General features: G+C 39.6%; 1 pseudogene; it reads left to right on the top strand.

Annotated features, from left to right (window-relative positions):
* Nucleotides 1–68,337: 68,337 nt before the first annotated feature.
* LOC107776153 (uncharacterized) lies at nt 68,338–114,583 on the top strand (annotated as a pseudogene).
* Nucleotides 114,584–144,179: the final 29,596 nt, after the last annotated feature.

Below are 144,179 nucleotides of genomic sequence, written 5' to 3'. Positions count from 1 at the left end.
GCGGGATTCAGTTTCAGGTTGTACCTTAGCAATCTATTGAAGAACTTCCTCAAATCTTCCATATGATTAGTGGCCTTCTTGGACTTGATGATGACATCATCTACATACACCTCAATCTCCTTGTGTATCATATCATGGAAAATAGTAGTCATGGCCCTCATGTAGGTGGACCCTGCATTCTTCAGGCTGAACGACATCATCTTGTAATACTACATTCCCCACGACGTAATGAAAGCCGTTTTCCGAGCATCTTCTTCATCCATCCAGATATGATGATAACCAGCGAAGCAATCTACAAATGACTGTAGCTCATGCTTGGTGCAATTATCAATCAGGATGTGTATATTCGGCAAATGGAATTCATCTTTCGGACTGGCCCGATTGAGATCCTAGTAGTCGACACAGACTCTGACCTTCCCATCCTTCTTTGGCACTAGCACGATATTGGATAACCATGTCGGGTATTCTACTACCCTGAGAACCTTATCTTTGACTTGCTTAGTGACTTCTTCCTTGATTTTCAAACTCATATCAAGCTTGAACTTTCTGAGCTTTTGCTTTACCGGCAGACATGTCAGATCGGTTGGCAGTTAGTGAGCGACATTAGACGTGCTTAGACCAGTCATGCCATCATACGACCAGGCGAATATGTCCTCGTATTCCCTTAGAAATTCTGTGTATTCCTTCTTTTCTGACGGCGATAAGTGAACACTGGTTCACGTTTCTTTGACGTTCTCTGCATCTCCCAGGTTAACAATTTCTGTCTCGTCTAGGTTGGACTTAGATTTGTTCTCAAAGTTCTCTGAATCAATGTCTGTTTGTTGCGTTATCTCATTGCATGTCACAGCTATTGGTTCATCCATATAAGTAATAGTAATGCTGTATAAGTAAAGTAATGAGAGAAAAATAATAATGAGTGTTGATTCATTAGAAAAGTCAAAATGCTTTGATAAATTGCATAATCATTTTGAACATTGGAGATCTTATTGCGGGAATCAAATGCGAAAGGAAAATCATTTAGTAAATAAAATAGTGCATGATGCTTGTTTTAGCCTTACTACCCCGAGGCTTGTTGGGCTCTAGTTGTCCTGATGGTCCAGTTATTGAGGCGTGACCCTCTGCTTACGGCCTATATGGAAGAGCCTTCCTCCCCGTCCTCCTCGAGAAAAATACAACAATCCATGTCATTGTCTTCCAGGAACAAGTTATTCACCGCGGACAGTGCTTCTTCTTCGTCTGACCCATAAATAATGTCGGCCGATTGGAAGGTCTGCTCCAGATGTGGCATTGGCTGCTCCAATGGATAGTAAGGACCGCTCCATGGTGGTAACCAGTTGTTGAATTCTTCCCAGGTGTACTCATATCCCAGACTGAAAGTAGTGCCATGTTTTTTGAGTTTTATGGGCTTAGCGATTCCTTGGAGGTTCTTGCCGAGCCCCTTGCCAGGTTCGTACCCATTCCAATTCAGTATACTCTCAATCTTGTTATCCCACCACTTATCTTTGTCAATAGCATTTACCCGTTCAATGTGATGGTAAGTCTCTCCGCCTAGCTTCCTTCTCGCTTCGATTGCCGGAATGGTCTGGCGACTGTATATAGGGTTGCTCCCATCGCCGTGAATAATCACCTCCTGGTGGTTCCATTCGAAATTTACGGCCTGATGTAGTGTTGACGTTGCGGCCCTAGAAGCATAGATCCATGGCTGTCCCAACGACAGATTGTAAGATGCTGCCACATCTATTACCTAGAAATCAACGTCGAACCAGGTTGGTCCCATTTGCAAGCATAGACTAATCTCCCCAATGGTGGACCTTTGAGAACCATCAAAAGCTTTCACATTGATGGCTCCGTCCTTTGTCTCGTGCAGTCCCTTACCCAACTTCTTGAGTGTTACTAGTGGACAAATATTGAGACTGGAACTCTCGTCTATCAGGATCCTGGTGATGAAGTAGTCCTCGCATTGCACAGTGATGTGTAGTGCTTTGTTGTGTCCCAACCCTTCAGGTGGTAGCTCGTCCTCATGAAAAGTGATCTTATGGCTCTCCAATACTTGTCCTACCATGTTAGCCATTTCTCTGCCAGTGATGTTGCTTAGTACGTATGCCTCAGTTAGCACCTTTAACAGAGCATTCTTGTGTGCCTCAGAATTTTGCAGCAAAGAGAGAATGGAGATTTGTGCTAGTGTCTTGTTTAACTGGTCGATGACCGAATATTCCTTGGACTGTATATATTTCTCCAAAGATCGTCTGGACCTATCTCAATAAAGGGTGGCCGGTTGGGGCCCTGCTTTTTTGACTCAGCTAGGTGTTCCGGGGTATAAATTCTACCAGTTCTCGTCATACCCTGTGCGGCAACAGTCTCTTCGAACCTGACCTTGCCTTTCCTCCTTGCCTCGGCTATATAGTCCCAGGGTATAGCCTTTGTATGGAATGGTGTCATGGTCGACATCGCCACTGGGATCGGCGTGGCTATCCTTACTCCGAACGGAGCATGTGCCTTGGGCGGCAAGACTGCAACTTCAAATGGTGTGGGTGCATTTACCAAAGACACAAATTCAACCTCAATTGGCGCTAGTGTCTTTGTGGATGACGTTGCTTCAAATTCAAGCGACACAGACATATTTACCTCACCATCCCCAGATGGCTAAATCTGGACTATGATCGGATTAAGAGTAACTATTGGCTTCTTTGGGTCATCTCCTTCCACGATCAACCCAATTGATCCCTCGGGATCCCAATCATCCTCTATTTCAATCATGCGAACGCCTCCACCCTTATGTCTGGCAGGGGGTTATTGCGGACATTCAGAGCGAGTTCTTTTGCCACAATAATCTTGGTATCGATCAAACACTGGATTTTATCTTTCAAAGAACGACATTCATCGATGGTATGCCCCTTCATGCCGGAGTGGTAGGCAAAATATTTGTTTAGGTTAACCCACTGGGAAGGGTTCTCAGGTGTTGCAGCAGGGATGGGGGTAACATAACCAGCAGTTTTGAGTCTCTCATACAACTGGTCAATAGATTCAGCAATGGCTGTATATTGTTTTGGGGTTCTGTGATCAAAATTTGGTCGAGGTTTAGGGAAATTTTGGCATGCAGGAGGTGATTTATAGTGGGATGGTTGAGTATTGTAGGTTTGGTAGACATGTGCGGGCTGGGAATATCTGGGCAAAGTGGGCTGGTATGTGGGAGACGGAGGTGATTGATAAGTGGGTGGTAGAGCTTGGTATGCCGGTGATGGTGCTTGGTAGTTCGGAGTTGGTTGATATGTGAGTGGAGGTATTGGGTAAGTTTGGTATTTGATAGGAGATTTGGTTCTCTGTCAACCATTACGGCCCCCACGTCCCTTTTCTTGGACACACCACCGGACTGCAAGGCCTCTAAGTTTGTAACCATACCACTTTTGATGCCCTCTTCAATCCTTTCAACCAGCTTGATAACATCGGAAAATTTGTGGCTCTCAATCATCATTAATCTTTCATAATACTGCGGGTCCTGAGCCCAGACAAAGAATTTGTTCATCTGTTCCTCTTCTAAGGAAGGTATGACCTTAGTAGCTTCGGACCTCCAGCGAGTAGCATACTTGCGAAATGTTTCTGTTGGCTTCTTCTTTAGATTCTGAATATAGAACACGTCCGGAGCATTCTCTGTGTTAAACCCGAACCTGTCCATAAAGTCGGACGCCATGCCTACCCAGTTTGACCACTTATTTGGATCTTGGATAATGTACCAAGACAAAGCATCTCCCTTCAAACTCCTCATAAAAAGCTTCATGAGGATTCTCTCGTCTTTCCCTACTCCAACCAACTTGTCATAGTACGTTCTCAAATGGACCCTTGGATCCCCTGTACCATCAAACATTTCGAACTTCGGAGGTTTGTACCCTTCAGGCAGTTCGATGTCGGGCTGTATCCAAAGATCTTCATAGTTCAACCCTTCAATTCCCTTGCTTCCTTCGATGCCTTGAATACGACTAGTCAATTTCTTAAGTTCTTTGGCCAGGTTCCTGATGAGCAAGTCCTTATCATCAGACTCGGGTGTGCTTGAGATGGGTTGGGTAGAGTGTGGCACGGTCTCCACATAGATAGGGATGTTATGGTGGGTGTGAAAGTGGTCACATGTGGAGTTTTGGAGTTCTAGTATGAGTAACGGGGTGTTGTTTGAGGTATGACAGGTGTTGCAGTGATGGTGAGGAGCCGGATGGTTCTGTTGCTTTGGGATATTCTGTGGAGGTATAGGGTTCTGAGCATTTGGGAAATTGATATCTGGAGTGATGAGGGAAAATGACAGACTTGCCAGATTCCGAACCTGATCAAGTTCTTCTTGGAATTTCAACAGTTTTTGTTCGAGTTGGGATGCATTTTCCTTAGGAACCTGAGTACCATGACCATGAGTGACCTCTACCCTTTCAATTGAGTTCTCCTTTCTTACGTTGTTCAAAGCTTCCATCTCCCCTTTGTTCTTGTTTTTGACAGGACTAAGAGGAGGAGTGGGTGGAGGGCCCTTCGATCTCGTGGAATAGGATGTTGTTGCCAGAGTGCACGAACTAACCTTTGGGAAGGGGAATAATACAACAAAAAGTAAAAACAAAAAGGTAACCAAGTTAGTGAGGGTTATACAAAGCGTTGCAATATTTAAACACATAGTGCGGAATGTAAAACGTGTCCTAATTTGGAACCTCTTTGTGACCGAGGTAGGCCTAGCAACAAATTGATTTGGAGAACTTAGGATGCTAAATGCCTCATTTTATTGATAAAGATAGACGAATCCCAAACTGACACTAAGTAAACACGAAATGAAAATCACTAATGGCCATTGGCCTTATTACATTTTATAAAGTGAAAAGAAAAACTCCTATCTACTTGGTCCCAGAAGGACCTTCCCTAGATTCAACATCCTTGGCTCCGTCGAACAACTTTCCCAACTCACGAAGTCCCAGTAATAGGTAGGCCCTGGCTAGATGTCCGCCTTCGATTCCTTCAGCATTTGGCAGTCTTCGACCCTCTTGAGAAACTTTCTTTCCAATTCCACTATGCCCCGCTCCAAGTATCCCAGTCGCTTGTTGGCACTGACAACCATGTCCTTCCATTCCTCAATTAGTTTCTGGTTGGACTCTTGTATTTCGCGGTGTTCACTCTTGCACTCACGTATTCTTTTGTGCAGTTGGTTGTATTTGACCTGTGCCTCGACCCTTTCATCTATGATCCTGTGACCTCGAGCAAACCCTGGCTGGCCCAGACCATCATGATTGTCTTCTAACCAACCTGAATAGAAAGGAGTGCAACCAGCATGATACCTGTCTGACTCGATGGTATCCCTTCCCATTATGATCTTGCAGTGCCACATATGCTGAGCTTGGCACTTGTAAGACTATCATCATTATGGAAATCAGCCCGAAAATGACTCATTTTGTCGACCCTGGGTATAACCTACTTCCTACCAGCTTGTCTCATAACTCGGAGAGGGACGTAAGGGTATGTTCCTCTCAGCCCAATCAATATCAGGAAAGGTGCGTCTCGGGATCGGGCGATAAACTCCTCGGTTAGAAACCATTCGAACATCCATTGTACCTGTTCCTCAGTTAGATTATCAAATAGCTCTACCCATCCTTTGGCATCTTCTGGCTGAGCGAACATATTGGGCATGTAATTCATTCACCTCGGATGATGGAAAGCGATATGATCATCCCAGTCCTTCCGCTGAATCTCTTGTCGGTATTCACCTCTTTGGAGATGTTCCACGAGCCAGAGTTGAAGTAATAAATTGCAGCCTTCGAAGTGTTTTGCTCCTTGTTGGCACTTCTCCAAGGCTCGATATATGTCGAAAATGATCATGGGCACAATGCTAAATGGCTGCCCACCGATCCCTTCCATTTAAGTCTTAGTTACCATAACCAGCTTGGTGTGGATTCTTGCTTTCTTCATTGGAAACACGATCAGCCCCAGGAAACAAAACATGAATACAAAGACCCTTCGATGAATGTGCCCTAATGATGTGATGGCAAACTCGTCAGGATAGGTACGGTAGGATTTATTATGACCGTACCTCTCATAAAAATAGTCAAAGGGGATGTAGGATTCTTTCACATATGTCAGCTCTGGATTCTTCTTCAAACCCATCATTTTGAGGAAGCCCCTGCCCTTGCGGTTCTCAGGCATTAACAAACCCGGAGTTTCCCACGCTATACCGACCAATCCTCCTATCTCTTCTAGCAAGGGTGTCATTTCAATGTCCCCGAAGCGGAATACGACCCTCTCACAATCCCAGAACAAAGTAGCAGCTTCTATGATCTTGTTGTTGGGTTGGATCTCCAGGAGAGAAGGTAGATTCCCCAAATATTTTCGGACAAGCGTTTGATCACTAGAGTGAATATCCTCCCACCAGCTTAGTAGTCTTGGGTAGATGTTGGTAACCATGCCGAATCTAGGGATTTCATGCCTCATTTCTGTAAGACAAATAAGGTTAGGCCCTTACCTCCACCAGACTCGACTATTTAATACCAACAATTAGCATGAAGCATTTAGTTCTCCAAATAAATGCACAGAACATGGTGACGTCCGTTTGGGTTCAAGGAAATCTAGTGGACTTTGGTCAAGGCTATCTTAAAGGATCATTATGTGGACAACATAACTGACCCGACTAGGTTTGACCATGATGTATGCACAATTTAACATAGTAAGGTTTCTATGGGGTTTTAGAATGGTACCCTTGAGCGGACAACTTAATGGGGAAGGCACGGAACTGTCAACTGCACCGCTGATCGACTGGTTTTACCGCAAATATGCCTTTCTGTATTTAGGGGGTGATAATATATGAAGAGCACAACCACTCATTATAAGTGTTGCTATGGTATTTTGTTTGGAACGAGTGGAGTATGATGTTGAGCATGGTTATGCAATAATTGAAAGTATGTTGACATGTATTTGCACATTAAGAAAGCAGTAAATATAGCAGTCTCATAATTTAAAGCAATGATAAAGGAAAGAAACAAAGAAAACAAGTCAGTTTTGCAGTTGAAAAGGAAATTGAATGCTTAAAGGAATTAAACAAGTAATTGCACATAAAGAGGTATAAATTCACAATAACAGTCTAAAATGGTAAAAGCCTAAATATCCCCAGCAGAGTCGCCATACTGTCGCGCCCCCTTTTTTCCCTCTTATGCAATCGGGAGATCGGGTTTGTGACATTTGGTATGGGACAACTTGTTCCTTACTGGGTTTGCATTTGAAGAGTCGCCACCTAATGATTTAAGGTGCATTAGGACACCTAGAGGGTTCAATTCTAAGTTATTTAAACAACCAGAGATAGGGTAAGGGCTTGAAATTATCCTAAGAGGAAGGTGTTAAGCACCCCTCAGGATCCACTTGTGTGGTTCCCAGTTAGACAATTGATTGTGAATTTGTGCAATTTAGCAAATAGACAAGTATGAGCTCAAATATTGGGGGATTTAAATTTAAACACATAAGAGAAAGCAATTAAAAGAAGAGCTTTTGAAAAGAAGTTTGCAAATAAAGGGAAAGGGGGTCCTAGGTTTATATTTAATATGGATCACATCAATGTGATACCCGGTATGACACTCCTCAAAAGAGGGGATACACGTGGTAATAGCGCACATGTTATCATATCCATATCTACCCTTCCCGTCCCGTTGAGGTATTAAAACGTAGATTGGTCTCGATCACTATTGCATGCTATTACCCATCCTATTCCTATCAGTCCCGGAGGAGTTTAGGACTGCTATTCCTAAAGAGGAGGGATATTAGGCTGATTTTGGTTTCAAAAGATAAAAAATCTAAGGCAACATACAAAATATATAATACTGCATGTTGGGTAAAGCATGTAAACAGATAAAGGCTCATGCATACCTCCTCAAACAAAACACATAAATAACATGACTTGCACATACTTTTAAGGTCTGATTAAAATACTAAAGGCGAGGGGGGTTAATTATTGAAGCAGATTAGCATATTACATAACTCAGATAAGAAGTCCGAATCAGGCCTGCCTGCCGGTTGTAACATTTACCAAAAGCGGATTCAATTTTTATTGTTATCATTACCTATGGCTTGCCTAAGCGTTTGGGTGAAATGATATCTATTGCTGATTCAGAAAGTGGAAAAATAGTAATAGTTTTAAAACGAACGATTGAGATCCTATAGACATGCTTTCTAAAGCTCGTTAGATAAAGAAGGAAGGTTGTTTAAAACTGGTTCAGAATAGACTGAATTTTAAATTGATTGCAGATCCTATAGGCATGATGTCTAATACTGCTCATTTTATTTCTATTGACATGATTTCTAAAAGGGGTACTGATTCTTAACCTTATGAACACGATATCTGATTTTAACCATTTAGATCCTAGGAACATGGTATCTAAATATGACCATAATATGCAGAATTTAAGCAAGTCCTATAGGCATACTCGCTAGATGCAGAACATGCAGAAATTTAATGAAAGCATGTCTTATAGACATGGTCTCTAACGTGCAAAATTACAAATGCATAATTTAAACAAACGGATCCTATAGGCATGATTTCTAAAATGCAGAACTCAAAACATGTAGAATTTAAACAGCAGATCCTATAGGCATGATTTCTACCCTCAAGCATGCATAATTACCCATCCCTTTTCACTAGCCAACCCTAATGTTTATTACAAAATATTACAGACTGGATAATGAATTACATCAGAAAAGTACAAAAGAAAAGTTACAACCAGAGAAAGCTTGATTCTTGACTTCCTCTCTGAGTTATGGAATAAACCACCTCAAATGCCATTGATTCAAAGCCTTTCTCAGACCTAGGTGTGTCAGAGTTCCCTAAGGGTCTCAAAGGACCCCGGGCAGTGCTTACACCCAAGTTCATAGAACCAGATTGGGGTGAGTGCAGTGTGGAAGTGCTAGCCTTATGTGTACAAGTTCAGAGGGAGATCATGGGTCCCAAGGCAAGGCTCACACAAGTGGGGTAGAACCTAAGTCTAAGAAGATAGTGAAAGTGCAGGAACAAAGTCTTAAAACTGAGGGGATAAAGGAGAGGGGTAAAGGGTGATAGGGAGACAATAATTAGTAACACACTAAGTTAATAACTTCATACAAAGGGGTCTAGGGGTTGGAAATCCATTGCAAGGAGCCCATGTACTTAGGCATGGATCAACTTTGGGCATGCACAATAATAGAAGTGCTGACATGCCTATAAACTAATCAGAACACACAACATCTAGAGGAGACATGGAGGTTATGATCCCAGGGGGATCAGGTTTGGGTCATACACAACAATGTCCAATGCTGCCATGCCCCAAACCAACCACAGATACCAAACACCTTGGGGATGGGGATTTAGGATTCATAAGTCATAATAAGTAATGGACAGAAGCATTAACTCAGAACAGGAAGGGGTAGATTACATCATGTTTAATAATGGAACTTGGTTAAATACAAACATGAGACAAACAAGGATGGAAAAGACAGTAAAGAAACATGTTGTTGTTGGCGCAGAAGCTTAATTAGAACATACCGGTAAGATGCAAATGCAGAGAAAAATAAGCAAGCTTCCCACATCCTAGCCTTGGCTTTCAACTGGCTAGGTAAGGCAGCAATATAAATAGCAACAGAGAAAAGAGAGAGATTTTAGTGGAGTGTGTGTTTGAACTCAAGTGTTTTATGCCTTGTGTTCGTGTATTTTGAAAGAAGAGAAGGTGGGTATTTATAGTTTTGAAAGCATGTAAGAAATAAGGAAATAAATCCACATATGGAAGTAATCAGCAATCAGAATCAATAAAACAAGTGATTTCCCTTTAATTGAGGAATCACTTTTTTAACGGGGCTAACAGGTTTAAAAGAAGGAAAGAAAATCAGTTTGTAGGCCGACTGGTAATAACCATAAAAGAAAGTAGTAAAACATTGAGTACACAATAGAGTCCAAGTACAGACATACACTTGTTATGGGGAAAAGATTCAGCAAGGCAATAAGTAAGGAAAGGGATCAATCACTTTAACAAGCGAGTAAAATTAGAGTTCACAAAAAAGGAGTTTTGAAATCAGTCCCAAAATTGAGAATCAATCAAAGAAGGGGCCTGTGCATATAAATAGAGTGCACAAACAATGGACATGCGAGACCAAACTATTGGCAAAAGAAATAACATGCAATAGTAGCACAAAGTTAGTAGACAACAAACATTCGAAACATGATAGTCATGTAGGTCAAGTTTCATTGAATCAGTAGTATAGAGAAAAGAAAAAAAAGGATCATGCAAAGGGTTAAGTGCGAAAACCCTTCTGAAAAGCATTATCGAGTTTCAAAGATAGTAAGAACCTAGAATCAAAGGAATCACATAAAGAAAAGAGATGCTGAAACAAAGGAACTTCAAATCAAGTCAGGTATTCCAACGAGCAATTTCAAACCCAAAGACATAGGTTTTTCCTTAATAACATTCAAGCTTAGAAGATGATAAACAAATAAATCGCACAAGCAGTTTCAGAAACTCAAATAGACCCCAAAAGAAATTAGGGTTTCAACATCGATCGAGTTTAAAGATGATGAACAAATAAATCAGACAATATTTAGCAAATAGTCTCAGAAACTCGAACGAACCCAAAGAAATTAGGGTTTTTATCACCCATCGAGTCTAGAGATGATAAACAAGTAAATCAAACAAACACTTAACAAATAGTCTCAGAAACCCCAAAAGAAATTAGGGTTTTTATCATGCTAAACTCAGAAAAGATTTTGAAAAGAAGAACTTGAAAGAAAACCCTAATCGGAAAAAGATGAAGAGTCTTTTTTTTCTGAAAGCAAAATTAAAGAAGCTTTGAGAAGGCATTTAAAAACTCATAGCAAGCATAGATCTAAAGTGAACCTGAAAGAAGTCGAGAAGATCTTTGAGATTAGGGTTTTAGAAGAACCCTAAGTGACGAGAAAGGCCTTGAAAGCCATCGATCTAAACAGGAGAGTCAAAGGTCTGACTCGAATGGCCATGGCTGGCCGGAGAAAGGTCAGAGACGACCGGAGAATAGTCATCGAGCAAAGACTGGACCAAGCCCCTTTAGAATCTGGTCATGAGACAACAGAAACGAACACATAGAAGCCATGAGAGGCTGATACAGGTCTTAGATGATCCTGGAGAGCCATGGATTAGGGTAGATTAAGGTGGCAGCGGCTAGGGTTTGATGTTGTTGTAGAGAGGATTTGAGAGAGGAGGGGGATTCAGAGGCGGCGTATTGTGAGAAATGGATTAGGGTGAAGGGGTCGTTTGGGTTAAAAAAGGAAGGGAGTAATGAGAGTCGTTGATCTATATGGTCAACGGCTGGGATTAGGTGGGAGTCCGGGTAGGTCATTTAAACGGGTGAAGAGTCGGATTTGAAGGGAATTGGGTCGGGGTAAAATTGGGGTTCAAATTAGGCTATAATTGAAAGGTAATTGGGCTAGTTTTTAAATAGCCAATTTTTTCGATTTATTTCATAAAAAATAGCAAATTAAATTCTGAAAATAAATTAAGAGTACTAAAATGATTTATAACATATAATTATCAAATTAAAAATACTGGAATAATTTTTATAGATATAAACGCAATTAAATCTAAAAGAGGCTAATATTGCAATTATATACAATTTATCTTTAAAAATACTAAATAAATTTGTAAAAATGTACAAATATTAGTTTAGCTATATTTTGGTATAAATATGAGAATCCAATAAATGAATTACCAAAATAATAATTCTGGAAATATTATTGGTTTTTATGAATAAAATAGGGGAATAAATTGGTTTAAAAATCGTTAAAAATTAAGAAAATAATAATAAAATAATTGGACATACTTATATATGTGTACATATGCTATTTTGAAAGTATTTTGCATATTAAAAATTACACAGGGAAAAATTGGGTATCAACACTTCCAGGTTCTGTTACAGGTGGGTTCGACAAATACTCTTGGATCTTATCAAATGCTTCCTAGAACTCATCATTCCATTTGACCGCAACATCCTTCTTTAGCAGCTTAAAGATGGGCTCACAAGTTTTAGTGAGCTGAGCAATAAACCTACTGATGTAGTTCAGCCTCCCTAACAGACTCATCACCTCGATCTTATTCTTTGGCGGTGGCAATTCGTGGATAGCTTTAATTTTTGATGGATCCAATTCAATGCCCCGCTGACTAACTATGAATGCCAACAATTTCCCCGATGGAACACCAAATGCGCACTTTACAGGATTAAGCTTAAGATTGTACCTACGGAGCCTTTGGGAAAACTTTCTCAAATCTTTGACCTGGTCAGACTGCTTCCTGGACTTTATGATCACATCATCCACGTAAACCTTAATCTCCTTGTGTATCATGTCATGGAATATGGTTGTTATTGCCCTCATGTAAGTTGCCCCAGCATTTTACAAACCAAAAGGCATGACCCGATAGTAGTATGTTCCCCATGGCGTGATGAATGCCGTCTTTTCCGCATCTTCCTCATCCATTAAAATCTGATGATACCCCGTATAGCAATTCACAAAAGACCCAATCTCATGCTTGGCACAATTATCAATCAAAATGTGGATATTTGCCAGTAGGAAGTTGTCCTTCGGACTTGCCTTGTTGAGATCCCGGTAATCAACACATACTCTGGTCTTACCATCTTTCTTTGGAACAGGCACAACGTTGGCTAACCACGTGGGATACCGCGTGACTCGAATGACTTTTGCATCAAGCTCCCTTGTGACTTCTTCTTTGTCACACCTCCTTTTTACCTACACCTCCGGAAGGAGTATATGAGAGTTTTTTCCAACTTAAAGTGACAATCGAAACAAGATTATTTATTTATTAAATTCAGAGTCGCCACTTGGGATAATTTTATGGTGTCCCAAGTCACCGGTTCAAATCCCGAATTGAGGAAAAGATTGACTCTGTATTACAGTCTGCGAACACAGAAATCCGGGTAAGGAATTCTGTTAACCCGGTAGAAGGTATTAGGCATTCCTGAGTTTCGTGGTTTTAGCACGGTCGCTTAACTGTTACAATTGGCTTATTATCTGATTTTAATACATGTTTTAGCCTATGGTACACTTTTTTAACTTTAAAATCGCTTTTATTTATCATTTTTAGAAATATTCAACGTCATCTAAAACACGTCTTGAACCACGTCACATAAATGCACCCGCGGTCCATGACACATTTTATTTAACATTGTTGGGATTTGGATATGGGTCACATAAATGCACACCCGAGTTTAAGGAAATTAGGTATCACAACTACGTCACGGGAACCGTACCCGTAGTTGTAATAATTTTAATTACGTGCCTAAAGCAAACTACGACATTCAAATTATTTTCCTAAACTAATTTTGAGATTATTGTAAAGGCCAAGAGTTATGGAACCCAAAATTGTAACTTAATCCTGTCACCTAACAAATTGATAAAAAAGCAAAATCTTTCCCCAAAGTCTAGAATTAACGTTACCTTGTCAGTTGTTTCACAAGTCCCATAGCAAATACTGCCACGAAAATATCAACATCATCAGCAAGCTCGATCATTCTTTTATAAATCTTTTCCGTGATAAAGCCAAGAGATAGAACATTATCATCCTCCTCGTAAAGATTTTGCAATGCAAGGACTGAAGCCTTCCTTAAACCATGACTTGTATCATTCAATGTCCATCTAAGATATTTCAAACACAAATCCTTTTGTATAAATGAGTTGAGTTGAAATTACAAGGGGCTAAGCCATTCGACATCAACAATTTGAACAGAACCAAAAGAAACCAAAACAGGGGCATTCAAACCGAGTAAAACTAATTGGCCAAAACCTCAACAACGACCTCGATGGACCGGACCTTAACGACCTCAAAACTTCAATACCTAGCTCCGAACAAATCTCACAAACGAGCTCCAAAATGGACTCAGACCAACGAAACTCCAGCAGCAAAAATGAGGCTCAAGGTAACCCAGAAATTGAACTTTGTTTAGTGAAGCGCAACTACAATGTAGGTAGGCAAATTAACTGAAAAGTCAAAACCATAGATTTTCGGCTTTAATGGCGTAAAAGAGTTAGGAGCTTAGTCTTCAGAATAAAAGAAAAGTTCAGTTTTTTTTAGCCTCACTTCATTGAAGGTTGATGACATAGTTCTTGACAGAGACTAAATGGAAGGATGGTTATTCAAGCTGCATTTGGATTTTGGAGAAGATCTAGCAGCTGGAATTGGATGAGGTCAAATTTTTTGTTTATCTTCTTGAAGAAGAAGATGTTCAGGTTGGGGGGGATCTTTCAAGGTCCAAACGGCTGATTGGGTTTTTTTGTAGAGTGTCCCTCAATTTAAGGATTAGGTACTATTATATAGGGGTAAACATTAGGTTAGGGGTATGAGCCTAGGAATTATGGGCTTGGGAATTTTGGGTTAGGTCCAAAATTAGGCCTAAAAATGGGTTGTTCGAGCCCAAGCTTTATTTTTTCCCGCGAACGAGATTATAATGCGACCTTATTTATTAATTAATCCTACTTAAGTAAAATAAACTATTAAAATAAGACTGACCATTAAAATAAACTATTTTCTTTTGTATTTTTCAAGATTAAAAATGACTACAAAACCTTAACGAAACTAGTTTTTGTAATTTTCATTTTTTTTGTAATAAAATAAAGTAAAAGAGTAAAAATTAGTTGAAATAGCTATATTAGGCCTAAATTAAATATTTACGTGCTAAAATATGAAAAATCTTGGGGAGGGTCAAAAATCACATGTCTACAGCTGCCCTCTTTGACTGGAAATACGAAGTATCTTCAGACAAAGAACGACTAGACAGGTTTTTTGACCCGACCCTTATTTAGAGATGTCAAAAGCTAAAAGAAAGGAGAATGTGACCGAGCCCTGGTATCTGAGCTGTTTACATATCCTTGGCTATAAAGGAATCAGGTCACGTGTAGTTCAGAAAGGATGATGGAGTGATGAGTTCGAGAGTCGAGTGAGGTGCTGTTCCGTCGAGGTTCCGGTTCGCGGTCCTGTTATTACATCAAAATCAAACATGAAAAAGACTAACTAATCCTATCAGCTACGAGTTACAAGATTCCTATCTATGAGTCTTCTGAAGCTTGATCTTGAGTCTTGGTTGGTTCTTCATGCGGACCCTGATCTAAATCTTGATGCTTGTTAGTCGCAGGTGTTGGTTCAATCTTCTTCAGCTTTTTAAACCAAGACGGGGCTACAGAGCCTGTGACCTCAGCCCTGTCTTGAGCAGCTCACATCTTTCATTAACTTCTACATTTGAATTCACTTCTTGTCTTTCTTTTTGTTTGTTTTTTTCTTTTTATTCTAGATTGTGACAAACTTCTGTTGATCATCTCGGATTGCTGACTTGCATTCTTGACGCGAGCTTCTTTTGTTGCTGACCTGAATTGCATTCTGAATTGAATTCCTTTTTTTCCAGGTGAGCGCCTGATTGCTGAACTTGAACCGTCTTCTCTTGTTACTTGACACTGTTTTCCCTTGTACCTTGAACCATTTTCCCTTGAAACTTGAACTGTCTTCCTTCGAAACTGCTTTTCCTTGAAACTTGAACTGTCTTCCTTCGAAACTGCTTTCCCTTGAAACTTGAGTTGTCTTCCTTCGAAACTGCTTTCCCTTGAAACTTGAGTTGTCTTCCTTCGAAACTGCTTTCCTTTGAAACTCGAGTTGTCTTCCCTTGTTCTCCAGGTGGGCGCCTGATTACTACAAAATAAACAAAATAAAAGAAATTTTTCTGCCCCAGTTTGCACTAGGAAGATTTGTGAGTTGTTAGCAAAATTGTAAACCACTTGTACTATTGATGAAATGATGAGAGTAAACTAAAGAATAGACTAGGAAAACTATAAACTAAGCTTGACTAAAGTAAAGACTAACCCTACTCTCCAGGCGGGGCCCCTGATTTCAGGAAAACTAAACATTGATAATCTTAAGAAAACTAAACAAATGACTCATATTTTTTAAATCCAGACTTCCTTTTTTTTCAAAATATCCTAGGAGAAAATTCGTCAAACTAGGTTTTCTATCTTAGGAGAAAGATTCATCAGACTAAGGTTTTTATCCTAGGAGAAAGTTCATCAGACTAGGTCTTCTATCTTAGGAGAAAAATTCATCAGACTAAGATTTGTTTTTGTATATTAGGAGAAAGATTCATCAGACTAAGATTTCGATCCTAGGAGAAAATTCATCAGACTAGGTCTCTTTTCTTTTTTTTTCTTTTTGGTATCTTAGGAGAAAGATTCATCAGACTAAGATTTCTATCCTAGGAGAAAATTCATCAGACTAGGTTTTTTTTTGTTATCTTAGGAGAAAGATTTTCAGACTAAGATTTCTATCCTAGGAGAAAGTTCATCTGACTAGGTTTTCTATCTTAGGAGAAAGATTCATCAGACTAAGATTTTGATCCTAGGAGAAAATTCATCTGACTAGGTCTTCTATCTTAGGAAAAATATTCATCAGACTAAGATTTATATCCTAGAAGAAAATTAATCGGACTAGGTCTTCTATCTTAGGAGAAAGATTCATCAGACTAAGATTTTGATCCTAGGAGAAGCTTCATCAGACTAGGTCCATTTTTGTTATCTTAGGAGCAAGTTTCATCAGACTAAGATTTCTTTTGGGAGGAAAATCCATCAGACTAGGACTTTTTATCCTAGGAGGAAAAATGTGAAATCAATGACAAGATTTTATGCACAATAGCAAGACAAATAAAGGCAAAGATTTGAAAAACTTCCCTTTGTCGGCTCTTCTCTTCTTCTTTTTCTCTTTTTTTCTTTTTCTTTTTTTGAACCATTTTCCTTGCACTGCTTTGTTCCTGTTTCACACAAAGAAAAAAAATTGTCAGTTTTAAAAATGGTGGTCAGTTTGTGGCCTTGAGTATTGGGCACCTTGTCTTCTGCTCAATCAGCTTGAGTCGGTTTCAAGAAACTTTTGCTCTGCATCAACCCTAATTCTTTCACACCAGTACTATTTGTATTTGCAACTCAAACAGCCTTATCCCAATTGGAGATCTTTGCTTAGGTGACCTTTGCCGATATCTTGAATGACTTCCTGCTTTTGAGCAATTTGTCTGCTAGAGAGAATCACCAGTTATCTTTGCTTGCGCCAAGTAGGCTGACAAGAGTCTTTTGTGGAAACCTTTGCATGAATCCTCAAAGCATGTTGGTAGTAATAACTGAGTGTGCTGGCCAAATTCACTTTATTCAAATAAAAAGCTGGTAGCAGCTTTTGAAATCTTTTCTTGCTTGTTTTGAGAAGGACTGACTCAAAGTGAAGGACACAATGATGCAAAGAAACAAGTATCAACAAGAAATGCCCCTGTCGGAAGGACAGAAGGAAGAGTTTTTTTTCTTCTTTTTTTTTATTTTTTCCAATAACTAGCCTCAATGATCATGACATGCATTTTGGACTTAACGACCGATCTATCAAACTAATTCACTCTTCTCTTTTACTATTCTTATGACCTTTGAAGTCGAGTTTGTTTATGCCAATTCTTCGGACCAGCTTTATGGCTCACTTTCGACTAGTGGTGCCCCGAGGAGTTTTCACCAACAAGTCTCTCTCATTTATTCATCTCTTCTTACCGTCGCCTTATAGTGCCCGTGAGGGTTTTCACTAGTAAGACTCTCTCATTTTCTTTTTCTTTATTTTTCTTTCTCTTTTGCTTTCTTGTGCGAGCAGCTTGACAATGTTTTATGTTGCGTGAAAATTGTTGCTCATTGCATGCTTCTCTTGGCGTTTCTTGAATGCATATCGGGAGGTCTTTATTTGGAAGGATTTTGGATAGGATTGGAAAAAAAAGTCGGCATGAAGGCTCAAAGTAGACTCAAACTGAGGGGTTGTAGACTTACAACTCTTGGAATCGACTTTTTCGAAAGTGAAATAAAACCTTTACCCCGTTTTAGCTATTGGGGATTTTTGGATTTTTTTTCTTTTCTGAATTCTTATTTGGTTGGACCGAACCGTGAGGCTGCCTACGTATCCTTATTTTTTAAGGAATCAGGTCGAACGTACTTCAAACATATGACCTAACTATTTTTTTCATTTTTCTTTCTGTTTTTTTTTTCTTTTTTTTTTCTATCTTTTTTGTTTCTTTTGTTTTCAAAACAAATTGCCCCAACTTCTATTTTTTGAGGGCATGGACCTTTGATAATTCTTTTATTCTCTTTTGTTTTTTCACTTGAACTTTCTAAAAGCTGCCCTAGTTTGTACTCATGGGGCATGGACTTTTCTTTTATTTTTTTATTTTTTTTCTTTTTTTCATTTTTTTTCTTGACTCTAAACTTGATTCCAAAAGAGGGTGGTCAAAGAAAATAACACAGGCTCAAAAGGGTAACAAAGGGTATAAAGGGTTTGGGTAGCAGAAAAAGGGCCTCCCAACCTCGAGAACGCCAAACATAGTATCTTTCACAATCACGACATTGATGGACCTGTTGCTTTCTGGGTCTTTTTCAGTGTAAGGCTGTATGAGCAATACTTTCCTTGCAGTGAATGCCCCTTGTCATTTCAGGTGACTTTTCTTGAATTTTGTCTTGATGAAGAAGATGCATTTTGCTACTAACTAATCCATTTTAAGTTGTCTGGAATAGACTATCTTTTGAAAAACACCTTCTATCTCTTAGTTCTAAACAAATTTCAACCCGTCCGATCATCCTTAAGCCCGATCTTCTCAAATAATTCAGAAAGTAGAGATCCTTAACTTCTATGAGCATGACTGCTTTGGTTTCATGTAAACTGGGCTCATGCTTTTTTTCCAATTGTTTCATGTCTCTATTCATCTTCAAAAGTGTCTCTTTCTCACTTATCCAATTCAAGACTAAATAAATTTTTTAAGATCTGGCCAAAACTTCCTCACACATGTCATGTCACCAAAAACTAGCATAAACAGAAGTATGCACAAAATGGACACAAAATGACTGACTGCTTTTTATTGAATAAAGAATAGCAGGGTCCGATAACACAAAAGAAGAAGAAAAAATGACAAAATAAGCTATCATGCTAAACGAGGAGTGACTTTCCAGTTACTAAGCAACATCTTAGCCACACATTCGCACATCAGCATTACTACGACATTTTACCATTTTGATTGCTTTGGATTCAACATTCAAATTTTTGAGGATCATCCTAGCAGCCCATGTCCTATTGCTCAAATCTGGTAAAGCCAACCCCACATTTGCCTCCATTTTTAATTTTTCACCGCCAACTTGCCTACTTGCCTTTTTAGGATAACCAACAATGGTGCTTATCCCCTTGATTGAGAAGATACTTTTATTTCCGAGAGATCTTGGATTTTCTTGTGACTCGCCATTGCAAACCAACAAATCGACCACTTTTGACTAACTTTTATTTCAAAACAATAACCATGTTAGAATAAACACTCTTTCTTTTTTTTTTCCTTTTTTTTCTTTTCTCTTTTTTTTCTTGTTTCTTTCCTTCTTTTTTTTGATTTTTCTTTTTTTTTCTCTTTTTCATTTTCCCTTTTTTTTAAACCATTCGATCGAACCTGATGTGGGTTGCCTATGTTTCATGTGGGAACATGAATCAGATCTTGCGTAGTTCGGGAAGATCAGGAATAAAGGAAATAAACTAACTCTTTTTTTTGAATTTTTTATTTTATTTTTTCGAAAGAAAGACTTATAAAGAAGAAAGATTTTTTTCTGAAATTTTGAAAGAAAAATTTCTAACGAAAAAAGAAAATATTTTTGGAATTTTATTTTGAATTTATGAAAGAAATGCTTCTAAAAAAAGAAATTATTTTTGAATTTTGAATTTTCTTTTCAATTTTGAAGGAAGAATGAATATATTTTTGGATATTTGGAAAAAATTAAAAGAAAATATTTTTGTATATATTATTTTTTTTAAAAACAATTAGGGTCTAAAAGAAAGGCTTTCTAAAGAAGCAAGTAATGAAAAATATTTTTGGATTTTTTGAAAATTGGGGTCTCAAAAAAAAAACTTTTCTAGAGAGGAAGTAAAGGAAAATATTTTTGGATTTTTTGAAAATTATGGGCCGGAACCGATGAGGTTTGCCTACGTATCTCACATCCGGTGAGAATCAGACCCGCGTAGTTCGCCCAGTTTTGACGGAATAAGAAAACATGACACTTGAAAATTTTGGCTCGTTTTGAAATGACTTTTTTTTTCCAAAATTTTGTCAGATTTTCAGAATTTTCTAAATATTTACCTCTCACTTTTTGTTTCTTTTTTCTTCTTTCTCCTCTTTTTTTGATTTTCTTTATTTTCTTTTTTTTTATTTTCTTTTGCTATTCTAGAAGCCAGTCAACATGCAAGCCGAAACAGACAGATACGCAAGTAGCACGTAAAATGCATCAAGATGGTCTTTTGATTTTTAGGTACACTTGTCCTAGACAGACCCAACCCTTGTGTTGAGTCTCCAAAGTCAAATGCACATGATGCAAACAAACGCTCCTACTAGGGATCCGACATGAGGCTGAGTTATTCTAAGTATAAAACCTGGGTGTATTGTTCTAGACCTGGCTTACCCGAGCGGACAACTCGAGCCGAGGGGGGGCTGCGTACCGGTAACCAAAAGATCACCCGGCTTTGCAACTTGTCCGAACCTAGTTCTATATGGGATATGACACTAACAGAAAGAAGTCACGCCAGCGTGCACTCCTCAGAAGAGATAAGAGAGGGGTTTCGTAGCAGTTTATAATACAGTTCAAATAATATCAAAGCGGTAAAAAACAACATTTAGCACATTAGGCCCAAACATGTAATAAAATCAGATAAATATAGCCAAATATAACAATTATTCTAAGCTCGAATTCTTGAGCCCTGAACCAGAAGTTCTGGGTCCAAAAATCCCCAGCAGAGTCGCCAGAGCTGTCACACCTCCTTTTTACCTATACCCCTGGAAGGAGTATATGGGAGTTTTTTCCAACTTTAAGTGACAATCGAAATGAGATTATTCATTTATTAAATTCAGAGTCGCCACTTGGGAAAATTTTATGGTGTCCCAAGTCACCGGTTCAAATCCCGAATCGAGGAAAAGATTGACTCTGTATTACAGTCCGCGAACACAGAAATCCGGGTAAGGAATTCTGTTAACCCGGGAGAAGGTATTAGGCATTCCTGAGTTTCGTGGTTTTAGCACGGTCGCTTAACTGTTACAATTGGCTTATTATCTGATTTTAATACATGTTTTAGCCCATGGTACACTTTTTTAACTTTAAAATCGCTTTTATTTATCATTTTTAGAAAGATTCAACGTCATCTAAAACACGTCTTGAACCATGTCACATAAATGCACCCGCGGTCCACGACACATTTTATTTAACGTTGTTAGGATTTGGATTTGGGTTACATAAATGCACACCCGAGTTTAAGGAAATTAGGTATCACAACTACGTCACGGGAACCGTACCCGTAGTTGTAATAATTTTAATTACGTGCCTAAAGCAAACTACGACATTCAAATTATTTTCCTAAACTAATTTTGAGATTATTGTAAAGGCCAAGAGTTATGAAACCCAAAATTGTAACTTAATCCTGTCACCTAACAAATTGCTAAAAAAGCAAAATCTTTCCCCAAAGTCTAGAATTAACGTTACCTTGTCAGTTGTTTCACAAGTCCCATAGCACATACTGCCACGAAAATATCAACATCATCAGCAAGCTCAATCATTCTTTTATAAATCTTCTCCGTGATAAAGCCAAGAGATAGAACATTATCATCCTCCTCGTAAAGATTTTGCAATGCAAGGACTGAAGCCTTCCTTACACCATGACTTGTATCATTCAATATCCATCCAAGATATTTCAAACACAAATCCTTTTGTATGAATGAGTTGAGTTGAAATTACAAGGGGTTAAGCCATTCGACAACAACAATTTGAACAGAACTAAAAAAACCGAAACAGAGGCATTCAAACCGAGCAAAACTAATTGGCCACAACCTTAACGACGATCTCGATGGACCGGACCTTGACGACCTCAAAACTTCAATACCTAGCTCTGAACAGATCTCACAAACGAGCACCAAAATGGACTCAGACCATCGAAAATCCAGCAGCAAAAATGAGGCTCAAGGCAACCCAGAAATTGAACTTTGTTTAGTGAAGCGCAACTACAGCGTATGAAGGCAAATTAATTGAAAATTCAAAACCATAGCTTTTCGGCTTTAATGGCGTAAAAGAGTTAGGAGCTCAGTCTTTAGAATAAAAGAAAAGTTCAGTTTTTTTAGCCTCGCTTCATTGAAGGTTGACGACATAGTTCTTGACAGAGACTAAATGGAAGGATGGTTGTTCAAGTTGCATTTGGATTTTTGAGAAGATCTAGCGGCTGGAATTGGATGAGGTCAAATTTTTGGTTATCTCCTTGAAGAAGAAGACGTTCAGGTTGGGGGGGGGGATCTTTTAAGGTCCAAACGGCTGATTTGTTTTTTTTGTAGAGTGTCCCTCAATTTAGGGATTAGGTACTATTATATAGGGGTAGAGATTATATTAGGGGTATAAGCCTAGGAATTATGGGCTTGGAAATTATGGGTTAGGTCCAAAATTAGGCCTAAAAATGGGTTGTTCGAGCCCAAGCTTTATTTTTTCCCCGCGAACGAGATTAAAATGCGACCTTATTTATTAATTAATCCTACTTAAGTAAAATAAACTATTAAAATAAGACTGACCGTTAAAATAAACTAATTTTTTTTGTATTTTTCAAGATTAAAAATGACTACAAAACCTTAACGAAACTATTTTTTGTAATTTTCGTTTTTTTGTAATAAAATAAAGTAAAAGAGTAAAATTTAGTTGAAATAGCTATATTAGGCCTAAATTAAATATTTACGTGCTAAAATATGAAAAATCTTGGGAGGGTCAAAAATCACATGTCTACATTCTTTAATCTTCATACTCATGTCAGTTTTGAACTTTCTCAACTTCTGCTTAACGTGAGGGAATTGTGGATCAATTGGCAATTTGTGGACCACCAAATCGGTACTCAAGCCTGGCATGTCATCATGAGACCATGCAAAACTATCCTTATACTCGAACAATGCTTTAATTATTTCTTCCCTGATTTACGGTTCAAGATGGACACTTATCTTAGTTTCTCTGACATTATATGGATCCCCTAGATTGATTGCTTCCGTTTCATTCAAAATAGGCTTGGGTTTTTCTTCAAAATGACTTAGTTCCTTACTAATCTCTTCAAAGGCCTCATCCTCATCATATTCTAATTCATCGTCACACTCTATTTCTTGGATTATTATTTCAGAATTAGATTGACTTTTAAGACTGGGCAGAAGATTCCTCATGCATGTCATGTCATTGAAACCGGCATAAAAAGAACTGTACAAAGAAGAAAAGAAAAAAAACAAGAGCTATAAGAAAAAATGGAAAAGGGAAATTGCATTTCATTGAAAATAAAGGATAACAGAGTTTGTACATCAACAAGCGAAAAATAAAAATCTGGGTCACAACTCTGGAATGACCCAAATAGAAAGGAAAACAAAACAAACTACCAAGACTCATTTCGGGTAGGGAGAGGAGTAGCCTTCCAATTGTTAAGCTTTACATTCGGCCCGACGAACTGCACGTCTGCTTTGCTAGAACCCTCTCCCACTTCTACCATGTTCACATCATCAAACAACCTATGGAACCTTTCAATTAACTCCTCATCAATGTCAACCACAGAACTTCAAACTGTTTTCACTGGGCGTTTCCTAGCACCGGACTTGACAAAAGACCTGGAAAGACAGGGGATAGGCTTTGGAAGTGCCCACGCTTTCTGTTTTGACCTTTTAGCCCTTTTCACATCTGCCGCTGTAGGCTTGAATCCAAGACCGAACGTACCCAAATTTTTAGGGAGGGACACTGGCTATATGATAACCTGCAGAGATGCACCCAGACCTTCACCCGACACAAAGCCATTTTTCAGCATTTCAAAGGCCACCATGACTGATGCGTAGGTTATCTTTGGAGTTGGAACACATTTCCCTTCTGGAACTTTCTCGACCGACACTATTTCAAAAACTTGATAGACCCAAGGCCCTTTGTCCTCTTCAGCCTCAATGAACGGGACAGAGGCATCACTGTGAGCACACAAAATATCATCTCCATGCACGACGATCTCCTATCTATCCTATTCGAACTTGCCTATCTGGTGCAGAGTGGACGAGACTGCTTTGGCGACATGAATCCAAGGACGACCTAGCAGCAAATTGTAAGAGACAGCTACATCCAGTACCTAAAACTCCATGGTGAATTCCACCGGTCCTATTGTCAACTCAAGCACTATATCACCAACTGAATCTTTCCCTCCATCGTCAAATCCCCGAACACATATGCTATTTTTGTGAATCCTTTCATCATCCACTTTCAACTTGTTCAGAGTAGAGAGAGGGCAGATGTTTGCACTGAAACCGTTGTCAACTAACACCCTAGTGACCACGGAATCTTCACATTTTACCGTAAGATAGAGAGCTTTGTTGTGTTCAGTACCTTCCACATGCAACTCATCATCAGAGAAGGTGACCCTGTTAATCTCAAATATTTTGTTGGCGATATTCTCCTGATAATTCAATGAAATTTTGTCGGGGACATGAGCTTTGTTCAGAATTTTCATTAGGGCCCGATGATGCTCATCTGAGTGGATTAACAATGATAGCAAAGAAATCTGAGCAGGCATCTTCCTCAACTGATCCACGATGGAATAATCTTGTACCTTCATTTTTCTCAGAAACTCCTCCGGCTCTTCTTCAGTCACTACTTTCTTTACTAGGACTGGATTATCTCTGGATGGTTTAGCTTTCCTTAACTCTTCCAGGGCAAAGCATCTCCCCGAACGAGTTAATCCCTGGGCCTCATTGACTTCTTCTTTCACTTTATTTCCCTTATAGGTCACTATCACCCGTTCATAGTTCCACGGGATGGACTTGGTGCTGATTACCGGTAACTGGGTTACAGGCTTGATGATGACAGGATCCGTACAGGCACCCTCTACAATTATGACAGGCTTGTTTGCCAACCCTGGCACGACCACTTTTGACTTTTCTTGCTTTGATACATCATCACATGGAGATCTTTTCTTAACTACCATAGATGGCTCACCGTTTGTCATGCTCAACTTGTTCACTGATCCTTCAACCGTTGGTTTTTTGATTGTCTTGACCTCGCTGGACCGAATCATCATAACAGATTGGGAAGGCTTCTTGGGTTCCCCCCCTTGGTGTACTATCTCATTCATGTTCGTTTCCTGATGGGTTGGCAATGGGTTCTGGTTGATGTTGGGTGCCTCTGGAGTTTGGACTTCAATCCAGTTTGTGTCAATGAGCTCCTGGATGACATTTTTCAAGTGCCAACACTTCTTCAGATCATGCCCCGAAGTACCAGAACAATATTCACAACTCACGGAGTAATCAAGATTCTTTGGAGGAGGGTTTGGCAATTTCGACTCAATTGGCCTCAGCATATCCAACTACCTCAATCTATTGAACAAACTGGTATAAGACTCCTCCAACAGGGTGAAAGTTTTCTTCTGATGCAACCTTTCATTTTTGAATGTTGGATTGGGTCGGAAACCTGGGCCGGCGGGGTTTCGGTAGGCTCGTGGGGGTGGGTAAGCATTTTGTGGAGCTAGGTAGGTGTTTTATGGGGCTGGGGCACTCCATTGTACGTAAGCATGAGGTTGAGTATATGTCTGGGCGTGGTGGATAGAAATATGAGGGCCTGGTGATGGGAAGTAATGTTGGGGTAGATTATATAGGGCTTGGGTGTAGGTTTGGTGATGGGGTCAAGGCTGGGTATATTGGTGTGATTGGCCCCTAGGTCCAAACCATGATCCTGAATCAACTGTTGCCACATCTTCTTTCTTCTTCTTTCCAATCACTCCCCCAGTACCGTTCTGAATGGCTTGGGTAGTTGCCTTGATAGCAGAGTAGCTCATGATTTTTCTTGATTTAATCCATTCTTCCACCATACCGCCCATCTTCTCTACCTCATTGAAAGACTTGCCTATGGACGATATCAGATGGCCAAAGTAAGTGGGCTCCAGAGCCTGCAGAAAGTACTCCACCATTTCGCTCTCCTCTATCGGAGGATTGACTTTGGCAGCTTGCTCTCTCCATCTGAGCCCGTATTCCCTAAAGCTTTCAGTAGGCTTCTTTTCCATCTTGGTGAGGGACATGCGATCCGAGACAATTTCTATGTTGTACTAAAAGTGCTGGGAAAAAGCCTGAGCCATATCGTCCTATGTGTACCACTTGCTAACGTCTTGGAGGGTGTACCACTCCAGAGCTTCCCCACTCAGACTCTAACTGAAATATGCCATCAATAATTTGTCCTTCCCACCGGCGCCTCTCATCTTCTGCAGTAACCTCTCAAATGGGCCATGATATCTCCATGTCCGTCATACAAATCAAACTTCGACATCTTTAACCCAGCAGACATTTGGATGTCAGGAAACAAGAACAAGTCTTTGTAAGCCACGCTCATCTGGCTCCCTATCCCTTGCATGTTTCTTAAGGACTGCTCTAAGATTTTCACCTCCCTGGATATCTCATCTTGCTCCACTGTCTTAGCAGGCTTTTCAGCTTCACCGTGAGGCTCAAAATGAGGAGCGTGAGAGTAGGGATCCGAAACCTTGGAAGTTGGTTATGGAGCATAGTGTTGGGCATCGGGGAATTTGAGCACAGTCTCGTTAGAGGATCAAGGAAAAATAGCTGATGGAGGAGCTACAAAAGCATGAGTGGCCAAAGGGGCGGGAAATGAGGTAGTTTTGGCAGGTGGAGTGTGAAAAGCTTCAGGTAGACATCAGCAGCAGTAGGAAGCTAGATTTGTGACAGTGGCAGAATAGTGACAAGGCTTTCAGTGTAGTTAGTGTGAACTGATGGTGGAGGATGCCCACTAATCCAGGCTTGGTATATTTCGGCCATCTATCATTTCACCCTTAAGACCTCTTCTTTCAACTAAGATTCTGATTCAACAATTCCCTTAGACAGATCAATAACCCTTCTGCCCAACTCTTTGCTAGCCATGGCTACCTTTCTCTTTGACCTTGTGTTGTATGAACGAGTTACTTAAAAACCACAAACCAACCACCCTTCTGCTCAATGAAGATAACAAAAAGAACAAAATGAGGTCATCACGTTAGCGTTAAGGCATTTAACAGCTAAAAATATCACATTGCGTGTAATGCACCTAACAACAATTAACGGTACTAGAATGATTTCGAGGGTCACAAGGTCACTTGGCATCATCCCAATTTTGTTTATTTCAATCTTCTCTTTTCTTTCTTTTCTAGCACTTCTTGGCTTGCTCATCTTCCTTCTTTTTTTTCTAATTATCATTCTTTTCTTTCGTCTCATTTCTCACATCCCATAATTTCACCTCTTTTTTTTCTTTTTTTCTTTTCCCTTTTTCTTTTAATAAAATAATTAAAAAAATGATTCGATCAAACCCGATGTAGGTTGCCTACGTATCATGACGCCGCATGAATTAGATATTTGCGTAGTTTGGGAAGATCAGGAATAAAGTAAATAAACTAACGTTCTCATTTTCTTTCTTTTTTTTTCTTTTTTTTTTACCTTAATGAATACTCTGATGAAAAATTATTAAGGAAAATCATTAGAAGAGAAAAATATTTTTTGATTCTTTTTTTTTAGAAAGGAAATCTAAAGGATGCACCAAAAAAAAATATTTTGAATTTTCGTTTGATATCCTGAAAGAAAGATTTCGAACTAAGAAATGAAAAAGATAAAAAAAATATTTTTGGATTTTAATTTGATTACCTAAGGGAGAAACTCTGAAAATAAACCAAAGATAAAGTACATTTTTTTCTTCTATGTACAATATCCTAAAACTCTAGTAGAAATAAAAAGAATTTTTATTTTATTTTTTGTTAATTTCCCAAAGAAGAACCTCAAAAGAAAATCTTTTTGGATTTTTGGAACTAAAATCTTAAAGAAAACTTTTAAAGAGGTACTAAAAGAATTTTTTTTTAATCTTAATGTATTAAAAGGAAATATAACAACAATTTTTTATTTTGAGTTCTAGATATTAATTTCCTAAAGGAAAACCACCTTAAAAGAATTAGTATTCTAAAGAAAACTTCTAACAGAAATATAAAACGTGAAACCTCTTTTTTTTTTGGATTTTTGAGTTACAACACACTTTTTCAAATATAAAGTAGAAAGTACAATAACAAAAGACTCGACATTACTGCACAAAACTATAAAGTAAATGATGACATAAAATGAAGAACAAAATCAAAACATAAAAAAATAAAACAAATCTCCTTAAGCAACTCCTGAATGAGCGATCCTGACTGGATGGTCACGGGGTGTCTGTCATGCTCAAACTCCAGTAAGTAGATCCACACCTGTATGAAAAAAACTCAAACCAGCACTAGGTGAGACAATACTCACTATTGGATGCATGCAAGACATGATTGAGGCTATTTTTGCAAAATGGCTTATGTGACCAAAAGGTGGCTAGAAGTGCAAAATTTGGCTAAGACCCCGCAAAGTCAAGAACCTAAGATTCACTAGGAAGGCCGAACCCTATGTGGATTGCCTATGTATCACGCCCCGAAAGACGAGAATCAGGTATGCGTAGTTCGGGCAAATTGGATACGAGTGAGAATTAAAAAAACGATTTGATTTGGAGAAAGTATATTTTTTGTCTTTTGTTTTGAAAAATGATGAAACATGTAAACTCTTTTTGGATTTTCTTTTTTCTCTTTTTTTGATTTTTGAAAAATGATGGGAAAGTGCAAAATCTTTTTGAATTTTTCATATTTTGTTTTCTTTAAAAAAAATGCGAAAGAAAATATAACTGGGCGCTACTTGCTTTAGTTTTTACACTTCGCCCTCTTTTTTCTCATTTATCTTTAAACCTCATTGGTCTGCCAAATGAACTCTTTTACCCTTGGAAATGGTAACATGTAGCACATAAGATGCATCAAATTGGTCTTTTATTTTTTTGGGTACACCTGTCCTAGACGGACCCAACCTCTGTGTTGAGTCCCCAAAGTCAAATGCACATGATGCAAACAAGCGTTCCTACTAGGGATGCAACATGAGGCTGAGTTATTCTAGGTTTAAAATTGGGTATATTGTCCTAGACTTAGTGTACCCGAGCGGACAACTCGAGCCGGGAGGGGCTACGTACCGGGAAAAAAGGCCATCCGACTTTGTAACTTGTCCGAGCCTCTTCCTAATTTAAGGTATGACACTAACAGAAGAGGAGTCACGCCAACGTGCACATCCCCGAAGATGAGAAGAGAAGGGTTTCGTAACAGTTTATATACAGTTCAGATAGTATCAAAGCGGTAAAAAACAATATTTAGCACATTAGGCCAAACATGTAATTAAAACCAGATAATAAATCAAAGCCAAATATAAAAATTATTCTAAGATCGAATTCTTGAACCCTGAACTAGAAGTTCTGGGTTTGATCCCCAGCAGAGTCGCCAAAGCTGTCACACCTCCTTTTTCCTACCCCGAAAGGGTATAAGGGAGTTTTTTCCAATTAAAATGACAATCGAAACATGATTATTTATTTAAGATTCAGAGTCTCCACTTGAGATAATTTATGGTGTCCCAAGTCACCGATTTAAAATCCCGTATAGAGGAAAGATTGACTCTGTTTTATAGTCTGCGAACACAGAAATTCGGGTAAGAAATTCTGTTAACCCAGGAGAAAGTGTTAGGCATTCCCGGGTTTCGTGGTTTTAGCACGGTGCTCAGCTATTATTAATGGCCTATTTATCTAATTTTAAAACATCTTTGAAACCTATGTGCATTTTTATTCCTTTTAAACCGCTTTTAATAATCCAATTGTTATACAACTAATTATTTGATTACACATTGCAAATTATGTCAAGGGAACCGTACCCATGATCCACAACGTGATTATTTTATTAACAAGATTAAATTGTGGCCGGGTCACATAAATGTACCCCTGGATTTTTACGAACTAAATGTCACGACCACGTCACGGGAACTGTACCCGTAGCTATGACAATTATTTAATTAAACGCGCCTAAGGCAAACTACGAGAGTTCAAGGCATTTTCTAAACTAATTTTGTATTTATGTGAGGGCCATATGTTATGGATTTTATTTGTGTATGGCGCACCACAAATTATTTTAAAAGAAAAGGTTTGTATATTCTTTTTTTTTTGAAGGTAAACTAAAGATGCTCCTACTTAAATCTAATTTAAATTCAGGTATCACAACCACGTCACGGGAATCGTACCCGTAGTTGTAATAATTCACTTGCGCGCCTAAAGCAAACTACGAGATTCATTTTAGTAGCTAAGTTATAAAATATGAGGGCCATAGATTATATGATTCAAATGTATGAACGGCACGCCTCAAAACTATTCAACTAAATAAACTACGAATATTCATATTCAAAGCTAATTTGAAATTTAGTATCACAACTACGTCACGGGAATCATACCCGTAGTTGTGATAATGTAATTATGTGCCTAAAGCAATATTAGAGCGAAGTCGTAAAATGGATGTGCCTCTAACATATATGATATGGTTCACCTTCACGATCTAACAAGCATGAGAGCCAAAAGTTCCATTCCAAGTACTAATGGTTTTATAAACTTGGACTTGCTCTGTTACTAAACTACAATTAAGCAAAACTTTGCATTGAAATTTGCCAAATACAAGTGAAGAATAAGCAAAAGTGCCTTTAACCAAATAGATGATATGCACATCCATCCTTCTGTACGTAACTGCTACAGCCATAACAGCTTGGGCTCTACTCATTTTGGATATGAATACATGGTGAATTGGTCACAAGAAATGGAAAGAATTGATCCCTTATCTTCGAAGACAACTATAGGAAGGTGACGAAAATATTACTGCTGCTAGCATTGACGCACTTTCTTTAATTTTTGAAAAGGGTAATCTTCAGAAATTCTCAAATAAAACACAAGAATATTGAAGCACATAACACCGATTTGCGAACTGTTTAACCAAAAATTTGAAAACCCTTTGACAGAGTATTGAAATGAATACATATATGAAGATTTCATAGCAGTAAAATCTCCAGCAGTAATCATTTAAACTGCAAACACACTTCGGACGACAGCGAAACAAGCAAGAATTGGACCAAATGAAGGTGAAGAAGAACTGGCAGGCCTAGCTACGCGAAATCAGCAAAATAATGACAATACAGTACTCCCATGGCTCAAAACAACCTAGCTCAAGAAGTTTCAGATGCGAAATATTCCGGCAACTACAACAGATGGGATTGCGCAGCTAACAACGATTGAATTCGAACAAAACCAACAGATACAGTCCAGAATACTTAAGATACGAGCACATGAACATGCTGCTTATTGGCAACTCGCTCGGATGACGTGCAGTTGGTTACGCCCCAATCATACAAATGAAAACCAAATAAATCAAAGTTTAATTAATATCCGTAAGCTGCCGAACTAATTGGCCACCAAATGAACAGTGATTAGAAAGAGTCTCATGGCTTATTGTAAGTTTAAACTCCACACACAAACAAGAATTCTTTTTAAAACTCATCCCCAAATATACCAACTTTGATGACTACTAGGCAGCCATACTACAACACAATTTTCATGGTGAATCCTGCTCAAGAAGCTCAAGGACAGAAATGATGGTTGAAACCATGAACATTAACCTTTGTGGCCCTAGAGGTGAAGCTAAATGTGCGTCGACTCACTAATTCAAAAATGAACCAAGCCCACCAATTACTTAGTGCTCAAACTTCAGCTAAACCAACAGAAATGATCAAACAAGCAGGCTTCAACCTTTAAAGTTTCGTGAATTTGTTTCAATGCTCAAATTTAACAAACGAATGGGACGAATTTATACAACTGCAGCCATTACATCAGTGCATACAATCACTCGTCCAATATAGAATAAACAAAAAACAGAAATAGACCTGAATCAAGGCCAAAAGAACTCAGCATTTAACCCAAACAACAAACACTGACTTTCAGGCAGTCTTAAACCAAAATCATAACAGAACATGAGCACACGACACAGAATCACGAACAAATAAAAAATGGAGAAGAAATGAATCTGGAATCAATAAACATCTCCGATTTACTTTGCTTAAACGCTAATTACAAATGAAATCCAGAAGCTAATATCAATCCAAGCAGCAACAGAATCGAGTAAAAATCAGAAGCTTGGACAGCAACAAACTCAGCAACTCTCAATCGAGCACCATTTTTTTTTCAAACCACCTCCAGCCCGGAAAGAAAGGACTGAATATATATTTTTTTGAATTTTTTTTGGAAAGTAATTGAAAACGAAACAGAATCAAAGAACAATGAACATTTCCTTTTATATATTTTTCTTGTTGTGGAACTAAACCAAAAATTAGAAACGAAGATGAAGAAGAATGTCTCTTTAAAACCTAGATTTTCTGCAAAAGAAATCTCTCAAAAATCTTCTCCCCTTCCAAAAAATCCTATGCCCTGTTTATATATCTCCTACCTCCAGATTCCTCCTCTCTCTTCAAAAAACGGATTAGGCTCTTCTAAAAAATGAGCACACGATGAATGTGGAGCTCGGATTGACCGAGATCGATCCGACGCCTCTCACTCATCCAGCGCACGTCTTTTAGAGCCTTCTAATCATGTGAAGTAGCTTGAAATCGGGCGAGTGAGGGGAGGGAATCTTTGGGCGTCAGAAACCGTTACAATATGGCAGGAGGAGGGAAGGGGAGATGCGTGGTGCGAGTTTGGATTCACTCGCCTGAATTTGGACTGAATTGGGGCTTGGTTTGGGCGAGAGAGACGATTGAATAGTGAGTAGCGTCGTTTGGGTCTTGGGGATTTAGGGTTCTTGCTTCTTTTGTGTTATTAGTGTTTGGGGCAGACAGGCGGGTGAGTGTCTTGGGCTGCGGAAGTTTGGGCGACTGGGGTGGGATTTGGGCTCAACAATCAATTGGCCCAATTGGTTTTAAAAACAACCCTTTTTTTCATTTTCCCCTTTTCTTTTGTTTTTCTTTCCTTTCTTTAATTAATAAAATCCTAAAATTAACTCCTAAATTAATCTAAGTTATAAAATTAAACTAATTACCTAGTCACAATAATTATAAAATTACTTAGTCCTAAATCGAAAGGAAAAATAAATAGACTAAAATTAAAAGGTGTAAAATGAGCTATTTTATGATTTTCGTGTTTTAATAAAAGAAATAATTACTAATTAATTCCAAAAATGTAAAATCAAACCTAAATGCAATGCATGGTATTTTTGGTATATTTTTTTTGATTTTGGATGGAAATTAAATATGCACAAAAATGCAAATAATTAGTAAAATTCTACAAAAAATCCTATAAAATTGCAAAAATTGGAAAAATATTATTTTCTTATATTTTATGGGAGTAATTCATATAGGGCAAAAATCACATGCTCACAACATCACCAATCAATTAGAACGTTACCAAAGAAATTTTCTATGGGGGAACCACACCACAAAAATGTAAACTTCATCTTATTAAATGGGAGACAATCCAATCACCTAAAGAGTGTGGTGGGCTGGGGATTCACAACCTCTCTGATAAAAATAATGATCTCCTTGGATCACTAGCTTGACGATTATTTTATGCACCTTCCTTCCTTTGCGCTTCAATCCTTATTTTTAAATACTCTAGAACATGCAATCCCACCAACATGTCTACTACCTGGAAAGCCATCAGACATGGATGGTCTTTTGTCAACAAGGAATAACATGTGATATAGAAAATGGTAATCATATAAATTTCTGGATGAAACCCTGGTTATGTCCTAATTTGATCGTGCGTAACCTAATAGAAGGTCCTCTACCCCAACATGAAGACACAACCACCTTAGCGTTATATATTTCCAACAGTTCTATCAACCTTACTAACTTACCTTTTGAATTGCCTAGTACCGTGTCTAATCTACTTAATAATTACTATATTCCAACTCTTAAAAACAAAATATCATATGATCACATTTATTGCGGACTCACGACCAGCGGCCACGTCATAGTAAAATCGCTTTACAACAAATTGCATCATACAAACATAAATAATTCATTCTAATGGTTATGGAAATTACAACTGCCTCCCAAACTAAAACATTTCCTTTGGCTCATGAGTCACCATCGATTACCTACAAAAAATTACCTATATAAAATAAAAATCACCACAACATCTACTTGCCCTATCTGTCAAAGCCATGAAGAAACTATACATTATCGGTTTTATCAATGTCCACCAGCACATATGGTCTGGCACCAACTAGGCATAAACAACCACGATGGAGGTCTGCACAGACTTTCGTGTTAACACCTCCATTAAACTATCTGATTTCATCTTAAAACAACAGCATATTATTAACCAAATTCCCCATCACACCCTCATTCCATATGCTCTGTGGCACATATGGAAAAATAGAATCGTACTATTTTTGAAAGAACACAACAATATCCAAACATTACGACTATTATAAAACAAGCATCTGAGTATTATTTTCTAATCGCAAACACACAAACTTACCGCACCAAACCCGACCGCATGCACGTCAAATGTAACCCTCCAAATTCGGGATATTTTAAACTCAATACTGATGGAGCATGTAAGACCAACCAAAAAAAATGGTCGTGGAGGTGTATTCAGAGACTCCACATGCCACTGGACACTGGGATATATAGGCACAAGAAAAATGGGGAACCATACTTATATGGAACTCAATGCACTCCTTGAAGAATTACAAATTTCTCTTCAACACCAACTAACACCACTGGAAGTCAATGTTGACTCAACAGAGGTAATCTCTCTACTTCAATCCCATTATCCACAATACTCATCGATACTCCATGAATGCATGTTTCTGCTACACCAGCTCGGTAGGCCGCACGTGATACATACATGCATGGAGCAAAATTGGGTAGCAGATAAACTGACAAAACATAAAGCAACTCTGAATACTGATGCTCCAACAACTATAATATGGTAACCACCAACTTTTGTTTTACAAGATTTTCTAGCAGATCAACAGGGACAACTACACAGGCGCATCACATCTACAACAGCACCTTTGGATTCACCCTCATTTTGCTTAGATATGTTGGCAAATAATTGTAATATGACTCCAACACCTTTTTGTAACCCAGTACATCTGGGCATCACGGCGCAACACTTTTTTTGTACCACATTGCCGACTAGTCATCTTGCTCCCTGTACTGTTACGAAATATATAATATAAGTCTTTATTTGACCTAAAAAAAACTCTTTTGAGATATAATTTTTATCCTTTATTTAGCTCTTTACTATTATACTTAACTTTTACACATTTCGTAAATAATATTTTTATTTAGCTTGAAACCACAATGATTTAAGTGGCTCAATCAATGTTTAATTTGGAAAAATTTAATATTTGATTTAGTTTAGAATCTTTTCTATAGATGTGGTTTGATTGTTGAAATGTCAAACCAGAAGTGATATTTTAAGGAATTTTCCAAAAAATTAGAAAGGAAAAGAAATATCATTACGTTAACAAAATAAAATCAACAATATATAAAAATAAAGGGAAAATTAAGGAATGTCATTTTTTGAACAGGAAGAAACATTTTAAGAAAATCGTCCAAAAAAATATATAAAAAGGGAAAGGAATTGTCATTTTGTGTTATGCAAATATTTAAAATCAATAAAGTAGGAAAATATATTTTTCCACTTTCTAGTATTTTCTATATTGTTTAGATTGAAAGAAAGTTAACACGCCTTATTTAAATTCTGATTTAAGTTTATCTAATATTATGATTATACTATAACAAAACTTAGTCTTCCATTAAATAATATAATGAATATTAGACCTTCCGACATTCTTATTCTTTCAGTGTCAAATTATACTTAAAATATGAGCCAATCAAATAAGATTAAACTAAAAATAAATTAGTCATTAACGTTATAATGCTACTTCGCTTCAAATATCATGCCAGGGACTATATTTTATAGAAGAGCAAAATAAAAAAGAGATTATCTTTCATTTTATTCAGTTGTTTGAAAAGAAAAGAAACTTAAATCGAGAAAAGCTATTATTAAAATTGTAACGACCCGGCCGGTCGTTTCGAGAGTCGTAGCCTATTTCCCCATTTTCTGCTTCATTTATGTTCCTCAACTGTATTATGTCTTACCAGGTCAGTTGGTTCGTGTCCCGGAATGGTTTTGGAGTGAATTGAGATATTTAGTCTCTTAGGAGTAGCTTTAAGTTAGAAAAATTGACTAAATATTGACTTATGTGTAAACGATCTCGGATTTGAATTTTGATAATTTCGTTAGCTCCGTTAGGTGATTTTGGACTGATCAGCGTGTTCGGAATGTGGTTTGGAGCTCCGTGGTAGAATTAGGCTTGAATTGGCGAAAGTTGAAATTTTGGCGATTTTGTCCGCAGTGGAAATTTTGGTATCGGGGTCGGATTGGATTTTCGGAAGTTGGAGCAGGCTCATGGTGTCATTTTTGACTTGTGTGAAAAATTAGAGGTTATTCGGGCGCGGTTTGGTAGGTTTCGGCATCGTTTGTGCAATTTAGAAGTTTAGAGGTTTTTAGGCTTGAATCTGGGGGTAATTTGGTGTTTTGATGTTGTTTTGAGTGATTCGAAGGTTCGACTAAGTTTATATAGTGTTATGGGACATGATGGTGTATGTGGTTGAGGTCCCAAGGGCCTCGAGTGAGTTTCAGGTGGTTAACGGACTTGGTTTTTGATTGGTAATATGGTTGAAGTTGCTGATATCTAGTATGCGATTTTTCTGGTTTCCTTGTGCGCGATCGCAGGTGGTCATTCGGGATCGCGTAAGCTTATTTGGGGGCAGAGGTGAGTTTGTTCTAAACGATTGCTGGGATAGGATCGCGTAGGTGTGCGAAGCTGTGCATCGCGAACGCATGGCTGAAGTCGCGTCCGCATAGAAGGATTTGGAGCGGTAGAGGAGTGAAGGGATTGCTCTACGCAATCGCGTGGAGTTGGATGCGTTCACGTAGGTTTGAGAGACAGTGATCCACGATCGCGTGGGTAATTCCGCGTTCGCGTAGGTGTTAATGTGTGGGGCAATATGCTTTGTGCTTCGCGATTGCGAGGCTATTTCCGCGATCGCGATGAAGGAAATCTGGGTAGCAGTGTTAAATTCCAAAATCGAGGGTTTGAGCCCATTTTTCATATTTTGATCTAGAGACCACGGATTTGGGTGATTTTTTAAGGGAATTTCAGAGAGCTGATTGAATTCTACGTTTAATTTTTTCATCTAATTTGTGATTTGGGGTAAAAAATTGGGAAAGAAGATGAAGTGTTCTTAAGTTATGATTTTGGGATTTTGTTGACAGATTTGAGTAAATTTCATATTGTCGGACTCTTGAGTGAATGGGCTTTCAGGTTTTGTGACTTTTATCGTATTTTGAGATGTGGGCCCGGGAGTCGGTGATAACTATGGATTCTAGCCTATCTTATGCTCTCTTTTGCTTAGGTTTTGGATAAAAAATGTGCAAAAGTATTACGAAATATTAACTTATTGTGCTTGTTTGCAAGGTTTGGTCAAAATAAAGCAAGAAAGTCATAACCAGCTCATAAAAGAGTTAAACCTACGCAAGTTCAAAACTGAGCTAAAAGCGCTGACAACAATGAAATAGTGCGGCCACGGAAGGTCTACCGCTGAGGTGACCATACTTGCGCTCTCAACGGAATTGAGGTTTAGAGAAGGCAATTTTGGCACAACAGACACCGCTGACCGCGGTGAAATAGTGTGGCAGCGGAATTACTTGACTCGGCCGCGGTTCAAATTCCGCTGAGGGCGAAATTGAGAATCAGAGGACTAGAAAATTGAGCTCAAGTGAAGAGCGCGGTCCGCGAACATATTTCGTGGCCGTGGTTGCAGACAACGCTGAGGCAATTGCTTTTCCGCTTCCAGCGGAATCAAGTCCTGTCCCAGTCCAAAAGAGAAGAACCCGGTCCCCACTTGCTTTTGAGTGGCCGCGGAAGTCCAAGCGCTGAGGCGCACATTAGTCCGCTGTCAGCGGAACCTCTATATGGGGCATTTTTGTCCAGTAATTTCACCTGTGTATAAATAGATCTTTTTCAGATTTTTAGGGTATCTTACTGAGGAGCTCGTGAACAACCGTACTTAGCTATTTTGAGTAATTTTAGAGTATTTTAGCTATTATTCTTAGATTTTATCTTTGTAATCTACATTTATGGCTTATATTTCATCTCCACCTTTTATTTCTACCTTTATTAATAGTAGCTAAATCCATTAGCTAGGGTTGTGACCTAACCCTAGTGTGGGTATTTAATGGGTCTATTTTAGGGCTTAATTGTTTATGGGTTACTGATATTTAGCTTGTTTCATGCATTAATTGTAGAATTGGTGGTTGCAAACACTGATTCATGCCTTTATGACTTAGATTCTTCTTGAGAAAGAGGGACTAAGTCTAGGAAATTTAGGTTAACAATTAAAGGGTTAAACCTAGAGATAGTAATACCCCGACTTGAGCCAATTTTACTTGCAATGTTGAACACCCAATTGGGCTTGAGAAAGTCAATTAGGACAAAGTCACTCAAACTACCGAGAGGTATAGAGTGAGTAATTATGTGTAATAGGTATATCACAACCCCAATTATAACAAGCTTGTCCTAAATTTTAGATCCCATTAGATACTCACCTAGGTGTAAGTCACTTCCCTAGTGCCTTTTTATCACTTGAGAAAATCCTTACAAAAATATTGTACTTAGCTTATTTTCAGCATTCATTAGCATTAAAGTAGAATAGTAACAAACCCAAACATGTTTAGAAGTGCAATTAAGAACAACGCACATAGCTAGATTAGATAGAAATCCAACTCCAAACCAATATTAACTCTTTGTGAAAATCGATTCCGACCTTTCGGGTAAAAGCTGCATCGACCACTCCTTGCCATTTTATAGTGGTATAAAGTTAGAGTCGATCACTTTTTGGCACCATTACCGGGGAGTTAAATGGTTTTGGCTATCTATCTGACTAGTTGTGTGTCTTATTTTTCTTTCCTTCTGTTTTATTAACTTGTGTGAGTTAATCGATTCAGGTACAAAATGGCAAACAATGATCCTATTGGAAATGTTATCCCGGGAGAAGAGGTAGATGATAATGGTGAAGATGAGGTATCGCTAGTACCTCAAGGTCAAAGAAGAGGCTGCCATGCCAATGAAAACATTCCAGACCCTCCCCCAGCTCCTCCAAGAGTAGCTTCCCGGGTGCTTTCAAATGAAGGGTACGCAAGTGCAATTGTCCCACCTCGGATCCGTGCGGGTAATTTCCAGATTACAAATGTCATGCTGACCTTATTGGAGCAAAGAGGGTACTTCACAGGTGCTCCCCATTAAAATGCATATAAACATCTAAAGGTCTTTGTGGATACCTGCTGGGGTAGCAAACAAACAAATGTGTCGGAGGATGCATTGAGACTGTGATTGTTCCTTTTTTTCACTTAGAAGGAAAGTTTTGAACTGGCTCAAAAGGCTCCGCAACCATTCCATCACTACGTATGATGATTTGGCCGACAAGTTTATAGCCAAGTTTTTCTCATTGGGACATATGGCTGCATTAAGGGATGAGATCTTAGAACTTCAACAAGAACCAAATGAACCCCTTCATGAAATCTGGGATAGATATAGAACTATGGTCAAGGAATGCCCCAACAATGATATGACTGAAGCAATGATCCAACAGACATTTTACTGGGGTATAAACACGATCAATCAATGTATGGTAAACCAGCTAGCAGGGGTAATTTTATGAAGCTGTCATATACCGAGGCCTGTGATATTCTTGATGAGATGACTGACACTTCTTCAGCCTAGCAGAGTCGGGCGAATGTTCCTCAGGGGGATCCTCATGCCATATATATTCACAAAGAACTTCAGGACTACGGATAATCCATAGTTGAGTTGACAACAACCATGAACCAGTTAGCCAAAGCACAACTTCAGTAGATTCAAAGACAAAAGCAAGTAAACATAATGGAAGGTGTTAATCTATTGGTAAACAAGAGAGACAGTCTAGTCAACAAATGCAAAGCAATCAAGATCAATTTGAGCAAGGTAGAAGTGGTTACAACCAAGATGATGGTTATGGTGAGCAAAGTGAAGAGGTTTTATATGCCAACAACTATCAAGGACAAATAGGTAATGCTCCAAGTCAACAATAGATATCGTAAGGGAATAATTAGAATTGGGGCAACCAAGCCCAAAGAAATTGGAACAATAACAACAACAACTCCAACAATTTGGGGAACAACAATCAGAATTAGGGAAACAATAGTAATTGGGGTGGCAACAACAACCGAAGAGGTTGGAATAATGGTAATCAAGGTAATCGAGGGCTGGGTTTTTAAAGGCCTCCAATGTTTCAACAACCAAACAATCCACCTCCATTTTCGTCCCAAGGTCCTAGCTCGTCAAATAATGATATGGGAAGGATTAAGTCAATGTTTGAGCAAATGATGAAAAAGAACGCTGACTCCGATGCTCAATTGGCATCCTATAATACTTCTATCTGCAATCTAGAGGTCCAACTTGGTGAGATTTTGCAAGCTTTGAACACTCGCCCTAAGGGGGCACTACCTAGTGACACGGTAGTAAACCCGAAGGGTGGGAACAATACCGGCCATGCAATGGCGGTGACCACAAGGAGCGGTAAATGTGGTGAAATAAATACCTCCAAGCAAAAGGAAGTTGTGAGTGATGATGTTGAAGTGCAAAATGATGATGATTCTATAGTTGTTGAGCAAGTGATTGAAGAGTATGTGAATGGTGAGGTCAGAATTGATATTCATCACAATGAGGAGGAGATTCAATGACGTGAATCCGTCTAGGGAACACGTGATAGACATGCCGGAAACGGTAATGCCTAAAACCAAGGCTCCTTTGCCAAGGCCTCCTCCACCTTACCCTCAAAGACATGCAAAGCAGAAGAATGAAAACCAGTTCAAGAAGTTTATTGAGATGATGAAAAGTTTGTTGATCTATGTGCCATAGGTGGAAGCTCTTGAGCAAATACCGAGATACGCCAAGTTTTCGAAGGACTTGGTAACTAAAAAGAGATCTACAGATTGTGAGACCATCAAAATGACTCATCAAGTGAGTGCTATTATGCACTCAATGGCTCCAAAGCTTGAAGATCCCGGTGCATTTATCATTCCATGTACCATTGGGAGTGCAGATTTTGCAAAGGCCTTGTGTGATTTGGGAGCAAGTATAAATTTGATGCCTTACTCCGTATTCAAAACTTTGGTTATTGGTCAATCGATAGCTACTTCAATGAGATTGCAAATGGCCGATAGAATAATGAAAAGGCCGCTTGGTATTATTGATGATGTTCTTGTCCGAGTTAACAAGTTTATTTTGCCTGCTAATTTTGTGATTCTTGATTGTGAAGTCGACGATGAGGTGCCGATAATATTGGGAAGGCCTTTCCTCGCAACAGGGAAGGCATTGGTTGATGTGAAAGCAGGGGAACGTACCTTCCGGGTGGGTGACGAGAAAGTTGTCTTCCATGTGTGCAAATCAATGAGGCAGCCAAATAGTACTAAGGTTTGTTCTTTTGTGGATCTGGTGACGGAGGTGATAGTTGATGACACGAGTGCCATGATCAATGTGAAGGATCCTTTGGAAGCGGTATTGTTGAACCATTATGTGACCGAGGATGAAGACTTGGTAGAGTGTGTCAATCCCTTGCACGGAATGGGTTCTTACTCCTATGAGCCCGTAAGCTTTCCTTGGATCTTGAGAACAGAAAGACCCCACCAATAAAGCCCTCAATTGAGGAATCTCCCGTATTAGAGTTGAAGACTTTACCTTCACACCTCAGGTATGAATTCTTGGGCCCTTGTTCAACTTTACCTGTTATTCTTTCTTCTTGCCTTACTAACGTGCATGTAGATGCCACCCTTGAGGTGCTTCAAAGAAAGAAGAGGGAAATTGGATGGACTCTAGTTGATATTCGGGGGATAAGCCCCGCCTTTTGCATGCACAAGATTATACTTGATGAAGATGCCAAAAAATTCGTGGAACATCAAAGGAGGTTGAACGAGGCTATGCAAGAGGTCGTCAAGAAGGAAGTTATCAAGTGGATAGATGCAGGGGTTGTGTATCCCATCTCGGATAATTCATGGACTTCACCGGTCCAATGTGTGCCGAAAAAAGGGCGGTATAACTGTGGTCACAAATTAGCAAAATGAGTTGATCCCCAATAGGACTGTCACTGGATGGAGGGTATGCATGGACTACCGGAAGCTGAACAAAGTGACCCGCAAAGATCATTTTCCATTGCCCTTTCTTGACCAAATGCTGGATTTACTTGCGGGGCGTTCCTACTATTGCTTTTTAGATGGGTAATCAGGCTACAACCAGATTATGATTGCACTGGAGGACTAGGAGAAAACCACTTTCACATGTCCGTATGGCACCTTTGTATTTTCCAGGATGCCATTTGGTTTGTGTAATGCATCGGCTACCTTTCAGTGGTGTATGATGGCTATATTTACTGGCATGGTGGAGGACTTCTTGGAAGTATTCATGGATGATTTCAGTGTTGTGGGTGTCTCGTTTGAAGAATGTTTGGGTAATCTTGATAAAGTGTTGGCCCGATGTGAAGAGACAAATCTTGTGCTTAATTGGGAAAAGTGCCACTTTATGGTCGAGGAGGGCATTGTCCTCGGCCATAAGATCTCAAAGAATGGTATCGAAGTGGATAAAGCGAAGATTGAAGTAATTTCAAAACTCCCTCCTCCTACTTCTGTCAAAGGAGTGAGGAGCTTTCTTGGGCATGCGAGGTTTTACCGAAGGTTCATCAAGGACTTCTCCAAGGTGGTGAATCCGTTATGCAAATTGTTGGAAAAGGATGCAAAGTTTGTGTTTAATGATGAAGCATGAAAGCTTTTGAGTTTCTCGAGTATAGATTGACAACCACTCCCTCATCACCGCAACCAATTGGAGCTTGCCTTTTGAGCTCATGTGTGATGCTAGTAACGTTGTGGTTGGAGCAGTCTTGGGGCAAAGGGTGAACAAGATATTCTATTCGGTGTACTATGCAAGCAAAATTATGAATGATGCCCAGGTTAACTAAACTGTGATGGAGAAAGAGTTGCTAGCAATTGTGTTTGCAATGGAGAAGCTTAGGCCTTATCTCATGGGTGCCAAAGTGATTGTTCACACTGATCACGCGGCACTCCGTTACTTGATGACCAAAAAGGATTCTAAAGCTAGATTGATGAGATGGGTTTTGTTGCTTCAAGAATTTGACCTAGAGATTGTTGATTGAAAGAGAAGTGAAAACCAAGTGGCAGACTACTTGTCCCGCTTGGAGGAGGAGGGGAGACCCAAAGATTGTCTCGAAATTAATGATGCATTCTCGTATGAACAACTTCTCTCTGTTTCTGTGAATAGTATGCCTTGGTTTGCCGATGTGGCCAATTTTCTTATGACCGGCATTGTTCCGAATGAGCTCTCTTCTAACCAAAGGAAGAAGCTTAAATGGGACAGCTTAGATTATTACTTGGACGAGCCTTATCTCTTCAATATTTGTAATGATGGTGTGATCCGGAGATGTGTTCCGGAAGAGGAGCAAATGAGTATTCTTGATGCTTGACATTCCTCGCCCTATGGTGGTTATCATGATGGGGCGAGAACTGCTTCAAAGATTCTTAGTTGTGGTTTTTATTGGCCTACTCTGTACAAAGATGCTGGTGAGCTTGTCAAGAGATGTGATGAATGTCAAAGAGCTGGTGGAATCTCCAAGAAGGATGAAATGCCTCTCACCACTATTCTTGAACTTGACATTTTTGACGTGTGGGGCATAGACTTCATGGGGCCTTTTGTAAGTTCGTGTGGCAACACTTATATTTTGGTGGCCGTTGATTATGTTTCCAAGTGGGTTGAGGTCGTGGATTTTCCCAACAATGAAGCCCGGAGTGATGGCATGTCTCAAGAAAAATATCTTCACACGGTTTGGCACTCCTCGGGCGATCATCAGTGATGGGGGTTCTCATTTCTACAATAAGACATTTGACACTTAGCTTGAAAAGTATGGTGTCAATCACAAGGTGTAAACCCCTTATCATCCTCAGGCTAGTGGAAAAATTGAGGCCTCCAACAAGGAGATAAAGAGCATACTGTCAAAAACTATCAATGCAAATAGGACTGACTGGTCGAAGAAACCGGATGATGCTTTGTGGGCTTACAGGACTGCTTATAAGACTCCAATTAGTATGTCTCTATACCGGTTGGTATTTGTGAAAGTGTGCCATCTTCCGGTTGAGTTAGAGCACAAGGCCATGTGGGCGCTGAAAAGGTTAAATCTTGAGTGGGATGTTGCAGCAAATCTCCGGGTAGAGCAACTCAATGAGCTAGATGAGTTCGGGTTTCATGCATATTCCAGTTCGTCCTTGTATAAGGACAAAATGAAGTACTTACATGACAAATATTCACGGAGCAAGGAATTCAAGGAGGGCGACTTGGTTCTCTTATTTAACTCTCGGTTACGACTATTTCCGGGAAAACTTAAGTCAAAATGGAGTGGCCCTTTTGAAGTGGTACATGTGAATCCATTTGGTGCTCTTGATTTGAAGAATAAAAATGGTGAAGTTTTCATAGCTAATGGGCACCGAGTCAAACACTACTTGGGAAAATTTGATGACAGCCACGTGGTGGCCTTGCTCAATTTCAAATGATGATGGTAACATGCGTCGTACCGCGAAGTTAAATCAGGCGCTTCTGGGAGGCAACCCATGTATTTTTCTTCTTTTTGATTTTCTTCTTAGTGTAGGATTTGTTTTGAACTAACTGGTTGTGAGATGTGTGTAGGAATGTTTGACACAGTGCAGGACAATATTGGAAAAATTTGGCTAAGTCTGTAACTGGACCGCTGACCGCGCTCAAAATTCTCCGGTCAGCGGAAGCATTTCGCGAGGGCGTGACTTTTCTGAAGTTTCATCCGCAAAAGTTTCATCCGCGGACCTGTTCTGCTGTCGTGCCCATTTTTTCGCTCTCAGCGGAAATGTTGAACATGCAGCTCTTCAGAACAGGTAAAAGCGCGGACCGTAGTGGAATTCTGCGGTCGCGCTAGGTAAAAGTTGTGGGCCACTATGCTTTTCATTATAAATAGAAGGTCATCAGATCTTTTACCCTTTTCGCACTTTGCTCTCAAAAAGAAAACAAGCTACTTTTCATCTCCGTTACTTTGAGCCCTAAACTGCATAACGCCAATTAGAAGTTAATTTCCAACACAAATTCAATTCACTGGTATGTTCAAATCATAGAATTGCTTATATAATTTTATTTTTATTTTCTTTTAGTTTAACTTCCTCCATTTTTCTCTTAGTTTCAATTAGGGTTATGTAGTTTGTAATTAGTTATTGCTAAAATCCATGAAAATACTTGTTGTACATGCCTAGGAGGGGTGGATGGTGTTTTTGATACCCATTAATAACTAGAAAAAGTGAAACCCTAGGTTGCCTAGTTAAATTTTGAATTTCGCAGTCGCGGATGAAATTCTGCGGTCATCGTTCATGGGAAAACTTGAGCTAAAATTGGTTTGAATTCCGCAGTCAGCGGTGGAAATTCTGCTCACAACAGCCTACTTTACGCAGCCACGCTTCATTTTTGCGGACAGCGGATGCTATGTTCAGAGAGTTATCAAACTAAGTCCACGACCGTGTTTGTTTTTCCGCAGACAGTGATTCAACTTTCGCGGCTGCGCCCTAAATTTTGCTCTCAGCGGTTGATTAACATTACAGACTGGGTAGTCTGAATTCCAGTCCTCCACGGCCACGTTCAAAATTCCACTCTAAGCGGTAGCTAGTCCGCGACCACACCCCTTTTTCCGTTGTCAGCGACTCTCTGCCAGTTGGAACACTGTAAATTTTTCATATGTCTCTCTTTACTGATTCTTTTAGCAATAATACTAATGATCTTTCACTGATTGTGTATGTAGACAATAACCAAATCTAGAGGTGGAAGCGATAAACAAAAAGGGAAAGTTGAGTCCTCCCGGGGTAGGGGACGAGGAAAAATCAAGTTACCCCTAGCAGTACAACAATCCATTAGGAAAATGCAAAAGGCACTCAAAGCTGCGGACAGAGTTTCATCTCATTCTGAGGGGAGTGACTATGTACCTTCCCGAGAAGCTTCGGAAGGGAGTCCAGTGCCAACACACATTCCCACAGACTTCCAGGGGAGATTCCAACTAAGAAATGAGCCTACACCCCAGCTTCCCTTAATTCTCCTGCTTCTTCCAAGTCGTCTAATGGCTCAGAGGAAAGTAGCGAGTCATCAACATCAGCCTCTCCTACAGATTCTCCACATAGACAAGACCCGATCAATTTAGATACTGAGATACCGGATGACGGGAGAGGGGGTGATACCCAGACAGGAGGGTTGGAGAGAACAAGAAACCCGGTGGTGTGGCAAGAAAGATTTGTCAGCGAGAAAGCCTACAACAAATTCCGGGAGTGGTGTCCTTAGAGGTTACTCACACATGAGCGGCAATTCATAGAAATGGATCTTCTACCCCACAACCCTAATGTGAAGAGGCAATTTGATGAAAGAGTGGGGTAGAAGTCCTTCACAAGCAAGCTACCGGAGGCCAATGAGCACTTAGTCAAGGAGTTTTATACCAATGCCGCCCACATAAAAAAAAGCACATTTGTGACCAAGGTGCGGAACCTGAAGATCAAATTTAATGGAAAGACTCTTAACAATTATGCTGGATTCAATTATGAGGATGAGTATTTATATTTAGAGAAGGTGTCCATGAATGAGTTGGCCCGCCCGTGGTTGGCATCAATAATTTCTCTCTCGGGGAGTACTCCAGCTTGGCTAACACCTGGGGTCCCAATCTACAGGAACACATTAAGCTTTGAGGCAAAGGGTTGGGAGACATTCGTGTGCAGCCGGTTAGACCCCACTACTCATGACGGTGACATACCGATTTCCCGGGCGATTATAGTGGGGGCCATCATGGCGCGGTACCCGATCAATGTCAGGAACATTATGTCCAGGGTGATCGCTAGAGTGGTCAACAAGAACGAGAGCTCCTACCCATTCCCGAACCTGCTCACTATGTACCTGGGGGATCAGGAAGTCAAGGGAAGGGATTTTGATACCAAGGTGAAACCCAAGAGGCCCTTCTCCTGGTACAGTCTTCAGGGGTCCGACAACCCCAAGTCCAAGGGCAAAGCCCCCACTTCCACTTAGCTAGTCTAAAGAGCCAGGGGTGGTGGCTACTAGTTCTGAGCCTCCTACTGCCATACCACAACCTCCTTCCGGACCATCTACTTCCATGCCTACTTCAGTGCCATCTTCATCAGCTTACCCTCTCACTGCATTGAGGGTTAACCAGACACTTTCCAGCATCAAAAACTTGATGCAAGCAGCAACATCAAAGTTGTCTGTCATATCCAACACAATAGCAGCTCAGTCAGTTCCAGCTTAGCCTAAGGTGCCAACTTTCGTGGAGAAATCACTGAAGGAGCTTCTGGACAACCAGAAGAAGCTCCTGGACAACCAGAAGCTGATTATGGATGCTTTGGAGGCACAGGGAAAAGTTATCACGGACCTGAGCAAGCAAACAAAGAAGATGAAAAAGACTCGGGCTTCCAAGGAGTCGGTGAAGCTGCTGAGGAAGGAGTTGGACAAGATTAGATCAACTGGGGACATTACATTGGAGCTACTATTAGAGGATCCAGTTCCTGCAGCTCAGGCAACACAGGCACCAGAGCAGGAGGCTGACAGAGAGCCTATAAGGAGAGGGGTGATTCCCTAGACTGATGACTTGGAGATACAACTGGAGAACCCCGAGGGAGGTGACCCAGGGGCCCAGCCACAGGGCTCAACTAGTGACCCCACTAATGTGCATGACCCCATGCAGACAGAGGCAACATAGGAGTTTCTTCTTTACTCTCTACTCTTCCCCTATTCTATTTTTGCTGATAGCATTGAGGACAATGCTACTTTTTATTTGGGGGGGGGGTGGCCTTACTTTGATTTGATGATGATTTGTATGTTGGTTTGTAATAACCTTGATACTATTTCTTTTCTTTATTTTTACTTATCGTACTTTATTTTCATACTTTTGGTATGTATATAACTTCACCATTCCAAGTATATATTCGTTCCACTCTTATGCATATTCTTCTTAACCCCCTATTGTACATATTCAATTTACTTTTCGTATTTTAATTTATAACTTCTTTTGTAAGTTTCCTTAATAACATAGCTTCTTATTTCATTTAGTAGCTTCTTTTTCAATTTGTAACTTATTACTTTTACAAGTTTTCGTGATCAATAAGCCTTTGGTTTCCTTAATGCCACAGTTCTTTTCAAAGGTGGAGTTTGAGTGAATCGGGTGGCTCTTCCTGATGATGGATGGTATGACAACCTTCTTAAGGGTTTGAGTCTGTTTTCTTTTCATTTTTGTGTAAATAGTAGTAATGAATAAAAGTGTCTCATGCAAAGCTTCACTTGGTCCTAAAACATTCACCTTTGACCTTATGGTTAGAAATAAGCTTTGATTTGAAAAGAATAGTGCTAGTTGTGACCTTTAGACGCTTGTGTTGGCTAAACAATCATCGAGTGGGTTTTAGGAGCCATTTGTGTCGCTCAATCTTAGCTAAGGTTGTTGTGGGCCCTCGACTCTATTCTCTTTAGCAATCCAATATCTTGTGAGGTGAGGTTTTGATTTGTAACTCCAAGCCCCATGCCAATAAGTCTAGAACTTGCCCTGAATGTTTGTCTAAGTGAAATTCTAAGTGTAGCTCGACTTGAGAAATGATTATAGGCTCTCCTTGATCCAAATTTGAACTTGAAAGCATCCATAGTCCACCAAATATGATATCCCTAGTCAACCTCGTTCATCCATAGCCCTTGTTCTTTCAATAACCATGATACAAGTCTTTATCCGTTCTAAAATGACCCTCTCTTGGCACCCGATCTTTCCTTAGCGCAATTGAAAAAAGTATAAGTTTGGGGGGAGAAACGAGAATGCAAAAGTAATAAAAGGTACAAAATAAAAAAAAAGGGAAGGCAAAAAAAAAGAAGCCAAAAAGAAAGTGAACAATATAGAAAAAGAAGGGATTCAATAAAAGAAATGATGAATTGGAATGATTAAGAAGGAGAAAGATGATTATCATGAACAAGAAAGAGTGACAGTGTGTCTATCTAGTCTCATAAGAAAGAAGCAAATGACTCAAAGAGTCAAGAAAGTGTGAGCCAAAATGAGAAGATGAAGTGCTTAAGGAAAGATGAAACCTACATAGACCGATATATCCTACCTTGAACCAAAAGCCTTCATTACATTTCCGCAAAAGCCCTATATGATTTCGAGTTGAGTGAGCTTACATTAGTGGTGATTCACATGAGGGACAAGCTTATGGTACTTAGAGACAGACTTGTGACCTTCCTTTGAGAGAGATGAGTGTAATTCTCCACAATCCTTGTTCTGAGTGCTATAATCTAAAGTGAGATTTTCTTATGGAGAGCAGAGGCAAAAGGGTTTGGGTTCCACAGCGACCTACGTAGTAGAGCGAGTTTCCTTGATGAGTTAAGTCAACTCTTGATGCTCTTGTGTCGCACCAGAGCCATGGTACTAAAATGGTTGTGTCTTGTTGATAATACATTTGTGTTGAGGGTAATTGTTAGTCCCAATTGATGCTTGCTGAAGTCACCTTAGAACAGCTAAAATTCATCTTTCTTTTACCTTGTGGAGGTGGGAATTATTTTTGTTTGCTTGAGGACAAGCAACAACTTAAGTTTGGGGGAGTTGATAATTATGGATTCTAGCATATCTTACGCTCTCTTTTGCTTAGATTTTGGATAAAAAATGTGTAAAAGTATTCTCGAATATTAACTTATTGTACTTGTTTGCAGAGTTTGGTCAAAATGAAGCAAGAAAGTTATAACCAGCTCATAAAGGAGTTAAACCTGCACAAGTTCAAAGCTGAGCTAAAAGCGCTGACAGCGATGAAATAGTGCGGCTGTGGAAGGTCTACCGCTGAGGCAACCATAATTGCGCTCTCAGCGGAATTGAGGTTCAGAGAAGGCAATTTTGGCAAAACAGACACCGCTGACGGCGGTGAAATAGCGCGGCAGCGGAATTACTTGACGTGGCCGTGGTCCAAATTCCGCTGAGGGCGAAATTAAGAATCAGAGGAGTGGAAAAATGAGCTCAAGTGAAGAGCGCGGTTCGCGAACATATTTCGCGGCCGCGGTTGCAGAAAACGCTGAGGCGATTACTTTTTTGCTCCTAGTGGAATCAAGTCCAGTCCCAGTCCAAAAGAGAAGAATTGCGGTCTGTGCTTGCTTTTGCGCGGCCGTGGAAGTCCAAGCGTTGAGGCGCTCATTAATCTGCTGTCAGCAGAACCTCCGTAGGAGCATTTTTGTCCAGTAATTTCAGCTGTGTATAAATAGATCTTTTTCAGATTTTAGGGTATCTTGTGTACTGAGGAGCTCGTGAACGACCGTACTTAGCTATTTTGAGTAATTTTAGAGTATCTTTAGCTATTATTCTTAGATTTTGAGCCCGTTTGGATTAGCTGATCTGAAGTAGCTGATAAGCATTAGGTGCTGAAAAGCATTTTTAAGTGTTGAAACTGATTTACTAAATAAGCAGTTACGTATCTGGGTATAAGTGCTGAAATTGATAATAAGTTGTTGCAATATTTGATAAAACTGTGCTAATAAGCTCCTTTTCTGTTAAAATGACTTAAATAACTTTAGAACTATTTACACTTATAAGAGCATAATTTCTTCAAAAGTTTAGATTCCAGATCGATTCAAATACAAAATATTCTATTTGTCATTTTATTTTAAATATAACTGTGCTTAGATAAGATAATATTTATTTTATGATAAGCATATAATCATAAGTTATAACAATTAATAAATTGACAAAGGTTTCTCAGTAAAAAATAAACCTAAATAGGACAAAATATTTGAAGAGAAACAAATACTGTCTTCATCATCACAACACTTAGAAAGCAATACACCAAAAATTTGATATGTCCTCATTATTATATATATTTCAAAGATTAATACACAATCACATAGATATAAATATGCAAAGAAATACATAATTTTCTTACATAAATAGTCAATGAGAATTAAAGAGGAATATTTTAAGGATAAAATAGTAAAAATTTTGGTCAAACTTAAAGTGCTTATAAGCTAAAAAATCATAAGTTGGGGGTGACCAGCTTATGACTTATGGATTATTTTTGACTTAGAGCCCGTTTGGATTAGCTGATTTAAAGTAGTTGATAAACATTAGGTGCTAAAGAGTATTTTTAAGTGCTAAAACTGATTTAATAAATAAGGAGTTACGTGTTTAGATACAAGTGCTGAAATTGATAATAAGGTGCTGCGGTATTTGATAAAAAAGTGCTGATAAGCTCTTTTTTCTGTTAAAATGACTTGAATAACCTTAGAACTGTTTACACTTATAAGGGCGTAATTTCTTCAAAGGTTTAGATTCCAGATCGATTCAAATACAAAATATTCTATTTGTCATTTTATTTTAAATACAATTGTGATTAGATAAGATAATTTTTATCATAAATATAATTTATTTTATTATAATTATATAATCATAAGTTGTAATAATTAATAAATTGACAAAAGTTTCTTAGTAAAAGAATAAACCTAGATAGTATAAAATATTTGAAGAGAAATATTGTCTTCATCACCACAACACTTAGAAAGTAATACACCAAAAATTTGATATGTCCCCGTTTATTACATACAGTTCAAAGTAATAATACACAATCACAAAGATACAAATACGTAAAGGAATAGAGAATTTGCTTACCTCGAATAGATAATGAAAATTGTAGACTTGAAGAGGCGGCGGGTTTTGGTTGAAAAAATACATGAGGTAGTGAGTATCGATATAGAAGTTTTGTTTTCAAAAGGAATATTTTAGGGATAAAATAGCAAAAATCTTGGTCAAACTTAAAGTGCTTATAAGCTAAAAATTCATAAGCTGGGGATTACCAGCTTATGACTTTTGGCTTTTTTTTGGCTTATAGGCACTTTTAACTTTACCAAACGCGTAGATAAGCCGAAAAACGCTTATAAGCTAGTTTGACCAGCTTATAAGCTGAGTCAAACACCCTCTTTATCTTTATAATCAACATTTATGGCTTATATTTTATCTCCACCTTTGATTTCTACCTTTATTATGAGTAGATAAACCCATTAACTAGGGTTATGACCCAACCCTAGTGTGAGTATTTAATGGGTCTTCTATTTTAAGGCTTAATTATTTATGGGTTAGTGATATTTAGCTTGTTTCATGCTTTAATTGTAGAATTGGTGGTTGCAAACACTGATTCATGCCTTTATTACTTAGTTTCTTCTTGAGAAAGAGAGACTCAGTCTAGGAAATTCAGGCTAACAAGAAATTGGGGTGCATTCAAAGATTGATAGCCCCAATTAAAGGGTTAAACCTAGAAATAGTAATATCCGACTTGAGCCAATTTTATTTGCAATGTTGAACACCCAATTGGGCTTGAGAAAGTCAATTAGGAAAAAGTCACTCAAACTACCCAGAGGTATAGAGTGAGTAATTATGTGTAGTGGTTATATCACAACCCCAATTATAACAAGCTTGTCCTAAATTTTAGATTCCATTAGATACTCTCCGAGGTGTAAGTCACTTCCCTAGTGCCTTTTTATCACTTGAGAAAACCCTTAGAAAAATATTGTACTTAGCTTATTTTCAACATTCATTAGCATTAAAGTAGAATAGTAACAAACCCAAACATGTTTAGAAGTGCAATTAAGAACAACACACATAGCTAGATTAGATAGAAACCCAACTCCAAACCAATAATAACTCTCTGTGGAAATCGATCCCGACCTTTCGGGTAAAAGCTGCATCAACCACTCCTTGCCATTTTATAGTAGTGTAGGATTGGATCCAATCAGCCGGGTTTGAGCCAATTTCGGGTTTTGAGTCTAATTTAGTAGTTTTTCTTGTGGAATTGATTCCTTTAGCATATATTAATGGTATTGTATTACTTGTGGCTAGATTCGGGGCATTTGGAGGCCAATTTGAGAGGCAAAGGCATCGTGGAGTAGGATTTTGGCTTGGTTTGAGGTAAGTAACACTTCCAACTTGGTTCCGAGGGTTTGAAACCTCGAACTATGTGTTATGTGATTAGTATTGAGGTGATGCACATGTCACGTGACGGGCGTGCAGGCGTGCACCCTGAGAATTGTGACCTGGGTGATTCAATGGCACCGTTTAGTGACTCTATTCTGTTGATATCCATGTTTTCATCGTGCGATAAAGTAGCTGAGCTGTAAATCATGCTAGATATCATGTTCAGGCTTTGTGTCGGTATTGTTTGGACCATTAGCGGTCGTTTCTTGCTGTCATCTCACTAGTTTTTATTTAATATTTCATACTCAGTCATGATCATGCATTTTATATCATACCTCAGTCTCGATTATTTATTGATTCATCATATTATTGTTTCGGGTTGTATTCATGACATTTTGAGCCCATGGTGAGATTGTAGAAGTTGAGGACTGAGCGAGGCCGAAAGCCTGATTATGAGTGATAGTTATGGAATCGGGCTGCACGCCGCAACGGTTATATTGATTTATGATAGCTCTTGGGCTGAAGGAGCCCCTTCGGAGTCTATAACATACCTCTAGTGGCGTGGATGATATTATTGAGGGATGGATTTTCTTGGACATGGATTTGTCTGAAGTACTTGATACCTGGAGATGGATTTCTCCACAGGGTTGGATTGCCTTTCGTCCTCGGTGACTTACAGTCAGTGTTGCATATGTTCCGGGATGGATTTCCCTGGGCCAGATGGCCATCTACAGTACCGAGTGGTTGAACACTTAAGAATAGGAGCACATGGTGCATACATACGGTCTGTGCATTGGCATGTAGAGATAGTGGAGTTGTATACTTTATACTGTTCAGATTTGTATTTACCTTATTACTTTGAGCTGTCTATTTTACTTGAAAGCATGCCTACATTTTTGCACACTAATCTGTTATATCTGTTAAGGTTGGGTTCGGCACTACCTTTCAGTCAAAAGTTTGAACTTGTTACTTACTGAGTTAGTATACTCACGTTACCATCTACACCTCGTGTGCAGATCTAGGCGACTTTAGTCACGACGATGGTTTCTGATCGAGCATTTCTAGAGTTTAGAGACTATCGAGGTAGTTGCACTGCGTTTGCGGGCCTTGACTCTTCTCTTTTATCATTTGATGTACTTTTAGTTGTTTTCCTTTAGACCATGTAGTAGTTTGTAATTCGAGTAGACACTCATGTACTTAGTGACACCGTGGTTTTTGCTTGGATTGTATCATTTTGGAATTTTTTATATTTCAAAGAGTTTTCTTTTATGTTAAATTATCATGAATGGATTTTCCACCGTCGAGAGTCGTGATGGCGCCTACTCATGAAAGCTAGGGAAGCCGACAATTTTAGTTTTTACCACCATTTTTATTAATCCAACAGAATCAGATATTAGTTAAGAAAAAATAATTAAGAAATGCGAAAGTAAAGTAACAGTGCCACAACTCAAGTACATAACTACCCCATAGAATCTGGGGTCACAATCCATGAACGACTAAGATTTACTACAAATACAAGTCTGAAAGAAGTACAACTATTCTCGAAATGAAAGGAGACAGCAAAAAGCTAAAGCGGGGAAAGGGGGACTTCAGGCTCTGCGGACGCCAGCAGATCTACCTTGGTCTCCCTAGACTGAAGGCAGCTACCTCAAGCTATTCACAAGGTCTGGCACTGAAATCTGCACAAAAGAGTGCAGAATGCAGTATCACTACAACAGACCCCATGTACTGGTAAGTATCGAGTCTAACCTCAACGAATTAGTGACGAGGCTCGGACACGACAACCATATAAATTTATGCAGTTAAATCATATACAAACAGAACAATAATAATAGGAAATAACATATAATGTTAGGAAGGGGAACATGCTGCGGGGGAATATCAAATTCTAACAGTAATTCAATAGAGAAGCATAAAGAACACCATATTCGTATCAATGGGAATAATTAAACAATGACACGTGCACGACATTCTGTTTGTGCTTTTACTCTCGTTCTCACCATAAGAAACAACAGAATTGGCACGACATCAACCTTCATGCATTAACTCTCATAATCATGGTACAACATCATCCTTCATGCATTAACTCTCACAAAATTAGCACGGCATCACCTTTCGTGCATTAACTCTCAAATCATGGCACGGCATCACCCTTCGTGTATTAACACTCACAATATCAGCACAACATCACTGTATTGACCCGGTCGGTCATTTCATGAGTTACCACACCGTTTCCCCCATTTCTACTTCTTATTATATTGTTTAGCTGTATTTCATCACATCGTGTTGGTTAGTTTGGGTTCAGAGTGGTTTTGTAGAGAAATGAGACACTTAGTCTCTTAAGTTAGCCTTTTAGATGGAAAAATAAATTGGAAGTTGACTTGTGAGTATACGATTTTGGAATTTGGTTTTTATGATTCGGATAGCTTTGGGAGGTGATTTGGAACTTAGGAGCGTGATCAGAATGGGTTTTGGAGGTCCGGAGTAGATTTAGGCTTGAATTGGCAAAGTTGGAAATTTAGGCTTGATAGTGGAAATTTCAATATAGAGGTTGGAATTGAATTTCGGAAGTTGGAATAGGCTTATTGTGTCATTTGTGAAGTGTGTGCAAAATTTTAGGTCATTCGGACGAGGTTTGATAGACTTTTTGATCGAATTCGAAATTCGGAAGTTTTTGGGATTCTTAGGCTTGAATCCAATGCTGATTTGATGTTTTGATCTTGTTTTAAGCATTACGAAGGTTGGAACAAGTTTTAATGGTGTCATGGGATGTGTTGGCATGTTTGGTTAAGGTCCCGAAGGCCTCGGGTGAGTTTCGGGTGGTTAAACGGATCAAATCCTTGTTTTAGCAGTTGCAGATTTTTCTTGAGTTCTATTGTAGAGTTTTGCTCTTCGCGTTCACGAGAGGATACTCGTGTTCGCGAAGAGATGTGAAGTGAGGCAGGAGATTTTCCCTTCGCGTTCACAATGTTGGTCCCGCGTTTGTGAAGGATGAGGCAAAGTGTGTATCGCGAACGCGAAGTAGGTCCCGCGTCGCGTAGAGTAATTGGAGCAGCTGGGGCCCTGGTAGTTTGTTCTCCGCGTTCGCGCTTGGTGTGTCGCGTTCGCGAAGGTCTGGGAAGCTGAAGCTTCGCATTCGCAAGCTAGGGGTCGCGTTCACGTAAGAGGAATAAGTGTTCAATGAGTTTTTGTGCTTCACGAATGCGAGGCTTTGACCGCATTCGTGAATAAGGAAAATTTCACATGGGTAGAATGTTTAAATAACCATTTTCGCGATTTTTGGTCTATCTTCTATCATTGTTGGACGATTTTGGAGATTTTTGAGAAGGATTGAAGATGGAATCGAAGGAAAACACTTGGAAGTAAGATTTATGGACTCAATACTCGATTCTATTGTAATTTCTACCTAATTAGACATGAAATTTATGGGATTTAAAGCCTAAAATTGGGGAGTTAGGACTTGAAATTAGAGACTTTGATTTAAGGATTTGAGAGGTTATTTGTGATCGGATTTTGACGTATTTGATATGTATGAACTCGTGAGAGTGTAAGGATTCTAGTATTGTAATTTTTATTGGAATCCGGACGTGGACCCCGGGGTCGGGTTTGGCCAATTTCAGGATTTTTGATGTAAATTAGTTATTTTCGAGTGGGCTTTGTTCCCTTAGCATATTTTGATGGTATGAATCTGTTTTTGGTTAGATTTAGAGCAACCGGAGGCCGAGTCGAGAGGAAAAGGCATTGCAGGCTAGAGTTTGACCAGATTGAGGTAAGTAATGATTGTAAATATTGTCCTGAGGGTATGAAACCCCAGATTTCACATCGTTGTGCTACTTTGAGGTGACACACACGCTAGATGACGAGCGTGGGATCGTGCACCGTTGGGGATTGTGACTTAGTCCGTCCCGTATGACTGTTAAGTCACATATTTGATTTAAAACTGTTTGATATCATTGTGTTCCGGAAAGTAATACCATGTTTTGGGTTGAATGCTATATTTGGGCCTCGTGCCAATTGTTTTGGACCCTTAGGGGATTTTTACTACTATCCTCACTTTTTGACTTCATATTTATACTCAATCATGTTGTATTCTACTATTTTTCATAACTCAACCATATTTACTCCATTTTTGATATTTTAAATGATATTTTGGGCTGAGCATCATGTTTTACTGTTGCCCGAGTGGCTTGAGAGATTTCTGACTGAGTGAGGCCGAGGGCCTGTGTTGTGAGGATATTATGGGATCGGGCTGCGCGCCACAGTAATGTGTTACTGATTCATGATTATGAGGCCGATGGCCTGATTTATTATGCCACGAGGTGGCTTGTTATGAAGCCGAGGGCCATTTGATTATGCCACGAGATGGCTTGTTATAGCACTGGTGTTGTAGTAGCCCCTCCGGAGTATGACCACCTCTAGTGAGCGCGGGTACCCAGTGTGATGTTGTGGTTTACGTGTTTTCTTACTGCTCAGCTGCCTTTACTTTTATTATTTATGAGTTGGCATACTCACATTACTTCCTGCACCCTATGTGCAGATCCAGGAGTCTCGGGTCGCGATAGCGAGTGCTCATTTGTCTTCTAGCAGGCTTTCGGAGTTGACTAGGTAGTTGCTTGGCGTTCGCAGCCCAGTGCTTCTCCTTCCTATCTTTATTCAGCTTTGTATTAGCTTTGTTTCAGACTGTGTTGTCTTTTCATATTCCTAGACGAGTTGTAGATACTCATGACTAGTGATACCCCGATGTCGGGCCATGTTTTGTTTCTGCACTGTTCTATTCTACCTTATATTATGTGATTTTAGCTAATTAATGGTTTTAAATGACTTATTATAATTGTTTGGTTGGTTTTAGGGTTTGTGTCGGCTGGTCTAGTTTCACGATAGGCACCATCACGACCGGGTCAGTTTTAGGGTCGTGACAATCACCCTTCGTGCATTAACACTCACTCACAATATCATGTACGGTATCACCCTTCGTGCTTTACACTCTTCCTCACCCAAACAATAGAAACAATATATCTCGACAAGGGAATCAATAATAGAAATAATAATATCCCGGCAAGGGAATCAGCTATAACCAATATTGTTTCAACAGTTACTTCACAAAATAAATCTCAACTTGAGTCAATACTCAACAATGGTCAATTACCAAGAAATTATCATAATTCTTGTTCAACATTGATAATCATCAATTTATGCATGAATAGTACATATTAGAGTCACAATAATCATGGTATAAGACTCACGGGCATACTTGACACTAACATATATATACTCGTCACCACACTTATGTGTCGTACTCAACACTAACATGTAGCAAATAAGACCACAACTCCTATTCCCTCAAGCTAAGGTTAGACCAAACACTTACCTCAATTCCACAGACAAAATCAAGCCTCAATTACCGCTTTACCTCTCGGTTCCACTTCCAATCCGCTTGTATCTAGTCATATTTACTTAAAACATCAATAAACGCTAAATAAACTAATTCTAATGCATGAATATAGATTTCCCAATGTTTTTCCCAAAAAGTCAAAAATCGACCCCAGGCCCGCTCGGTCAAAACTCGAAGTTCGAACTAAAACCCGATTACCCATTCACCCACGAACTCAAATATACAATTAGTTTTGAAATCCGACCTCAAACTGATGTCCAAATCCCCAAAATTTAAAAATCCTAATTTCTACCCAAGAACACCCAAATTCCCATGAAAAACCCTAAATTTTGAAGTGAACTCATGTAAAAAGATGAATTAGATAGAAGAAAATAAGTTAGAAATCACTTACCTATGATTTGGAGAAGTTTGGGTCTTTGAAAAATCGCCTAGGGATGTTTAGGGTTTGAGAAATTTGAAGAATGATGAAAATTCCATCTGAAATCTCACTTAACATGCCGCAGTTATCACAATTGCGATCAGGGATTTGCAATTGCAAACCCTTTGAATTACTGTTGCCTTCACATTTGCTATGAAAATGTTGCATTTGCGACAGAAGGGTCTTCGCAATTCCGGCCAAAAGTTCGCATTTGCGAGGGTGGCCTTCCTAGGCCTGGTTCGCATTTGCGACATTATTGTCGCATTTCCCGAGCCTGCTCACTTCGCAATTGCGAAGCCTGATCTCGCAGAGGCCTGTGCAAAAACACCAGATGCATCAGCTGAGTTTTCTAAGTTCTAATCACTTCATGACCTATCCAAAACTCACCCGAGCCCTTGAGGCTCCAAACCAAACATGCACGCAAGTCTAAAAATATCATACGGACTTGCTCGTGCGATCAAATCATCAAAATAACATCAACAACTATGAATTTAACCCCAAATTCATGAAATTCATAAGATAGTTCAAAATTTTCTATTTTCTCAACCTAGGGTCCGATTTATATCAAACCAACTCCGATTCTTACTAAATTTTACAGATTTGACTTAAATATTATTTTAATCCTGTATCAGGCTTCAGAACCAAAATACGGGTCCGATATCATCAAGATCACGGACCATTTCATTTTCAAAAGTCTTTATATTTTCCAGCAAACGATTTTCTTTAAAAATTCTTTTCACGGGCTAGGGACCTCGGAATTCGATTCCGGGCATATGCCCAAGTCCCATATTTTACTACGGACCCTACGGGACTGTCAAATTATGGGTCCGAATCTATTTACCAAAAATATTGACCGAAGTAAACATTAATCAATTTTAAAGGCTAAATTCACTATTTCTCTTAAATTTCACATAAAAGCTTTCTGAATACGTGTCCGGACTGTGCACGCAAATCTAGGTGAAACAAAAGGAGATTTTTAAGGCCTCGGAACACAGATTTGACTTCTAAAATAAGAGATGACCTTTTGGGTCATCACATAAATGCTTCCGTTAATGTTTTCAAACTTAATGTTGTTGTGTTGAGTTTTATTGAGTGAGGCTGACCTAGTTCTACGATAGGCGCCATTACGACGGTTGAATTTGGGTCGTGACAAAAATAATACTATGAGCACTAATTATTTAGGTCGAATATTATGAGCGTTAAGTATTTAGGGCGGTCATCCTCCTTTTCCTATAGATGTATTTTGAACTACCATCGTTATTGATATATGTGTTAAGGTATTACGTATTTGATACCTTTTTTTTATATTTTTATTGTGAAAGCTTTACCACGAATAGCTCGTTTTATTTTATATTAAAGTTTGAAAGATAATGCAACGAGAAGTATTTCCTTTTTTCAAAGTTTATGGACTAAAGGATGGCAAAAATTTAAGAAATCTGATAAAGGAAGAATCACTAAGTATAGAAAAAGCCAATTATTTAATGTGAAAAATCATACTAGTCATAACATTATTTACTAAAACAAGAGAGTAAGTCATTTCTCTTTCTAAAATATTGTAAGATTTTTCATCGAAAAAAAGTGCAGTAGGAAAATTTGAATCTCGACTTGCTTCACATTTATAACCAAACATGATAAGGGGTATTTTGAGTACAAAATGTTAACTTTTATATTAAATGTTTCGAACTTGTAATCTCCGGTTTGAGTAATTGGCATTACATAAATTGAAAATTTTAAATAGTTTATTATTTTGAAAGAGAATGAAGTAACATTACCAATTATTATTTTTTTGAAATAAAAACACTTGAGTGTACGCATAATTGACACCAATAGCAGTGGAAAAATGCCAGAGTTAAGTTATTTATTATTTTTAATTATTTTAATGTTTTTCTTAGAATCAGGACCAAAGAAAGATGGTTCATAATACGTTACTTCATTCTTTTGAACTATGTTTAATATATTTACATTTTCTTTTGTCTTTCCTTGTAACGACCCGGTCGGTCATTTCATAAGTTACTGCTCCATTATCCTCATTTCTTCTTCTTTATGTCTTATTCAGCTATAATATATGGTATTGGGTTGGTTGGTTTGGGTTCGGAGTGATTCTGTAAAGGAATGAGACACTTAGTCTCTTAAGTTGACCATTTAGTTGGAAAAGTCAATCGGAAGTTGACTTGCGAGTAAACGATCTCGGAATTTAGTTTTTATGATTCGGATAGCTTCGTGATATGATTTGGGACTTAGGAGCGTGTTCGGAATGTAATTTGGAGGTCCTTGGTAGATTTAGGCTTGAATTGGCAAAATTGAAATTTTGGCGCTTTCCGGTTGGTAGCGGAAATTTTGGTATCAGGGTCGAAATAGAATTTTGAAAATTGGAGTAGGTCCGTTGTGGTATTTGTGACGTGTGTGCAAAATTTCAGGTCATTCGGAGGTGGTTTGATAGACTTTTTGATCGTTTGAAGAATTCGGAAGTTTTCGGAATCCTCAGGCTTGAATCCGAGGGTGTTTTGATGATTCGATATTGTTTTGAGTGTTCCAAAGATTGGTACAAGTTTGAATAGTGTTATAAGACTTGTTCGTACTTTTGGTTGATGTCCCGGGGGCCTCGGGATGATTTCGGATGGTTATCGGGAAGTTGGAAGTTAGAGTTTGCAGCTGAAGCTGCTGAGTTCCTGTTATAACCGCACCTGAGGATTGGGGACCACAAGTGCGGGCCTACAGAAGCATGGAAATGGTCGCAGATGCGGCCAAGGTTGTGGAAGGCAAGAGTTGCAGATGCGGGGAGCTGAGCGCACCTGCGATGGCGCAAATGCGTGTATTTCAGCGCAGATGCGGTTTTGGGCGGATAGGTGACTTCCGCAGGTGCGGGTCCGCAGGTGCGAGTAATAAGCCCATAGGTGAGGTATCGCTGGGCAGAACATATATATAGATGCCTTCGCGAATTTTGCTAAGTTTCTCCATTTTTGAAGACGGGAAGAGAGCTAGGGCAGTGATTTTTAAAGAAAATCGAAGGTTTTCAGTTGGACAACTACTTAAGCTTTATTACATGTGTTTATGACCATTTTTCCATTGTTTAATCATGGTATTAGTGGAAAATTAGGGAGGAAAGTTGGGAGATTAGGGCTTGAAATTGGAGACTTTGATTTAGGGATTTGAGGGGTTGTTTGTGATCGGATTTTGGTGTATTTGGTATGTATGAACTCATGAGAGTGTAAGGATTCCAGTTTTGTGATTTTTATTGGAATACGAGATGTGGGCCCGGGGGTCGGGTTTGGCCAATTTCAGAATTTTTGAGTTAAATTGATAATTTTTCGAATGGGTTTCACTCCTTTAGCGTATATTGATGGTTATATACTGATTTTGGTTAGATTCAGAACATTTGGAGGCCGAATCGAGAGGCAAGGGAGTCGCGGGCTAGAGTTTGGCTTGACTTGAGGTAAGTAACGCTTCCAAACTTAGTTTTGAGGGTTCGAACCCCCGAACTATGTGTTCTATGATTACTTTTGAGGTGACGAAAAATGCCAAGTGACGGTCGTGTGGGCGTACCTTTATGCTGAGACAGTGATATTGGCTATGTCGGGATTTCCACGGATTGAGTGGCAAGGTTCGATGGATTATGTACCCAGTAGAGTGATTTCATTTTTGGAGGCCCAACGGGTGGTTGGGAAGGGTTGTCTTTCTTATCTGGCCTTTGTGAGAGATGTTAGTGCAGAGACTTCTACCATTGATTCAGTCCCGGTAGTGAGGGACTTTCCGGATGTGTTTCCTGTAGACTTGCCGGGCATGCCACCAGACAGGGATATTAATTTGGTGCTGGGCACTTAGCCCATTTCTACGCCACCGTATCGTATGGCACCAGCGGAGTTAAAGGAATTGAAGGAGCAGCTTCAGGAACTCCTTGACAAGGGGTTTATTTGGCCTAGTGTGTCGTCGTGGGGTGCGCCTGTCCTATTTGTGAAGAAGAAGGATGGCACTATAAGGATGTGCATTGATTACAGGCAGTTGAACAAGGTCACAATCAAGAACAAGTATCATTTGCCTCGTATTGATGATTTATTTGACCAGCTTCAAGGAGCGAGGGTACCAGTTGAATATTAGTGACTTGGACATTCTTAAGACAGCTTTCAGGACTCGATATGGTCACTATGAGTTCCTTCTGATGTCTTTTGGGCTGATCAATGCCCCAGCAGCATTCATGCATTTGATGAACAACGTGTTTTGGCCTTATCTCGACTCATTTGTCATTGTGTTCATTGATGATATTCTGGTGTACTCGCATAGTCAGGAGGAGCACACGGAGCGTTTGAGAGTTGTGTTGCAGAGATTGAGTGAGGAGAAGCTTTATGAAAAGTTCTTCAAGTGTGAGTTTTGGCTCAGTTCAGTGGCTTTCTTGGGGAACGTGGTGTCCAGTGAGGGTATTCAGGTTGATCCGAAGAAGATAGAGGCGGTTCAGAGTTGGCCTAAACCGTCCTCAGCCACAGAGATTCGCAGTTTTCTTGGTTTGGCAGGTTATTCTGCCGGTTCGTTTAGGTATTTTCATCTATAGCATCACCTTTGACCAAGTTGACTTAAAAGGATGCTCCATTCATGTGGTCGGATGAGTGTGAGGCGAGCATTCAGAAGCTCAAGACTTCCTTGACCACAACTCTAGTGCTAGTGTTGCCATCAGCTTCAGGTTCTTATTCAGTGTATTGTGATGCTTTGAGAGTTGGTATTGGGTGTTTTTTGATGCAGGAGGGTAGGGTGATTGTGTATGCTTCTCATCAGTTGAAGCCACATGAGAAGAACTACCCCGTTTATGATTTGGAGTTAGCTACCATTGTTCATGCGTTGAAGATTTGGAGACATTATCTGTATGGTGTGTCTTGTGAGGTGTTTACTGATCATCGTAGCCTCCAGCACTTGTTCAAGCAGAAGGATCTCAATTTGAGGCAGCGGAGATGGTTGGAGCTGATAAAGGATTATGATATCACTATCTTGTACCATCCAGTAAAGGCCAATGTGGTGGCCGATGCCTTGAGTAGGAAAGCGGTGAGTATGGGGAGTTTGGCATATATTCATGTTGGGGAGAGACCTCTTGCAGTTGTTGTTCAGACCTTGGCTAATCGGTTCGTGAGGTTGGATATTTCGGAGCCCAATCGGGTATTAGCATGTGTGATTTCTCGGTCTTCCTTATTTAATCGCATCAGAGAGCGCCAATATGATGATCCTTATTTGCTTGTCCTTAAGGACAAGGTTCAGCACGACGATGCTAGAGATGTGACTATTGGTGATGATAGGCTTTTGAGGATGCATGGCCGGATATGTATGCCCAATGTAGATGGGCTTCGAGAGTTGATTCTAGAGGAGGCCCATAGCTTGCGGTATTCCATCCAGCTGGGTGCCACAAAGATGTACTAGGATTTGAGACAACATTACTGGTGGATAAGAATGAAGAAGGATATTGTGGTATTCGTAGCTCGGTGTCTCAATTGTCAATAGGTAAACTATGAGCATCAGAGACCGATTGGCTTGCTTCAGCAGATAGATATCCTAGAGTGGAAGTGGGAGTGGATCAACATGGACTTTGTAGTTGGACTCGCACAAACTTTGAAGAAGTTCGATGCTATTTGGGTGATTGTGGATCGGCTGACCAAGTTCGTGCACTTCATCCTGGTGTGTACTACCTATTCTTTAGAGCGGTTGGTAGAGATTTATATCCGAAAGATTGTTCGTTTGCATGGCGTCCCAGTTTCTATCATTTCAGATAGAGGTACTCAGTTTACTTCACAGTTTTGGAGAGTCGTGCAGTGAGAGTTGGATACTCAAGTTGAGTTGAGCACAACTTTTCACCCTCAGACGGACGGGCAGTCCGAGCACACTATTCAAATATTGGAGGACATGTTGCATGCTTGTGTCATTGATTTTGGAGGGTCGTGGGAACAGTTTCTACCACTCACAGAGTTTGCTTATAGCAACAGTTATCAGTCGAGTATTCATATGGCTCCATATGAGGCTTTATATGGGAGATGGTGTAGATCTCCAGTTGGTTGGTTTGAACCGGGTGAGGCTAGGCTTTTGGGTACAGACTTTATGCAGGATGCTTTGGACAAGGTGAAGGTGATTCAAGAGCGGCTTCGTACAGCGCAGTCCAGATAAAAGAGTTATGGTGGCAGGAAGGTCCGTGATGTATCTTACATGGTTGGGGAAAAGATTCTCTTGAAGGTTTCACCCATGAAGGGTGTTATGAGATTTGGGAAGAAGGGTAAATTGAGTCCTCGGTTCATTGGGCCTTTTGAGGTGCTTCGGAGGATTGGGGAGGTGGCTTATGAGCTTGCTTTGCCACCTAGCTTGTCAAGAGTGCATTCGATATTTCATGTTTCTATGCATTCGATAGGTCTGTTGTGGTATTTGTGATGTGTGTGCAAAATTTCAGGTCATTCGGAGGTGATTTGATAGACTTTTTGATCATTTGCGGAATTCGAAAGTTTTCGGAATCCTTAGGCTTGAATCCGAGGGTGTTTTAATGATTCGATATTTTTTTGAGTGTTCCGAAGATTGGTACAAGTTTGAATAGTGTTATACGACTTGTTTGTACTTTCGGTTGAGGTCTTGGGGGCCTCAGAATGATTTCGGATGGTTATCGGAAAGTTGGAAGTTAAAGTTTGCAGCTGAAGTTGTTGAGTTCCTGTCATAACCGCACCTGCGGATTGGGGACCGCAAGTGCAGGATCGCAAAAGCGTGGAAAGGATCGTAGATGCGGCCAAGGTTGTGCAAGTAAGGAGCTGCAAATGCAGGGAGCTGAGCGCACTTGCGATGGTGCAGGTGCGGGTATTTGAGCGCAAATGCGATTTTGGGCGGATAAGTGACTTCTATAGGTGCGCACCTGGGACCGCAGGTGCAAGTAATAAGGCCGCAAGTGCGGTATCGCTGGGCAGAACATATATATAGATGCCTTCGCAAATTTTTGCTAAGTTTCTCCATTTTTTAAGATGAGAAGAGAGCTAGGGTAGTGATTTTTCAAGGAAATCGAAGATTTTCAGTTGGGTAAGCTACTTAAGCTTTATTACTTGTATTTATGACAATTTGTCCATTGTTTAATCATGGTATTAGTGGAAAATTAGGGAGAAAAGTTGGGAGATTAGGGCTTGGAATTGGAGACTTTGATTTAGGAATTTGAGGGGTCGTTTGTGGTCGGATTTTGGTGTATTTGGTATGTATGAACTCGTGAGAGTGTAAGGATTCTAGTTTTGTGAATTTTATCGGAATCCGATATGTGGGCCCGGGGGTCGGGTTTGGCCAATTTCGGGATTTTTGAGTTAAATTGATAATTTTTCGAATGGGTTTCACTCCTTTAGCATTTATTGATGGTTATATACTGATTTTGGTTAGATTCAGGGCATTTGGGGGCTGAATCGAGAGGCAAGGGCATCGCGGGCTAGAGTTTGGCTTGGCTTGAGGTAAGTAACGCTTCCAAACTTGGTTTTGAGGGTTCGAAACCCCGAACTATGTGTTCTATGATTACTATTGAGGTGACGCAAATGCTAAGTGACGGACGTGTGGGAGTGCACCATGAGAATTGCGGCCTGGATCATTCCATGGCACCGCTTAGTGACTCTTTTATGCTGATATCTATGTTGTAATTATGTGATTAAGTTAATGAGCTGCAAATCATACTAATTATCATGTTATGGCTTCACGCCAACACTGTTGAGACCCGAGAGGTCATTTCTTGTTGTCATGTCATTAGTTTCATTTATATTTTATACTCAGTCCTGTTCATGCATATTATATCATGCCTCAGTCTCGAGTATTGCTATTTGACATATCAAATCATTGTTCGGGCTAGTATCATGATATTTTGAGCTCGTGTGTGTGAGACTGGAGAGTAATGACTGAGTGAGGCCGAGAGCCTGATATTGAGTAACATTATGGGATCGAGATGCATACTGCAGCGAGGTATTGATCATGCCTTCGTTGGCTTGATATAGCGTTTGAGCTAAGAGAAGACCCTCCAGAGGCTTTACACCCCCAGTGAGCGCAGTTGATGACATTGAGGGATGGATCTTCCCTGGACATGGATCTTGTCCGAAGTATTGATACCTGGAGATGGATCTTCTCCATAGGGATGGAATGGCCTTCCTCGATACTGGATGACTGCGGTTAGTGATATATATATTCCGGGATGGATCTTTCCTGGGCCATTCGGCCATATACAGTACCGAGTGGTTGAGCACTTGTGAGTGAAGGTGTATGGATCATTGGTCATGCTATTTGTGCATTGGTACTTAGGGGTTTCCTGAGCTTTATACTCTGTACTATTCATACTGTGTTTAATTACTACTGAGAATTTACTTGAACTGCAAGCATGTCTACTTTATGTACAATCAAATGTTGCTACTTGTTGAGGTTTGGTTCGTCACTATCGTCAGTCCATAGTTTGGACTTGTTACTTACTGAGTTGGTGTACTCACATTACCTCTTGCACCTTGTGCGTAGATCTAGGTGTTTCGGGCCATGGTAGCGGTTGCTAATCATATCGGCTGGAAACTTTCCTTGGAGATTGCGTGGTAGTTGCCTGGAGACCGCAGTTCCGCCTTCTCCTTCCTTATCTTCCTTGTAGTACTTTTGTTGGATATTCTCAGACAATATTAGTCTTGTTTTGTTTCGAATTGTTGTAGTATACTGCTCATGACTAGTGACACCCGAGGTCTGGCTTGTATTTCCGCTTGTTTGGATTTTCACTTTATATAATTTATCGGATTTCTGCTAAAATTATTGTTTTATTTAAGACTTAAATGAAATATGGAGTAAATGGGTAACAGTTGGCTGGCCTAGTATCACGATAGGCGCCATCACGACCGGGTCAGTTTTTGGGCCGTGGCATGTATAGATTAAATGAAATTAATAATTAAAATTTGTCGTCACTCAAATTATCTCGAATTTAAAATTACAAATTCAAATATAATTATTAAATATTTTAAATTGTATTTACTTAGGAACTAATAAATAATTAAACTATTATGATAAACAGTGTATATCAAATAAAGCGTACATAAAAAGTTTCTGAGTGGTACCAGGATGGCGTAAGAATCGACAGAGAAGCAATACGATATAATAAAATGTAAGTAACAATTAATGTACAACAGGTAACAACCATCCAAACAAGCTGTAAAAATCAACGGAGAAATAATTAAATCAAAATATATATGTAGACACAAGGCATAGCCGCACTAGTGTCTCTTTATAGAAGCCAATTACTACTCGAGGTTCTTCTTCTAGAAAAGGAATTCTGTTGTCAGTTCTTCTTTTCTTGTTTCCTACATTAATTAATTCTTTATTATGGTGGTCAACCAGATTTTTTTTTTGTATATAAAAGGTTATTCCCTCTTCCGTTCTCCCATCAAAAGCATAATTATGTGCTATTATACATTTTGGCTACAACTTTGTTTTGCTTAAAAAGAAATTTTGTCTACTCTTTCTTGATTTTCTTTCTTAAAAGTTGTGATTTTTTTGTGTGTGAAATATTCGATATGAGTTTAAGGGGAGAGAAGAAAAATGTGGTAGTTATTGGAGGTGGAGTTGCAGGCTCTCTTGTTGCCAAGTACCTTCAAAATGAGGCCAATGTCTTCCTCATTGCTAAATAAATATTTCTCTATTTCACTTCTTTCTTCTTATTGTTTAAACATATTGTGATAACTTGTTAGGTGGAGAAATAAGTCAACGTGAACGGTCAAAGTTGTTAGCTTTGGTTGTGATTTTAACTTCTACACAATGATAATGTAAAAACTTATTTACACTATTTGTGTATTATAACTTGTTGTAACAAACAATCTGCTTTATTATACATACAAGTTACTAATTCCAGTTGTTATGGATGGTTACCTTTAATTATCTTAGATGATTCGATAGTGTATAGAAATTAAACTTTCTAGTGATTGGTTCCTTCAATTCCAATTGTTGCAATTGATTTATTGTGCAAACTTTGAAATGTGTACATGAAAGAATATTTTGAGATCACATGGGCAAGCTTAAGGTCTATGGTTGAACCTTCCTTTGCTAAAAGATCAGTCATTTCTCACTCTAAATACTTTCCTTTGATATCACAGACACTGATGTATTGACCAACCTATAAAGAATAGCAGAAGAAGGGTATTATTCGGAGATCTTTTGCTAGCCCAAGATCGTTAACTAAGATTGGAGGATTCAACTAAAGAAGAGGAAGCTTGAAAAGAGAAGAGAGATTTTAGATAGGAGAACTTGTTTAGGAAAGAAGACTTTCTTGATTTTAGCTTCATTATAAATGAACAAGACATCCTTTAGACATGTATAAACATGTCTATAGATGATTCTAGATATGATAATGTACAAGGAAGATTCTAGCTAACCTTATCTTTCCACAACATTCTAGAACATCTAGATGTGTCTACTAGATAAATATCAAGGGTACTACACTAGGAAATTCTAGAGAAATTTATGTTTTTCCAAAAAATCAACATTACTTTATTTTTCTCATATTCCCCCTTAAAGTGATTTTTTGAAAGCTATCCCACGCTTGTCGCAGAAGAACTCAACCGATTCTTTAGGACGTGTTTTGGTGAAGATCTCAGCATTATTTTTCTGGCATCTTTCTTCCCTAATGAATGAAGGTTATTCTATTGGTCCTGCAAAGAAACATGAGTATGTGCTGACAAATATTTTATCTTTGAAATGAGCTGGCTTAACAATAGTTCCTTTTGGACTTCCTGAAACACTTGAATCATCTCCTTGTTGAGTTTCATGTCGTTGAGTTCTCGGGCTCCCCCTTTCTCTTAGCTCCTCAACAACTGTATTATCTAAAGAAGTACTCGTGATGGGAAGATTTGATGCTTCAGGGTTCAAAGATTTATAACTATTACACCCCATGTTTTCGTACGTGAAAGTACGCCATAAGTAAATTGATGGAAGCTCGGAAAATGAGAGTTACATCCCGCATTTTAGTTCGTTGAAGTTTCGTCGTAAGTTAATCGACATAAGTTCAGGAATGAGATTATTCAGAGATTATAAGCATTATGCTATTTCAAACAAGTGATGAGTAAATTCGTGAAGGTGAGAGAGTAAGCAAATCGAAGAAAATGAATTTCGTCAAAGTTTGACATTTTGGGACAAAATACGGTCTAAGCTATAATACCCAGTATTTATGGATTTGTGTCATACAAGGTACCACATAACCATGATAATAGGGTACAGAAAATATGTTAAAAGTAAGTAGTATTTTAAGTAATTTAAGATAATTCTCGATTATGTGGGTAATTAATGATATTTGAGGGAAGATTAGCTAAATAATTATGACATTTTGATAAGATTAACCCCCCCCCCAACGTGGTAGCAAACCTTGCCAAATTAATGACTCTTAAACTTACTTGATAAGGTGTCACATTTGAAGGAGTCATCACCATAGTGGGCCCCACACCCACTAAGGTACAAGACCTCTAAATTCGCAAGAGAGGTGGATTAGAATTAAGAGAAGTAACGATCTTAAGCAAAAATTTCATACGAAATTATACTGCGTAATAACAACGGAATTTTGTGGTTCTAAGGGAGTACGGTGCAATCTTTCTCAAGAATATCATACGGATTTTTCCCTAATTCGATTCGTTGTTATGTATTTTGTCACAATTGACATGTGTTAGAGGGATTTTCAAGAGAATCGATTCAGATATGTTAAGGCTATCCCTTCTTTTTTTGGCATGGCCCATACGATACAAACGAAACGAGCAAATGCACCACTTCCATAAATGACTCTATTCATAGAAGTCTTAGAGGTTCCTATGTTCTTGAATTCCCATGTGTCTTATTATTACATCTTATGTTCATCAGTCTCAGAAAATACGTGAGTTGATAAAGTTTATTTCATGATATTAATCAAAGGCATAATGGTTTTATGACGATCCAAGAGATTTTATTGACGTACTTCTCATGCATTGCATTCATTTATACATGTACATTGACACATGACCAGTTGACGTTATATACGTGTATATATGTATATTATATGTATATGGAATATGTGAAAAGGTTATTGCGTTATATACGCACCACCATCTGATCAGTTGGTATACGTTGATGATTTCGCCCGCATTGGCCGAGATGATATGATGGGATGCCCTCAGAGGCTTGATGATGTATGAACACAAGTGCCTATGCACGACATGACATTCATACACATGTGCATGGCACTATAAGTATTTCATGATTTATAGAGTTATTCAAATTTACAAGTTGAGTCATTTACTCCATGTTTCTTCCATGTCTTTTATATACTTATTTATGTGCCTTACATACTCGGTATATTATTCGTACTGACGTCCTTTTGTTGGGGACGCTGCATTCATGCCTGTAGGTATAAAAAATCAGTTTGACGAGCCCTCATAGTAGACGAGGTTAGCATTCAGTGAAGGATCGGTAAGACTCCACCTCATTTAGAGTGCAACCGAGTCTATAAGTCATCGTGTCAGAATTTTGCTACAGATTTATGGGTAGGCCGGTACCCTATTCCATTTTATGTCAAATACTCTTAGAGGCTTTGTAGACAGAGGTTCATTTTGTACAGTATGTTAGAGGCCTTGACGACCCATATGTATTCATGTTTTAAGAAAGATGGTTCATTGATACAGTGCTTTCCCACTTATAGTTATACATTACGAGTTGTGGCCATGTTGGCCCAGTTACCAATGATAGTATGATAAGAAAGATATGTTACGTTGGTACTTGGTTGAGTAAGGCATCGAGTGCCCGTCGCAGCCCATCGGTTTGGATCATGACAAAAGTGATACCAGAGCAGTTCTATCCTAGGGAGTCTATAATCTGTGTCTAGTAGAGTCTTGTTTATGGGTGTGTTGTGCACCACACTTATAAGCAGGAGGCTACAGGACATTTAGGACTGTCACTCTTTCTTCTTACTCTAGATCATGTGGTAGAGCTCAGTTGTAAGAACTCAATATCCTAAACTCTATCTTATTCATAATACGATGATGCCCACATCTAGAAAGACGGTAGGTCAGGGATTGAATACGACTATGGAAGAGTTAAGTCAGAGGAACTCGATTTTGCATCATGCTTATGATGAGCAAATGTGAGGTCTTCACCAAATCATGTGTGTACTAAGACATGTAAGCCTCTTGATAAGGAGTCTTAAGGCAAGAATATCTATCTACCCCTATAGTGAAAGGCAATGAGAGATTCAGAAGCTAGATACACGTTTCAACAAGTAAAAGAAGCAAGATTAAGAAGGGTACGAGCACCCAGTTAATGAAGATTATCAGTATTTACAATTCAGGCAGAGGAATATAAGCCTTTTGAGTTACCTTCAACAATAATATAGGTATGTACAATCGTCCACACCTATCTCAGTTATGCCCTATGGGAGCTAACAGATATATTTAAGAGAAGGACGAGATGTCAGGATCCGGCTTGGGTTAGAGTAACCCAAGATGGTGAAAGGATTGTTTGAGTTAGTTGACATTTCCGAAGAATATTAAAAATGTGCTAATAGATCTCCTTGTGAGACACTCAGATGGTGCACTCTAAAATAGTACATCTAGATATGAGTACTACAAAGGCAGGCACTAAAATCTTGGAAGGGATAAGTATTACCTTAGTATGGCTCCCGTCCCTAGTAGAGAGATAATGTTACGTAACCCGAAGAGCCAATGGATGGAGCAAGGGGAGCTAAAAGCAAAAGAATGTCTTGTTTAAATTTTCAGAATAAAGTGATAGACAAAAATATTCGCAGGGAAACAAGAAGAGAGATAATAAAGCATTATGAGTAAGATGTGATACATGGATGACAATGGTAGAGTATTACAGAATCTATAGTCAAGTGAAGGAAGAAACGAGATGTGACATGCCTTAAGACAACAAAAGAGTATAGGCCATATAGTCATATCCTCATTTCGAGAAATAAGTTCGCGACCCTAACGTGATTACTAAAAGGAAAAGTTAGACCCCAGAGTAATAGAAATCAGTATGGATTGGTGAAGAAGATAAACTAAATATAAATTAGGAACTGAGTGATTTGATAATGGTCGGCATCATGAGAATTTCAGATTGCGTTCCAACGATAATAGAATGGACAACAGAAGAAGATTCATGAGAAATTCAGAGAGTGGTCATTCAGGAAGACTCTTCTCTAAAGCAAGCAATGTGAGTAAAGTTAAGTTTAAGTGATTGAATGTGCCAGTTACACTAGGTGTCTCCCTAGTGAGTTGATAATAGGCTAAATTATTTAATATAGCCTATGTTTTAGCTCAACTTAAGGATGGTTTACTATTGTAAATGTTCAAATAATGCAAAAATTGGCTCTAATCATGACTTTAATGTCTCACAGGAGTTCAATAAACAAATGAGGATTTATGATGGTAATCAAGTGAAAAATGGAGTCAAATGATGAAAAGTTGAGCAGCAACATCTTAACAAGATAAAACCCCACTAGCGCGGGTCATGCGCTGGTCATGCGATCCCGCGCTAGTTCAATTGTTTTGGACAGAAAGAAACCCCACTAGCGCAGGTCATGCGCTGGTCATGCACTCCCGCGCTAGTCCAGTCCGGGAAATAAATTATTTGGGGGTAAAATGGGAAATCTGGGAGGATCCACTCAACTTACATAAAGTAAAGCTCCATTATTGAGAGAGAGATCAGAGATTTTGAGGGAGAAAAAGCCATAGAAGAAGGAGGAGCTTCATCTTGGAGCTAGGAAAGGAGAAGAAGAACATCATTTTAGAGGAAGGATTCAAAGAGTTCTTCTAAACTTTCTTCTATTTACTTGTTAATATTATGTTTAAAACTTTTATTGTTGATTTTTGTATGATTATGAGTAGCTAAAAACTCTAGTATTCTTGGGTCATGGGTGTTAGATAATTATGTTATTTGAAGCTTAGATTGAAGATATTGAATTTATCGTTATGGGTTGTTTATTTGATTCTGCTTCTAATTATTTTACTGTGTAGCTAACAGTGAAATATTATTTACGAATCTTGAATTAAACTTGACAAAGGAAATTCTTGGTTGCATATAGAATCAAATAGATCAAGATCCGGATCCTGGGCATCGAGTGAAAGATTCGCAATTAAGATAGAACTATACTTAATTGCCTTGCTTGGTTGAAAAATAGGAGTTGTAAATGCATTCTTGCTAATATTAATACCATAGACATATAGGTATTAGTTTAACTTGAATAGATGGATAAGAACTCGAAAGATTCTTATGAATATTATTAACCTTATAATCAATAACCCGGATAATTCAATAAATCCATTTTAAGCTAAAATAGTAGCATAATTTCTAGCAAGTCCATGACCCGGGAATATATTTATCCAAATTGTTATAAACATATTGTGAAATTGGTGTAGTAATTTTGTGTTGAATTATTGAGCAATTATTAAGTAAGTTGTAAATTGTTTCTTTATATATTTTGTGATAATTTAACTTGAATTGATAATTGTTTGAGTCTACATCAGTCGATAAGTTGATCACAATTCCTCGTGGGAACGATACTCTACTTACTACTATATTACTTGTCGATCGCGTACACTTGCGTGAGTGTTTTGGTCGCAACAAGTTTTTGGCGCCGTTGCCGGGGAATTGAAATTAGCTACTTGACTGTTTTAAGATTTTATTAGCTGTTAATAAAAACCTAAATTTTCCATCTACTTTGTTTGTGTTGCGCAGGCTCTTCTCTTGAATGCGGAGGAGTAGAAGCACAAACAACCTCTTCCCTTTTGATGCTGAAATTGAACGAACAATTCATAGAACAAGGAAGGAGTGGGAAGCTAGAAACAGAACAGAAAGAGAGTTGGACATTCAAGTTCAACCACAGCCAACAGTGATGGCAGGTAATCAAGAACGTGCGGTGATAGAAGCAGCAAGGCTAAACCTTGCTAATATGACTCAGGCCATTGTGAAGCCTGAAATCACCGGTCACTTTGAGCTTAAATAGTACATGGTGTAGCTGATACAGTCCACTGGGCAATATGTTGGTCTATCTCATGAAGACCCACAAAGGCACATTCAAATATTTTTGGAAATAACGGATACTTACAATTATCCAAATATTTCCAAGGATTATGTCAGGCTGACCTTATTTCCCTTTTCATTATTGGGGGATGCTAGGGAATGGTTGCAAAAAGAGCCAGCTAATTCAATCCACAATTGGGATGATTTAGCAAAGAAATTCCTAATCAAGTTTTTCCCCTCCAAAAAGACAAAGTTTTTGCGGAGTCAGATTCTTGGGTTTCAACAACGGGATGGTGAAACTCTTCGCCAAGCTTGGAAAAGATACAAGAAACTACTTCGGGATTGTCCTCATCATTGTCAAACTGATGAAGTATTGGGTCATACTTTTGTTGATGGATTAGACGAAACTTCCAAAATGAATCTTGATTCAGCTTGTGGATGTAGTTGCATGGCAAAACCATACAGTGAAATACAACTTCTGCTGAATAACTTTACTGCTAATGATCATAATTGGCAAGGTGAAGGAGAACCAAGGAGAGCAATGAAACAGAAAGCAGGGTTACTTGAACTGGATGACATTTCTGCCATGAGAGCAGATTTAGCAAAATTGGCAAATCAAATGACCAGAATGACAATGGGACCATCACAACCAATGCAGCAGGTTCAACAAATGTCAGTTTGTTGTGAAATGTGTGGCGATAATCACACAAGTGACATGTGCCCAACGAATCCTGAATCTATTTATTATGTGGGGCAACAAAGCAGAGGTCCGATGAATCAACAAGCCCAATATGGGAACACTTACAACTCAAATTGGAGGAATCATCCTAATTTCTCTTGGGGTGGGAATCAACCCAATCAAAATCAATTTAGACCCCAAGGAAATTTTAATCAACCTCAAAGGCCGCCACAAAAAGCAGAAGAAAGTACAAATGATTTGTTGAAAAAATTGTTGCAAGACAATCAACAACTCAGAACGGACTTTAGAAATCTTGAAAGACAATTGGGACAACTAGCTGCAAACCAAAATACTAGGCCTGCAGGTGCTCTTCCAAGTGAGACAGAGAAAAATCCGCAAGTTAGTGCAATTACACTTAGAACTAGAAGGGAATTAGAAGAAGTTCCAAAGAAGAGAAAAGACAAGCCTGTACCTGAGGGTGAATTGATTCCCAAAGCAACACAGGAAGTAAGGAAAGATGATACAATTTCAGCACCTGTGAATGTTCCAAGGCCACCACCACCTTTTCCACAAAGATTGCAGAAAAAGAATGACGATCGCATGTTCAACAAATTTCTTTCTATGTTGAGTCAGATTCAATTGAATATTCCGTTGGTAGATGCGATTCGTGATATTCCAAAATATGCCAAATACATAAAAGACATTGTGGCTAACAAGAGGAGACTAACTGAATTTGAAACAGTTGCACTTACTGAAGAGTGCACTTCAAGGGTCCAAAATAAGTTTCCTTAAAAGATTAAGGACCCTGGCAGCTTTACTATCCCTGTGAGAATAGGCAATGTTGATGTAGGCCATGCACTTTGTGATTTGGGAACAAGCATAAATTTGATGCCATTGTCTTTGTACAAACAATTGGGTTTGGGAGCTCCAAAACCCACCACAGTGATGTTGCAACTAGCAGACAGGTCCATAGCTTACCCGGAAGGGGTGATAGAAGATGTGCTACTGAAAATTGAGAAATTTATTTTCCTGGCTGATTTCATTATCTTGGATTTTCAGGCCGATGAAAAAGTTCCTATTATATTGGGAAGACCTCTCTTGGCTATAGGTGATGCTATAATTAAAATAAGAGAAGGAAAAATGATCATGAGAGTTGACAACGAGGAAGCTGTTTTTAATGTATATAAAGCAATTCAACTTCCTCGGAAGTATGAAGAATTGTCTATGATATCTGTCATGGAGCTTGATGAACAACTTATTACCCCAAGTGTATACTTGCAGGATTCTTTAGAAAAAGCAATTGTGTTGTTTGAAAGTTTGGAGATTAATTATGAGGTTGAGGAGATGAAACATACTTTGAATGCAACATGTGAATATATAAAAGGTTTTAATCCCTTTGAACCTTTGAACAGGCCAGATGGTCCTCCTCTGAAGCCCTCAGTTGAAGAAGCTCACAAATTGGAATTAAAGCCTTTACCTTCTCACCTTCATTATGCTTATTTGGGTAGTTCTGAAACGTTACCTGTTATTATTTCTGCTGACTTGTCTGAATTGCAGAAGGAGAAATTGTTAAGAGTACTACGTGAGCATAAAAGAGCAATTGGGTGGACAATGTCCGACATAAGAGGTATTAGTACAGCTTTTTGCATGCATAAAATTTTCATGGAGGAAGAGCACAAGCCAAGCATAGAACAACAATGCCGCCTAAATCCGAACATGAAAGAGGTGGTAAGAAAAGAAGTGATTAAATGGCTTGATGCAGGTATTGTATTTCCAATATCTGATAGCAAATGGGTAAGTCCAGTCCAATGTGTTCCAAAGAAAGGAGGAATGACCGTAGTGACAAATGAAAATAATGATTTGATTCCCATTAGAACTGTTACTGGGTGGAGGATTTGCATAGATTATAGAAAATTGAATAATGCCACCCGAAAAGACCATTTTTCCCTTCCCTTTATTGACCAAATGCTTGATAGATTAGCCGGGCAGGAATACTACTGTTTTTTGGATGGCTACTCGGGATATAATCAAATTGTTATAGCCCCAGAAGACCAAGAAAAGACCACATTTACATGTCCGTATGGGACATATGCATTTAAAGGAATGTCATTTGGTCTTTGCAATGCACCTGCGACTTTTCAAAGGTGTATGATGGCTTTTTTCACTGATATGGTTGAAAGATTTGTGGAAGTATTTAATGATGATTTTTCTATATTTGGATGTTCTTTTGATGAATGTTTAATGAATCTTGATAAAGTCCTTGCTAGGTGTGAAAAAACAAATTTGGTGCTAAATTGGGAAAAATGTCATTTCATGGTACGAGAAGGCATAGTCTTAGGGCATAAAGTGTCCAAGAATGTATTGTAGGTGGATAAAGCAAAAGTGGAAGTAATTGAAAAATTACCTCCACCAACATCAGTTAGAGGCATTCGCAATTTCTTAGGCCATGCAGGTTTTTACCGTCGTTTCATCAAGGATTTTTCAAAAATTTCATCTCCTTTGTGCAGGCTTCTTGAGAAAGATACATCTTTCAAGTTTGATGATGCTTGTCTGAAAGCATTTGATGAGCTGAAACGAAGATTAGTTACTGCACCAATTATCATTTCTCCAGATTGGAAACTTCCATTTGAATTGATGTGTGATGCAAGTGATATAGCCATTGGAGCTGTTTTGGGGCAGCGGAAAGAGAAAATATTTTGTTCCATTCACTATGCGAGTATAACTCTTAATCCATCTCAAATGAATTACACTGTTACATAAAAAGAGTTGCTCACAGTAGTATGGGCATTTGATAAGTTTATATCCTATCTAGTGGGGACAAAAGTCATAGTTTACACAGATCACTCAGCTATAAGGTATTTATTTGCAAAGAAAGATGTCAAGCCAAGGTTAATTCGATGGGTTCTTCTTTTGCAGGAATTTGATTTGGAGATTCGAGATCGAAAGGGAACAGAGAATCAGGTTGCAGATCATTTATTCAGGCTGGAAAATAGAGGCCATGTCACTGAAGGAGAATCAATCAAAGAAACATTCCCTGACGAACATTTGCTGGCCATCACTTCGGATGAAACCCCGTGGTATGCTGATTATGTGAATTTCATTGCAAGTGGGGTGACTCCACCAGAATTCACAACTGACCATAGAAGAAGTTTCTTACATGATATGAGATTCTACATGTGGGACGAGCCTTTTCTATACAAACAATGCGCAGATCAATTGGTAAGAAGGTGCGTCCCTGAGGAGGAGATGAATGCAATATTGCATGACTGTCATTCTTCTCTTTATGGAGGTCATCATGGTGGAGACAGAACTGCACAAAATGTTTTGCAATCAGGTTTTTACTGGCTAAAATTATTTAAAGATGCACATGCTTTTGATAAAAATTGTGACAGGTGCCAAAGAACCGGAACGATCGCAAAGAAGCATGAGATGCCTTTACAAAATATTTTGGCAGTAGAACTCTGTTATGTCTGGGGAATAGATTTCATGGGACCATTTCCGTATTCTAATGGGCACAGATATATTTTGGTTGCAGTGGATTATGTGTCTAAGTGGGTTGAGGCCATTGCTCTTCCTACTAATGATGCGAAGGTAGTGGTAAGTTTTGTGAAGAAACACATTTTCACACGCTTTGGAACTCCAAGGGTGTTGATAAGTGATGGAGGAACACACTTTTGCAACAAATTATTGAAAAATGTTCTAGCAAAATATGGTGTAAGACACAAAGTTGCTACTGCATATCACCCTCAAACAAGTGGTCAAGTTGAAGTGTCAAACAGGAAGGTAAAACAGATTTTGGAGAAAACTGTGAGCGCAAATAGGAAGGATTGGTCTGGTAAGTTAGAAGATGCATTGTGGGCTTACCGAACTGCATACAAGACTCCAATAGGTACTTCTCCATACAGGTTGGTTTATGGAAAAGCATGTCATTTGCCTGTTGAGATAGAACATAAAGCTTATTGGGCTATCAAAAAGCTAAATATGAATATGGACTTAGCTGGAGAAAAAAGACTGCTCCAACTCAATGAACTTGATGAGTTTCGATTGCATGCTTATGAAAATGCCAAGTTATATAAAGAAAAGACCAAGAAGTGGCACGACAAACACATCCAACATCGTGAGTTTGAGCCGGGTCAAGAAGTTCTCTTGTTCAACTCAAGGCTAAAGCTTTTTCCTGGAAAGCTTAAGTCCCGTTGGGCAGGCCCTTTTGTTGTAGTAAGTGTAACTCCTCATGGAACAGTTGAATTGCGAAACATTAATTCAACAGGCACGTTCTTGGTAAATGGGCAACGAATTAAACACTATTGGGGTGGTGACATTCAACGTCACAAAACCTCAGTAGATTTAATTGACATATAATGCAATATGGCGTCTTGCCGCGACATTAAATCAGGCGTTGTGTGGGAGGAAACCCACAAATGTATTGTAAATATAGTTTGTAAATGAGAATTTATAACTTGGCCTTCTTGAGAGGATAAAAAAAATAATAAAAAAAAAAAGAGAAACGTTCAGTGATTAGCGCGGGTGCGCATAACCCGCGCTAATCAGGTTTCCGTTTGCCCAGACCTTCAGTGATTAGCGCGGGTGCGCATAACTAGCGCATAGCCCGCGCTAATCAAGTTTTAGTCTACCTCGGGACAAAGTGACTAGCGCGGGAGCGCATAACCAGTGCACGACCCGCGCTAGTCACAGATAATTTTGTTTTAAGTTTTTTTTTTAACTTCTTTAACTTAATAACACCCCCATTCTTCTTCTTCCAAACTCTCCCAACAAAACCCTAATATTTTTATTCTTCTTCTTCTTCATCAAATCTCCCCACCTCTTCATTCACCCCATACCCCATCTCCTCTAAGGTATGTCTTCTTCATCTTCTTCTTATTAGTTAATTTTTTTTATTTTTTAGATTAATTTCATTTTTTTTTGTGAACATAGTTTTAATTTTCTATTTTTTGTTTGATTTTCAATTTCTTTGCATATATTTAGTATAATGCCTTCAATTTTTTCCTTGTTTAGTTTTATTATGTAACATTATTATGTGGTTGGCAAGATTGTGTATTTTTAGGATAGTTTCTTAAATTTTTCTTATTTAACATTAGAATGTAGCATTTATAAAAGATTTAAACATATGTTTGATGTTTGGTTGGGTTGAGGAAGTGAAAAATTAGGAATATGGTGGTGTAAAGTAGTAATTGGGTTGGTTGATGGTGAATACATTGTGATATAGTGTTGGAAAAAGCTTGAAACTCAACATGCTCACAATGTGTTTGAAAAAATGCCTCTTTGGAGGAAGTGATGTGACCAACTATGTGGTGAAGTCTAAGTAGCCCGGTTTGGTCACCCAATTGAATAGGGCTAACTCTAAACTATTTGCAGGTATCATGGCCCCTCGTAAACGCCCAGCATCAAGTTCTCATCCGAACGCCCAGCTACAGCAAATGTTGGTGGACGGCCCAGAAAATCAGTTGATACTAGGCCATTCAACAGTCAAAAGTTTGTGTCAGCCAAGGCACAGGATAGATTTAACAAAAAGGAGGAGAAAACAATAGTGCCTGAACAAGCAATGGATGCAAATGCTTTGGCTATTAATTGTCCAAACCTAGCAAACGAGTTGAGGAGGCGTGGGCTTGACATATTCTTCGAGGAGCCAATCACGACGTATGTAATGCTAGTGAGTGAATATTATGCCAACCTTCCGGAACTTGATAACTACAATGTTACAGTCCAAAAGCGACAAGTCAATGCATCTATAGAAACAATTCGGGATGTGTACAGGCTACCCCCAGTGGAGGAAGATTACATGGATATGTTCCAGGCATATAACAGCAAGCTAATACCATGGTCCACGTTCACCGACATAATTTGTCGCCCAGATGCAGATATCCAATGGTATAAATATGGGAACAAGTTCCACGCTAATGCCCTGAAGTTCGAGGCCAAATGTTGGTTGTACTTCATCAACAACCGTCTCTTGCCTTCCAAGAATTTGACTGAAGTAAACATCCCTCGAGCTTGCTTAATATGGTGTTTCATGAATAGGGCATGGTTTGATGTGCCATTGTTGATACATAAAGAAATGTTCCAGAGGGTTAGAATTCAACGCTACGGGTTGTATTACCCATCTCTTGTCACCCTACTGTTCCTTCGAGCCAATGTACCAAACAATCTTGATGCAGATGGACGACTAGCTAAAGTCAATCCTTTCACGGCTAAAATGGTCACCACAGGTAAGGAAGTTGTACATCCAGCTGAATTGGTTGCTGCTGATTCTGATGATAGTGACGATGAGGAAGGAGAAGACCAACAAGAAGGAGCTGATGATGTGGAGATGGGAGAAGATGCACCACCTGCACAACCACAAGCTTTTGATGCAGCAGGACCGTCTAGGGCTGGTCGGGGACAAAGGATAGACCGCATGGAGTAGGAAATCACTGAAATTAAAACATCAGTGACAGTTCTGGGGAGACGTGTTGATGAAATGCAAGTTCAGCAGAAGAAAACGGAAAGCCGAATCTTGGGTTGGCTTTGTGCAATTGGTCGGGCATGCAATGTGGATTCAGGTTCTGTCTCCGACCAGGAGTGACTCCTCGGGGAAGTATCTTTGCTTCATCTCTTATTTATAATGAAAGACATGGGGACATGTCTCGCTTTAAGTGTGGGGTGGAGGATTCATGTTCCTAAAAGGTTATGGATGGTAGTAATTATTATGGAATTTTAGGTTGTTTCAATTGTTTTGGATTGTTGGAATGTTTTGGTGGTGTGGTACAATATATAATGTTTTGGGATTGCGTGACTATTTCACTTTTGTTTTTAAATGTTTTGGTGATTTAGTATTGTTGGAGTAATTGTTGTCTGTTCTTAATCATTTTCAGTACATTATTTTTTAGTAGTTATATTGGCGCGGCCCGATGACGGATTCTTTTAGATAGGAGTTCTTGAGGGACTGAGCCCATAGAAAACAACAAAAATATTTTTGTTTTTATTTTTTTGTATTTTTAGGTAGTATAACAATTTTCCATTGGTTTTTCTTTAAGCCGTGGTTCTTTTCCAAGGGTTTATCTTCTTTTTTTTGGCAATCCTCTAGGCAAGTGCCTATGGCTAATTTTATATATATAAAAGTAAAAATAGAGAATTACAACTATTACAACAATTCCGGTGGTCTTGAACGATGAAAGAAGTAAAATATAAGACGCACATAAATCCTATTACCAATGTTAAGTAAAATACTCATCATTGATAGTACAATTTGTATACTAATAACGCGCCTAATGTGATGATGTATAATCTGGAAAATTATACTTTGTAATCTCAGTAGCCGCCGACGAATACAACATACTTGGTATTGTTGCTCCATCTGGCTTGATGAGCGTGTTTGAGGCAAAGTATGGTCAGTACGTGTGATATCTCCCTGCTTTATTATGTTCTCCTTCATAAGGATTCGAACATGAATATTGCCTGTTCTTTGAGTGTCCCAGCATTTGCTTTTGTTGCTTCCTTCACATGAATGCAGCCTCCCAGATTTGTCATTTGAGTGAAATGAGCATCCATTTTTATTGCCATACAAGCATTGTGTTGTCTCTTGTATATTGTTGTACCATGTTTTCTGTGTACGATTGGTTCTACACGATTTACTGCATTAGTCCTGTAATTTTGAGTAGGGGTCGAATCCCAAATTTGAACCATTACACTGTTCCCACAGTTCTGGACATGACTGGTCCACAGATTTAATCAAACATTCCTGCTCAGTTCTGCCCCAAACATTATCTGTGTATGCACAGATTTGTCTTCCATTTTCTTGTACCAATGACTCGATTGTTGTACTGGGAGTCTTATTGTGTATTTGCTGTGAATTTCTGGCAGCACACCTGTCCATTGCCCTTGTCAAGTATATGTTTACTTCCAGTTTGCGCACGAGCTGATATCCTTCCTGTTCCTGAGCCAAACTGTATGAGCTTACTATCGTTTTTGGTCCGACATAATGGACATTATTTAGAACTATCACCCTTTGAATTCCAAACCATAAGTATGGCATAAAAGTTGTTCCTGAAAACTATGTGCTTCGACATTGCCCATGTCAAGTGCTTGATTTGCCAGATGGTCTGCCAAGCAATTCCCTTCTCTCAAGATATGTGATAGCTTCACATCAATCGTTGACATGACCTTTGCAATATCTTCTAGATATTCTGCAATGACCCAAGGAACATTCCACAATCCTTCTATAGCGTTCTTCAAGAGTAGCGAATCTGTTTGCAAAATAATTCTGTTGAATCCTTTCTCCTCACAGTATTTTAGAGCTTCCAAAATTGCCAATGCCTCTGCCTCATTATTTGTTGTGTCATGTATTACCTTTCCACATGCATACTTTATATTGCCTTCATCATCTCGAAGTGCATATCCAATTGAGCTCCTGCCCGGATTTCCCTTCGATGCCCCATCGCAGTTAACTTTAATCCATCCTTGTGTTGGCAATTCCCACAAGACTTTAGTAACCTTCAATTTAGGCGTGTACTGTTCCATCATTTGCAGGATGTCTGGCCAGTTATGAGGAATGTTAGCCACTGCAGGTTTCCTCAATCTAACAAGCGATTGAATGGTTGTGGATACCTGATAAATCACCCGTCTAATCGTCATTATTTCCCCATGTTTGTAACTGTTTCTTCTCTTCCACAGCTCCCACATAATGATGGCAGGAAGTTCTTGAAAAATTGGCTGCAATCTTGATATTACTGTAAGTGTCCAGCACTTCACAATTGCCTGGTGCATAGACAGTCCCTCTATTTTAATTCCAGCATGCATTAGGAAGTATGACCACACTTTTTTCGCAGCAAACGAAGTAAAGAAAAGGTGCTGTAACGTTTCTTCTCCTGGTTGCACATAGCACCAGCATCGAGAAGGCATTGCGTATCCCATTTTCTTCATATGGTCGTCTAGGGGTAGTTTTGCTTTCCATACTTTCCACATAAAGAACGATATCTTGAATGGTAATCCTTTTACCCACATCTTTATGTATGCTGCCCCCGTGTCCTTTCTCTGCCTTAAATACTCCCACGCTGATTTCACTGAAAAAATTCCTCCATTCTCAAGGCACCAGTAAGGTATGTCAAGCAATTGCTGCTCCCCTGGTGGTATGATATTGTCGATAATGTGTGCTGCATATTCCCCAGGCAGAATGTTGGTTAACTTGTCTACATCCCAAGCTCCTGTATGCATAACATCAGTAACATTGTTAACTGATTCATCAATGTAAAAGCCATCAGGTGTGTTGAAGTATAATGCTCCCAATCCAGTCCAGTTGTCAAACCAAAAAAGCGAAGATCCCATTTTCAGACGCCACCTAATTTGATGTTCTATAATGTCCCGGCATTCCAGCATTCGTCTCCAAACATGCGAACCTTTTTTCCAAGGTACTACAATAGGATTTAATTTTTTGCAGTATTTTTGGGACATGAAAGAGCTCCATAAAGTTGGTTTTGTCCTGAAGTTCCACCAGAGCTTACAAAAAAGAGCTTTTGCAACATCGTGTAGATATCGAAAACCTGCTCCTCCTTCTTCATAAGTCGACATAGAGTACTCCATGATGCCCAGTGCCTACTTTTGCCACCAAAAGAGCTACTCCAAAAGAATTATGCGAATATCTTATGTAGCTTGTTAATGACAAATGGAGGTGGATTCATTGTCGATAAGAGATGGATAGGCATGCTTTGTAGGACATGTTTGATTAAAATCGCCCTACCACCAATCGATAATAATTTTCCTTTACATGCTTGCAATTTGTCCATGACTTTATTGATCAAGCCATCATAGTATTCCATTTTCCTTCGAGCGTAGAAAATTGGGCATCCAAGGTATAAGAAAGGGAATTCCTGCTTGCAAATACCCGTGATTCTTTGAACCTTATTTACAACATCTTCAGGTGAAGAATCATGCATGTAGACTGCTGATTTTGACTTATTAATGAGTTGTCCAGAAGCTCTTTCATATGCTACCAAAATCCCAACTAGCAGCTGCAACGACTTAGCATCTGAAGAAGAAAAAATTATAGTGTCGTCGGCGTATGCTAGATGGTTTATTTTTGGACTCCACATTGGCATTCCAAAGCCACAGAAGTATAAATTAAGGTGCAAATCATTTAACGCCCTTGAAAACGCCTCAGCTGCAAGTATGAAGAGGGTTGGTGATAGAGGGTCTCCTTGCTTGACGCCCCTAGTAGACTTGAAAAATCCATGTGGCTGACCGTTGATGAGAACGGTGTACCAATTGTTAGACACAATTCCATAAACCAAGTCAATAAATGTTTCACAAAAACCCATCTGCCTCAGGACTTTAGTGAGGAATAACCAAGAAAGACGATCACAGGCTTTCGTCATATCTAGTTTAATCACTACGTTTGGTCCGGGCTTCGATCTCAATCTAATATCAGTGATTATCTCTTGAGTGAGGAGCACATTTTCAACTATGTTTCGACCCTTTACAAACCCCGCTTGTTCGTCAGAAATAAGAGTAGGTAGTAGACTAACTAGCCTCTCGTGGATGACCCTTGAAATAACTTTGTTGATGAAATTGCTCAGGCTTATTGGACGTAGATCTGAAAATGTTTGCACATCTTTCTTCTTTGGTAATAGAACTAGATTTGTATGTGTAACATATCTTGGTAGTTCATGACCATTGAAGAAACTCTTGACCATGTTAAAGACATCGTCACCAATGATATCCCAACATGAATGAAAAAAAGCTCCTGTGAAACCATCCGGGCCAGCTGCGCTTTCTCCATTTAACCCCATCGTAGCCTGTTGGACCTCATCTTTTGTGGGCTGCTTCATCAGCTGAATGTTCTGCTCCGTTCCTACTAATTTTGGAACATGACCTATAATTTCAAAATCAGATGGGCATCTTTCTTCATGGAACTGTTCTTTAAAGAAATGAACTGCTTCTTCTGCGATTTGAGTATTGTCATCTATCCAGATTCCATCTCTATTTTGAATCCCTCGTAGCTGCAATCTCTTCCTTCTGCTGTTGACTTGAGCGTGAAAGAATTTAGTGTTTCTATCTCCATCTTTGAACCAAGCCATCCCTGCCTTTTGTTTCCAAAATTGTTCCTCAAGAGCAAGAAATTTGATAAGTTGTGCTTGAACTTTACACAGTCTTTCCCTATTTGCCCGAGTTTGATTTATTTCAAATTGAGCCTCATGAACCTTGACTACCTCTTCCAAACTAGATATCTTCTTGAAAATATCTCCATATGTCGACTTGCTCCATTGTGACAGTCCTTTTTTCACTTTTTTCATTTTGTGGTTGAATAAAGTGAAAGGATTTGCTTCAAAATCTGCATTCCAATTTTCATTGACCACATCTTTAAACGTCGGATGTTTTGTCCAAAAATTGAGAAATTTGAAGGATTTCTTTATCACAGTCGATTCAAGATTACATTTTAGCAGCATGGGACAATGGTCGGATCCAGTTTTTGGCAGATGAGTGACTTCTATTCCAGGGAACATTTGTTGGAATTCAATGTTAGCCATACATCTGTCAAGTCTTTTGAAAATGCAATCTTCCTCCGCTCTTCCATTCCACCAAGTATATATACTTCCCTTGAATCCCAAGTCAAATAGATTACAGGTGTTCATGCAATGTCGGAAATCGTCTACTTCATTCAAATTCACTGGACGTCCCCCAAACTTCTCCTCAGCATCCCATATGACATTGAAGTCACCTCCAACAAGCCAAGGAACATCCATATCTGCTGCCATTGCGTATAATGAGTCCCAAAGCTCTATTCTTTCTATTGCATCACACTTGGCATAGACCAAAGTAACATTTTGGACAATGCGTGTTTCTGTATGAGTCATTTGTAATGTCAGCTGCTGCTCCATGTCATATAGAATTGTGACGTCTTACAGTTCGTCAACGAAAGCCCACACCTTATTTGAAATGTTAGAAAATGCTTGAGAAAAACCTATCTGTCTTATGTATAATTCCAGCTTTGAACCATCCTGCATTGGTTCCATGAGACCAACAAAATCGAAATCATGTTGTCTATGCATTTTTACGAGCCTCTCAAAGGCTCGCTGCGTATTGACGGATCTAATATTCCAAATAATTGCATCCATTAACAATTATTTGATTTAGAACAACCTCGTCGAGTTTGGATCCCAGCAGTAGGCATGCCAGAATTGTTTCTGTTAATCTTTCCTTTTTTTCCTTTTGCAGCAGATTTAACTTTGGCTATATGAGTTGGAGAGATATCACCTTTTCTTGTCACGTTGATGAAGTTTTGAGTTGTTGATTCCTCATCTAAATCTCTTCCATTTCCCAGAATGTTTTCATCTTCTTTTTCTTGATTCATAACTGGTCTTGCCAATTCATGAGAGGGACAGCTTGTCATTACGCCTTTGGAATCATTATACTTGAGTATCCTCACCCTACTGTTATCACCAAACTCTTTTTGATTGTCAGTTTTTTTAATCATCCCTTGTTCCCCTTCAGCGTTGTATTTTAATCCATCCAACTTATCATTTTTGCCCAAGTGCATTGAGGCGCCTGTAATTGTTGTATCTGCTTGTTTCCTGGCTTCACTGCAGTCTGCAGCATGATTTTCCTCCTCTGGTATGTTTTTTACCTTTTCTCTGTTTTGAAACAGAGTATTTGCTCTGTTTGGAGCTCGAGTATGTTCTGCTACAACAACTGCATTATCATTTACACTTTGGTCTTCCTCCTCTATGACCTCCTGATCAGCTTCAGCTTCTTCATTAATTCCTTTTGGAATTTCTCCTTCTTCAGAATCCTCCTCCGCTTGATCCTCCCAAAGCTTGCCACTAGTCAGAGCTAGTATGTCCTTCTTATTCACTTGTTCCGATGATCCATATGTGTCTTGAGATGGGATATCCTGACACGAGTGATTAGTGGTAACTAACTTGCTTCCAAAGATCTTATTAGCCCATTGTGCTGTGGACTCTTGTTTTCTATGCTTTTGATGCTCATTCTCTTTAGCAGAAAGATTAAAAGCAATAGCATTTGGATTTAACTGATTTGCATCTTTTGACAATTGTTTTGTACGAGCATCATAGTTTGGAATTTGAGTAATAACATCTGCAGTTGCAATCAAATTGCCATTTGGTTCCATGTTAGCTCTATTTTTGACAGCAGAGGTTTCCCCTATCAACATCAGATTATTTCCTTCATTGTCATCAGTTTTTTCCATTTCTAAAACTGCAAAGCTACTCCGAATCTGAACATGGTCTGCCTGCTCATCTTCGATTTCCACCAATGCCAAAACATTTATCATCTGATTCTCCTTGGTTGCAGCAGTCAATGCCATTGTCTCATGTCATGTTTTTGTTTGAACACAATTCTCATTATTGACAGGCTTCACACGCTTATCATTCACCTCTTTCCATTGTCCTCCTACATGTCCAGTAGGCTTTTGACCTGTGAAGATCGCCAAAGTTCCTGTAGCAGTAGCCTTACCTTTAGACTTATTCTGAGTATGTGAAGTGTCATCGACCACTCCCTGCATTTTAGTCACATTGTCATTATCTTCCAGCTGATTGGCATCTCTTATTGCATTCAATAATTGCCTTGCGTCCCCCTGAAGCTGTTCAATGCAATTCTCATCCAGATCAGTTCGACTAATTTGCTCTGTATTTTCCTTTGCATTTTTATTTCTTCCTTTCATCGCGCGACATGAAATTTCATCATGCCCTTGGTGCTTACAACATGTACAGTACATTGGAAGGTAATCATATATAACCTTTTGACTGAAATCATTAGATTTTTCAGAAATTTTGTTGACGACTGAAATCTTTACTTTTTTGGGATGCTTATCCAGCAGATCCAGCAACACTTTAACCCTCACAGCGCTTGGCCTTGTTCGATCTTTCGTCGCCTTATCAATAGCAAGAGGTTTTCCAACTGCAGATGCAATTGACATCAAAGATTTCTTAGCAAAATAATTTGGTGGAAGATCTGGGAATGAGATCCACACCACAGCCTTCGATGTCTCAATTCGTGGATCGAATCCAATCGTCCAAGGAAAAGTTCTGAAGAAGAACTCCTCTCCATTTGAGTTAATGTGCCTAGTAGATCTAGACACAAAGTTTACATAGTCTTCATAAAGCTCGAATCGTACCAGTAAATGTCTAAACTCCAACTGCCCGATGTTGCACGATCCCTTCACATCGAACTGTTTTGGAAAAAGTTTTCTGAAGTTGTGAAGTTCTGGTTTTCCATAAGAGAATTTGATGACAACTGCTTGGTGTAAACCTTCCTCTATGACAAACTCTTTCACATCATCTGTGGTAAATTCAACGATTGGTTCTCCACGTTCGAATCTAACTGGACATAGCACTATATGTTGGATTTGTCGCACATTTTCTTTAGTCACAGTTGCTGCATAATTCATTTTTGGATGAATGTTGATCCCAGGTGCTTGCTCTCCCACAACCAAGGACTGGGGAGAGTTCAACGCAGCCATTGCTGCCTTACACGAACATGAGCAAGTTCAAGTCGCAAAAGAAGCTGCGATGAATAGTAACTCGAATTCACTGCTACAGTGACGGCGGGTATTTTCTAGAGAGAGAAAGTAGAGAGAAGAAGTTTTAAATTTCTGTTTTTATATTTTTTATTTATTTGTAGACTAAAATAAGGGATGCAAGCTATAGAAGAGAACTCATAGCGTTGACACACCTGAACACATTAGACCCTAGAGTGTAACGCGCTTAGTCTAAATTGTTGAATCTCACTGAAAGTGCCTTAATTTGTATGTTTGTACTGAATTGAATGCTCGTAATGGAGTGTCTTATTGAGCTGATTTGGAATGAGTCATATGCCATGTGTGGTGAGTATTTGTGTAATCCATGTGTTGTACTTGTGTCTAGAACTTGCCCGGTATGTGAGTCGAAGCGAAATTTGAGGTGATGCTCGGTTTGAAAAATGATGTTAGGCTTTCTTTGACCTTTTTGAGCTTAATTGCTTATTAAAAATAAAATTTGTCCCTAGTTAACCCTTTTGAGCCTTCAGACTTTTTGTTTGGCACCCGCATTACAAGCCCATACCCTTTTGTTCTTAATTGACATTGTTTTGATCTTTTTACCTCTTAAAGCACTTTAATTGTGAGAAGAGCGCTAAAAGAAGTAAGAAGGAAATAAGTGTGGCGTGGATTTTGAGTGGAACCAATAAAAGGATGAAAGGTGCACTTATGTTGTAAACGAATACACCACTAGCAGAAATTGAGTGACAAGAAAAAAAAAAGAGATAATTACATTGTGTTTTGCTCTAGCTAGTGGGAATGAATTAATAGAGTGCTTAAAGAAGAAGGGCGTAATTGTGGGGTGATATTGTGTATAAAGGAGAAGTGGGTTGAAGAATTCATGCTGAAAATTGCTCGTGTGATGTGTTAAAGTGCTTAGGGGTTGAGTCACTATTCCTAAATACATCCTACACGTCCCTTAGCCCACATTACAACCATAAAAAAGTCCTAATTGATTTTGGATTGAGCTAGCCTACATTAGTAGAGATTTACATTAAGGGCAAGCTTATGGTACCAATTGCATGCATGTGACCTCGTTTGTGAGAGTGAGTGATTTCCTTGATATATGTGAATATATGAATTGAATGTGGGGGATTGAATTCAGTTTTTGTTGATGTGATTGTGAGGGCATATGAATCGTGACGGAGAAGCAAGTCTTGATTTCTGTGTAGAGTACTTTGAGGAAGTGTAAATATTGCATGGCACTTGAGAGTTGACTTTGAGGCTAGGATTGTTCACTGCTAGGCGTAATATATGTACAATGTTCTAGGTGTAATGCATGAGGGGAAATGGTTGAGTGAAGAATTCTCTAAAAAGAATATAGTGGATTGCTCGAGGACTAGCAATAAGCTAAGTGTGGGGTATTGATAATAGGCTAAATTATTTAATATAGCCTATGTTTTAGCTCAACTTAAGGATGGTTTACTATTGTAAATGTTCAAATAATGCAAAAATTGGCTCTAATCATGACTTTAATGTCTCACAGGAGTTCAATAAACAAATGAGGATTTATGATGGTAATCAAGTGAAAAATGGAGTCAAATGACGAAAAGTTGAGCAGCAACATCTTAACAAGAGAAAACCCCACTAGCGCGGGTCATGCGTTGGTCATGCGCTCCAGCGCTAGTTCAATTGTTTTGGACCGAAAGAAACCCCACTAGCGTGGGTCATGCGCTGGTCATGCGCTCCCGCGCTATTCCAGTCCGGGACATAAATTATTTGGGGGCAAAATGGGAAATCTGGGGGGATCCACTCAACTTACATAAAGTAAAGCTCCATTATTGAGAGAGAGATCAGAGATTTTGAGGGAGAAAAAGCCATAGAAGAAGGAGGAGCTTCATCTTGGAGCTAGGAAAGGAGAAGAAGAACATCATTTTGGAGCAAGGATTCAAAGAGTTCTTCTAAACTTTCTTCTATTTGCTTGTTAATATTATGTTTAAAACTTTTATCTTTGATTTTTGTATGATTATGAGTAGCTAAAAACTCTAGTATTCTTGGGTCATGGATGTTAGATAATTATGTTATTTGAAGCTTAGATTGAAGATATTGAATTTATCGTTATGGGTTGTTTATTTGATTCTGCTTCTAATTATTTTACTGCGTAGCTAACAGTGAAATATTATTTATGAATCTTGAATTAAACTTGACAAAGGAAATTCTTGGTTGCAAATAGAATCAAATAGAGCAAGATCCGGATCCTGGACATCGGGTGAAAGATTCGCAATTAAGATAGAACTATACTAATTGCCTTGCTTGGTTGAAAAATAGGAGTTGTAAATGCATTCTTGCTAATATTAATACCATAGACATATAGGTATTAGTTTAACTTGAATAGATGCATAAGAACTCGAAAGATTCTTATGAATATTATTAACCTTATAATCAATAACCCGGATAATTCAATAAATCCATTTTAAGCTAAAATAGTAGCTAATTTCTAGCAAGTCCATGACCCGGGAATATATTTATCCAAATTGTTATAAACATATTGTGAAATTGGTGCAGTAATTTTGTGTTGAATTATTGTGCAATTATTAAGTAAGTTGTAAATTGGTTCTTTATATATTTTGTGATAATTTAACTTGAATTGATAATTGTTTGAGTCTACATCAGTCGATAAGTTGATCACAATTCCTCGTGGTAACGATACTCTACTTACTACTATATTACTTGTCGATCGCGTATACTTGCGTGAGTGTTTTGGTCGCAACAAGTTTTTGGCGCCGTTGCCGGGGAATTGAAATTAGCTACTTGACTATTTTCAGATTTTATTAGCTATTAATAAAAACCTAAATTTTCCATCTACTTTGTTTGTGTTGCGCAGGCTCTTCTCTTGAATGCGGAGGAGTAGAAGCACAAACAACCTCTTCCCTTTTGATGCTGAAATTGAACGAACAATTCATAGAACAAGGAAGGAGTGGGAAGCTAGAAACAGAACAGAAAGAGAGTTGGACATTCAAGTTCAACCACAGCCAACAGTGATGGCAGGTAATCAAGAACGTGCGGTGATAGAAGCAGCAAGGCTAAACCTTGCTAATATGACTCAGGCCATTGTGAAGCCTGAAATCACCGGTCACTTTGAGCTTAAACAGTACATGGTGCAGCTGATACAGTCCACTGGGCAATATGTTGGTCTATCTCATGAAGACCCACAAAGGCACATTCAAAATTTTTTGGAAATAACGGATACTTACAATTATCCAAATGTTTCCAAGGATTATGTCAGGCTGACCTTATTTCCCTTTTCATTATTGGGGGATGCTAGGGAATGGTACAAATGATTTGTTGAAAAAATTGTTGCAAGACAATCAACAACTCAGAACGGACTTTAGAAATCTTGAAAGACAATTGGGACAACTAGCTGCAAATCAAAATACTAGGCCTGCAGGTGCTCTTCCAAGTGATACAGAGAAAAATCCGCAAGTTAGTGCAATTACACTTAGAACTGGAAGGGAATTAGAAGAAGTTCCAAAGAAGAGAAAAGACAAGCATGTACCTGAGGGTGAATTGATTCCCAAAGCAACACAGGAAGTAAAGAAAGATGATACAATTTCAGCACCTGTGAATGTTCCAAGGTCACCACCACCTTTTCCACAAAGATTGTAGAAAAAGAATGACGATCGCATGTTCAACAAAATTCTTTCTATGTTGAGTCAGATTCAATTGAATATTCCGTTGGTAGATGCGATTCGTGATATTACAAAATATGCCAAATACATAAAAGACATTGTGGCTAACAAGAGGAAACTAACTGAATTTGAAACAGTTGCACTTACTGAAGAGTGCACTTCAAGGGTCCAAAATAAGCTTCCTCAAAAGCTTAAGGACCCTGGCAGCTTTACTATCCCTGTGAGAATAGGCAATGTTGATGTAGGCCATGCACTTTGTGATTTGGGAGCAAGCATAAATTTGATGCCATTGTCTTTGTACAAACAATTGGGTTTGGGAGCTCCAAAACCCACCACAGTGATGTTGCAACTAGCAGACATGTCCATAGCTTACCCGGAAGGGGTGATAGAAGATGTGCTACTGAAAATTGGGAAATTTATTTTCCCGGCTGATTTCATTATCTTGGTTTTTCAGGCCGATGAAAAAGTTCCTATTATATTGGGAAGACCTCTCTTGGCTACAGGTGATGCTATAATTAAAGTAAGATAAGGAAAAATGATCATGAGAGTTGACAACGAGGAAGCTGTTTTTAATGTATAAAAGCAATTCAACTTCCTCGGCAGTATGAAGAATTGTCTTTGATATCTGTCATGGAGCTTGATGAACAACTTATTACGCCAAGTGTATATTTGCAGGATTCTTTAGAAAAAGCAATTATGTTGTTTGAAAGTTTGGAGATTAATGATGAGGTTGAGGAGATGAAACATACTTTGAATGCAACATGTGAATATATAAAAGGTTTAAATCTCTTTGAACCTTTGAATAGGCCAAATGGTCCTCCTCTGAAGCCCTCAGTTGAAGAAGCTCCCAAATTGGAATTAAAGCCTTTACTTTTTCACCTTCATTATGTTTATTTGGGTAGTTCTGAAATGTTACCTGTTATTATTTCTGCTGACTAGTCTGAATTGCAGGAGGAGAAATTGTTAAGAGTACTACGTGAGCATAAAAGAGTAATTGGGTGGACAATGTCCGACATAAGAGGTATTAGTCCAGCTTTTTACATGCATAAAATTCTCATGGAGGAAGGGCACAAGCCAAGCATAGAACAACAACGCCGCCTAAATCTGAACATGAAAGAGGTGGTAAGAAAAGAAGTGATTAAATGGCTTGATGCAGGTATTGTATTTCCAATATCTGATAGCAAATGGGTAAGTCCAGTCCAATGTGTTCCAAAGAAAGGAGGAATGACCGTAGTGACAAATGAAAATAATGATTTGATTCCCATTAGAACTGTTACTAGGTGGAGGATTTGCATAGATTATAGAAAATTGAATAATGCCACCCGAAAAGACCATTTTCCCCTTCCCTTTATTGACCAAATGCTTGATAGATTAGCCGGGCAGGAATACTACTATTTTTTGGATGGCTACTCGGGATATAATAAAATTGTTATAGTCCCAGAAGACCAAGAAAAGACCACATTTACATGTCCGTATGGGACATATGCATTTAAAAGAATGTCATTTGGTCTTTGCAATGCACCTGCGACTTTTCAAAGGTGTATGATGGTTATTTTCACTAATATGGTTGAAAGATTTGTGGAAGTATTTATGGATGATTTTTTTGTATTTGGATGTTCTTTTGATGAATGTTTAATGAATCTTGATAAGGTCCTTGCTAGGTGTGAAGAAACAAATTTGGTGCTAAATTGGGAAAAATGTCATTTCATGGTACGAGAAGGCATAGTCTTAGGGCATAAAGTGTCCAAGAATGGATTGCAGGTGGATAAAGCAAAGGTGGAAGTAATTGAAAAATCACCTCCACCAACATCAGTTAGAGGCATTCGCAGTTTCTTAGGCCATGCAGGTTTTTACCGTCGTTTCATCAAGGATTTTTCAAGAATCTCATCTCCTTTGTGCAGGCTTCTTAAGAAAGATACATCTTTCAAGTTTGATGATGCTTGTCTGAAAGCATTTGATGAGCTGAAACGAAGATTAGTTACTGCACCGATTATCATTTCTCCAGATTGAAAACTTCCATTTGAATTGATGTGTGATGCAAGTGATATAGCCATTGGAGCTGTTTTGGGGCAGCGGAAAGAGAAAATATTTTGTTCCATTCACTATGTGAGTAGAACTCTTAATCCATCTCAAATGAATTACACTGTTACTGAAAAAGAGTTGCTCGCAGTAGTATGGGCATTTGATAAGTTTAGATCCTATCTAGTGGGGACAAAAGTCATAGTTTACACAGATCACTCAGTTATAAGGTATTTATTTGCAAAGAAAGATGCCAAGCCAAGGTTAATTTCGATGGGTTCTTCTTTTGCAGGAATTTGATTTGGAGATTCGAGATCGAAAGGGAACAGAGAATCAGGTTGCAGATCATTTATCCAGGCTGGAAAATAGAGGCCATGTCACTGAAGGAGAATCAATCAAAGAAACATTCCCTGACGAACATTTGCTGGCCATCACTTCGGATGAAACCCCGTGGTATGCTGATTATGTGAATTTCATTGCAAGTGGGGTGACTCCACCAGAATTCACAGCTGACCATAGAAGAAGGTTCTTACATGATGTGAGATTCTACATGTGGGACGAGCCTTTTCTATACAAGCAATGCGCAGATCAATTGGTAAGAAGGTGTGTCCCTGAGGAGGAGATGAATGCAATATTGCATGACTATCACTCTTCTCTTTATGAAGGTCATCATGGTGGAGACAGAACTGCACAAAAGGTTTTGCAATCAGGTTTTTACTGGCCAAAATTATTTAAAGATGCACATGCTTTTGTTAAAAATTGTGACAGGTGCCAAAGAACCGGAACGATCACGAAGAAGCACGAGATGCCTTTACAAAATATTTTGGCAGTAGAACTCTTTGATGTCTGGGGAATAGATTTCATGGGACCATTTCCGTGTTCTAATGGGCACAGATATATTTTGGTTGCAGTGGATTATGTGTCTAAGTGGGTTGAGGCCATTGCTCTTCCTACTAATGATGCGAAGGTAGTGGTAAGATTTGTGAATAAACACATTTTCACATGCTTTGGTACTCCAAGGGTGTTGATAAGTGATGGAGGAACACACTTTTGCAACAAATTGTTGAAAAATGTTCTAGCAAAATATGGTATAAGACACAAAGTTGCTACTGCATATCACCCTCAAACGAGTGGTCAAGTTGAAGTGTCAAACAGGGAGGTAAAACAGATTTTGGAGAAAACTATGAGCGCAAATAGGAAGGACTGGTCCAGTAAGTTAGAAGATGCATTGTGGGCTTACCGAACTGCATACAAGACTCCAATAGGTACTTCTCCATACAGGTTGGTTTATGAAAAAGCATGTCATTTGCCTGTTGAGATAGAACATAAAGCTTATTGGGCTATCAAAAAGCTAAATATGAATATGGACTTAGCTGGAGAAAAAAGACTGCTCCAACTCAATGAACTTGATGAGTTTCGATTGCATGCTTATGAAAATGCCAAGTTATATAAAGAAAAGACCAAGAAGTGGCACGACAAACACATCCAACATCGTGAGTTTGAGCCGGGTCAAGAAGTTCTCTTGTTCAACTCAAGGCTAAAGCTTTTTCCTGGATAGCTTGAGTCCCATTGGGCAGGCCCTTTTGTTGTAGTAAGTGTAACTCCTCATGGAACAGTTGAATTGCGAAACATTAATTCAACAGGCACGTTCTTGGTAAATGGGCAACGAATTAAACACTATTGGGGTGGTGACATTCAACGTCACAAAACCTCAGTAGATTTAATTGACATATAATGCAATATGGCGTCTTGCCGCGACATTAAATCAGGCGATGTGTGGGAGAAAACCCACAAATGTATTGTAAATATAGTTTGTAAATGAGAATTTATAACTTGGCCTTCTTGAGAGGATAAAAAAAATAATAAAAAAAAAAAGAGAAACGTTCAGTGATTAGCGCGGGTGCGCTTAACCCGCGCTAATCAGGTTTCCGTTTGCCCAGACCTTCAGTGATTAGCGCGGGTGCGCATAGCCCGCGCTAATCAAGTTTTAGTCTGCCTAGGGACAAAGTGACTAGTGCGGGAGCGCATAACCAGCGCACGACCCGCGCTAGTCACAGGTAATTCCGTTTTAAGTTTTTTTTTTTTACTTTTTTAACTTAATAACACCCCCATTCTTCATCTTCCAAACTCTCCCAACAAAACCCTAATCTTTTTCTTCTTCTTCTTCTTCATCAAATCTCCCCACCTCTTCATTCACCCCATACCCCATCTCCTCTAAGGTATGTCTTCTTCATCTTCTTCTTATTAGTTAATTTTTTTATTTTTCAGATTAATTTCATTTTTTTTTGGTGAACATAGTTTTAATTTTCTATTTTTTGTTTGATTTTCAATTTCTTTGCATATATTTAGTATAATGTCTTCAATTTTTTCCTTGTTTAGTTTTATTATGTAACATTATTATGTGGTTGTCAAGATAGTATATTTTTAGGATAGTTTCTTAAATTTTTCTTATTTAACATTAGAATGTAGCATTTATAGAAGATTTAAACATATGTTTGATGTTTGGTTGGGTTGAGGAAGTGAAAAATTAGGAATATGTTGGTGTAAAGTAGTAATTGGGTTGGTTGATGGTGAATACATTGTGATATAGGGTTGGAAAAAGCTTGAAACTCAACATGCTCACAATGTGTTTGAAAAAATGCCTCTTTGGAGGAAGTGATGTGACCAACTATGTGGTGAAGTCTAAGTAGCTCGGTTTGGTCACCCAATTGAATAGGGCTAACTCTAAACTACTTGCAGGTATCATGGCCCCTCGTAAACGCCCAGCATCAAGTTCCTCATCCGAACGCCCAGCTACAGCAAATGTTGGTGGACGGCCTAGAAAATCAGTTGATACTAGGCCATTCGACAGTCAAAAGTTTGTGTCAACCAAGGCACAGGACAGATTTAACAAAAAGGAGGAGAAAACAATAGTGCCTGAACAAGCAATGGATGCAAATGCTTTGGCTATTAATTATCCAAACCTAGCAAACGAGTTGAGGAGGCGTGGGCTTGACATATTCTTCAAGGATCCAATCACGGCGAATGTAATGCTAGTGAGGGAATATTATGCCAACCTTCCGGAACATGATAACTACAATGTTACAGTCCAAAAGCGACAAGTCAATGCATCTATAGAAATAATTCGGGATGTGTACAGGCTACCCCCAGTGGAGGAAGATTACATGGATATGTTACAGGCATATAACAGCAAGCTACTACCATGGTCCATGTTCACCGACATAATTTGTCGCCCAGATGCAGATATCCAATGGTATAAATATGGGAACAAGTTCCACGCTAATGCCCTGAAATTCGAGGCCAAATGTTGGTTGTACTTCATCAACAGCCGTCTCTTGCCTTCCAAGAATTTGACTGAAGTAAACATCCCTCGAGCTTGCTTAATATGGTGTTTCATGAATAGGGCATGGTTTGATGTGCCATTGTTGATACATAAAGAAATGTTCCAGAGGGTTAGAATTCAACGCTACGGGTTGTATTACCCATCTCTTGTCACCCTACTGTGCCTTCGAGCCAATGTACCAAACAATCTTGATACAGATGGACGACTAGCTAAAGTCAATCCTTTCACGGCTAAAATGGTCACCACAGGTAAGGAAGTTGTACATCCAGCGGAATTGGTAGTTGCTAATTTTGATGACAGTGACGATGAGGAAGGAGAGGGCCAACAAGAAGGAGCTGATTATGTGGAGATGGGAGAAGATGCACCACATGCACAACCACAAGCTTTTGATGCAGCAGGATCATCTAGGGCTGGTCGGGGACAAAGGATAGACCGCATGGAGCAGGAAATCACTGAAATTAAAACATCAGTGACAGTTCTGGGGAGACGTGTTGATGAAATGCAAGTTCAGCAGAAAAAAACGGAAAGCCGAATCTTGGGTTGGCTTCGTGCAATTGGTCGGGCATGCAATGTGGATTCAGGTTCTGTCTCCGACCAGGAGTGACTCCTCGGGGAAGTATCTTTGCTTCACCTCTTGTTTATAATGAAAGACATGGGGACATGTCTCGCTTTAAGTGTGGGGTGGAGGATTCCTGTTCTTAAATGTTTTGGATGGTAGTAATTATTATGGATTTTTAGGTTGTTTCAATTGTTTTGGATTGTGGGAATGTTTTGGTGGTGTGGTACAATATATAATGTTTTGGGATTGCGTGACTATTTCACTTTTGTTTTTAAATGTTTTGGTGATTTAGTATTGTTGGAGTAATTGTTGTCTGTTCTTAAACATTTTCAGTAGATTATTTTTTAGTAGTTATATTGGCGCGGCCCGATGACGGATTCTTTTAGATAGGAGTTTTTGAGGGACTGAGCCCATAGAAAACAACAAAAATATTTTTGTTTTTATTTTTTTGTATTTTTAGGTAGTATAACAATTCTCCCTTGGTTTTTCTTTAAGCCGTGGTTCTTTTCCAAGGGTTTATCTTGAACCGGGCATAGGTAGTTTTAAATTTCTATTTTTATATTTTTTATTTATTTGTAGACTAAAATAAGGGATGCAAGCTATAGAAGAGAACTCATAGCATTGACACACCTGAACACATTAGACCCTAGAGTGTAACGCGCTTAGTCTAAATTGTTGAATCTCACTGAAAGTGCCTTAATTTGTATGTTTGTAGTGAATTGAATGCTCGTAATGGAGTGTCTTATTGAGCTGATTTGGAATGAGTCATATGCCATGTGTGGTGAGTATTTGTGTAGTCCATGTGTTGTACTTGTGTCTAGAACTTGCCCGGTATGTGAGTCGAAGCGAAATTTGAGGTGATGCTCGGTTTGAAAAATGATGTTAGGCTTTCTTTGACCTTTTTGAGCTTAATTGCTTATTAAAAATAAAATTTGTCCTTAGTTAACCCTTTTGAGCCTTCAGACTTTTTTGTTTGGCACCCGCATTACAAGCCCATACCCTTTTGTTCTTAATTGACATTGTTTTGATCCTTTTACCTCTTAAATCACTTTAATTGTGAGAAGAGCGCTAAAAGAAGTAAGAAGGAAATAAGTGTGGGGTGGCTTTTGAGTGGAACCAATAAAAGGATGAAAGGTGCACTTATGTTGTAAACGAATACACCACTAGCAGAAATTGAGTGACAAGAAAAAAAAAGAGATAATTACATTGTGTTTTGCTCTAGCTAGTAGGAATGAATTAATAGAGTGTTTAAAGAAGAAGGGCATAATTGTGGGATGATATTGTGTATAAAGGAGAAGTGGGTTGAAGAATTCATGCTAAAAATTGCTCGTGTGATGTGTTAAAGGGCTTAGGGGTTGAGTCACTATTCCTAAATACATCCTACACGTCCCTTAGCCCACATTACAACCATAAAAAGTCCTAATTGATTTTGGATTGAGCTAGCCTACATTAGTAGAGATGTACATTAAGGGCAAGCTTATGGTACCAATTGCATGCATGTGACCTCGTTTGTGAGAGTGAGTGATTTCCTTGATATATGTGAATATATGAATTGAATGTGGGGGATTGAACTCAGTTTTTGTTGATGTAATTGTGAGGGCATATGAATCGTGACGGAGAAGCAAGTCTTGATTTCTGTGTAGAGTACTTTGAGGAAGTGTAAATATTGCATGGCACTTGAGAGTTGACTTTGAGGCTAGGATTTTTCACTGCTAGGCGTAATATATGTACAATGTTCTAGGTGTAATGCGTGAGGGGAAATGGTTGAGTGAAGAATTCTCTAAAAAGAATATAGTGGATTGCTCGAGGACTAGCAATAAGCTAAGTGTGGGGTATTGATAATAGGCTAAATTGTTTAATATAGCCTATGTTTTAGCTCAACTTAAGGATGGTTTACTGATGTAAATGTTCAAATAATGCAAAAATTAGCTCTAATCATGACTTTAATGTCTCACGGGAGTTCAATAAACAAATGAGGATTTATGATGGTAATCAAGTGAAAAATGGAGTCAAATGACGAAAAGTTGAGCAGCAACATCTTAACAAGAGAAAACCCCACTAGCGCGGGTCATGCGCTGGTCATGCGCTCCCGCGCTAGTTCAATTGTTTTGGATAGAAAGAAACCCCACTAGCGCGGGTCATGCGCTGGTCATGCGCTCCCGCGCTAGTCCAGTCCGGGAAATAAATTATTTGGGGGCAAAATGGGAAATCTGGGAGGATCCACTCAACTTACATAAAGTAAAGCTCCATTATTGAGAGAGAGATCAGAGATTTTGAGGGAGAAAAAGCCATAGAAGAAGGAGGAGCTTCATCTTGGAGCTAGGAAAGGAGAAGAAGAACATCATTTTGGAGCAAGGATTCAAAGAGTTCTTCTAAACTTTCTTCTATTTGCTTGTTAATATTATGTTTAAAACTTTTATTGTTGATTTTTGTATGATTATGAGTAGCTAAAAACTCTAGTATTCTTGGGTCATGGATGTTAGATAATTATGTTATTTGAAGCTTAGATTGAAGATATTGAATTTATCGTTATGGGTTGTTTATTTGATTCTGCTTCTAATTATTTTACTGCGTAGCTAACAGTGAAATATTATTTACGAATCTTGAATTAAACTTGACAAAGGAAATTCTTGGTTGCATATAGAATCAAATAGAGCAAGATCCGGATCCTGGGCACCGGGTGAAAGATTCGCAATTAAGATAGAACTATACTTAATTGCCTTGCTTGGTTGAAAAATAGGAGTTGTAAATGCATTCTTGCTAATATTAATACCATAGACATATAGGTATTAGTTTAACTTGAATAGATGCATAAGAACTCGAAAGATTCTTATGAATATTATTAACCTTATAATCAATAACCCGGATAATTCAATAAATCCATTTTAAGCTAAAATAGTAGCTAATTTCTAGCAAGTCCATGACCCGGAAATATATTTATCCAAATTGTTATAAACATATTGTGAAATTGGTGTAGTAATTTTGTGTTAAATTATTGTGCAATTATTAAGTAAGTTGTAAATTGGTTCTTTATATATTTTGTGATAATTTAGCTTGAATTGATAATTGTTTGAGTCTACATCAGTCGATAAGTTGATCACAATTCCTCATGGGAACGATACTTTACTTACTACTATATTACTTGTCGATCGCGTACACTTGCGTGAGTGTTTTGGTCGCAACAAGGTGTAACTAATTATGTTCCCAGTAGAGTGATCACATTGTTGAAAGCCTATCGATAATGTGAAAAGATGCCAAAGATGAAGAGGTAAAATATCTATACATAGATCATCGTAGCACTAAATCTTAGTACTTCCCTAAAGGGGGGAATATGGAATGATATGGAATTAAGTCAAAATTAAGTGGTTCTAGTAATTATGGAATGGTAAAGGAAAAATGTGATAAAAGGGACGAGATTGAACTTATTCAAAGCCTACAGATATGCAACGATTCTAGAATATTATGCAAACACGACGTCAAGGAGAGGAGGTAAGGAGTCACTGCGGGACGTAAGTTAAGATAAAGGAAATGATACAACAAAGATTACGCGGAATATTGATATGAGAATGAGCTAACGAGTAGTTGGTAGTTGATTCAGGAAGGGCCTAGTTATTTCTAGACATGAGGATACAGACAAATCAATAGATCATGCAAGATAAACATAGTAAAACCCAATATGCTGAATCCAGCCTCGCAGTTATGATATCGTAATCCTTAAGAAATATTCAGATAAGAGTTAGGGTAGTTAAAGGTACCGTATGAATTTTACGGAAACAAAAGAGAGTCTCACTTGGAAGATAGTCATAACCTCAGTTTAGAAGCAACTGTACGAGCACATGAGCGTGGAGGTAAGTAACTAAGGATAATTATTGGTGAGAAAGAACATCAAAAATTTCGTCGAGTATACGATGTAATAAGATCGCAGTTTTACAAGAGTCAGAGGGTCTTCCCTAAGTACTACTATGAAAGACTAGCTGAGGAAATAAGGAAGAAGACTTGTACCTAAGCATAGTAACTTGAAGAAGAAATGGTCATGTAAAAACAGTCTCATTACAACTTTATATGCACTCCATAAGAAAGTGGCACCTGCCTTGGCTAATGAACAGGAAGTAAAGTCAAAAGTAATGTTCGAGACCATATGAGTTACACGAAAATTCTGGCATGCATGGAAACTAAGATAAGCTAAGTATGCATGCAACAAGGAGGTAGAAAGTCCAGGAAAAGTAATTGCTTACGTTTGAAGAAAGCTGAGATAGAACAAAAGGAATTATTCAATCAATGATCCAGAGTTAGTTACGTTATGTACACACTTAATATTTCGCAGTACTATCCATGCAACATATATATTGACATTCATGTAGCCGTAGAAGACTTCGATATAAGTTAAAAGAAATGATTGAGTCCAGGTCATAGACAAAGGATTGAATTGTTAAAAGATTGTATCATGGATATTCCATAGCGCCTATGAAAGGCTAAAAGAAATAACTAATATCATGAGCCGCAGAACGGGAGATAGATTAAGCCTACATAAAGGCTGATCAAAAGGAGGAGGAAACTAAAGAGTTACATCAACGAAGTAAATCAGGAATCTGATTATTGGACCCATAAAATTATAGACCTCGTGATTAAGAACATTGCAGGATTACTCTTAGATATCATAGGTACAAGAGAGATAGTACAATAGCCATATTCTATAATGGCTCTATGATAAAGCCAGTTAGAAGAAGTGCCAACCTCATAAGAAGTCAATATAAAGCTCCCACCAGATTGTGTATGCACCAGAGGTACAAGTATTATAATAGAGCTTCAAGTTGTGGATGTAAATTATACCTATGTCTAAGTGAGGTCACGAAAAAGATAAAAGATGTGATGCAAGATTTTAAGGTAAGTAAGGTAAAGGTGAACAACGTACGAGATACTCAGGTACAGAAGGTTGTGAATAATCTTTACTTCAGATAAAGTAAGCATTGGGATTCAGTATCCAGGAATAATAGCGACGTCGTCAGTGGCATACCTTCTAGCCTATGCTTTCTAGGTATTAAGAAGTCTAGTTAAGACAGTAGAGAAGAGTTAGAGACAATGTGATGTCTCGCTTGATGTTCCAGAATAATACAAGGAAATATATGGTGCAAGCAAGTTGAAGGAAGGTTGCGAGTAGTATAAATAGATATATGTAGGTCGCAAGCTAAAGTATGGTAAAGCAACAAGGTTTTAAGAAGACAAGAGTAAGGATAAGAAAGGGCGAGTGAGAAGGTGACGAAAATGAATAAGTCCAAACAAAAGAACTGATGGTTTCTCTAAGTTATAGAAAGCTCGGTATAGCCTGAATGAACTCAAAGGAGTTACTCATCATAAGTAGCATTTATAATAGATGGAATGATGCCCTGATAGTAGAATAAGGGTGTAATTGTGATAGATAAAGGATGATATTTGGGCCTTCAATTGAGTAATGATTTAAAGAAAAAAAAGAAGGGATTCATGAATTATACAGGATTAAAATACCCATGTAAGGTGAATCACATTGGGATGCTATAAAATACAGTTATTGAAGTATAGTATCGCCCCTAGGTGGATTAGGCAAGTCACTTCAGATATCCCCCGATGGGACATAAGCCCTAGTGACAATGTATTACGTAAGAGGTTTCAAGTTATCAGTAGTAGATTGCAAATCAACATTACGGTTAATCAACAATGGATGGATAAAAGTTATAAAGTATGAGATGAGAGTAGGCCATCATTCTTAAGATAAACAGTAATGGAGAAGCATTAAGGACTTAGATTTATACATATAGGATAAGCAATGAGAGTAACTTGGAGTTTGGTAGCAGACCTCAGAAATGATAAATCGAAGTAAGAGTTATGGTATAGTATGACCTATCTAGATGCAGTAAAGTCATACAGATAGATAATTGGGTCTATGAAATAAGATATAGCAACATTTGTAGGTTCGACAAAGTACCGAGCGAAGAACTTCAGTATACCTATAGATGCCCAGAGGGACATCCTGTCAAGCTCTATATATGTTTGCAAAGTAAGTCCTAGAGATTGGCTAAAAGTTGGAGGAAAAAGGAGAGAAGAATCGCATAGGTGCACTTACAGGAAAAAGTCGCATAGGTTGCATGATAGAAGGTAGCAACAGTTACGAGATTGGAAGGATTCTGACCACAAGTTGTGGTGTGAGAAAGAGGCCTAACGGGGGCAATGCTCTGATCTTTGGAATTATCCACATAACATTTGCCTAGATGGCAATGAGAGTACTAAAGTATTCAGAAGACAAAAGTTATGAAAACGATAAGTGCATCAGTCAACATTCGAGGATGAATGTTCCAAATGGGAGAATGATGTTACACCCCATATTTTCATACGTGAAAGTACGCCATAAGTAAATTGATGGAAGCTCAAAAAATGAGATGTTATATCCCGCATTTTTGTATATTGAAGTTTCGTCGTAAGTTAATCGACGTAAGTTCGGGAATGAGATTATTTAGAGATTATAAGCATTATGCTATTTCAAACAAGTGATGAGTAAATTCGTGAAGGTGAGAGGGTAAGCAAATCGAAGAAAATGAATTTCGTCAAAGTTTGACATTTTGGGACAAAATACGGTCTAAGCCATAATACCCCGTATTTATGGACTTATGTTATACAAGGTACCACATGACCATGATAATAGGGGAGATAAAGTGTGTTAAAAGTGAATAATATTTTAAGTAATTTAAGATAATTCTTGATTATGTGGGTAATTGGGTAATTAATGATATTTGGGGAAGATTAGCTAAATAATTATGACATTTTGATAAGTCTAATCCCCCCAAACGTGGCAGCAAACCTTGCCAAATTAATGACTCTTAAACTCACTTGATAAGGTGTCACATTTAAAGGCTAAAACATCACCGTAGTGGGGCCCACACCCACTAAGGCATAAGACCTCTAAATTGACAAAGAGAGATAGATTAGAATTAATAGAGGTGGATAAGAATTCAGCAAAGTAATGATCTTAATCAAAAATTTCATACGAAATTATAGTGCGTAATAGCAACGGGATTTTGTGATTCTAAAGGAGTACAGTGCAATCTTTCTCAAGAATATCATATGGATTTTCTCTACTTCGATCCGTCGTTATGTGTTCTGTCGCAATTGATGTGTGTCAGAGGGATTGTCAAGAGAATCGACTCAGGTATGTTAAGGCTATCCCTTCTTTCTTTTTGGCATGATCCATACGATACAAACGAAATGAGCAAATGCACAACTTTCATAAATGACTCTATCATAGAAGTATTAGAGGTACTGTCACGACCCTATCATGATGGCACCTAACTAGGCCAGCCGACACAAACCCCAAAACCAACCAAACAATTATAATAAGTCATTTAAAGTTATTAATAAGCTAAAATCCCAAAATGTAAGGTAGAATAGAACAGTATGGAAACAAAACACAACCCGACATTGGGGTGTCACTAGTCATGAACATCTAAAACTCGTATAGGAATATGAAAAGACAACATAGTCTAAACAAAGCTAATACAAAGCTGAATAAAGATAGGAAGGAGAAGCACTGGGCTGCGAACGCCAAGCAGCTACCTAGTCCACTCTGAAAGCCTGCTGGAAGACAAATCAGCACTCGTTATCGTGACTCGAGACTCCTGGATCTGCACACAGGGTGCAGGGAGTAATGTGAGTATGCCAACTCGTAAATAATAAAAAGGCAGCTGAGCAGTAAGAAAACACATAAACCACAGCATAACGCTATAGTAAAATAGTACAAGTCCAGAACAATGCAATAAAGCAGTAAAACATATGAAAACATCTCAGTTCAGTAAAACATTTTCAAAACATCTTTCAATAGTTTCAAACGAGTGGTGAAAAGAGTGAGAAAAAGGATAAAAAGGTAAACAGCCCATCGGACTACCTCACAATCACTCATATCGGCCCCTAGGGAAATAACATGAAACAACAACAGACCCTCGGACAATATCACATCTCACACTGGGTACCCGCACTCACTGGGGGTGTTCAGACCCTGGAGGGGCCCCTACAGCCCAAGTGCTATAACAAGCCATCTCGTGGCATAATCAAACTGACCCTCGGCCTCATAACAAGCCACCTCGTGGCATAACAAATCAGGACCTCGGCCTCAAAATCATGAATCAGTACAACTTGCTGCGGTGCGTTGCCCGATCCCATAATATCCTCTCAACACAAGCCCTCAGCCTCACTCAATTAGAAATCTCTCAAGCCACTCGGGCAATAGTAAAACATGATGCTCAGCCCAAAATATCATTTAAAATATCAAAATAGAGTAAATATGGTTGAGTTATGAAAACAGTAGAATACAACATGACTGAGTACAAATATGAAGTCATAATAGTGAGGAATAGTAGTAAAAATCCCCTAAGGATCTAAAACAGTTGCCACGAGGCTCAAATATGGCATTCAGCACAAAACATGATAATACTTTCCAAAACACAATGATATCAAACAGTTTTCAATCAAATACGCGACTTAACAGTCATACGGGACGGACTAAGTCACAATCCCCAACGGTGCACGACCCCATGCTCGTCATCTAGCATGTGTGTCACCTTAAAGTAGCACAACGATATGAAATCCGGGGTTTCATACCCTCAAGAAAGCATTTACAATCATTACTTACCTCAATCCGGTCCAAACTCTAGCCCGTGATGCCTTTGCCTCTCGACTCGGCCTCCGAATGCTCCAAATCTAACCAAAAATAGATTGATACCATCGAAATATGCTAAGGGAACAAAGCCCTCTCAAAAATAACCAATTTACATCAAAAATCTCGAAATTGACCAAACTCGACCCCCGGGTCCACGTCTCGGATTCTGATAAAAATTATAAAATTAGAATCCTTACACTCTCACGAGTTCATACATATCAAATACATCAAAATTCGACCACAAACGACCCCTCAAATCCTCAAATCAAAGTCTCCAATTTCAAGCTCTAACTCCCCAATTTTAGGCTTTAGATTCCACAAATTTCATGTCTAATTAGGTAGAAATCACAATAGGATCGAGTATTGAGTCCAAAAATTTTACCTCCAAGTGTTTCCCTTTGATTCCCTCTTCCATCCTTCTCAAAAAGCTCCAAAATCGCTCCAAAATGGTGGAAGATAGACCAAAACCACGAACATGGGTACTTAAATATTCTGCCCAGGTGACCTATCCTTCTTCGCGAATGCGGTCAAAGCCTCGTGTTCGCGAAGCACAAAAATCCATTGACCACTTATTCCTTCTTCGCGATTGCGACCTCCTAAATGCGAACACGAACGCGAACGCGAAGTTTCTCAAACTATCGCAATCGTGACACACCCAGCGCGAACGCGAAGCACAAATGACTAGGACCCCAGCTGTTCCTATTACTTTACGCGAACGCAGGACCCACATCGCGTTCGCGATGCACACTGAGCCTCTCCCTTCATGAACATGGGACTAGCATAGCGAACGCGAAGGCCAAATTTCCAGCCTCACTAATCATCCCTTCGCGAATGCGAGAGCCCTCTCGCGAACACGAAGGCCAAAACTCTGCAACACCAACAACAGAAAATCTGCAACTTCTCAAAACAAGATTTGATCCGTTTAACCACCCGAAACACACCCGTGGCCCTCGGGACCTCAACCAAACATGCTAACATATTCCATAACATCATTAAAACCTGTTCCAACCTTCGGAACACTCAAAACAACATCAAAATATCAAATCATCATCGGATTCAAGCCTAAGAAATTCCAAAACTTCCAAATTCCGCTTTCTATCAAAAGGTCTATCAAACCTCGTCTGAATAACCTGAAATTTTTCACACACGTTACAAATGACACAACGGACCTACTCCAACTTCCGAAATTCCATTCTTACCCCTATATCAAAATCTTCGCTACCAACCGAAAAACGTCAAAATTCCAATTTTGCCAATTCAAGCCTAAATCTACTCCGGACTTCCAAAACACATTCCGATCACGCTCCTAAGTCCAAAATCACCTAACATAGCTAACCAAATCATAAAATTCCAAATCTGAGATCGAATACTAAAAAGTCAAAACTTGGTCAAACCTTTCAAATTTAAAGCTTCAAACTGAGAATCATTCTTCCATATCTATTCTGATTAACCTGAAAACCAAAACTAACTATTTACATAAGTCATAATACATCTTACGGGGCTAGTCATGCCCGAGAACTGGCGAGCGAAGTATAAATGCTCAAAATGACAGGTCGGGTCGTTACAAGTGCCTATGTTCTTGAATTCCCATTGACTTATTATTATATCTTCTATTCATGGATCTCAGAAAATTCGTGAGTTGATAAAGTCTATTGCATGATATTAATCAAAGGCATAATGGTTTTATGACGTTCTGAGAGATTTTATTGACGTACTTCTCATGCATTGCATTCATTTATACATGTACATTGACTCGTGACCAGATGACATTATATACGCGTATAGATGTATATTATATGTATATGGAATATGGGAAAAGGTTACTACATTATATACGCACCACCACCTGATCAGCTGGTATACGTTGATGATTTTACCTGTTGTGGCCGAGATGATATGATGGGACGCCCTCATAGGCTTGATGATGTTATGAACACATGTACCTATGCATGACATGATATTCATACGCATATGTATTACACTATAAGTATTCCATGATTTACAGAGTTATTCAAATTTACAGGTTGAGTCATTTACTCCATGTTTCTTCCATGTCTTTTATATAGTTATTTATGTGCTTTACATACTTGGTACATTATTCGTACTGATGTCCTTTTGTTGGGGACGTTGCATTCATGATTGTAGGTATAGAAAATCAGTTTGACGAGCCCTCATAGTAGACGAGCATTCAGCGAAAGATCGGTAAGACTCCACCTCATTCGGAATGCAACCGAGTCTATAAGTCATTGTGTCAGAATTTTGCTACAGACTTATGGGTAGGCCGGTACCCTGTCTCATTTGATGTCAAATACTCTTAGAGGCTTTTCAGATAGAGGTTCATTTTGTACAGTATGGTAGATGCCTTGACGGCCTATATGTATTCATGTTTTAAGAAAGATGGTTCATTCATACAGTGCTTTCCTATTTATTCTTATACATTACGAGTTCTGGCCATTTTGACCTAGTTCCCAATGATAGTATGATAAGAAAGATATGTTACGTTGGTACTCTATTGAGTAAGACACCAGGTGCCCGTATGGGACCATTGGTTTGGGTCGTGATAATAACATGTCCTTATTGCGCAACTCCATAATACAAAGAGATTTCATCGAATATGACATCCCTTGAAACAACAAAAAAATGAGTTTTAGGATCCATGCACTTCCATCCTTTTTTCTAGCATCATATCCGACAAAGATGTATTCCTTGCCTTGGCATTCAACTTGCTCCGTTGAGAATCTGAAATGTGAACATAACTAATAGAGCCAAAAATTCTGAGGTATTTAATGCTAGGCTTTCTCCAAACATTAATTCATAGGGAGACTTCATACTATTTGGAGAAAGCGGCATCCTGTTAATAACATACGCTGCACATTTCATACCTTCATCCCATAAGGCTCTAGGTAAATTCTTGGCATGAAGACAACTCTTACATGTCTCAATTAACTGTCGGATCTTCCTTTCAGCCACTCCACTTTATTATGGCACATCAACACATGTGAGTTCTCTTTTAATGTCATGCTGGCAACAAAAGGAAAGAAACTCATCTGACATGAACTCACCGCCATTATCAGTTCACAACCACCTTATTCTGGAATCGAGTTCGCCTTCAACTGTTTCTTTGAACTCCACAAACTTATTGAAAACTTCTGACTTGTACTTCACAAAATAAACCCAAGTGAATCTAGTAAAATCATCAATGAAAATTAGCATATAAGAATAGCCTGAGAATGAAGGAGTTCTCGTTGGCCCCATCAAGTCACTGTGAATAAGTTCTAGTGGGGTATTGCACCTTGACAAGGATCTTTCAAATGGAAGATGATGTGCCTTTCCATATTGACATCCTTCACAAACCTCTCCTCCACCAAAAAAATTTAAATTAGGCAATCCTTTTACTAGATTCAATTTTACCATGGCTTTTAATTTATCCATGATAAGATGTCCAAGTCTAGTATGCCAAAGATGTGTGTTATCATTGCTACTCATCTTCTCAATATATAAATTAGAGTCAGATAAGACATACAAGTCATTAACTATCTTACCTGAGTGAATGATATCTGCCTTGAGCACCTTGATTTTTCGGAGGAACTTCACATCACGTGGGCCAAATAGCAAATAGTTTCCAGCATCTATAGCATTTGCAACTAAAAATAGATTTTTCTTTATTCCTGGAATATGAAAGACACTGTTAAGGGTGATAGTGTCTTTTTGCCTCTCGTTGATCACAACAATGCCTTCCTTCTCCAGAGTATGGACTGTATTATCTGCTGTAACAATGAAACCATGTCCGTTGTATTCGCGAAAGGTGGAGAATTTGGATTGATCTCCAATGAGATGGTGCCCACATCCTGAATCCACGATCCATTCTCTTTCAAAATTTATGGAAGCCATGGCATTTATTGCTCGAGTATCCGCTGCAAAGCACATTCCCCAGTCTTCTTCTTTTTTCTTCTTCTTCATCAGCTTTCTTGGTTTGAGCCATGTTGCTTTCCTTGGATCGACAATATTTTTTATGTGCCCGACTTTGCCACAACAATAACATTGTAAAAGCTATTTACAATTACTATAAGACTCCCCTTCTTTCCTGGCGATCTTGAACCACTTGAGGATCGAAAATGTATGCTACCTCTTGATTTTCTTTTAAAGTTCCTCTTATCGACGATAAGAGCATTTTCTTCTCCTCCTTTGATAGATACACCAGCCATCTATTTGGCTAGTAGTTCCTGTGACGACAGCACATTCTGAAATTCTTGCAAAGATGGTTGTTGAACCCATCCTTGATTCGATGTAACAAAGGGAATATATTCTTCCTTTAAACCATGAATAATAATTCTTCTTATTTGTGCTTCAGAGGTAGCCTCGTCCGGATTCAATATAGAAATTTCAAAAAATAGATTTTCACTTTCACAAAATACTCGGTGATAGAGAAATTACCTTGAGTGGTGTTAGCTAACTCATTCTCTAAAATTTGTAGCCGGGCTTCATCCTTCTTGTTGAACAGTCGATCGAGGTCCTCCATATTTCATGAGCTGATTTACACTTTATAATATGATCAAATAAATTAGGAGAGATAGACCTCTTCAGGATAAACTCCTCCTTAACATTAATCTGCTTCCACTTCTTACGCGCATTGCTATTTTCCGGTGCATTAGCAGGAGGCCTTATGTTACTCACATTGACAACTTCCTACAAATCCTCACCAACAAGGTAGGACTCAATACATGTCTTTCATACCTTGTAGTTGGACCGGTTCAATAATTCCATCCCCGGTCCATTAGCACGACCACTCAAATCTATTTAGGTGGACTAGTTGAATCGACCACTATCCCGACCTTGCAAATATATCTAGAAGTCAACTGTGGCTCTGATACCATATAAAGAATAGCATAAAAAGGGTATTATTCGAAGACCTTTTGTTATCCCAAGATCGTTAACTAAGATTGGAGGATTCAACTAAAGAAGAGGGAGCTTTAAAAGAGAAGAGAGATTTTAGATAGGAGAATTTGTTTAGGAAAGAAGACTTTCTTGATTTTGGCTTCATTACAAATGAACAAGACATCCCTTATTTATACTTGTCTATAGATGATTCTAGATATGATAATGTACAAGAAAGATTCTAGATAACCTTATCTTCTAACAACACTCCAGAATATCTAGATATGTCTATGAGATAACCTTATCTTTCCATAATATTCTAGAACATCCAGATGTGCCTACTAGATAAATATCAAAGGTATTATACTAGGACATTCTAAAGAAATCTATGTTTTTTCAAAAAATCAACTTTACTTTATTTTTCTCACACAACCAAGGTATTCGAATTCGTATGACTATCTTTTTGTTGCCACTGGCCATACTCAAAATGTTGGTTGGACGAAAACTGAGAAGATCAGTAAATACCAAGCAGGTAACAACATACTCATATTATTTACCTGTAAACATTTAGTAATACAAATTAACTGTTGCTTAACTCTATTTTTTCTTGGTTTATAGAATATGAAAAGATAAAATTTGCAAACTCCATATTAATAGTTAGAGGAGGGCCAATAGGTGTGGAGCTAGCTGCTGAAATTGCTGTTGATTTTCCTGATAAGAAAGTGACTCAGGTGCACAAGGGATCAAGATTGTTGGAATTTGTCGGAGAAAGTGCAAGAAGAAAGACTCTTAATTGGCTTACTTCAAACAAAGTTGAAGTCATCTTAGGTCAATCTGTCGATTTGAACTCTGCATCAGATGGTGTTTATCGAACATCGGGTGCAAAAATCATAGTTGTTAATTGCCATTTTATTTGTATTGGAAAACCAATTGGTTCAACATGGCTAAAAGAAACAATTTTGAATGATAGTTTGGATAGTCATGGTAGGCTAATGGTTGATTCAAATTTGAGGTTCACGGGTCACAATAATATTTTTGGTATTGGTGATATCACTGATATTCTAGTAAGTAAATCAATCTTTTCTCAACCTTTTAAATATTTCTTATTGTGTCGTATTTGTTCTTAACTTTGTGATTGTAAAATGTAGGAACCTAAATAAGGATATTTGGCTCAAGGTCATGCGAAGGTAGCTGCCAAGATCATAAAATTGTTACTAAATGGAGCAGAAGATAAGAAATTGGCTATGTATAGCCAGCTACTAAGGCACTTGCCATAATTTCACTATGGAGAAAGAAAGTAGTGGCTCAATTTCTCTGTTTCTCTATTGTTGGGCGCGTCCCAGGCATGATAAAATCTGGGGATTTATTTGTTGGAACGATGCGAAATGTCACGATCCAAAATCTCTCCTCATGAGTCGTGATGGCACCTAGTCCTTAGGACTAGGTAAGCCTAACACATAGAGAGTTATTTAACAGATTTATACGAATTTACCATTTAACATGAACCAGAAATTTCTATACAAAGCCAACAACCATCAATAGATGTACAATATCCCAAAACCAGTTGTACAAGTCATAAGCTCTACTGAGTTTGCTAGAAAATCCCTAGGTACAACTGTTCCGGAGTAGAAATAAACAGCACAAAGTAAAATTTTAGAAGGTCACTCTGAGGCATGCGAACGCGACGGCATGTATACCTTGAAATCTTCACCGCAACTCACAATCCAATGATCAAAGCACTCCAAAGTACCTGGATCTGCACAAAAATGTGCAGAAAGCGTAGCATGAGTACACCACAGCGGTACCCAGTAAGTATCAAGACTAACCTCGGTGAAGTAGTGACGAGGAACAGTCAAGACACCTACTAGACATAATAACCTGAACAACCTGTACAAGTATGAATATGAAACTAACAAGCACAATATCAATATAAAGCTAAGCATGGTAAGAATAACAAAATAATACTTGCAATAGAAAACTAGAAGCAACAATTAGCAGCCAGGAACAACAGGTAATAATACCGTAAAATAAGCAGAATACAGTTAAAGTTTGGTGAAACCAAGTAAGAGAAAACATGTAACAACTCAATAGAACAATCGCTCTCACACAAGGTTTATACAAAAATGTCCCCGAGGTACCACACCTCATAATCACAATCAAGAGTCCCAAATCACGAACCCTAATCACATGGCATCTTGTGCCCATATTACAAATCACTTCCGCACAGACAACTCACGTGCTGCTCAGACAACTCACGTGTTAATACCATCAATACCTCATATTTGCACGGACAACTCACGTGCTAAGAGAGTGACAATATCTCATATCTACATAGTCAACTCACGTGCTAGCAGTAACAATACCTCTTAACCACACGGATAACTCGCGTGCCAATTGTAACAATATCTCATATCTGCACGGACAACTCACGTGCTAATAGTACAAATCACGCATAGAAGGCAGGTATACAAGAATGCATGTAAATGATCAATAAACGTCAGGATTCATCTTCTTAGACTGATATGAGTGACTTATTACGGTATATGCTTGTGCAAGTGTTCTATCACAGCTCGAGTCAAAAGTAAGATCAGAGACTACGAATGCCACATAGGAAACAACAGAACAAAACTGTAATATGCATGACTCACATAAGGTAGGCACACCACTACGCAAATATCATCAATAATAATGCCCCGGGCCATTACAGATCATCACAAATTATCCCCGACATAGCCCCTTATCTTGTCGTGTGTGCAACAATAAAGTAAATACCCGCCTTGTCTCACCACACACGCATAATAATATTCCCATCTTGTCTTGCCATATGTGCAAACCCACATATATAGCCTGTCTTGCCTCGCCACATGTGTAAATATCAATAACAATAATAATAATAATAATAATAATAATAATAATAATAATAATAATAATAATAATAATAATAATAATAATAATAGCACGGACAACTCACGTGCGAACACCCCGATAATCCTCTCAACAATATCACGTGTGATAAAACATAAAACAATATAACAACTTGCACCACATGTGCCCATATGCCACCACATTTTCTTAAAAATAATTTCAATACAGCATCCACACATAACCCTCGGCTCAACAACACTAAGTACAGCAGCAACAACAACAATAACCCGGGAGTACGGCAAGTAATCAACAAAAGAATTACAAAAGCACAATGAAACAGAAGAACGGGCTCACAATGAAAGACATAAAAAGTAATAATGGCTTCAAATAAGAATAACTCAACAATAGGATATATAATGTGTAACAATGATCTCAAATAGGAATAACTCAACAATAAGAAAGATAATGTGTAACAACGATTTCAAAGAAGAATAACTCAACAATAGGATATATAACACGTAACAATGTTTTCAAATAAGAATAAGTCAACAATAAGAGAGATAATGTGTAACAACGAAATCAAATAAGAATAACTCAACAATAGGATAGATAACATGTAACAATAATTTCAAATAAGAATAACTCAATATGCACGGTGAAATCGGAGGACCAATTTCTCGTTGACAAATTGCTTCGGTAGGTCAGCTCGGAAGATCGCGACCTCGAGCCGGTTACTTCCCTCAAGATCTATCAATACCCAGCCGAGGATAACATCGGCCGAAACCCCGACGAACATGGAAAGCCTCCAAAGAATGCATCCGGAGTCGATTAAGTCTACTTGGGCAGCCTAACAGTGGCCCACGCATACGTCATGAAGCTAGTTATCTGTCCAATCCCATTTCCTTTATCACTCAACGTATCTTGTACTAAGTTTGGACTCCCCCCTCTTATAAAAGGGGAGTCATTAACACTATATAAGGCAGAGCTCCAACTATTCTACACAAGATCAATAATATCTCTCTCTTTCTTCTCTCTAACTTGTTCGCTCTTACTCACTCGAGGCTACTCTTTGTATTTGTTGTTTTCATACTTATTCTTCATTTATTGTTTGGTCTTGGCCATAAAGAGCCTCCTTTGATCATATTTTAACTGTTATCCCTTCCCAATTAACCTCGATAGATCGAGCTCGAGCTAGATATCGACCCCGAGGTCCTTTATCGGCCTGTCCGAATCTCGGGCAGCAAGCCCCTCGATTTGATTATTGCCCCGTTTTAGCTCGTATCTCATCGTTAAAACTTCATACTCTTAGCATCAACTACTCTAACAACTAGCATAAAAATAGATCACGTATTTTTAGAATCCCATTTTACAAATTTAATTGCTATTACCATTACGGTAAACAGTTTGGCGCCCACCGTGGGGCTAAAAATAATAGTGATTATTTTCTTGCTAGTTTCATTACACAAACACAAATTATCTTTCACGTTTTTTCTTGTTCAAGATCTTTGATTTTAGATCAAAATGTCTGGCTCGGTAAACAAAGTCGAGAGCGACAACCTCGAAAACCACGGGGAAAATGGCGTGGCTATTCCGGCTGTTGGCTCGCCACCACAAAATCCCGATAACATGCCTGGACCGATTCTAGCGGATGCGGATTCACAGGACGCACAATAGGTCGACGAAACCTCACACACCGATAGGAGCATACGGCATAATAACCGACAGGAAGACCAAAGAACTCCAGCCCGGGAAGAATAGAAAGTTAGTCTTCATGTTATTTTGAAATGTTGCAGGCACAACAGTTGGTCATCGCTCAGTTACAAAGCCATCCGAAGACTCCCAGCATAGCAGCGCCGGAAATAGCTCCCCCCGCCGAACAAGTACCCGAGAGATCAAGCAATAACGGATCGGTAGTTGACTCTGCCATAGTAAAGATGCTTGAGGACCTCACCAAAAGGATCGAATCAAGTGAGAAAATGATAACAGCCAACGATAAGAAGGTCGAGACCTACAACTCTAGGGTCGACCAGATCCCGGATGCGCCCCCGGTCCTCAAAGGTGTAGATTCGAAGAAGTTCATACAAAGGTCATTCTCCGAGGAAGCGGACCCAAAGCCCATTCCGAAGAAGTTCAGAATGTCGGAACTCCCTAAGTACAATGGGACCACCGACCCTAATGAACACGTTACTGCCTATGCATGCACGGTAAAAGGCAACGATATAAAGAATGACGAGATCGAGTCTATATTGCTGAAAAAATTCAAGGAAACACTCTCGAAGGGGGCCATGATGTGGTATCACAACTTGGATCCGAATTCCATAGATTCATTCACCATGCTAGCAGACTCTTTCGTAAAGGCACATGTCGGAGCCATCAAGGTAGCGACAAGGAAGTCTGACATTTTCAAAATCAAGAAAAGAGAAAACGAGATGTTGCGGTAATTCGTGTCTCTCTTTCAGATGGAACGGATAGAGCTACCGCCGGTCTCCAACGACTGGGCAGTACAGGCCTTCACCCAAGGCCTGAATGAACGAAGCTCGGTGGCTTCAAAACTGCTAAAATAGAACCTGATCGAGTATCCAATTGTGACCTAGTTAGACGTCCACAACCGGTACCAGTCGAAGATCAGGGCCGAGGATGACCAGTTGGGAGCCCCATCGGGCTCAGTGTAGCCAAGCAGGCTCCTGGTAAAGGAACCAAAACCAAATAAAGAAAGGTATCAGCCATACCTCGAGGAAAAGAGGAACGCTCTGAGGCGCAACCTACCTCGCAATGATCGGAGAATGGATCGAGGGCAGGACCCTCGAGGGCTCATCAACAGGACCAGGTTCGATCGAAACATAGTGCCAATGGGTGCTCCCCACCTGTCAGAATACAACTTCAATGTCGATGTGTCAGACATCATGTTCGCTATCAGTAAAATCAGAGACACCAAGTGGCCCAAACCTATACGGTCAGATCCTTCGCAAAGGAATTACAACTTAGTATGTGAGTTTCACAAGACACACAGCCACAGGATCGAGGATTGTCATCAGCTACGAGAAGAGGTAGCTCGGCTACTTAACAAAGGACATCTCTGGGAATTCCTTAGCGATCGAGCCAAAAACCAGTTCCGAGAAAGAGAGGCAACCAAGAAGAACGAGACAAATGAGCCGCAACATGTCATTCACATGATCATAGGAGGCGCCGATGCCCCGCAGAAGCCCGTAATGAGAAGAACAAAAATATCCATCACCAGAGAAATCGAACTCGGGGATATATCCCCGAAGATGCCCTCACGTTCAGTAAAAAGGACATCGAGACCCTGTCTCAACCCCACAACGACGCACTGGTAATCTCCTTCCTTGTAAATTCTTTTCAAATAAAATGTGTACTCGTGGATCCAGGTAGCTCGACCAATATTGTCAGATCGAGGGAAATAGAGCAGCTCGGATTGCCCAACCAAATCGTGCACGCCACTCGGGTCCTCAACAGATTTAACATGGCAAGCAAAATAACGAAAGGAGAAATCACCCTCCCAGTTACCGTGGACGGCACGACCCAAGACACCAAATTCCATGTCATCGAATGAGATATGAGGTATAACGCCTTATTCGGGCGGCCGTGGATACACTGCATGAGAGCAGTGCCATCCACCTTTCACCTGATGATAAAATTCCCAACAAAGGATGGAATTAAAACCGTCTACGGGGAACAGCACGTGGCGAGGGAAATGTTTGCAATACACGATGTGGTACCAACTTTCGTACCTCCGCCCCCAAATAAACCAAAGGGAGAATTGGGCCTCACCCTCGATCGAACTTAACAAAACGAAGTAAAAATCCATACCGCATATTCGCCTCAGGCAATTGTAACAAATCAATCCCGAGGCATCGCCAGCATATCTCACTTCAAGGTACGACCATCTCCCTTTTTGTTTCGAATTTAGAACTAACCCTTACGCAGGCACCCGATCGAAGCTGTCATAACGCTAACACTGCCTGAAGACCTTGAGGCTCTAAAAATGCATCTGTTGCACTCTTTTCCTTCGACCGAGTTTTTGTCCCAAAAGAAGGGTTTTACCGGCAAGGTTTGTAATGAGACAACGTTTGCGAGCTGAATAAGGAAAACTCCGCAAATGCTCAAAACTTCTCTTGAAGACAACTTTTGAACAGTGAGGGGCACTCCCCCAGAAAGCTACCCGCTCGAAAAGGTCTTGAAATGCCAAATGGGGTTCCTATAGGAAAGCAATCTACCGGGCCAAACGGTCGAACGAACCGTGTCCATATAGTCAGGCTCCCATCGGCAAATACGTGTACTATTTTACCAAGCAATCAAAGGATACCTTTTGTCAAATACACCTTCGCAAAGTAAGGTAACAATTCTTTCCCCGAAAACGTCCCGAACACCCGGGTACTGACGCCAGCAATTCAACGCTCAGACGGCCTCCGGGTCAAAACTTCGAAATCGCAAAACCTTCAGGTAAGGCAAAGCGGAAATCGCCCAGCTTCACCAACATCAGGGGTACCTTGAGCACTCGGAGACTATCTCCAGTTGCCACGCACTTAAAACCCCGAGGCCGTAAGACCCCGAGCGAGCAAAATCGGTCTAGCAAAGATCTATTCAACACAACAACATGTATTTACGTCAATAAATCAAAGGGTATCTCTCACCAAAAGCACCTCATACTCCAAAAGAAAGTTTAGCATGGTAACAGTAGGGATCCCTCTACCAAGTACGTCCCGAAATACTCAGAGACTTAGCATCAACAATTTGGCACCCCAACGAGGCAATTCCGAACTCACGAGTAATGGTCTCCAGGCCTAAGCAAACTCGATGACTCGGAGACTGTCGTCAATCACCAAACACTAGAAAACCCGAGGCCGTAAGACCCCGAGCGGGCAGACTCGGTCTAGCCAGTTCTATTTTACATGGCAACAAAAACTGTAAGACCTCAACAGGCATGACAAATTGTAAGACCTCGATAGGCATGACAAACTGTAAGACCTCAACAGGCATGAAAATTTTGTAAGACCTTACTACAGGCATAAAACTCAAATCCCGAAGCTTAGGCTATATATCGCATTTGTAAGACTCCCGAAAGGGCATACCCTCGATGTAGACGCCTAAACTATCACTCAAGATCAAAAATGGATCCGGCCAAACGCATATGACTATGGTCAAAATGGCTGCACTAGCCAAATTAATGCGAATCAGGGACGCCCCACCATTGCTAACAAAATCACAGGCTATTACTTCGAATCTACTTCGGAAAGAACTAGTTAAAACAGGCTACCCTCAATAGGCAAACGAGCTTCGACCATGTTAGCTCCAAATCACAAGGCTTTGAGCTACTCAGCCTATGAGCTAAAAACCTTCCAAGGTGCTTGAACACCGCTGCTAACGACTTGAAATTGAGGTTCTTCCCGAACCGACGACGGGTCAACCAAAATTATTTCAAAAAGATCTTAGCAAGAGGAAAACAAAGCCTACATATGCCCACGGGCAAAAGCGTAAGAGCCATTGTCGCCAGCCAAACGAGCCTCAGGGCCACACTCTAAAAGGTCGCAACGACCAACAGCGTAAGAGCCACTGTCGCCAGTTTGAAAATTGAAAAGTTGAGGATTAAAATGAGCTCAATTCATAACCCAATTCGGAGACCGGATACAAAATAGTTAACTACACATGCCTAAGGGCATAGCATAAGTGCCATTGTCGCCAACCAAACAAACCTCAGGGCCACACACTTAAAAGGTCGCTTCGACCCAAGGCGTAAGAGCCATCGTCGTCCGCCCATGCAGGCACAAAAAATCTTTTAGAGTCAGTTAAGCACGAGTTGCAACCCGACTCGGAGACTGAACCCAAAGTAGTTAAGAAGCAAATACCCAAGGGCAAGGCGTAAGAGCTATAACGCCAGCTTACACTAAAGGCAGCGTCTACCGAGCATACATGAGCCCCCGGGCATGCATGACGAACTCCGGAACCAGCTCGCTTGGTCAAAAGCAATGCGGAGGGAAATACAAAGGAGATAAATCTTCAAGTTTTCTTTTCTTTTTACAAGCTTAAAGGTGCAGTATCCATCTACAAACATGCTCTATGAATAGCAAATACAAAATGGCAAAATCTATGCTCTGCTCCATAAGGCTACGACCTACCACCCCCAGTTTTGCTCCCCATGACGTCGGCAAGAAATAAACCAAGCATTGCATTCGTCCGCCTTCGCTCGAGCCAACTCTTCCAGGAGAACAAAACCCCTGGCGCTGATCTCTTCAAACACCTCTCCTCGGGATCTACAACAAATGTATCCCTCGATCCTCTTCTCACGATCGAAGGCCCGCTCCAACTCAGCTCGGACATCAATGACGTCCTTCAGATGAATCACCATCTCCTCATCAATCTTGGTCCGACTCAATACTGCTTCAGTCCGGGCATACGTGCGATCATATCCACTCGAACTGAAGCTTGAGCCTGCACCTGAGCCCTCAGTCCACCACAAGCATTCCTAACTCGGTCAGCTTTGCCCCTATGGTACTCTTGAGCCTTCGTCTTTTTTTTGCAACTAAAATAGGCAAAAAGCCTAACCTCAAGGGTTAAAAAAGCGAAACGCTTACTACAAGAGGTCACTTGCCCCATCAAATAGCTCTCGTAATTTGAGCTCCGGTACGCCCCATATCGCTAGTGCATCAACTCAACCTCCTTCTCCTCGCTAGAGAGCCTAAGGGACTTACTCTTATCCAGAGCTCTCCAAGGCTTAGCCCCATGGTGGAGCAGCTCATACCTGAGCCTATCAAAATCCTATAGAAGGAAAACTCAATAAGAAAGGGAAGACACGAAATGCGAAAGAATTGTGTCGAAGCTCACCGCGAAGTAAAGCCGGCAGACTTCCTCAAAGGCCGAAGCACATCCCTGTTGGTCCATCCTCCTCGGCCTTGGAAAGAACCAACCTCGGTTGAAGCATGATCACTCAGAGGAACCACCGCTCCAAAACCAAAAACTTCACGAATAGCAGGCTCGGACGATGTTTTCTCGCCGGAGACACGGACCCGTTTAGCCCCGCTAAAAGCTCCATTGCACTACGAGTGTGTATCCCATTTATCGCCATCGTCCCCTAGCTTGGAAGCCTAAGACTCCTCCCCTCTCCGGAGGAGCACAACCTCGCCCCTGGGGACTACCCGATACCTACAACATTCGTATAAACACGACAGAAGAAGGAAGACACAACTACTAAGTTCACTCTCGCCATAGGCAGAACTTGCAAAGCATGGGGCGCGCTGCCTAAGAATATTGCTCTATTTTTTAAACAAATAATACGGGTTCCTAAGGTATAATACCAACGGCCAGCACCCGAGCAAAGTGACTTGTCCATGCCTGGTCTCTGCTATCCCCGGTAACAGCGATTGAGGGCATGATCAACAAGCACCATGGAGTCAGCAGACCCTGATGACCCTGAAAACCGGGGGGCTTTCCCCCCTATCAGATTAATCCTGTCATTGCCGCCATAGCAGTCGCAAGGTTGAAAGGCTAAAAGGTGGAAAGATGTACAGGCGTGTTGATACCAGAAACATGGCACGGAAAATGGCAACTGCGCGAGATAGGGTAACCCCTAGGAAGGCGGAAACAGCCTCATGTTATATATTGAAAGAGCGGCGACGATTCAAAGCCAACCAAAGACGCTAACCAATAGCACCATCTCCAGCCTCGAGGCAATACCCGATCTCGAAGACCTCCGTTATAGTAAGGTGGTGCTCTAGAGAGCCAACAATGCCTTCACCAACACAAGGGTGTCACACAACTTCAAGGATCTCCGTCAAAGGGAACCAGTCTATGAATAAATAAGTATTTTTTGAACGTCACTCGCACGAACCAGGCTCCGGGTTCTGTCTAGGATGGTCCGAGTGCGAAGCGAGCCTCTGCTCAAAGACTGCTTTCAGGAAATCACCAGCATCCCCCATCCATGGGTCACTGAGCAAATCTCTTATCAAAGGTTATTATGAGGCCCAAAAACATTATCCTCATTTCACGCGAAGTCAGGGTCCCGGTGGCCCGAGGTTATTGGCCTTATTCGGGTTCAGTCCGAGGAACCACAAAAGGCCTCGCGCGAAGCCATTTCCATCAACCGTAGGCCGGAAGGAATACTCGCATCCTGTTTTAGTGTTAGCAACGACAAAATAGGATCGTGCATTCGGAGCTACTACAAATACAAAGAAATACAGCAAGTATCAAAGGCAGGAGTCAAGGAAATATCTTTATATTCATAAAATGTTCGCTTACAATGGCCCTCGGGGGTTCCTTACATATGATTACAAAAGCCCACAAGGGTATCCTTACACGGAAAGAAAGAAATTCAAGGGTGTGCATACAACAAAAGTCTAAGAATCTAGCCTATTCCCAAAGTGCGGCATCTTCGGCATCATCTACTCAGCCGTGCGGCCTCAAAGACAATATCTTCCAAGTCCAATCCCCTTGGGGACCTCATCTTGACCCTCCCAGAATAGCATCTCCAAAAGAAAGGATACAGGAGAGGAAAGTGATAGAGAAGAGCAAAATGACGAAGGAAAGGCCAAAAGAAGACAAGAAGTGGCTGGGTGAAAAATCTGGCTAGTACGAACTCCACTAGTACTACTATTATAAAGCCACTTCTTGAGACGTTGCCTCGACTCGGAGAGGCGACAGACAGTAGAGATTGTCGCCATACCCCCAAGAATCTAACGGGGGTGTAACTTGCTGAGCTAAGGAATGAGGGTGAGCATCGGTGTATAATCCGAGCCCCCTCTTGAGCAGCGGTGCATAATCCAAATATCTCCCCAGGTCGGAGAAAATTGGTCCTCTGCTTCATCGCCCCGAGCTAACGAAGACAGCAACAATAGCAACAACAACAACAATAGCATCACAGCAGCACAACTTCGCCCGACCGAAGAAGGTTCGGGAGTTGGGCCATAGCGCGCATGACATTGGCATAAGACCTTGAGGCCATGGGACTCAACCATGGTGAGATGGAAAAGAACAAAAAAAATAGCAAGAAAGGAGGAAAGGATGGATATCGAAGGATGCTTAAATGAAAAACTGATCACAAGAAGCCCCCTTTATAGGGGGAGAGCAAAGTAACCAACGATTATCGCCCTCGAAAAGCATAACAGCAGGCGCCATCAATGCGTTCATGGAAGCTGAATTGACGGCAACATTATGACCCTGAAGAACAAGGAGTCACGACATATCGGATGACCCTAAAGAAGCAAAAGTATGAAATGCCTCGGCACTTGTAAAAGGGGTTGCGCCATCAGCACAACGTCATTTTGGGAACCCGTGAAGTGGGGTGTCAAAATCATTTCTTATCATTTCCCTCTAAGAAACACGAAGACTATCTGTGCACGGTGAAATCGGAGGACCAATTTCTCGTTGACAAATTGCTTCGGTAGGTCGCCTTGGAGGATCGGACCTCGAGCCGGTTACTTCCCGCAAGATCTATCGATACACAACCGAGGATAACATCGGCCGAAACCCCGACGAACATGGAAAGCCTCCAAAAAATGTATCCGGGGTCGATTAAGTCTACTTGGGCAGCCTAACATTGGCCTACGCATATGTCATGAAGCTAGTTATCTGTCCCATCCCATTTCCTTTATCACTCAACGTATCTTGTACTAAGTTTGGACTCCCCCCCTCTTATAAAAGGGGATTCGTTAACACTCTGTAAGTCAGAGCTCCAACTATTCTACACAAGAACAATAATATCTCTCTCTCTTTCTTCTCTCTAACTTTTTCGTTCTTACTCACTCGAGGCTACTCTTTGCATTTATTGCTTTCATACTTATTCTTCATTTATTGTTTGGTCTTGGCCATAAAGAGCCTCCTTTGGTCATATTTTAACTGTTATCCCTTCCCTATTACATCAATAGATCGAGCTCGAGCCGGATATCGACCCTGAGGTCCTTTATCGACCCATCCGAATCTCGGGCAGCAAGCCCCTCGGTTTGATTACTGCCCCATTTTAGCTCGTATCTCATCGTTAAAACTTCATACTCTTAGCATCAACTACTCTAAAGGCTAGCATGAAAATAGATCACGTATTTTTAGAATCCCATTTTACAAATTTAATTGTCATTACCATTTTCACGGTAAACACTCAACAATAAGAGAGGCAACATGTAACAACAATTTCAAGTAAGGATAAACCATAATGAAAGAAATAACATGTAATAAAAGAGGCAACAACTCCAATTAAAGCATATAAGAGTATATTTGGCAACAAAGAGTAGAACATGAACCAGTCAACTTCAAATAAGGCATGTAAGGGTAAATTTAACAATGAAGGATATAACATGATAAGGCAACTTCATTTTAATGTGCATAAGAAACCTAAGAGTCTAAAAGAGTCAAATTTTCACATATAAGTCGTGTCACCCCATGTACACATCTTTCACGTAGTTCAAATAGTGCAAACAGCCCAATTCCTACAGGGTAGTTCCCCCATACAATGTTAGGTAAGATACTTACCTCATAAACCCTCAATCAATACTCTAAAATAGCTTTTCTTTACAATTCACCTCCGCTCGGCTCAAATCCAATAATTATAGATGAAAATCCCCTCTCCAAATTGCCTCTTACCGAGTTTAGGGTTCAACATATGAAAGAATGAGCTAAAATCCTAAAATTGCAATTTTAACCCAGTTGCAGATGTCGCATTTGCGACCAAGTTTCACAATTGCGACCAAAAGTTCACAATTGTAGCAAAAAGTTTGCAGTTGCGAAGTACCAGCACCAGTAATCCCAAACTTCACCGAAATGATCTGAAACCACCTCGAAACTCATCCGGAACCTCTCGGACACAAACCATAAATGAATTTAAATCATAAAATACGCTACGGATCTGCTCTCACACTTAAAATACTAAAAAGAGGTCGTCTTGACCCGATATTGACCATGGTCAAACTCCAAATTTCATAACTTAACTAGTCTCTCAACCAATGATCCAAAATACATCCAAACCCCTCGGAACCCCGTCAAATCATACCAACAAGTCTCAGAACATAACACGAACCTACTTGAGGCCTCAAATCCCGAAACATAACATCAAAACCATGAATCGCACCTCAATTCAAGTTTAATGAACTATGAACTTTCAACTTCTACAACTCAAGCCGAATCATATCAAATCAACCCACATTGATGTCGAATTTTGCATGCAAGTCCCAAATGACGCAATGGCACTATTCCAACTCCTAGAATTGCAAATTCGAACCCGATATCAACAAAGTCAACTCCCGGTCAAATATTTCAACCTTCCAAACCTTTAACTTTCCAACTTTCGCTAAAATATAATAAATCAACCTACAGACCTCCAAATCTAAATCTGGCATACGCCTATGTCCAAAATCACCATACAAAACTATTAAAATCATCAAAATATCATTCTGAAGTCATCTACACAAAATTCAAACTCTGATCAACTCTTGCTACTTAAGCTTCTAAAACAAGAATCATTCTTCTAAATCAATCGTGAATCATCCAAAAACTGAATCCGGCCACAGACACAAATCATAATACACAATAAAAATCTATTCGATACCTTAAGCCACCAAACGGAACACTAATTCTCAATATGACCGGTCAATTATTACACGAAATTGACTTGGTTTACAGCCTGATATCTAGAGGTCTAGTATACAAGGATGTATTCATCTTTTACAACTCTCTATATGAGTTGATGTGTTGAGTTTGTTGATTATTTTAAGTATTAATGTTGTTTTGAGCTTTATAATTGTTCTTGTTGTATTCAATTAGATGGTTCTTCTAATCGATCTGGATTCGAAGAAGGTAGAAGTAGTGCAGAGTTGGCCCAGGCCGTCCTCGGCTACAGAGATCTGGAGTTTTCTTTGATTGGTGGGGTATTACCATCGATTTGTTGAAGGATTCTCATCTATTGCAACACCTATGACCAGGCTGACCCAAAAGGGTGCTCCGTTCAGGTGGACAGAGGAGTGTGAGGAGAGCTTTCAAAAGCTCAAGACAACTTTGACTACAGCCCTAGTATTGGTGTTGCTACAGGTTCAGAGTCTTATAATGTCTATTGTGATATGTCGCGGATTAGTCTCGGCATAGTGTTGAGGATCGTAGGGTGATTGCCTATGCGTATAGACAGCTAAAGGTGCATAAAAAGAACTATTCTATCCACGACCTTGAGTTAGTAGCTATTATTTATGACTTGAAGATTTGGAGGCACTATTTGTACGGTGTCCCTTGTGAGATCTACATTGATCACTGGAATTTGCAGTATCTGTTCAAGCAGAAGGATCTCAACTTGCATCAGCAGAGATGGTTAGAGTTGCTTAAGGATTATGCGATCTCCATTTTGTACCATCCCGGGAATGCCAATGTGGTGGCCGATTTCTTGAGTCGCAGGGCAGGGAGTTTGGAAAGCTTAGCATATTTGCCAGCAGTAGAGAGGCCATTGGCACCAAAAGTTCAAGTCTTAGCCAACCAGTTTGTTAGATTGGATATTTTTGAGCCAAGTCGAGTTTTAGCTTATGTGGTCTCCCACTCTTCTCTTTAAGATCATATCAGGGAGCGTTAGTATTATGACCCCCATCTGCTCGTCCTTAAGGACACGGTTCGGCACGGTGATGTTAAGGAGGTCACTATTGGAGATGATAGTGTATTGAGGATGTAGGGTAGGCTATGTGTGCCTAATGTAGACGGATTACGTGAGTTGATTCTTCAGGAGGCTCACAGCTCGCGATACTCCATTCATCTGGGTGCCACGAAGATGTATCAGGACTTGAGGAAGCATTATTGGTGGCACAGAATGAAGAAGGACATAGTGGAATTTGTAGCTCGGTGTCTAAACTGCCAGCAGGTGAAGTATGAGCATCAGCGGCCGGGTGGATTGCTTCATAAGTTAGAGATTCCGGAGTGGAAATGGGAGCGGATCACTATGGATTTTGTTGTTAGAATCCCGCGGACTTAGCGGTGTGATTGTGGATAGGCTGACAAAGTCAACTCATTTCATTCCTATGATGACTAGCTACTCTTCCGAGCAGCTAGCTCGAGTTTATATCCGCAAGATTGTTAGAATTCATGGCGTGCCGGTAGCTATCATCTCTGACCGGGGTACGCACTTTACATCATGATTCTAGAGGGTCGTTCAGTAGGAGTTAGGTACTCGGGTGGAGTTGAGCACAGCATTTCACCTTTAGACGGATGGACAGTCTGAGCGCACTATGCAGATTCTAGAGGATATGCTTCGTACGTGTGTGATGGAGTTTGGAGGTTTTTGGGATCAGTTCTTGCCACTTGTGGAGTTTGCCTACAACAACAGTTATAAGTCCAGCATTCAAATGGCATCGTATGAGGCTCTGTATGGTAGGTGGTATCGGTCCCCAGTGGGTTGGTTCGAGCCGGGAGAGGCTAGATATTTGGGTACGGACTTGGTTTAGGATGCCTTGGAAAAGGTTAAGGTGATTCAAGATAGACTTCGCATAGCCCAGCCCAAACAGAAGAGTTATGTGGATTGGAAGGTTTGTGATGTTATGATCATGGTTGGAGAGTGGGTCTTGCTTTGGATTTCGCCTATGAAGGGAATTATAAGGTTCGGAAAGAAGGGCAAGTTGAGCCCAAGGTTCATTGGTCCATTTGAGGTGTTGCGGCGAGTTTGGGAGGTTGCTTATGAGCTTGACTTATCTTCTAGTCTAGAAGGAGTTCATCCGGTATTCCATGTTTCTATGCTCCGCAAGTATCACGATGATCCATATCATGTGTGGATTTCAGCTCAGCCCAGTTGGACAAGGATCTATCTTATGTTGAGGAACCAGTGGCTATTTTGGACAGGCAGGTTCGAAATCTGAGGTCAAAGAACATTGCTTTGGTGAAGGTTTAGTAGAGGGGTCAGTCGATCGAGGAGGCGACTTGGGAGACAGAGCAGGATATGCGCAGCCGTTATCCTCATCTTTTCACTACTTCAGGTATGTCTCTATACTCGTTCGAAGACGAACGATTATTTTAAGAAGGGGAGAATGTAACGACCTAGCCGATTTTTGAGAGTTATAGCCCTGATCCCCTATTTACTGCTTCCCCCGTATCTTTTTCTACTTATGTGACTTGCCGGGAGGTTTCATTTTCGTTTTAGAGTGTTTTGGGACACGGTCCCTAAACGGAGGCTTAAGTCTTAGGATTTGGACCATAGTCGAAATTGTGTGAAGACGACTCCGAAATGGAGTTTCGTCGGTTCCGTTAGCTCCATTGGGTGATTTTGGACTTAGGGGCGTGTCTAAATTATGTTTTGGAGGTCTGTAGCCGATTTAGGCTTGAAATGGCGAAAGTCAAATTTTTAGAGATTTTGACCGATAGTGGACTTTTTGATATCGGGGTCGTATTCCGATTTCGGAAGTTGTAGTAGGTCTGTAATGTTAAATATGACTTATGTGTAAAATTTGGAGTCAATCGGACGTGGTTTGATAGGTTTAGGCATCGGTTGTAGAAAAATTGAAGTTTCAAGTTCATTAAGTTTGGATTGGGGGTGATTCGTAATTTTAGCGTTGTTTGATGTGATTTGAGGGCTTGACTAAGTTTGTATGGTGTTTTAGGACTTTTTGTAATATTTGGTTGAGGTACCGGGGGCCTCGGGTGTGTTTCAGATGCTTAACGGATTGAAATTGGACTTATGCAAATGGCTGAAGTTTCTGGTTTCTGGTGTTGTCGCATCTGCAGTGGGGAGACCGCAGGTGCAGGATCACACGTGCAGGAGATGAAGCGCAGAAGTAGATTTGGGAGGAGTTATCAGGTGTCGCAGGTACGAGGAAAAGGTCGCATCTGCGATGCCCGCAGATGCACTCAAGGACCTGCAGGAGCAGACAGTGTTCCGCAGGTATGCATGCGCAGGTACGGCCACCTTACCGCAAAAGCAGTCCCAGGACTCTTAAGTCATTTTCGTACCTGCGATGGAAATTCCGCAGGTGCGGCATCGCAGGTGCGTGATCGCTGGGCAGAAAAAGAGGATTTCGAGGGTTTTGTCCCGTTTTCAGTTTTGGGACTTCAAGAGCTCGGATTAAAGTGATAATTCAAGGATTTTTCAGAGAGAACTTTGGGTTAATGATTCTTAACTCGTTTTTGGTTGTATTCCATTAATTTGTAGTTGATTTCATCATTAAATTAAGAAATTTGGGGAAGAAGGGTAGAAGTTCTTCAACTAGGTTTATGAGATTTGATTGGAGTTTGATATCGGATTTGGATAATTTTGGTACGAGTGAACTCGTGAGTGAATGGGTGTTCATATTTTTGTGACTTTTAACTGATTCTGAGATGTGGGCCCGGGGAGACTTTTTATGGTGATTTTCCAATTTCTTGCTTTAGCTTTGATTTTATTAGCAAGATTAGTTTCTTATAGTTATATTTATGATATGTAATTGATTTTGGATAGATTTGGACCTTTCGGAGTCAGATATTCGTGGAAAGAGTATTGTTACAGATTGATTTGAGCTTGGTTCGAGGTAAATAGATTTCTTAACCATGGGGGGGGGGGGAACTCCCTTTAGGATTTGGTACTGTTTTGAATGTGAGCCTCATGTACGTGAAGTGACAAGTGCGTACAGGACTATTTGTTGTAAAACTCCATTTTTCACTAAGTAATAACCTGTTTCACTTCAATTGAGTTATACTAGCATATGTAATTATCCTATTTAGTTTAGAATAGAATGTCTATGTGTCTTAATTGCTTATCTAAACTCTGTGCAACATGCTTAGTGAATTTCCTACTTTTCTCTTGACTTGCACTTAGTCTGAACTGTAGGACCTATGCTGTAACTGTTATTTTCATTGTTTGAGTTGTATATTTATTTTGGGACTACGGAATGGTATTCCGGGAGATCCCCTTGCACATTACTTTGGGACTACAGGACGGTATCCTGGGAGATCCTCCCTGCATATTTACTTTGGGACTACGGAATGGTATTCCGGGAGATCCCCCTGCACATTTACGTTTGGCACTACGAGATAGTATCTCGGAAGATCTCCTGTTGTTATTTTGTGTACTGTATTGTTATCCTTTCTGTGATTTCCTTCCGTTTAAATTCCAGTATTTATTTTACTGCAATATTTTTCTTCCATCTTACTTTTTATATATATACCAGTAGGGCCCTGACCTGACCTCATCACTACTTGACCGGGGTTAGGCTTGGCACTTACTGGATACCGTTGTGGTGTACTCATGCCTCTTCTGCACATATTTTTCATGTGCAGATCCAGGTGTGAGTACGTGATTTTTTCCCTACGAGAACTACTCCCAGAAAATTCAAAATAAAATAAATTTTGTGTTGTTTGCAATTGTTGTGAATTTTGTATTGTATGCATTTCGTTCGTGCATGTTTATGTGTTAAATTAATAAAAAGAATACAAAAATGTTTGCATCTACATTTAGGATTCGATTCTACAATTAGGAGTAAATAAGTTGGTTTTACAAGAACAAAAATCATAAAAATAATGTACATTGCAGTTTTAGCATTTAATGTCCAAATTGTGTGATTTTATCGTTAATTGCTATGTAATTGTGTCTTAATTGTTATTAAGAGTTAATTAGTACTTTTATAAATTAATTTAGTTCTATAGGTTAATTTAGAATTTTTAGAATTTTAGTTTTATTTTAAGAGAAAAAAAAAAGCAATGGAAATAAAAGAAGAAGAAAATCGGATTGGGCCTTTTCTTCAATTTAAACCACAAGCCCAAAGAACCAAACCCCCACCGAGTCGACCCAACCCGGTCTGCCCCATAACCCAAACGAGCCCCAACCCCCCTTTTCTATTTTTCATTTTTCATTCCCTAACAACAACAAAAAAACCAAAAAAGAAAGACACCCGCCCCACCCCTACTGCTTCATCTTCTTCGTCGTCTTCTCCAGCGGCGACCACCAATAGCCCAGCCTCCGCCTCGTCGTCGAAACCAAGCGACCAGTCTGCTTCTGTTATCCCCATAACCACCAGCGAGCAACTCCAGCTCGAATGCCCGTCGACCACTCTTCAGTCGAGCAACTGCCATCACCATTTCCAACCGTGAACCAGCAAACCAGCGACGCGACCAACCAGCCTCACCGTCGACTCCATCAGCTCTCCTACCACAGACGAACGTCCATCTCCAAACCACCATGCCTGAGCTTCATCATCAACTGTTTCACATCTTCCTCACTTCGTCGTTCACCTCCAGCCAAGCAAGCCCGTCGCCAGCTGACCATCGACCACCTTTTTCCGTCGAGCAGCAGCGAGCAGCAACATCTCCAAGCCACTGCTGCTCCATCTCCACTGTCACACCAATGACCCTTTCGTCGTCTCCCAGTCCTTCTCCATAACCACTCTCCAGTCCAAAACGAGACCAGCCATCCGAGGTCGGGCTCAGTCGTACGTCAAAGTAGTGCGTCGAGGTTCCGTTCGAGTCCGTGTCTGTTAATCAAGCGTCGAAACAGTGTCGTGAATGAAGCTGTGTTTCATCGGAAGTTCATCATTGTTCGACGTCAGATCATTAGCATAAAGGTCATCCATAACTCGTTCACGGATTTTTTTTGCTTTTTCTTTGGAATTTCGTTTTCACTGTGTGTAACGGAGCAAGAAAGTGTAGTAGTAAAGGTCATATCTCTTACCTCGAATCTAAGCTATTCACGGACCTATTTGTGGTTTCATTTTAATATGTGAGTTCATTTTGATAAAATTTTTGCATGAAGTATCCTACGGCATATTCATTGAAATTATATGTGCGTGTGTTTTGACGACTTTCCTACTGTTTTGAGTTCAATTGATGATTGTGTTTAGTGATTTGGATCTACTTGTTTGTTCTGCTAAGTTTGTTTTGATATGAATCTGGCTTTGTTGAATTGTCCTAATGTTGTTGATTGGAAGTTAGTTATATGTGTTCAATTAATCAATAGTTAGGCTTGATTTGGTTATAGCTGATATGGTTTGTAGTACAGATTAAAAGGGATCGGGGTAGGATGGTAATTTCAGTAGTTTCAGGGGTATTTTGGGATTTAAAGTCTTAAAAAATGATTAATTTGAGTGCTTCGTCCACTAAGCCCTAATAATGTTAAAATAATACATTGTTTAATATAATGGGGGACAAAACATATAGTAGTGGAGAATAATGGAATTAAATAAAGAAAAGATAAGGGTAGTGGGGAACAAGTGAATTAAAAAAAGCACAAGACATATATTAGTGGGGAACAAGGCATGCAAGTGTGGGGAACAAAATAACTTCAAACAAGAAGACACTTGATAATGGGCTGCAGGGAATATCATGGAGGGAAATACTTTCTTAATCAGTTAATGCTCCTAAGAGCTGGAAAGTTAAGAAAGTTTGGATATAAATAAGAGGAGTTTTACACAGTTTAGGAAAAAAAAAGATTCTGAAAATCTTAAAAGAGTGCTGGAGAGTTTAAAAAGAGGAAAACAAAAAGAAAGATAGGGTTTTTCATTGCATCTGTAGGAGTAACTCGAATTCGGGACAGTGAACCTGATTGCTTTTTGAATGCTTAATTGGTTCAGTGGTCTACGAGTTCAGTTTTGGGTTTAATACACGCGTGGTTGAGTCTGTTTGTGGTGATGATGGTTGTTGTTGTTTAGTCTTTTACAAACTTTTGGGGCTGTTCTATCGAGCTTGTTTGGTTTTCCTCAAATTTTTCTGAGCCTCGAATTTGGTTTGAATTGCTGCTGTTGGGTTGTTGTTGTCTTGTTGTGTTACAACTATTGCTGACTGCTCCTTCATCTTCTTGTATTTCCATTATCCAGGTACATGTTCTAAAGCTCTCAAATTTAATGGAAAGGAAGTAAAGAGTTGTTGGAATGGATTTCTGAATTTCTCCTGTTTCTTTGTGTTTAATTTAATGTATAAGCAGTAGTTCACTTGATATTGCATAGTATGTATTAGAATGACTTTGGAATGCATAAACTGGACTGTTGAATCTATTTCTACAAACATGTGAATATCAACTGTAATTAATCTTAGTTTGTGATTACTAGTTATGAAATATAGTGTAGTTAATTCTTTTTCAGTAGTCGTGTAATAGTTTCAAATAGGTTATGCCACAAAACAGGTTCAAATAGTTCATGGAAATCAGCATGTTGGTTTAATAGGGTTAGTTCTGAAATTGCGAGTTCACTTGAGTAAGTAACATCATTTTAAATAGCAATGTGAATAATGTTAGTAACTAATATTCTCAAATGTTAGTGATTGATGTTAGCCTGATGTCAGTTTTTAAGCATTGACGCATTTCTTCGACAAGTCGTAAAAAGAGTTAAAAAAATGGCTTTGTATTACACATAGTTAATTCCAATAGTTCAATTCATCTAATAATGTTAGTTTAAATTAATCAAAGAATAGTTAGTTTGTTTTGATATTACTGGGTGTCAATCTCGTGTTCTATTCATAATCTCAACTTTAGTGTTATTAACTAATAGAATAAGGAACGATACAATCTCCCTTGAGTAAGCTCTGTTGCAATTTTCCGTTTGCATTTGTCTTAATCTAATAAATAATAAGAGGCACGAGCTTATAAACATGTAACTAATTAGGACCTCTTCTCTTTTATTTTAGAGACGAACTTAATAGAAAAATATAGTCACTTTAGGATTGTCCTTTTAAAATAAATGAGACGAGCCTCGACAAACAAAAATACACAAGCTACGGGGCCCTCTATACGTGTTGGTAAAATTACTTAGACTTCGGGATGGGTCGTTTAGCAAAATTTCACGACCTCGCCCAAAATAATGATACACTAGTCGCTTTAGGCGCGCCTTTAATAATTTACTTTCTTAAACTCGGGTGCACATTTATGTGACCCAAATCCAAATCTCAACGGAGTCGAGATGTGTCAACAACCACGGGTGCATTGATTTGACGTGGATCGAGATGTGTTTTCACGATGTTGCAATTCTCGTTGGAAAATAACAATAATAAAAGCGGTAAGAAGTTTAAATTTGCACATAGGTTCAATATGAATTAAAATCAGATAAATAAGCCGAATATGACAGTTGAGCGACCGTGCTAGAACCACGGAACTCGAGAATGACTAACACCTTCTCCCGGGTTAACAGAATTCCTTATCCAGATTTTTGGTTCGCGGACTGTGATACAGAGTTAATCTTTTCCTCGATTCGAGATTCAACCGGTGACTTCGGACACCATAAATCTCCCAAGTGGCGACTCTGAATTAAATAATAAATCCCGTTTCGATTGTCCTTTAATTGTAAAGACTCCCTTTTACACCCCCCTGCCGGCGCAGGTGAAAAAGGAGGTGTGACAGCTCTGGCGACTCTGCTGGGGTTCCTTTCGCCCAGAATCTCTGGTTCAGGGTTCAGAATTCGAGCTTAGATAAATTGTTATTTTTGGCTTTGTTTATTATCTGATTTTTTACATGCTTGGGCCTAATGTGCTAAATGTTGCTTTTACCGCTTTGATATTATCTGAACTGTATATAAACTGTGCCAAAACCCTTCTTTTCTTACCTCCGGGGATGAGCTTGCTAGTCGAGACTCCTTATTCTATTAGTGTCAATACCTGAAATAAGAAAGAGACCCAACAAGTTACAAAGCCGGACGATCCCGCGGGTCCCCGATACGTAGCCCCCTCCTCGACTCGAGTTGTCCGCTCGGGTACACAATCTAGAACAAATACCCAGGTTATGAACCTAAAATAACTCAGCTTCATGCCGGATCCCTAGTAAGAACATTTGTTTGCATCATGCGCATTTGACGTTGGAGGCTCAACACAGGGGTTGGGTCTGTCTAGGACAGGTGTACCAAAAATGAAAACGACCATCCTGATGCATATTACTTGCTTCTACTTGTGCATTTATTTGTTTCGGACTTGCATGTTGACCGGCTTTTGAGGAAAGAGAAACAGCAGTGTGAGGGTCAAAGAGAGTTAATCGCCTGTTTTGGAAAAAAATCATCAATGTACGAATAGCGTCGAAACTCTGTCGAATTTTTGAGAAAACGAAAAAAAAAAGTTGTGTTTATGAAAAAAAGGTTCTATTTGACATTGAAAAGAGTCTTGTTTTCAAAAGAAGTTTGTTTTATCTACCCGAACTACGTCGGTTTGATTCTCACCGAATGTGAGATACGTAGGCAACCCTCATCGGGTCCAACTTCCCCTTTTTTGCAAAATAGCCAAAAAAAATGTCAAATTTTAATTGTCAACATAAATAAGTCGGGTGATGCCGTTTCTGGAAAAAATAGCCGAATGTTCCCGAAAGGGACGCTGGAAGGCTGACTTTGCATAAACGGCCACTTTTAGTCATTTTTGGATTTTTGACCGGTTGACCCACCCAGCTTTAAAGTCTTCGTTTCCGAAGTGCTGAAAAGCCGTGTGCGGAACCGGATCTTACTTTTAATCTATGGAAAATTAAAAAATAGTCAATTTGGTGAGTCAAATAAATTTTATTTCTTAATCACCTTAATAAATATGCAGGATGAGCACGATGCAAAATGAACCTTTTTCAATAATGACCAAAATCTCTTTCAAGTTGCGGCTATGGTGGGATAATTTAGGTGGTGAAGGGCAAGAGGAGGTCAAGAAATATCTAAAAGGTCTTACGGGTTTATTGGAAATCCAGCCTCGGGGGGATATCATAAGAGCTTTGGTCACCTGCTGGGACCCGAACACAATGTCTTCCACCCGATTTCGAACTTACTCCGACTTTGGAGGAAATAGCCGGGTACATCGGAAATGCTGAAGTTCCATTGAGGCAAAAATACCTGGTTGCTCCAAGAGTTGTCACTGTGCATCGGTTTTTAGATTCGTTAAAGATACCCAGGACGGTCCATAACTCAGATTTGGCCGTAGGTTTTTGTAATCCGCGCTTCATATACGACAGATACGGTCATGTCGGAGGATTCAACAACCTAGGAAACAAATTATGCAGCAAAAGTAACCGTCAGAAATGGGACGAGCATAGACGAGTGGCGTTTATGATAACCTTTTTGGGCCTTTTGGTATTTCCAAGGAAAGACAGAAACATTGATCTGAAAATACCCGGGGTCGTCAGTACCTTGCTCACTCAAGATAAAAGCTCTCTTACGCCTATGATAGTATCTGATATCTTCCGAGCTCTCACAGCCTACAAAGCCAGAGGGAACCTTTTCGAGGGGTGTAACTTGTTGCTACAAATATGGATGACTGAGCATCTCTGCCACCGTTCCCAGCTCTTGAGTTATGGTTCCTCGAAGAAAACTTGCACAGAAGAGTTCTACACAAGAATCAAGAGGGTCAGTCTACCCGAGGGAGTTACGGCGTGGACATCATTCTTTCGGACCCTCACTACCAGCCAAATACAGTGGACACTAGGATGGTTGCCTGTGGATGAAATCATATATATGCCAGCCATTGGACACCATTTCCTTTTGATGGGATTTAAGAGCATTCACCCTTATGCTCCATACCGGGTTTTGAGACAAATTGGGAGATACCAAAAAATGCCAAAAGATGAGGATCCCAGTACCCAAGTAATTGAAATCAGTCCTGACGGCCAGTTTCCTGAAGCCAAAGTCCGCTGGATTTAGAGCGAATGCCAATACTTGGCAGCAAATACTTGTGTGTTGGATCGAGCTAAAGGGGAAAATTTCTCCCGGATATCACTCTTGGTATAGAGGGGACGTGTCATTTGGGAGGCCGGATAAAAGACCTCACATCCAAGATTTTGCTGGGTCATCCCAAGAACCGGGGCAACTTGAAATGGATTTCGCAACAAAGCCCGCGGCGAGGCCGAATGACGCCCCGTGGGCACCAAAATTCAAAGTTTTAATGTATTCCTAGTTCGAGTCTGTAGTTTCTATTTTTAAGAGTCTGTTGTCTGTCTGTCTGTTCACTTTTCGGATCAAATTGTGTCAATAGTTTTTGGGTCCGCATTTTGTTTGTTTTCCTTTCAAAATGTTTTGCCTTGTAATAGAACATTTTGCTAATGAAGATTGAAAAATCCAAAAATGGTGTCTTTATCTTTCGCACTTGTGGCAGAACTACGCCCGGTCTGATTCATGCGGGGACATGATACGTAGGCAATCTCTATAGGATTCGACCACCGCTAAAAAGGAAAAAAAGAAGGGAAAATGAAAAAATGAATAAAGAAGGATAAAATAAAGGAAGCTTAAAAAGGGGGCACAATTATGAGAGGCCGGAATGACGCATGCAACCGAAGCAAATGCATGATAGAAATGGTTAATTGCCTAGATGCATTGCATCCCAACGTGTAATTGCGTATGTGTTAAACTCTGAAAACTAACAAGTTTGTTGATCTCCAGAGAATTCAAGCAGTTAGTTTATTTAGAGGATACTGGCACATTACCATTACCAAACCAGATCAGAGGGACCAATACCGGAAATCATGTCTATTCCAGATGTCGACACTAGTGTTGAGGTAGAAGAGTTGGACGTCTATAAAATGAAAGAGGAGATGCTCAAGCTTAAGCAACAGATGGCCGAAATGTACCAAGCCTGGTCCAAAGGGCAATCACTGCCAGCTTACCCTGCCAACCCGGCTCTTACCCCACCATTAGCTCAGTCTCAGGATCCTCCCGCCACCGATCCAGGTTTTCCCATTTATCAGCACTACCATGGCACTACTTCTCATACGCAACAAGCTCCACCACCAAAATCAGTTCCATACCCTCCTCCGCCAATCACCCATGTCTTTGTGACATCTCCACCAACTCCACTCCGTAAATCCCTGAGTGAACCTTTGTTCCAAGCACAGGACAACCAGTATTATCCCCCTGAGCTTACCTTCAAAGCGCCTGGAGCCTATCCACATGATCCACATTCTGACCTACCGAAGAAAGCAGAAAAATCGGCCAGAAATCCTGAACATGAAGAGATGTTCAGAAAATGAAAAGCATAGAGCAATCCTTCAGGTATATGAGAGGGCTAGGAGGTCAGGTAAGCGTGGCTTACAAAGATCTGTGTTTATTCCCGAATGTACAATTACCGGCAGGGTTCAAAATGCCCAAGTTCGACTTGTACAACGGACACGGTGATCCAGTGGCTCATCTGAGAGGTTTTGTAGCAAGATGAGGGGAGCGGGCGGAAGAGATGAATTACTGATGGCGTATTTCAGCCAAAGTTTGAGTGGATCGGCGCTAGAATGGTACACCAGGAAAGATCATAACAGGTGGTACACATGGGACGATTTGGCCCAAGCATTCGCTTGTCACTTTCAATATAATCTTGAGATCATTCCGGACCGACTGTCCCTGACCAAACTGGAAAAGAAGCATAGTGAAAGTTTTAGAGAGTATGGGTTCCGGTGGAGGGAGCAAGCAGCAAGGGTAGATCCCCCAATGAAAGAAAGCGAGATGGTCGATTACTTTTTGCAGGCTCTAGAGCCGACTTACTTTGGCCATTTGGTGTCCGCAATTGGCAAATCTTTTAATGAAGTTGTGAAAATGGGAGGCATGGTCGAGGAGGGGCTTAAGTCCAACAAAATCATGAGCTATTCAGCGATCAAGGCAACCACTCAGGCCATCCAAAGCGGCACTGGGGGTGTACTTGGGAAGAAGAGGAAAGAAGATGTCACGACTGTTGAGTCCGGAGCCTGGTTCGGATCCAGAGGCCCGTCACCCTACTATAGCCAACCACGACCCTACCACCAAAATTACCCCCATACTCCATATAGCCCTCCACAATATTACTACCCACCGCCAGATCCCCATTTTTCCGTCCATCATGCACAAACCTATACCCAAACTCCGGCACACGCACAATGGCGTGCGCCATCTCCACAAAATCCATACCCAGCTCCGCAAAACACGTATCCACCCCCAAGAGCCTACAGAAATCCCTCCGGGACGGGTTTCCGACCAAACCCATACCTCAAGAATGAGAGGTCACAGAAGCAAAAGACTTTCACTCCACTGGGGGAATCATATACCAGTCTTTTCCACAGATTAAGGTAGTTGGGCATGTTGAATCCAGTTGAGCCCAAAATGTCAAATCCTCCCCCTAGAAATCTTGACCAATCGGTGAGTTGTGAGTATTGTTCAGGGGCCCCAGGGCACGATACAGAGAAATGTTGGAAGCTGAAAACAGTTGTACAAGAGCTTATCGATACTCATCGGATCGAGATTCAAGCGCTAGAAGCACCAAATATTAATCAGAATCCACTATCAGCTCACCATGAGACACACATGATTGAGTTGATACACAAAGAGAGGGAGCCCATGAATCCCTCACAAACGGTAATGATGATCCGTTCCAGCGAAACCAACTCAAAGGAAAAAGTAACCAGTGGGGAATCAGTGGCCCAGTGGAGAGGGGTAGATGATAAGCCAGCTGTGGTAGCCGAGAGAGGGTCGCCAAGCATTGTTGCAATGAAATCAGAGAAAACTAAAGTGGTAGTGCCAGGGGTTGCAAGTAAACCTATTGTGGTTGTGAAGGGTGCCCGCACAGAGCCTGTCATTATAAAACCGGTAACTCAGCTTCCAGTGATCAACAGCAAGGCTATTCCTTGGAATTATGAACGAGCGACGGTGATTTACAAAGGGAAAGAAGTCAAAGGAGAAGTGTGTGAAGCCCAAGGTCTAACTCGTTCGGGAAGGTGTTTTGCTCCCACGGAGTTAAGAAGGGCCAATCCAGTACCAACAAAGAATCCAGTTACCGAGGAAGAGGTGGAAGAATTTTTAAAGAAAATGAAGGCGCAAGATTACTCCATTGTGGAGCAGTTGAGGAAGACCCTGACACAGATCTCATTGTTATCCTTGTTGATCCATTCAGATGAGCATCGCCAGGTATTGATGAAAATTCTGAACGAAGCCCACGTTCCGGATAAGATCTCTGTGAACCATCTGGAGAAAATAGCAAACAAGATTTTTTAGGTCAACAGGGTCACTTTTTCAAATGATGAGTTGCCCGTGGAAGGTACAGAACATAATAGGGCCCTCTATTTGACTGTGAAGTGTGAAGACTCGGTAGTCACTCGAGTACTGATTGATAATGGTTCTAGTGCCAATATCTGTCCGTTGACCACCTTGAATAAACTGAAGGTCGATGGTGGCAGAATTCACAAGAACAGCATCTATGTTCGAGGGTTTGATGGTGGTGGTACAGACACAGTGGGTGACATCATGCTTGAACTAACAATTAGTCCGGTCGAGTGCACCATGGAGTTTCAAGTGTTAGACGTGGCAGTGTCATATAACCTTCTGTTGGGGCGACCCTGGATCCACGCTGCCAAAGTAGTGCCTTCTACATTACATCAGATGGTCAAATTCGAATAGGATAGGCAAGAGATTATAGTACATGGGGAAGACAATACAAGCGTCGTAAGTGATGCCATCGTACCCTTCATAGAGACTGACGATGATAAGGGGTCGTGGGTCTACCAGGTTTTCGATACAGTTTCAGTGGACAAAATTCCCGAGGGTAAAAGTATCTCACTCCCCAAAATAGCAGCTGCGACTGTCGTGGTAGCCTCAGAGATGTTGAAAAACGGGTTTGTGCCAGGCAAAGGTTTAGGGGCTGATCTTCAGGGTATTGTTTAACCGGTTTCTTTGCCCAAAAATCTGGATACCTTTGGGCTAGGGTTCAAGCCTACCATGGCGGATGTGAGACGGGCCCGCAAGTTGAAGAAAAGAGGTTGGGTCCTTCCCAAGCCAATCCCACGCCTGTCTAGATCTTTTTTCAGGTTGAGCATCAAAAAGCAATTGTTGTCCAAGATTACAGGGCCATTGATTGGCGCAGATGGAGACTTAAATGAAGGTTTCGAAAGATTATTCATCGAAATCAACATGGTAGAATTTGGGGAGGGGTCCAGCAAGGCGGATGTGCAGTTTGTGGGGCCAAAGGCAAACGGAGGGAGTCTTGGTAGTTGGCTCAGATTTTCCTTCCCGTTTTCTGGATTATTCCAGGGTTGTAGTCCATATTTCTTTCATTTTGTTGTGTTCATCGAAGTGTGAAACCTTATTATCCCGTAATTCAATAAAATAAAAAAGTTTCTTCTTCGTTCCTTATTTTATTTTAATTTTGTTTTCTTCTTTTCTTTTTCTGTACCGTTCTCTTTTTACTGGTCTTAATGACATGGAGTGCATAAGGAATTCTCAGCCCAGTCTTAAAAATCAATCTGATTCTGAAATGATAGTTCAAGAAGTAGATTGCGATTACGAATCAGAATATGATGATGAGGATGAAGCATTCGAAGAAGTTAGTGAGGAGTTAATTTACTTCGAAGAAAACCCAAACCCAATCTAAATGACACAGAAGCCGTCAATTTAGGAGACACGGACAATATCCGAGAGACTAAAATAAGTGTCCACCTCGAGCAAAAATCCGGGAGGAGTTAATCAAAATACTCATTGAGTACAAAGATGTTTTCGCGTGGTCATATGACGACATGCCAGGGTTAAGCACTGATTTAGTGGTCCACAAATTGCCCACTGATCTAGCGTTCCCACCCATCAAGCAAAAGTTGAGGAAATTCAAAATCGATATGAGTGTGAAGATTAAAGAAGAAGTTACCAAACAGTTGGATGCAAAGGTTATTCGGGTCACCCGATATCCTGTTTGGTTGGCTAATGTTATGCCTGTGCCGAAGAAGGATGGAAAGATCAGAGTATGCGTTGATTACCGCAATCTCAACAAAGCAAGTCCGAAGGATAACTTCCCACTACCCAACATCCACATTTTGATCGATAATTTTGCCAAGTGTGAGATCAGATCTTTTGTGGATTGCTATGTCGGGTATCATCAGATTCTAATGGATGAAGAGGATGCAGAGAAGATGGCATTCATCACACCCTGGGAACTTATTGCTACCGGGTAATGCCATTTGGTTTAAAAAATGCTGGGGCAACTTATATGAGGGAAATGACTACTGTGTTTCATGATATGATACACAAGGAGATTGAGGTATATGTAGATGATGTGATCATAAAATCAAAGCATCAGGCCGACCACGTCAAGTATTTGAGGAAATTCTTCCAGAGGCTTCGTAGGTACAACCTCAAGCTTAACCCCGCCAAATGTGCATTTGGTGTTCCATCCGGAAAGCTGTTAGGATTCATAGTCAGTCGGCGAGGCATCGAGTTGTACCCATCAAAGATCAAATCCATACAAGATTTTCCCTCTCCGAGGAACAAGACTGAAGTGATGAGTCTGTTAGGAAGGCTGAACTACATCAGCAGGTTTATTGCTCAGCTCACGACATCTTGTGA

The sequence above is a fragment of the Nicotiana tabacum genome, chromosome 11 (assembly GCF_000715075.1).
Source record: "Nicotiana tabacum cultivar K326 chromosome 11, ASM71507v2, whole genome shotgun sequence".
Lineage (NCBI taxonomy): Eukaryota > Viridiplantae > Streptophyta > Magnoliopsida > Solanales > Solanaceae > Nicotiana > Nicotiana tabacum.
The sequence above is the reverse complement of the archived record's forward strand: the minus strand, read 5'-3'. Positions and strand labels throughout refer to the sequence as shown.